Here is a 143461-nt window from a genome sequence, read left to right on the forward strand (position 1 = left end):
AATGTGTAGCAAGGGAGAAGTATAAGTGAACTCTCCCGGCCGTTAGTGGTGCACAAAAAACCCGAACCCGGACCCGGACTCGAAAAAAAACCCGGAACCGGGTATTATAAAACCCGGGTTTTTTATACCCGAACCCGAACCCGACCCTACCCGTAGGGTAGGGACCGGGTATGCATATTTGATCTAAAACCCGAACCCGGAACCGGTTTTTTTTATACCCGGTTTATACCCGAAACCCGGTTTTATAAATACCCGAACCCGGAACCGGTTCATACCCGAAACCCGGTTTATACCCGAAACCCGGTTTAAAAAACCCGATTTTGATGTAATCTTGTTTAATTATGTATGCGTTAAGACTTCTAGTTCTTATGATTTTACAAAATTATGTATGCACTTTGATGTAATGAATCTTGTTTAAGTATTAGGTTTCTAGTTCTTATGATAAACAAAATTATGTAATCCACATATTTCTTTTCAAAGCCCAAAAGAACTAAACCAAAACCCCACTAAATCTCGTGACAATGCATGGCTGGTCCTGGTTGTTCTCATTTGATTTTTTTCGGCTCAACATGCAATTGCTTGAGCCACCTGCATCACTCATCTAGCCTTCTCCAGCCACCTGCATCACTCGTCTAGCCTTCTCCAGCCACAACCGCACTACCCGATGCGGTTTTTTCCCAACCCGATGCGGGTTTTTTAACCCGGTGCGGGTTTTTTAACCCGGTGCGGGTTTTTTCCCAACCCGATGCATACCCGAACCCTACCCGATGAATACCCGAACCGGACCCGAACCCGGAAATAGGGTATTATAATACCCGGGTTTTATAAACCCGACCCGAACCCTACCCGAACCTGGGTATATAGGGTATACATTTTTGGTAGAAAACCCGGACCCGGACCCAACCCGGTTTTTAAAAAAACCCGATTTTTTAAAACCCGATCCTACCCGAACCCGATCCTACCCGAAACCCGGTTTTAAAAAAAACCCGATTTGTGCACCACTACCGGCCGTTAGATAACTGTGATCTCAACCTTTTTAAAAAGACGTTAGTGAGCTGTTGGTGATAACCGATAACTACCAAGGTTAGTGAGACGAACAGTGGCGGATCTAGAAAGTTCATATAGGGGCAACATTTCAAAGAAAAAGGGTGACGAAATAAAAAAAACGTCAAAATTTTTTAAATTTTACACTACCGCCGGAGCGTTAAGGGTACCTTCTTATTTCTTAACGATACGTTTTAATGGTAATCTCTACTGGATTAGATATGACTAGTAAAAACAAACTCTTGGTAGAAGATCGAGGGGTAACCGACAGACAAACCATGTTATCGATTAAGATCAACATTTAATCAACACAGAAAATATCCTGCTGGGCGCGATGGACTAGCATGTGTAGTATATCTTAATATGTGACGCGCTAAAATTAAAATAAAACATGTAATGTAATTGATTAAAAACAACATTCAACCAACACAAAGAAAGTCAGTACAAAACAGCTGAATACAAAGCAACAAGATCACTATACTAACTAACAGCAATTTCAAAAAGGGTACTAGAAAGTTGACTTTCACTGGTCTCCTGGCAGACTCTTGATGATATCAGAATCACCTAAATCAATTCAAGACAAAATTCATCATTCACCGATCACAATAGTATTTTAAATAACGGATTATCTGATAATAAAACATGTCTCGAATTAAATACCTGCATCAATGATACTTAGGCATGACACACGGAAATACTTTCCACATGCGGTTCCAAGATCGACATTATCTAAACACAAAAATTATGGAGAGGAAACATTGTTAAAACTGTGTTTCGCAAGTTGAAAATTATTGTCGGGCAGAGGGCCAAACAGGTATTTACTTCTTGTTTTTACTTGTGGAATTTTAAATGCACGGTTCCAAACTTCCAGTTAAGCTTTACAGGCTAGTGAAAAGCCATAAAGGAGCTCAGGCGCTAAGAAAATTACATATTTTTTTGGCACCACATAAATCGTTATAAATCTATCCGCTACATAAAATATAAAAAAACTAAAGCCAAATGAAGGGGAAAAAGATGATGGTAAAGGGAAGCTTACTTCCATTGTAATGGTGAACGCCAACCTTGGCAAGCATGGCGTAGTACTCAATCTCGGATTTCCTCAAAGGCGGGCAGTTGTTGGAAATGATGATCAACTTACCTACATTTCCCATAATTCATACAACAAATAAGCCTCGCTACAGTAACCAAAATCAATGCCACCATAACTCATAAAAGATCCAATAAACCCAACAAAAACTAAAAAAATAAAGAGTTAAATGCCATTTTAGTCCCTGTGGTTTGGGCCATTTTGCCAGTTTAGTCCAAAGGTTTCATTTTTAACCTTTGGGTCCAAAAAGGTTTCACAGTTGCCATTTTAGTCCACTTGGTTAACTTCATACATTTTTTCTAGGCTAAATTGCACTTTTCGTCCTTTATGTTTCAGGGTTTTTGCAGGCGCTGTCCTTTAAGTTTAAAAATTACACTCTATGTCCTTTATGTTTACACTCTATGTCCTTTCTGGGTTTATGAGAAAGGACATCGCTTGTTATAGGTTGCAAACATAAAGGACACCGCCTGTTATAGGTTGCAAACATAAAGGACACCGCCTGTTATAGGTTGCAAACATAAAGGACACCGCATGTTATAGGTTGCAAACATAAAGGACATAGAGTGTAATTTTTAAACTTAAAGGACAGCGCCTGCAAAAACCCTGAAACATAAAGGACGAAAAGTGCAATTTAGCCTTTTTTCTATTAACGAGAAGGCTAATCCAGTCATTTTATATGGCTGAATTACCATTTTAGTTAACAGAATTACATACAAAATGACCGAATTGGCCTTCTTGTTAACAGAAAAAATGGATGAAGTTAAACCAGTGGACTAAAATGGCAACTGTGAAACCTTTTTGGACCCACAGGTTAAAAATGAAACCTTTGGACTAAATTGGCAAAATGGCCCAAACTACAAGGACTAAAATGGCATTTAACTCAAAATTAAATTAAGAGCAGATTTAAATCAACCTTTAGAGCTTCTGAGAGATTCGAGAACCGTCTTGTAACCAAGAGTGTACTTTCCACTCTTCATTACAAGAGCCAACCTATTGTTGATACTCTCATGAGTCTTCTTCTGCAATTTCATACAAATCAACAATCAACAACTTGCCTAGTAAAAAATCAACGCAATACTCGCAACGACTAAACAAAATCAGTAATTTACCGTCTTCTTTCCCGACACCATTGTAGCTCCTAGCAAAGCAACTAGAAATTTCACATAAACATCAAATTAAAACAAAAACATAACTAATATACATAACTGCAAAAATAAAAATAAAAACATCAAAAATGAAAAACTGATGGCTTTCAAGATCACATTCAACACAATGTAAACTTGCACATGCAAATTAGCGATAATACCAATACCAAATTTATGAAAAAGCTGGAGTACCGTACCGAATCTATCAGTTTGATACCAGTTCGATAACGGTACTCGTTACCAAATGCTCACTTTATAATTTAGGGATGAGCACGGTACCCGTTCGGTACCGAACCGGTACCGAAAGTACCGATACCGAAAAACGGGGAAAAGTGGTACCGGTACTAGTACCGAATACACCGGTTCGGTACCGGTACTTACCGGTGTTTTACCCGTAAATACTGGTACCGTACCGGTACCGAAAAACGAAGAAAATGGGAACCGGTACCGAATATACCCGGTACGGTTAGGTACCGGTACCAAATGCTCATCCCTACTTTATATGGTATTGGTACCGAACCGGTACGAATTGTACTGATAACATTTTTTTTGGAAAAGTGGGTGCCGAATTAGGGCTGTTCAAAAAGCTCGCTCGATATGGCTCGGTTTGAAACTGAGCCGAGCCGGCTCAGCTTGGTTAGAAAGTGAGCCTAGCTCCGCTCAGCGTAACGGGCCAGATTTGCTCAGTTTGCCTCGCTTGTTAGCTCAGCTCGGCTTAACTTGGATTGTATTACTTTTAATATACTTTATTTTGTATACATTATAATATATCGAAAAAATGATTATTATTTACATGTATTTAGAAGTGTAATTTGTTATCTATAGCATTTGAATCTTGATTACCATGCTAATGAACTTATATTGTATTTCGTTGAAATTTAGAACTTATTTTATGTTGTTAAACTTGATTTTGGCTTGTAATGCATTAGGTTAAGCTTATTTTTAATACAACAAGCATCACAAAACCCTAATTACGCATCGATTTCACTCGAGAATGGGATAAATTTATTCAGTTAAATCTAACATTAATATGATCAAATATATATAACAAACAGAAAATAAATTGTGAGATATATCGATCTGTTACTTGTTATGGTTGAAATTGTAGAAAAAACATACCTGCAAACGGACAAGAGTTGCTCCGGCGCGATTCAGTTGAAGAAGAGGACAGTAAACCCTAATTTTGGTGCAGCTCTGTTATATACTCGAGCAGGCATAAGTGGGCTGGGCTTATGTTCAATGAGATATGGGGGTTTCTTTTTATTGGGCTAAAAAAATTTAAAGTTCATTGGATTTTAATAATTTCTAAGTTCCCAATTGTTTTTCATTGGCCACAATAGTTCTAAGTTGATAAATAATTATTGGCAGTGTCAACTATTAGGCCGGAGGGCGTGTAGGGCGCCACCCCCGCCACCTCACCATTGATAGCGCCGAAGGAGCGCCACCACCCATACCTGGCAATTTAAAGGGGGGTGCCATAGTTAACTCACCAGCATGGTAACAGGCGTTTTTTGCTTGATCGAGCTAAGTTGGTCAAGATAAGGGGCCGTCATAGGCATTGAGGGGGCTTTATCCCACACCCTGCAAGTTAAGGGTATGCGTGATAAAGCTCCTTGGCTGACGTGGATCTGAAGTGGCGTGATAAAACCCCTAGGGGCTTTATCCCACACCCTCCAGCCTTAACATATTGGCCTCCAATGAACCCTGACTAACAGAATCCTAACGCCATTAGTCTCCAGTCGTCGGAAAAACGTTTTTGGCCGGAAAATTCAACTTTTTCGTCCCAACCTGATCGTAACCTTATTACGGATCTTCAGAAACACATTTTCTAGTAAAAGCCCGAATTATTGAGGTCGCCGGAAAACTTTTTTTTTGCTAGAAAACTTCTTTTTGGCCGGAATACTCAACATTTTCATCCCAAACCTCTTTATAATCTTATATCGGACCTTTATGAACCTTTTTCTGGCAAAAAAAAACGGTTTTCTGACGACCAGAGACTAATGACATTAGGCTAGTTCTGTTAGTCAGGGTCAATTGGAGGCCAATATATTATAGTTAGGACTGTCAGTGGTTATTTTTGAAGGTGAAATTGTTGGCGGCCAATAACGAACAGTTGAGATTATTAAAATCCAATATTTCAAGTTTAAAACGTAAAAGTCTTCTTTTTTTTTTTTTTTAATTTTGTCAGTCTCCTAGTCTAAGTGACTAAATCAGTGTCCGCATATGTCGATCGCTTCGTATACTGATATATCTTAGTTTTCAAATTTTTAGGATCGATTTAGTTGATGATAGTTTAATTAGTTCGTTTAATCGTTTATCACCCACGGTTCTGGACGAGAGCCGATTCAAGCCAGTCAGCTTATACACTCAATCAGGTATTGAATCAAATAGAAAACAAACATGTTAAATCGCAAGCGTGAAACTATGAATGAGATGGAAAGTGATGATACTGGTTCGGTTTGATCATTTCTACACATATAACCACAATCGAACCATAAAACCAGGTTATAATAATAAACCATAGCCGAACTATAGGTTTTTCAATTGGTTTTTCTACTCGCCTTTAGCATTCAGCCTTCGGGTCTCTAAATCATTACTTTAACACCTTCTACGAACCATATATCATTCGTGAATAAGTTGTTGTATGTTAGGTTTACAAGGAATTTGATCTTAATACCATTCATACGTTATAAACACTTCAGTTGTGGAAGACATAAGAAAATGAGATACCAAAAGACTTCTTCGTGCGGTCGCGCCCCTCCACGCCCCACTGGTATGGTGACACACCCCCAAAAAGACTCATATCGGCAAGTTCTGCAAAAGGGGTGCCACGTCGGCGATGATGTGGCCACGAGCATGGATAGGTCTAACACCCACCGCACTAAGTCTAATATATAATTGTATAAATTGTGATTTGTATATTATCTAAATTGATTTACAAAAGATAAGTCTTATATAAGTTATAAAAATAACAAAGATGGGTTGATTCGATAACAAGTCGAAGCCCAATCGAGTTAACCGAACATTATACGTTTCCTTCTATTTTCTTAAATATAATCAAAAGCAATAAACTTTTTCATCAGTAATATAATTATAAATCGGGAATAAAACAATTTAAGAGGTATGCACTGAAAATATACCTTTGGAGTTTGGACGATATTCTAACCGATTAACCCATTCGACCTGTTTCCATAAGAACCTAACCTTTAATTTGACCAACTATTTGTGCATCAAACACAATAAGAACTCATTTGGAAGATCAAACAAGCATTCCTCCTGGTTATCAGCTGATAATTAAGGACACTTATTTTTAAAACACTGTTCTGTTATATGATCATATCCTCTCATAATACTTTTTCTCAAAAAACTAACCTGTCAGCGACAGTAGTATATCTTTACACAAATGCTACTACACCCGTGCTAAAATCAAACATCGCAGAGCCGGGCTATAAAATATAGGAAATAAACCCGATTCTCAAAAGTTCACCAGCCAGTTGAACTCAGAAATCACTGCCAATGGAAGAATAGTTCTCCATCTATCGACTTTAAATAAGTTCTCTGCAAGAAAACAACAGAAAATATGTGATTCGAGCTCAGACCGTTTCCAAAAGAGGAAACGTTTCAACTTTCATGGGAAGGTTACAAGTAGAATTAGCGCAGTGTTTAACAGTCTTTCAACAACATATTGACTAATGGCAGATAGATTTTGTCACGTTCAAGAGCCATGAACCCTATGAAAGAAGTAAAAAATATAGAAACAGAGAATAAAATTGCAGGCAGATAGAAAGTCGGAACACTTAATGTTCACTCTTCAAAATCCATTTTTTTCATTTTAATATTGCATCGAATAATTTTTTTTTGAAAATTACTCCTTCCAATGGACTGAATATTTCTCTGTTTGTTATCTAAATAAAATAATAAAAATGGGAAAGCCTTTTCAGATAGTTGAATTTCTTTACTATGTTTGAACATTTGGATGGTATTAAATGTCATTTACTCAAATTGCCTCATGAATAAACTGAACTAGAACCCACCAGCAGGGGTGGACCCGGTGCATGAGCACTAGGGTCAACTGGTCAAGTGACCCCATAGGTTTTTGAACGATGAGTCGATGACCCCTAAAACAATTTGCATGATAATAAATATCCGGGGACCTATCCCTATAGACATATACGTAGACTGAAAAGTTTCGACGAAAACAAAACTTTTGCATCATAAGTGAGATTCAAAAAAGATCCAACCAAAAGAAAATCAAAATTCAGAAACAAATCGATCTATTGGAAATATAAAATATCAGAGTTAATAAAGAACGGAACGAGATCTAACCTTCATGCTATTCCCAAACTTTCAAGTTTGTCACAGTGAGGGGTTGGCAAGTTTCTGCTCCATGAGCGCCTCTGCATTTCCACATGGCAATAACGCCACAGCATATTTTTGTAATCTTTGAACACACTATTTTCAATATTAACTCTTGCAGGCGAACCAAGTGGATACTTCTGATCAAAATCAGATGATTTCACGTAAAACTCCACTCCATATTCCTTGGTCATCTTAGAAAACTGATAAGTATAGTTCCTTTGTAATGAATATTCAGGCTCTGAAAACGGGAGACACGCGAGCAATACGATAAGCAAAAACGGTAAAAGTTGAAGAAGTAACATCATATTAGGATTGGTCCCACCACCGCCACCATCACCAGTATGCTGACCACCTGCTGCCGCCCGTCTGGTTCTGTACACATGAGCTGTACGAAACATATCACCCTGACCAAAAAACGACCTAAAGATTTCATCAGCATCAAAATCATCCTCAAACATATTGTGTCCTGTTCTTCTTCTTCGTCTCATATGATTATACTGCTGACCGTACTCGTCTCCCTCGACGAAACCTGTTTGATCATACTGTCTTCTTGAGTTATCATCACTCAGACACTTAAACGCCTTGCCAACTTTCTTAAAAGCTTCCTCGGATCCAGGAGCTTTGTTCTTATCAGGATGAACTTTCAACGACAGCTTCCTGTAAGCCTTCTTAACCTCCTCAACAGAACAACTTTTACCAACACCCAAAATCTCATAATAATCCGTGCTACTTTTGATTTTACGAACCACTTGAACGTGTTCTTCGGTATAACTCGGCTCTCCTTTCACACCTTCATCCTGCTTGGGATCTACACGGTTACTTGCAACATTATTTCTACCATCCGATGGACTCGGATTCGCGGAATCAAGATTTTTACACGCCGCCAAAAGATCATCTACAGATAAATTATGATTTAACCGTTGTGCAATGCCAATAAACTTCAGCGCACGCTCCTTGTTGCCAGATGCAATCGCCTCTTTCGCAATGCCGATGCATTTCATTGCCTCATCCTTATTACCGTCCATAATTATTGTACAAAGTACAAACTCAGCTCAACACTGAAGTTGCTCAACGGTCAACACATTAACCAATCACATTCACCAACTACCAAAAGCAACGCTAAAAAACAGAAAAAATATCTCAAAATTAGGGTTTCGCGAACAATCAGATAAATTCAAGCTAAGGACATGAAATTAGGTTATCAATTATCATCAAAGCCTTCATCTATCTATATAATTCGAGTATTATACTATAAATCTGTAAATTAGACAAATGAAACAAGTATACAAGCATAAAAGGATCAGGCGATAAGTGATAAACTGCACAGACGATGTATCCTAGGGTTTCACAGATTCGTAAACCGTAATTCACAACAACTGAAACACAAATCATAACTACTCGACGATTAAAATCAGGCGAATGAAGAACAACATGTTCGATGATTAATTGAAACTATGCAGGTTGATTAATGGTTTTATATAATTATAGAAGCAATCTAGAACTTGAAATTAACGAATGTTTGAATAGATCGATAGTGAGGCGAGATTAACTAACCTTACAAGCGATCGGATGATTGAAGAACTATTTGAGGTCTCTGTGATCTACATACATACATACAGTGGAAATAGTGATTTTGTCATCCACATTCCACAGTCATTCAACCGACGAGTAAAGTAACACAACGGCTTGGCTGGCTTCTTTCATCGGCTTGATTTTGTGTATCGTTCTGGTCCCTGTGGTTTATTTGGTTGCCGGGTTTAGCCCCTCCTAGGAATTATAGCCTGGACCTTTTTTAGGTTCTACACGTTATATTATATCATGGTTGTAGAACTCGTTTAGCGCTAGTCGGCCGGTGAAGTGGGACTATCGATTAATTGGATTAGACTTTTTATATATAACTTTAAGTTTTAAACATATATACACATATTTTTTTAAGTAGAACAAGTTTTAACCGGAATCTGACAGGTTTTGGCAAGAATCTGCGATTTTTCTGATTTTTGCCGATTTTTGTTCCGATTTTTAGTCGGCCGACTAGCGATTAATGAATTGATCAACGAAAAATTAACGAGTAAAGGGCCGACTAGCGATTAATCGGTGATTTTTACAACACTGCATTATATACCTATATTAATGTATAACATAACCGAGAAACAATGAAATAACGGTAATGCGATAACGCCGTCAAACGAACTTTCGTTTTACAACTTCAGTACAGAAATATCTAGAGAGAAAAAAAAGCAAGAAAGAGACAGTAGAGTGATGGTCTGTTGGAAGAGGACCCAGCCATGACCTCCGGCCGGTCTCCTCACTTAGCCGGTGATGATGGTGGTGGTCTCGTTTGTGGAACAGTAAGGTTTTAGAAATCTCATTTTTTTTCTTAATATTTTCTTTTCAGTTTGCTAGATGCCTAGATATATTTCAGGCATACAAAACAGAGATGACTTTAATTGTTATTTTAAAGCATTTTTTATACAAAACAAAGATGACTTTAATTGTAACAATCGGGGGTGTGAATCAATCGAGCCAATTAAGCTACAACTTGTTTCAAATTTTATGTTTAAAGCTTAAGCTCGATTCATAGTAATTTTATATGCTCTAGAACCTCTCAGGTTTATCTTGTTTATTTTTGTGATTTGTTTAAATGTTTTATGTGTGTATTACCTTTAATTATATAAAAAAACTAATATATATTGTTTAGTTGTTTTATCATAACAATATTTTTTTCTATTCTTATACTTAATAAATTATTAAATTCATATAAGTAATAGGGTCAGTTACCTCACAAGTCTATTTAAACTCGATATATATGAAACATGGAGTTGAGATCAATAATTAAAGAACTCTAATATAGGCACAGACTTGTAATTTATGTCCTGCTAACAATACCTTGGGTTGGGCAATTACATGAATTTAGTTTATTTATTAAACATGAAATGGTCACGCCATACACACACCATTGACTGTTTACGGTCTGTACACCATTGACTAGGGCTGTAAACGAACCGAACGTTCAGCGAACAGTTCGTGAACTGTTCAGCGGGTAGTTCGTTTATGTTCGTTCGTTTAATAAACGAACGAACATGAACAAGAAATTTCGTTCGATTAGTTAAATGAACGAACATGAACAGAGGTCTCGTTCGTTCGATTGTGTTCGTGAACGTTCGGTAAGGTGTTCGTAAACGTGTTCGTGAACATGTTCATGAACATTCATTAATTTGCGTTCGTTTGTGTTTTAATTGAAGATCTTTGTACTTTTTTATATTTTATTTATACTTTTTATATTATTAAACTTTTATTTATTTTATTACCCTAACAATTAAACTAGGAAACCCACTTTCACCTTATTTATGCATCATTTCCCTTTCATTTCTCATTATTTACATCGGTGAATACGATCGACCTCTGTTCCACAATAAGGGATTCAAGTTTGAGTGCTACTCTCTGGGCCATCTATCTTTATCCTTCGTCGCGTTCGCCAAATTTATTTGTGTTTGTTTGTGTTCGTGAACCGTTCGCGAACACGCTCATTTCCTTAATGAACGAACACGAACATAAAATCTCGTTCGGTAAGTGTTCATGAACCGTTCGTGAACACATTTATTTCCTTAATGAACGAACACGAACAAGGCCTTGTTCGTGTTCGTTCGGTTCGTTTACAGCCCTACCATTGACTGTTTACTATACATTTTTATATAGTTAGGGGTGTGTTTGGGTTGGTTTTGGCCCAAAGCCATAATCATAACCAAGATGTTGGTCAATAGATAACCTCGATTGATTATGGAGGTTTTGAATAATCAGTTTGAAGGTTATAGCGTGCCGATTAACCGTGAATTTGGGCCTCGCTAAGAATAGCTTAAAACCATATAATTGAGCATAATTTGAGTTTAAAGTTAAACCACAAAATAAATTGTTATTACATATTTCTATAAGATAGTATATTACATCTATATCTATATATATATATATATTAATAAATGAGATGATTTGGGTCATTTGTCTTTGAATGGTGGAGCCATTTTGCTTATGTGGCATCCATTGGTTTAGTGAACCTTGATTTTGGGAGGGAATCATTCTAAATACACACAATCTTCTTTGCACGCGGGATCCGAAACAATTAGGTCGGACTTTTGGATCATCCACCTCCTAAAATGGATCTTATATATTATTTTGCAAAACCCTAGGAGCCTTCATCTGCATTCTTTCTCATCTCCATCATCAGCAGCAGGTTTTGCAAAACCACGATCCTCCTTCTTCTTCGTTGTTCTACGATTCAAACTCTACAATCGACGGTATGTATTAATCATTTTGGTATATGTTATTTTGATTCTCAATTTCATCCATCTTTGATCGTTTTTTCCTTTTTTATTAATGATGTTTATGTGACAACTCACTCAAAACCAGGTATCCGTACGACCTAATTAACTATTAATTATTGCTTAATTACTGTGCTTTACTGAGTTTGCTGATAAACTGCTACTTGATTTCTGATAACTGTACATGTCTGCATCATACTTTGATTTCCGTCACTACATTACTTAATTACTGAACTTTAGTGACAAATATGATGCACAAAAGCACAGTAGCATTTGAACGGATAACCTATTGAACATGCTGATATAGCCAGCATCAGGCAAACACTGCCTCTAAAGGCCTGTATGAGCCAGAATTATTTTACTACACCCATAGTGTGTGTAGGTATACAAGGGTTGTATGATTACGTCTCTAGGGATAAGATATAGAGATTTGGATGTGCCTAAAACATACTTTAAGCACGAAACACAGCACTTTTATCAACATACTAGCTTCTAGCTAATTAATAAAGTGCCAAAACATGAGAAATTATTCCTGACACTTTGCAGAATAAATTGTGTCGCTAAAAGTATTATTTATGACGCTTAAAAGATTACTTAAGCACTTTAACGGATTACTATCCAACCGAACAACCGGACAATACCCGGAGCATAAAAATATTGCCATAAATATTATTGGCATTTTTCTGAGCCAGTTAGGGTCCCTGATTACCCTAACACCCGCATTATAACGCATTAAACAACTAACGGGGTTAAACCCTAAACTTAACCGACTTAACTTAACTAAACTGTAACTGAACAATCGAGATCCAACCGGGTGGTCCCACCACCCTAATGAAATCGGCCAAGATGATGGGACAAGGGGGGGTACACTTTTATTATATTATATTGGGTTTGTGGATATCTAGAACAAGAAACCGTTGGGCGATAACGAAAATTTTCTCTATAAATACACACACTCACACATAGAACACACACACTCATCAACTCACTCTCTCTCTCCCTCTTGTGCTCCCTCACGGCCGTAGCCACCCACCACCATCCATCCATTTTTCGGTTCGTGTCTCTCCATTCCAAGCATATACTAGTGACGGGGATCACCTACAACGGAGCTTGGAGCAAACGGAAGCTAAAGGACCACGTGCATTTGCTTTTATCCACGCCATTTTCGACTAGATTCTTCCCTAGCCCCGAGCTAGAGGTATAACATTTAAAACTCGTTTTTAATCATATCTAAAGTGGTTAAAAGGATTTTTAACGGTTAAAAGTCGGTAACCCATCTTTTGAATCTTTAAAGTCTACTAAAACTCGAATATCGTTGGATAAAAGGTCATGTCGCGTGTAAAAGTCGTAGTATTCGAATATGTTGATTATTGAGGCCCGATCTACGTTGTGGTGGCTCTTATCATCGTTTAACCCGACTTTGTTAAGATCCCGAATCTTGACATACACTTGTTTCTAGCGGTACGAGGGTTAAAAGGTGAAACTCCACCACACGGGAAACATGAACTTGTGTAAAAGTGTTTTGACGCGGGAAATAGTATTTAAAACGAGCCGATTTACGTATGTACAAGTGGTATATTCGTAGAACCGGGTGTTGAGAAAATCATGTTTTATAAAAGTGGATAACATGTTAATAAAAGATGATTTATATGAACTACAAGTGTAAAAACACTTGTGAAACGAAAGATCCGACAAAATAATCATTTTTATAAAAGTTGTCGGGAAGTTGTAAAGGAGGATTTGTGATAAAAACTGGGTTTTTACAAGACTAAATCATTTTACACATAGATCCATTGATTATAACGAGATCTACACCGTAGTTTTTAGAAAAACTACAAGTTCATGAAATGATGCGATTTTACATACTTATCGACAAGATTAATGTGTTGGAAATTGATTGATTGAAATAAAAGGAGTGTTGAAATGATTTTGTAAAAGAAAATGATACGCTTGAAAGCGTGGCCACCTCCAGTTACAGGGGAAACTCTGGCGAAATTTTTCTAAAATTTAACACTTAGAATTATTCACAAGTGTTAGAGTTATTTTTGGAAATATTTACAAAACATATTTCGCCATGACTTTATTTATTAAATAATCGGAGGTGGGATTTTCACAAAACTAAACGTGATAAATATATATTCGGTAAATATATTTTGTCACCACACTGTTTATGATTATTTTGTGAAGATGTATAAATATTATTTTCAGAGTAAAAATAATATTTACAAACCTTGTCGAACCTGAAATAATACAAACGCTTATACGACAAGAATATAAGTTACAACGGTAATTATCATTACCACTTAATCGCCAAAACATAACTTACGCTTTATTCGGAAATATTCATAAACGCATGTGTTGTCAATATATTATTTTGGGAAAGTATTACGTGGAAAAGGAAATATATTATTTTTGAGAAAAATAATTATATTTTTGGAATAAGAAATAAAATGTATTAAGTGGGACTTAATAAAATGATATAATTACACATGTATTAATTCCCCCATCCTTGGGAAGGAAAATACGTTATCAAGTATATACACGGAGCGGTTGTCTAACCGTTTCCTGAAAATATAAACTATGAAGCTAAAGCATGGCCATCCGTCTAATAGAATTAGCACATGTAGGTCGTTGCGCAGCACTTGGATATTTGGATTACTTGATATTGTGACGCATTCACTGTGAGTTCATGTCCCCCTTTTCTCTTGACTGTTTTCAGTTTTCTAAACTGCGGGGGTGAAATACATGTTACAATGATTATGATTACTTTATACATGGTATGGTTAGCGTAAGGAGGGTTACTTTTAGATCATGTGAATGGGTAGGCGGAAACTTGAGGTCATTAATCCTCAGGGTGGGGACCAAGGGGCAGGAGCGGTAGATCTATTTGGGTGTAGCGAGCCCAGTCCCAGGTCCAGCATAACGGACCTTGGGATGACTTTGTTCCCGACGCATAAATTTGCTAGGTTTGAGCCTTCCTACTTGCATTTACACATATCAATGGCCTTGCAAACCGTTGGTGATCTCTTTTTCCTTATTTGCTGCATACCAGGGTTTTTGATAAAGATAAAGGTTTAATTACTCATTTTTCGCATGAACTCGCTCAACATTATTGTTGATTTTTCAACTTACATGTATTTCAGGAAATTAACGATCTGGCGCGGTATGGCTTGTTTTCCGCTGCATTAGGCCCGAGGTCATCCAGGGTTCGAGGCTTGTGACTCTTTCCTGGACAAGTCACAGTCCTTGAATCATGTTTACTTTAAGTTTGCATTTGTAATGTTTAGACAAGTTATGGTTGTCGGGTGTTAACCCGTTAAGACAATGTTTTACTATTTTATTATCAATGGATGATCTTGCATATTTTTAATTCATATAGCTTTGTTATGATTAAGCTATGGTATTAAGAAGTCACACCAAAATAACCACGCTTCCGCAAAGCCAGGGTGTGACAGCTTGGTATCAGAGCTCTGATCATAGCGAACTAGGATTCCTTCTCGAGTCTAGACTATGATCACTAGGGCTCTCACGAAAACATTTTTCCTGCATACCACTTAAGTCCAGATCCAAAACGTTTTTATAAACAAATGTTGAGCATATTTTATTTATTATTTTTAGGCTCAGTCTGGGAGGCTGAGGCTCGGTCTGGGAGACTGAGGCTCGGTCTGGGAGGCCGAGGCTCGATCTAATGGATCGAGGTAGTTGTCTAGTGGGACTAGGGAGTCAGTCTGAGAGGCTGGGAAAGTTTGCTAGTGGGACTAGGGAGTCAGTCTGGGTGGCTGGGAGAATTTGCTAGTGGGACTAGGGAGTCAGTCTGGGAGGCTGGGAAAGTTTGCTAGTGGGACTAGGAAGTCAGTCTGGGAGGCTGGGAAAGTTGGCTAGTGGGACTAGGAAGGACAGTCTGGGAGGCTGGGAGGCTAGTGGGACTAGGTGGATTATGTGATTATTATTTGGTAACTTATGTGATTACCTGCTTTACTGATTATTTGTGCATACTTGTGATTGTGATACAGACACATGGATACATCAGACACCGGAGACTCAGATACCACTGGACCTCTACCCATAGTGTCGGATGACATTGTGTCATCGGAGCATGAGGTGCATACCTCAGACTACACGAGCACGGACGATGATGACTCCTTGCCCTTCGCTTTACCCGAGGGTGCCTATGAGCCTATTGATGGCGATCCTGCTGAGTATCTTCCCCTTGTTGTGATTCCAGCTCCGATTCCTCTTGCTTCTTATCCAGCACACGAGCTATTACTAGACGCCGAGGCTGACGGCGACATTGATCTCTACGAGGACGAGCCTTTTGAGGACGAGGATCCTGATGCAGCCCCTTTACCCGCTGGCGGTCTCTTGATGATTGCTGATGCCCCAGCTGGAGACTCGCCCGTCCACTCACCAGTCCCAGACTCTTTTGAGTCTGTGGCTTCTGCTCCGTCTCACGAGGTGAGCATTCAGCATTTTGTTCATGACTCGGACCCTGATCAGGCATCTTCTGCCGCCCCCATTCCGAGCCTTGTATTTGAGCACGACGTTATTGAGGACTCCGATCCCGTTTTTCCTCCAGGATTTGATCCTGACCGCGACATTGAGTATATTCCTATGGACCATCATATGGAGGACCCTGTTGATCCCGTCGATCCTATCGGTCCCATTGATCCAGACTTTGATTTTGATATGGCGTTTGACGACCCGGAGCCTGCCGTAGCCCCAGAGCAGGCAGCTGCTTTCGATCCTGTACATGAGCATGACTTGGTGCATGATGATGTTCCTGTCGATCCTGTTTTGGCTGACCCGCCAGTTGGCGATCTTCCTGTTGATGACGTCCCTTTGTTAGCTGATGATCATGCTGTTGATCCTTTTGTTGACCCACCTTTGATTGCTGACGTCCCTGTTGACCACCATGTCGATCATGTTGATCCTGTCATTGCTCCTTTTGATCCTGTACCCATTGAGCCTGAGCACGCTTTATTTGCAGAGCATATGGATCCGCCTGATGAGGAGGCTCAGCACGGTTGGATACCGGCTGACGAGGATGTTCCACCGCTTCCACCACATCACACTGAGGCACATCATACTGAATTTACGTTTCAGATCCCACCGTTTGTACCTCCAGCAGGGCCTGGAGAGGGCTCTTCAGCCCACCCCTTTGGGCACATCCCGATGCCTATGCCCTTCATGCCTCAGATGACACCTGTTCCATCTTCTGTTCATGTAGCACCATTCGATCCCACCAGCATGACACTGCTTTGGTCATCTTCCTCACCGATGCCACCTACTGATCCATATCATCCATTCCATATGGGACATACCATTGAGGACGTCTTGATGTCCTTTGTCCATCAGCATGATTCCCATACACAGCGACTCCAGGAGCTCGAGAGAGCTCAGTTATCACTAGGTCCATATCTTGGTCAGACATCTTCATCTTTTCAGCCTTTTCGATCATTACCTCCTGACTTTGCTGCCCGACTTACGACTATGGAGCAGCAGATTGCATCTGTTATTCGCACTCAGCAGGCGATGGAGGAGGATTGGCTTCATTTACGCCGCTTACTCTACACTCACTTTCCCCCTCCTCCACCCCCATCCGCATAGGGCTCATTGGTACCATAGTGGTAGGCGATGGTGAGACGACCGCGATTGTGACTGCACAGCCTTTTGGAGACCATCTGACGATACTGATTTTTGTTGATATTTGTTGATGTACTGGATGTATGTGACACTGATGTGATATTGTTTTTGACAGGGGTGATGTAACCCCTATTTGATTTGTGATTGTATGATACAGTGACGTACTGATACCTTTACCACATTATGGTCTCGATATATATAACAATCGCCGTATTCTCACCATATCTGATTTACTTAATTGCTTATTTATGTTTTGTGACATGGGATGTTGTATGTATGATATTTGCAACATGGGATGTTGGGACATGGGATGTTGTGTGTGATATATATTGATAACATGAGATGTTATATGCTATTACTATTACTATATACGTATGTTTATTATGGCCTAATCGACGTACGCATCTTTAGAAGATGGCACCCAGACGTCAACCGCAGCCGATGCCCACTACTCCTGAAGAACTACAGCAAGTTATTGCTGCCGCCATTGCTCAATATGCTGCCTCGCAAGGAGGACCAAGCGGAAGTAGCTCGAACATCAACGGCAACCAAAATCCTCCTCATGGTAACCCTAAGTCATTAAGACATACCATGGCCTAAATGGATTCCTTTAGCAGATGCTAATGCCGTTCCTATGATGTGATGTATGTGCAGGGTGCACCTACAAACAATTTTTGGACTGTAAGCCCATAAACTTCGACGGCACAGGTGGTGCTGTTGCTTTCGTCCGCTGGGCAGAGAAGACCGAGTCCGTACTTCGCATGAGCAAGTGCGCTGTGGATCAGCAAGTCACTTACATCTCAGGGCTATTTGTGGATGGAGCCCTATCCTGGTGGAATCTACAGGTCCAGACCCTTGGCGAAGCCGCCGCTTACGCACTAACCTGGGCTGAATTGAAAGAGCTTATGCGTAAGAAGTACTGTTCTCGCGCGGAAATCCAGAGGTTAGAGACCGAGTTCTGGCACCTGAAGATGGAAGGTTCGAAGATAGCAGAGTATGTTCAGAGGTTCCACGATCTGTCGCATGTGGTACCCTATATGGTTACGCCTGAGTTCAAAAGGATTGAGCGCTTCATCTGGGGATTGGCTCCTCAGATAATCAGTATGGTGACTTCTTCCAAACCTGCAACCATCACAGAAGCCATTGATCTAAGTGTGGCTCTCACCGAAGAGGCGATTCGGTTGAACAAGTTCGATGAGATTGAACCCAAGAAAAAGGAGACTCATGTGGAGTCATCTGGTGGTAATAAGCGGAAGTTTTCGAGTTTCAAGCAAAGCACCGGGACGGTGGTTAAAAAGGGAGAGTCGAATGCGCCAGCTCATGATTCAGCTGGTGGTAGAAAGAAAGGGAAGGGATACATGGGTGCACAACCCAAGTGCAACTCATGCCAAAAGCATCACTCTGGTCGTTGTGGGTTGAAAGTTTGTGAAGCATGTGGAAAGGTTGGCCACCTGAAGGAGACTTGTTGGACCACTGCTGGCCGGGGAGGTCAAGGAGGATATGGGAATAGGAATAACCGTGGTGGTAATGGGAACCGCCCACAAGGAAATCAGGGAGGTGATGGAAACCGTGTTAATCATGCTAACCAAGCAGGCACAGTGAACCGAAACCAGGGAAACCACCAAGCTGGAAACAATGGTGGGAACGGGCAGAGGCCCGGATGTTTTAATTGTGGAGATCAAGGGCATTTCAAGAGGAATTGCCCAGAATTAAACCAGGCACGTGGAAGAGTTTTCAACATGGAGGCCAGGGAAGCGCGCCAGGATCCTAATGTTGTCACTGGTACGTTCCCTGTAAATCATCGCTATGCATCCGTTTTGTTTGATACTGGTGCCGATTATAGCTTCGTATCGCTAGAATTTAGAAACATGCTTGGTTTAGCCGCTAGTAAGTTAGATATTCCTTACTCGATCGAATTAGCAAATGGGAAGTTAGTGGAAGCCAATGAAGTGATTAGAGGTTGCGTAATCGAATTAGGAGAGCTTGAGTTTGCTCTCGATCTACTACCAGTCCAGTTGGGAAGCTTCGACGTGGTAGTAGGGATGGATTGGTTATCGAGCAACAAGGCGGAGATAGTTTGTCACGAGAAGATTATTCGTATCCCGACCGATGATGGTGAGACCATTGTTGTTCATGGGGAGAAGCGTGAGACGCCGTTAAGGATGATTAGCTGCCTGAAAGCAAGGAAGTGTTGAGGAAAGGATGTGTTGCTTTTCTAGCACATATTGTGGATAAGAAGGCTGCTGAGCCGAAGATCGAAGACATCCCTGTCGTGAGGGAATACCCAGAAGTCTTTCCAGAAGACTTGCCTGGCTTGCCACCTCAAAGGCAAGTGGAGTTTCGCATCGACTTAGTTCCGGGCGCTGCGCCTGTGGCTAAGGCACCTTATAGACTTGCTCCGTCTGAGATGCAAGAACTGTCGACGCAACTTCAAGAGTTGTTAGATAAGGGTTTTATCCGACCAAGCTTCTCGCCTTGGGGAGCTCCAGTTTTGTTTGTCAAGAAGAAGGATGGTAGTTTCCGTATGTGCATCGACTACAGAGAGTTGAACAAGCTGACGATCAAGAATAGGTATCCTTTGCCAAGGATTGATGATCTGTTCGACCAACTTCAAGGTTCAAGCTTTTACTCCAAGATCGATCTTCGATCTGGATACCATCAGCTACGGATACAAGAGGAGAGTATTCCGAAGACAGCCTTCAGAACTCGTTATGGGCATTACGAGTTTCTGGTTATGCCGTTTGGTTTGACAAACGCACCTGCAGTGTTCATGGATTTGATGAACCGAGTTTGTAAGCCGTACTTGGATAAGTTCGTGATCGTATTCATTGATGATATTCTGATTTATTCGAAGACGAAGGCTGAGCACGAGCAACATCTTAGAGCTATTTTAGAGTTGCTGAGAAAGGAGCAGTTGTATGCCAAGTTCTCTAAGTGCGAGTTTTGGCTAAGAGAAGTCCAATTTCTTGGACATGTGGTAAATGAAGGTGGGATTCATGTGGACCCGACCAAGATCGAAGCGATCAAAAATTGGGAAACGCCAAAAACGCCAACCGAGATTCGGCAATTCTTGGGTTTGGCTGGCTATTATCGAAGGTTCATTGAGGATTTTTCAAAGATTGCTCAACCGTTAACACTCCTCACGCAAAAGGATAAGAAGTTTGATTGGGGAATCAAACAGGGTGAAGCGTTTCAGACATTGAAAGATAAGCTTTGCAACGCGCCAATCTTAGCTCTACCAGAAGGCACTGACGATTTCGTGGTATACTGCGACGCATCGCGTCAAGGATTGAGTTGTGTGTTGATGCAACGTCAAAAGGTTATTGCCTACGCATCACGCCAACTGAAGGTGCATGAAAAGAACTATACCACGCATGATTTGGAGCTAGGCACAGTGGTCTTTGCTTTGAAGATCTGGAGACACTACCTTTATGGTACAAAGTGTACGATCTTTACAGATCACAAGAGCCTCCAGCATATATTCAACCAGAAGGAGTTGAATATGAGGCAAAGGCGATGGGTCGAGCTGCTAAACGACTACGACTGCGAAATCAAGTATCATCCAGGGAAGGCAAATGTGGTCGCCGATGCCCTAAGTCGTAAAGAGAGAATCAAGCCCATAAGGGTTAGGGCTATGGAAATGATTATTCAAACCGATCTTTCCTCACGCGTTCGTGCAGCACAGAAGGAAGCTCTCAAGGAGGGAAACCTTGAGGCAGAATATCTCCGTGGGATGGAGAAGATGTTGGTGCCAAACAGGGAAGGAACATTGTGTTTTGGGAAAAGGATTTGGGTTCCTCTGTTTGGTGGTTTAAGAGAGGTTATCTTTGAAGAAGCTCACAAGTCACGGTACTCTATCCACCCTGGAGCGGATAAGATGTACCAGGATCTTAAAGATTATTACTGGTGGCCTAGGATGAAAGGCGATGTTGCTATTTACGTGAGCAAATGTTTAACTTGCGCTAAGGTCAAGGCAGAATACCAGAAGCCTTCGGGGCTTCTGCAACAACCAAAAATTCCCCAATGGAAGTGGGAAGAAATCTCCATGGATTTTATTACGAAGTTGCCAAGAACGCCAAGAGGTCATGACACTATCTGGGTGATAGTGGATCGCTTAACGAAGTCAGCACACTTCTTACCTATCCGCGAGAAGGATAATACAAGCAAATTGGCTGAAACCTACATGAGAGAGATTGTTACACGCCATGGAGTACCTCTCTCGATTATTTCTGATAGAGACGGAAGGTTCGTATCGAGGATATGGCAATCCTTCCAGGAAGCTTTTGGTTCAAAGTTGAATATGAGCACCGCGTTTCACCCGCAGACCGACGGCCAAAGTGAGCGGACGATTCAGACGTTGGAAGACATGCTGAGAGCATTTGTGATGGATTTAGGTGGTAGCTGGGATAAGCATTTACCCCTGGTGGAGTTTTCATACAACAACAGCTACCACACCAGTATTGGTGCCGCGCCGTTCGAAGCTTTATATGGGCGCAAGTGCAGGTCGCCGCTTTGTTGGTCTGACGCGGGTGATAGACAATTGGTAGGTCCCGATGTAGTTCAGGAAACTACAGATAAGATTGCACAGATTCGAGATCGCATTAGCACGGCTCGTGATCGTCAAAAGACCTACGCAGATCTGAAAAGGAAACCTCAAGAGTTCGAGGTTGGGGATATGGTTTTGTTGAAGGTATCACCCTGGAAGGGTGTGGCACGCTTTGGGAAGCGTGGGAAGTTGAATCCGCGCTACATTGGTCCTTTCAAGGTTTTGGAAAGAATTGGAACCGTAGCATACAAGTTGGATCTACCTGCCGAGCTGAATAACGTTCACGATACATTTCATGTATCCAATCTAAAGAGGAGTCCAACTCAAGTTAACGTTGCCATTCCTACCGACGAAATTCATATTGATGACACGCTCCACTTTGTTGAGGAACCTGTCGAGGTCACAGATTGGAAAATAAACAAGACCCGCCGGAGCAGTGTCAAGCTCGTCAAAGTTCGCTGGAATGCTAGACACGGTCCTGAATTCACCTGGGAGCGTGCGGACCGAATGAAAGAGAAATACCCCCACCTGTTTCCTAAGAACCCTGCTTCTACAAGCAGAATTTAAAATTTCGGGACGAAATTTATTTAACGGGGGGAGAATGTGACAACTCACTCAAAACCAGGTATCCGTACGACCTAATTAACTATTAATTATTGCTTAATTACTGTGCTTTACTGAGTTTGCTGATAAACTGCTACTTGATTTCTGATAACTGTACATGTCTGCATCATACTTTGATTTCCGTCACTACATTACTTAATTACTGAACTTTAGTGACAAATATGATGCACAAAAGCACAGTAGCATTTGAACGGATAACCTATTGAACATGCTGATATAGCCAGCATCAGGCAAACACTGCCTCTAAAGGCCTGTATGAGCCAGAATTATTTTACTACACCCATAGTGTGTGTAGGTATACAAGGGTTGTATGATTACGTCTCTAGGGATAAGATATAGAGATTTGGATGTGCCTAAAACATACTTTAAGCACGAAACACAGCACTTTTATCAACATACTAGCTTCTAGCTAATTAATAAAGTGCCAAAACATGAGAAATTATTCCTGACACTTTGCAGAATAAATTGTGTCGCTAAAAGTATTATTTATGACGCTTAAAAGATTACTTAAGCACTTTAACGGATTACTATCCAACCGAACAACCGGACAATACCCGGAGCATAAAAATATTGCCATAAATATTATTGGCATTTTTCTGAGCCAGTTAGGGTCCCTGATTACCCTAACACCCGCATTATAACGCATTAAACAACTAACGGGGTTAAACCCTAAACTTAACCGACTTAACTTAACTAAACTGTAACTGAACAATCGAGATCCAACCGGGTGGTCCCACCACCCTAATGAAATCGGCCAAGATGATGGGACAAGGGGGGGTACACTTTTATTATATTATATTGGGTTTGTGGATATCTAGAACAAGAAACCGTTGGGCGATAACGAAAATTTTCTCTATAAATACACACACTCACACATAGAACACACACACTCATCAACTCACTCTCTCTCTCCCTCTTGTGCTCCCTCACGGCCGTAGCCACCCACCACCATCCATCCATTTTTCGGTTCGTGTCTCTCCATTCCAAGCATATACTAGTGACGGGGATCACCTACAACGGAGCTTGGAGCAAACGGAAGCTAAAGGACCACGTGCATTTGCTTTTATCCACGCCATTTTCGACTAGATTCTTCCCTAGCCCCGAGCTAGAGGTATAACATTTAAAACTCGTTTTTAATCATATCTAAAGTGGTTAAAAGGATTTTTAACGGTTAAAAGTCGGTAACCCATCTTTTGAATCTTTAAAGTCTACTAAAACTCGAATATCGTTGGATAAAAGGTCATGTCGCGTGTAAAAGTCGTAGTATTCGAATATGTTGATTATTGAGGACCGATCTACGTTGTGGTGGCTCTTATCATCGTTTAACCCGACTTTGTTAAGATCCCGAATCTTGACATACACTTGTTTCTAGCGGTACGAGGGTTAAAAGGTGAAACTCCACCACACGGGAAACATGAACTTGTGTAAAAGTGTTTTGACGCGGGAAATAGTATTTAAAACGAGCCGATCTACGTATGTACAAGTGGTATATTCGTAGAACCGGGTGTTGAGAAAATCATGTTTTATAAAAGTGGATAACATGTTAATAAAAGATGATTTCTATGAACTACAAGTGTAAAAACACTTGTGAAACGAAAGATCCGACAAAAATAACCATTTTTATAAAAGTTGTCGGGAAGTTGTAAAGGAGGATTTGTGATAAAAACTGGGTTTTTACGAGACTAAATCATTTTACACATAGATCCATTGATTATAACGAGATCTACACCGTAGTTTTTAGAAAAACTACAAGTTCATGAAATGATGCGATTTTACATACTTATCGACAAGATTAATGTGTTGGAAATTGATTGATTGAAATAAAAGGAGTGTTGAAATGATTTTGTAAAAGAAAATGATACGCTTGAAAGCGTGGCCACCTCCAGTTACAGGGGAAACTCTGGCGAAATTTTTCTAAAATTTAACACTTAGAATTATTCACAAGTGTTAGAGTTATTTTTGGAAATATTTACAAAACATATTTCGCCATGACTTTATTTATTAAATAATCGGAGGTGGGATTTTCACAAAACTAAACGTGATAAATATATATTCGGTAAATATATTTTGTCACCACACTGTTTATGATTATTTTGTGAAGATGTATAAATATTATTTTCAGAGTAAAAATAATATTTACAAACCTTGTCGAACCTGAAATAATACAAACGCTTATACGACAAGAATATAAGTTACAACGGTAATTATCATTACCACTTAATCGCCAAAACATAACTTACGCTTTATTCGGAAATATTCATAAACGCATGTGTTGTCAATATATTATTTTGGGAAAGTATTACGTGGAAAAGGAAATATATTATTTTTGAGAAAAATAATTATATTTTTTGAATAAGAAATAAAATGTATTAAGTGGGACTTAATAAAATGATATAATTACACATGTATTAATTCCCCCATCCTTGGGAAGGAAAATACGTTATCAAGTATATACACGGAGCGGTTGTCTAACCGTTTCCTGAAAATATAAACTATGAAGCTAAAGCACGGCCATCCGTCTAATAGAATTAGCACATGTAGGTCGTTGCGCAGCACTTGGATATTTGGATTACTTGATATTGTGACGCATTCACTGTGAGTTCATGTCCCCCTTTTCTCTTGACTGTTTTCAGTTTTCTAAACTGCGGGGGTGAAATACATGTTACAATGATTATGATTACTTTATACATGGTATGGTTAGCGTAAGGAGGGTTACTTTTAGATCATGTGAATGGGTAGGCGGAAACTTGAGGTCATTAATCCTCAGGGTGGGGACCGAGGGGCAGGAGCGGTAGATCTATTTGGGTGTAGCGAGCCCAGTCCCAGGTCCAGCATAACGGACCTTGGGATGACTTTGTTCCCGACGCATAAATTTGCTAGGTTTGAGCCTTCCTACTTGCATTTACACATATCAATGGCCTTGCAAACCGTTGGTGATCTCTTTTTCCTTATTTGCTGCATACCAGGGTTTTTGATAAAGATAAAGGTTTAATTACTCATTTTTCGCATGAACTCGCTCAACATTATTGTTGATTTTTCAACTTACATGTATTTCAGGAAATTAACGATCTGGCGCGGTATGGCTTGTTTTCCGCTGCATTAGGCCCGAGGTCATCCAGGGTTCGAGGCTTGTGACTCTTTCCTGGACAAGTCACAGTCCTTGAATCATGTTTACTTTAAGTTTGCATTTGTAATGTTTAGACAAGTTATGGTTGTCGGGTGTTAACCCGTTAAGACAATGTTTTACTATTTTATTATCAATGGATGATCTTGCATATTTTTAATTCATATAGCTTTGTTATGATTAAGCTATGGTATTAAGAAGTCACACCAAAATAACCACGCTTCCGCAAAGCCAGGGTGTGACAGTTTATACGGTTTTTCACATATAATCGTAAATTCCTTTGTTGTTCTGATTCAAAGTGCAATTGAATGATTTTTGTGTTCTTTCGATGTGTTTAGATTAACGATACCAGATTTGATTACGTTCTCTTTTCTTTTTTTTTTTCGCCACAGAAACTTCATTCTTCATCCTTTGTTCTTCATCTTTCGATCCGGATACTGAGTTTGATATCTTTTATTTAACTGATGAAATAATATGATGTCTTTTGTTTTGGGTTTAATTATACTGAGTGAAAATCGATTATTCCTTGATGTTGAGTGCAAATTTCTGATTTGAGTGTCGTGACGGTTCACGTCTTTGCCTTTTCAGATTGCGTGTTTGAATCTGACATTTGGGCGTTTATTATATATGTTTTTGCGTGATTTTTTTGGGTATTTGAATAGGTTTTGAACCTTTTGTTATGAAATGATCATTGTTTATGATATATCGATTGGTCGCATCTGGATTCTTGGAGTTTGTAGATTGTGTTTAAGAATGATCTTTCAACCAATTACTGACGATGCCTATAAAGTATTTCAGATTGAGTTTTGGAGTTATATCTGATACATTGTGATTTTGGCATATTAGATGTAAACGATTATTGTTTATGTGGTTGATGTTTTGAACGACTTTGGATGATTTATATGTAATTTGAATTTTGGTAGCTGATGTCTTAATTTTATAATGCGTGTTTAACAGCAATTGTATTTCATTCATTTGTGTCGCATTTTGCTATTTAAGTTTGGTGATTCGCCCCATAGTTTAAATGAATTAATGAGCAATATTGGATATAGTTGCAAAATTAAAAATGTAATTGGTACTTTTTCTTGCACGTGCATTTTTCTTCAAGAGTATTTGAAAAATGTTAGTAAAAAACAGAAATCACGAAATAGAAATCTGCAGAAAGTCATGTTAATGCACTTGCTTTTAAATTGGTTGATATTGCATTACAATGGTCATTGCTTGAACACTCAATTTGATGTGTTAACTCTTTTATGCAAATCATAAGGTAACCAACATGACCTCTTTTACATTTGCATGTTATTGTGGGTATAGTTTATTATACCACTACTTTGTGTCATTGGTTGCATCTGTTACTGTTGCTCTCAACCATAATATATTTCCATGTGACCATTTTATGGACCTCTAGAATTGAGAAGATCGATGGCGAACCAGACCTGGACAACGGTGTGTTTGGGCCCTTTATATGAATTTATCGGTTGGCTAAATTGACTTAACCAAGACGATCCAATACCAGACTATTTGAATGGTCAAGTGTCGATCTGTTCGATCAACATTTGGATGTGGCAGAAACTTGGATAATTTCTAGAGAGAGATTTTCAATTTCTCATCAGGTTCATTTGTTAATTCATTCTCCACAATATTGATGTTTATTTTCGTATGTTTTCTGAACAAATGCACACATGAATGTTGATATATCTTGACTTAACAAGGTAAAATAATTATATACAACAACTTTGGTAGACATTTGTGTTAAATTTTGATTCATCTTGATGTTAAGACTCTAAGAAAGCAAACAATATGATCTAATATCATATTATAATTTATATGCACTACATGTGATTAAATATTTGTCACTAAAAAGGGAACCAAAAGTTAATAAAGTGCTTACAAATGTTTGATGGCCCTCTGTTAAATTATGACTTCCATTATTAATTATTATATAGAGTAAACTGCCAAAATGGTCCTTGAAGTTTGGTCATTTTTGTCACTTTAGTCCAAAACTCAAACCTTTTGAATCTGGGTCACTGTGGTTTCAATTTTGTTATCATTTCCATCCAAAAACAAAATTTGTTTAGATTTTTCAGTAAACATTCAGTTTTTTTGTTACGGATGAACATATAAAATTTTAAAACCTTTTTTATCTTAGTTTTTCTTTAATATAAATTGCTTCAGAACCAACTTTTTTGGTAAAACTTGATTTTTATCACTTTCCAGATAAAGTTAATAGTATACGTTGCTTTTAGTTTTTTCAAATAATTTGAAGAATGCTTTAATGGTGATGATTGTTAAAGATTTGTGCTTAGCTTAACAACTAGGTAAAATAATGTTGTTAGCGTGAGTTTTCTTATCTTTGCCTTTAATTATTTTTCTTAAATAATCTCCTTTTGGTGTTTTGATATTTTGGTTTTACGTATAAGTTCGGTAATGAGTTAGTCGAAGGAGTTTTTTTCTTTTTTTGGACAGAATAAAGGTTGTCCAATATCGAAAATAATAATTTTGGAAATAAAAGTTTTGGTCAAAAATAATGAATTTCAATTACAAACGTTAAATCTTATAGATGACGTTTGGTGAATTGGATTGTTTTGTTTAGGTGAAGGTGGACATGAGAGTGGATATCACTGATATGAGGGATGTGATCTACGATGTGGCGGAGAAGATGGGTGTTGATATGGTGGTGTTGGGTAGTCATGGCTACGGTTTGATCAAGAGGCAAGTTTTATATTTTCGTGCCAGATTAGGTTATATTAGTTTATGATATGATGTTAAATCAGGAATTTTAAGGAATGCATGAGTCGGTTTTTGGCTAAAAAATAAATTACACCCGAAAGGGGTTACATCAAGCTTAAATGTATTGGCTATCATAGAAGTTCGGGTTCGTTCGATTTGCCATTGATATTAATATTATTCTTCTGTTTATCTTAGGTTACCGGATTATCCTTTACGTAGGAAAAAATATTACTCGGACAATGGATGAAGCTATAATGATCTTAGTCAACCGGCTTGCACAATCGGATGACAGATCAGCTGCTATATTCTTTTTAAATATCGCTGGTATTCTTTTTCTGTTTGAATTAGTTTCAAGAATATTAATAGCATACAAAGCACACAGATTATTTACGACGTCCATATTCTCTAAATGTTGTAAAAGGATTACAAAATTGTGTTGGGCTACATTTGGAGACTGGCCAATATTCCTCTAATGAGATAGATGATTTGGATGTTGTACAAATCTCATGCGAAGCAGTACACCTGGTCATTTGTTGTTAGTGTGAGTTTCTTATCTTTGCATTTACAATGATAAGGTTTTACTTTACTCATTGTTCTTTTAAGTCATAAATTCCTTTATTTCACAAGTGGCTGTTTTGATTTAAGGTTCATATACAAAAGAGGCTTAAGTAAGGGTTTGTATACTTCTTGGGCTTCTTTCATACCTAACCTCACCCTATTTGTATTTTATGCTTACTATCAAGTAATGTTTATATGTGCTTAACATATGGACCTATGGTTGCTCTGCTTAAATTTAAGGTTAGTAAAATGAGGATTTATTAAGCTCATGTACACTTTCGTGGTTTGGGGTAAAATGGGTATTTTAGCTAACTTATGCTATTTAGGGTGATGAAGACATTCTCATATGGTTCTGATGTGGCTTTGTTAATCGTTGATGATGGTGATTGTTATGGTGGATGCCGGCGGCGAGCTGGCGGGCAAGCGGCTATGGTTCGATCCACTTCCGACACTTTTTTGGTAAGCTTTTTTCTATTGTATGTTCTCTATTTGGCTAAGTTGGTTTTCCATGAACCTTAGTCCGACGGCGGCACGATTGAGCTGCAACGGATCTATGGCAGCGGTGACACACCCTGATCCAATCTTGACCTTATCAACTTATTGATTTCTGTTTAATTGTTCGTTGATTGAGGCGGGAAGGCAAAGTTCTATCCTTTTCTTGGAACTGAAGTGTTGCACCCTCTACTAATCAAGAAAGAGATGAACTTCAGGAATGTATAACGATTCTGGAAGGCGTTCAATTTAGGAGCGAGGAAGTTGGAGCTGGGTCGAGAGCTCGGATGGCGCCTTTTCGGTTAAATCCATTCGAGCTCTCCTGCTTAGCAGGGGCTACAAATGGATGCGAATCCCTTTATGTGGAACTAATTATTACCCAAAAAGGTAATATTTTTGGGTGGCGTCTTAATCAGAATCGCTTACAGACTCGAATGACACTAATTGGCAGGGGAATTAATGTTAATTCTTCTATATGCCCTCTTTGCAACGACAAGTAAGAGACAACAGAGCACTTATTCATTTCATGCGATGTAGCTTGGTGCTCCATTCCAAATGTGTTTGCCTTCCAGATTTCGGATTTGCTGAAGTATCTTGAGGTGGCAGTGGAATCAGAAACAGAGAAAATAATGTTGTAGTCGGTCATCTTAACGGCATGCTGAGTACTATGGAAATTAAGAAATGAGGTCATGTTTAGATCAGAGAAGATGGAGATCGGCAACCTGCTGGATGAAATAAAAGACTTTGGCTTTCTTTGGGTAAAAAAACTCTCAAAGTCGGCATCATCGGAGTGGACTCAATGGAGTAAATTTGTGTTTCAGTAATTAAATTGTAATGGTAAATGTGGTTGGTGGGTCATGCCCAAGATGTAATTGTGTTTGGTGGTTAATAAAGTTGACTCAAAAAAATAAAAAATAATAATCAATCATTGTAAATGGAATATGCTTTACTTTGGAGTTCACATCAGACATTCATTATGTTATGTAGTGTTCGTCGCTGATGGAATTGCCTTTGTTTTGTAGTGTTCGCCGTTGATGGAGCTTTTAGGTTCAACCCTTTGTTCTCACCCGTTAATTCAGGTTTGGGTCTTCGCTTATAGGTTTAATCAAGTTCTTCATTTTGTTTGTGAATTTTAGTTTGTTCATTAAAAGGGGAATTTGTTATATAGGTTATATTTTTAAGTTTTCCTTATTTTTTTCAGATTCCTTCAAATGGTTTAAAACCTATCAACTATATAGGTTATATTTTTAAGTTTTAACCAATTCATATCATGGAAACGTGTCAAACAGATTAAATTGGTTAAACGGGTCAAGAGGTGCAAACTGTTCTTATACTTCTACCAAAAAATTAGAAAAATGTGTTTTTTTTTTTACTTTTCAGCTAATAGTTTGTGGCCCTGTGTGTAAAACTCTTTTTTTAACATCAATAATGAATCCATGTTCCATAATGTTGTCATACTTAGTTATTTTAAACCATATCTTAATATCAAGGTTGTTCCATAATGTGTTAATATCAACTTTGACCTATTTACTTATGTGCAGACATTAGAAGTTACCCTTTGGTGAGATTTGTAGGATGTTTGGGTAGCTATAGCCTATAGGTAGTCTTTATGTTTTAAATTTGTTGTATACATAAAATAACTGGTCCAACCCCCTCAAATTGATTGTTTGCGAAAGGGCCGAAGCAAAGGTTCAGATGTGGACACTGTATGGTTTATGGTTGGGCTCTTATTCTAAATGTCTTTTCCCTTTATTTGGTTCACAATTCATAAATAAAAAAGAATATTGGTTATCTCATTGTAGCTTTTTTGTTGGGTGCGGCTCCTGGTTTTGTTAGTCGGGGAAGGCGTAGTTGATTGGCTTCACAGGGTAAATAACTGGCCAACTGGAGTACACATCAGAAGTGTAAGAAGGTGTTGACAACAGTGATGTTTGCGGCTATGTGGAGAGTTTGGATGGCCAAGCACAAAAAAATGTTAACGGCATGGCGACTTCATTACACCAACTGGTAGACAAGGTCAAAGAGCTACTTTTCTTATGGGGATGGTGTAATTTTGTTAGTTGAGTCGTCCTTTTTTCCAATGACATTAGTGTAGGGTTTGTTGTTTCCCCCTTTGTTGTAATGAGTTGATCTAATCATCTCCAGAATTTCTTTGGATTTAATATATTTACCTTGCCTTTTAAAAAAAATCCTTTCTGGCCATGCCATGTTATTCTACCATTTACGAACATGTTATTCTACCATTTACAAACTCTGCAATACGGAGGAAACTGTCATTTAAAGTTGGCAAAACCGCCAAAATACTTTTTTGTTCGTTCCTTATTGAACCTTAAAAATAAATTTAAGAAGTCATTTGGGAAGTTTCGTACAATTTAAATACATTTTGGACAACATTTGTCCCATTCAACCTATTTCTTTTTTAGCTAATATTTTGTTTTACCAATTTGACATGTTATCTATCGATTCATTTATATAATTATAAAGGGTCAAAGTTTTCACATGTGATGGAAGATGCAAAATTAAAAAAATGGCAGCATGGAGCTCACTTGAGATGTTATATAAACATTTATTATTAATAAAATTTAAATATCCAACCCGTGAGTATTCACGGGTTATAACCTAGTAGTATTATAAAATACATATAATCTATAATATTAATATCGATGATCCTCAAATAAGTTAACAAAACAAAACAATGACATAAAATTCAAGCAAAAGTTCAACCAAAACTATATGATATAACCCATAAATTCAAACAAATGTTCAGCCAAAAACATCATTTATTGAAATTACGAAAATGGTGAAACACATCACCTTGATAAAAAAACGGCTTAAAAATTTTATCAAAATCAAAAGCATCATCAAACATATTGTGTCTTGTTCTTCGTTTCTTAGCATTGTAGTGCTGACTATTCCCATCTCCCTTAACCAAATCTGTTTGATCATACTGTCTTCTTAAGTTATCATCACTCAGACACTTAAACGCCACGCCAACTTTCTTAAACGCTTCCTCGGATCCAGGAGCTTTGTTCTTATCCGGATGAACTTTCAACGCCAACTTCTTGTAAGCCTTCTTAACCTCCTCAACCGAACAACTTTTACCAACGCCCAAAATCTCATAATGATCCATGCTTCTTTTGATCTTATGAACCACTTGTACATGTTCTTCGGTATTACTTGGCCCTTCATTCAAACCTTCAGCCTCCTTTTTTCCAGATGAAATCGCCTCTTTTGCATTGGCAGCACACTTCATTGCCTCATCCTTATTACCGTCCATAATGACTGAACAAAACTGCACAACACCGAAGATGCCAAAATCAATCCTACTATAACCCTTATTTGCAAAAAATAAATGTTACGAACCGAATCGTTAACAAGTTGATCAAAAAAATGTTAAATAACCTTACACGAACAGAAACATATGGAAATAACCTAGTGCGCTAAACTGATCACGAACCCACAACCAGGGGCGGCCACGGGGGTGGGCGGAGAGGACCACCGGCTAGAGCCCGATATTTCGAAAGACACGTTATTTTATATTAAAAAACACCCGATATGTATATGTAAAAAAAATAAAATTAATAGGTATGACCATACAAACACCAACATAGACCCACTTACAAAACTATTCTTATAGTATAAATTAGTTATTAGGTGACCCGGGGCGGTCACGTTATGGACAACCATAACGCGTTGAATGGCCACGGAACACCGCCGCCGGTGTTTTCTATCACGCGTTGAAGTATAACGAGTTATGGTGGTCACGCGTTGAAGTTTGAGTTTTGATAGGGTATGACTTGTACATTGTGCATTAATACTTGTATATTGGAATCCCCATCACTAGTGATACCACCCCCACTACATTTCTATCACTATCACTAGAATATTGGGTGCTGACATGGCATGATTTGATTGGGTGCTCCCATCACTAGAACCCATCACTAGTGAACCACCCCGGGTCCTCTTAGCTCATTAGGCATTAGGTTTAGACCTTTCGTTAACGCCTAAGGGCACGTTTTTTTCGAGCTCGAACAGGGTACGCGAATTCTCAAGGCCGGTCCGGCTCACTACTATTAACATAATGCACTAAAGAAATAAAGGAAATGCAACGTTCATGCTTGCATAGGAGTGTACTGATTACGTGGGTTTGGGTAGGGTACGTATCAGACAAATTTAAACCAAGTACAAAGAGATTAGGTTATCTGTTATCATCAAAACCTTAATCTATACAACTTTATAGTATGAATCTGTAAATTAGAAAACATATATATACAAACTAACAAATATGAACGGATCAAAGTTTTAATAGATCGACGGTGAGAAACCGAAGGCGAAATCAACTAATTAACCTTTACGAACGAACAGATCAAGGCTTAGAAGAATTTGAGATGTCTGTGAACCTAAATACAATGGCAACAGTCAATCAACTGACGAGAAAATCAACCGATGAGTAACGTAACACAACGGTTTGGCTTCTTTCATGCACTTCATGCGTGTATCATTCTGGTCTTTATATGGTTAACGGGTTTAGCCGTTCTAGTGTTGTTAATGGAATATACGTTTACCAAAACTATGTGAAACCACCAATATCGATCAAATTGTCATTCGATAATACGTGTGAATTTTGCCGTGTAACTAGAAATTACAATAGCACTTTATTTTATGATTTACAGATGTCATCATCATCAACAACAGTAAAATAAATCCCATTAATAGCAAAGCTAAGGTTGGGTTTTAGAAGGGTAAGATGTAGACAACCTTAACTCTACTCCGTAGGAATAGAGATACTGCTTCCAGTGAGAGCCCCGACTCGATAATAGTTTTGTATCAAGTCTTGGACATGGGGCAGTGGCGGATCTAGGATACGTTCGTAGCGGTAACACTCAGCAATCAGGACATAGGTCCACCCCTGACCAGTGGCGGACCCAGGATTTTTTTCTAATGGGGTCCATTTTTTTCGATATTCAGATTTTTCCGCAAGCAAACGATAGAGTTTTCGGGCCAGTTGTCGTTTGGGTCGGGTCAGGATGATTTATTGAAAAAATCCCAAAAATGACAGGCTTCTGTACGTTCAATTTTGTTTAAAAAAACTAGTTATCAACTGGATGAAAAAGAAAAAACTCAAAAAACCAGCTTGTAAGCAAGATCGAACCTGAGAAAACAAGGAATTAACCACCACACTAGCTTTAGTCTTGATACTATGGGGTCCAACTAAATATTTTTATGGGGTCCTTGAAAAGTTTAATATACCGGATCAACTAAATTTTTAAAAAAGATTGGGGTCCGGGGACCCCGACCCACTCTATGTGGGTCCGCCCCTGCCCCTGACATGGGGCACATAACACTCAGCAATCAGGACAAAAGCCGATTTGTGCATGTACACCCTTGTCTTTCTGTTGTCAATGCCACCACATGATGCATGATTAGCTGTCCGTCGCTTTTAACGTTATATTCAGGAAATTAATAAAATAACGTTAAAATTAGTGGAATTTCATTGTTGTCCCATGAGTGCCCAAACATATATATATTATATGCGCACACCGCAACCGCAAGTAGGGGGTTATAATTTACATATGTGTGATATTTATTTTCTTATCTTTTCACTTATGTTTATGATATATTTCGATCAATTTGTTAGGCGTATTTGTTGATGTGTGACTTGGTTTATATATATATATATATATATATAGGAGGCCCGCATGGTTAGATTTTACAATGTATGGATATATCAAAACAATATGACTATGTAATAGTGAGTGACTAAGCATATACAAATTATAGCACGATACGTATAAAACACATACCCTTTAGGAAAGAAATTCATAATATTTTTCAATGTTATGAACATGCAAATTCAGATAAAAAGCTGAAACTTTATACGACATGGTTTATTAAACGATCATAAAAATTAAAATTCCACCCATTTCAAGCTTTTATTGTATCATGTGTTGCTGACTAAGGTCTCGGAGTTATAAAGATAACAATGATTTAAGGAAACATGTTCTAAACGAGAAATAAACTCAAATAACCAACAATTGCCTTTAATTAAAAGTCAAAGCTTTGTTATTCACCTTTCTGATAAGTCAAAACTTGTAACTAGAAAAATCCCAACAAATTGCATCTTGACATGCTCAATCAATCAAGCTAGTTATTGGGTAAAAAAGATGAAATCATGGTGTTGGATATGAAGTTGTTTCAACCATGATGAAGCAGCACTCTCCAACTCTTTAATCTTTTCGTCGTCACCTTTGTCGCGATTATTCCACACATGGCTTTGCATTTTGTAAGTTGCTAGACCGAACGGAACAAGATCCAACACTTGTCCACTCTCACGATCGCCTTCTTCATTGTTATCTGCTACGATATTTTTTAATCAAGAGTCTTAACACAAATTTGGTCCATCAATATTAGACTGTATTAGTGAAATAGAATTGAGAATCTGAATGTATAATCATAATATAACTTGATTATTGTCCAAAATATGGTCGGTTTTTGTCATTGTATTGTAACAATCGGGAGTGTAAACGAGTTGAGCTGAATAAGCTATATATTGTGCGGCTACTCTAATTAAAAAAAAGCTTGAACTTAGCTCATTTCAAGGTCTATATTTAATTACATATATATAACCATGGGTGGGCGGGGAGGACCACCGGCCAGGGCATATTATTAAAAAAAAAAACGATATGTATATGTAAAAAAAATTAATAGGGTATACCCATATAAACACTAACATATATAGGCCCACTTAAAAAACTTTTCTTATGGTTTAGATTACTAATTATTAGCCTATTGACATTAGGTTGTATGAAAAACTATTTTATATTATATATTTCGTTAAGGTCTATGGACACATTTTTTTTAACTCGAACAAGGTATACGAATTCTCAGAGTCGACCATGTATATAACATAATATATTTGATTTATTGTTTTATCATAATCATAATAGTTATTATGTAATTATACATTATTTTGAAAAAAAAAACACATTACTAAACTTATATAAGTAATAAAACTCGATATATAAATGATGAATTCTAGAGGCAGAGGCATGCACTGTTTCAAAATGGTATGTTTTTTCAAGAACATGGTTTAGAATTAATGATAAAAACTAACATGATTTTAACGTTGTTTTACTAATTTCGTGAAAATAACGTTAAAAGAGCGGGGTGGTTAATTATGCATCATGTGATGACGTTGATAGCCGAAAGACAAAAGGGTACATGCACCAATCAGCCTTTGTCCCGATTGTTGAGTGTTATGTGCCTCGTGTCCAAGGCTTGATGTAAAACTACTATCGAGCCGGTGGTCTCAAAGGAAGCAGCCTCTCTATTCCTATGGGGTAGAGGTAAGACTGTTTACATCTTACTATCCTTATATCATACCTTAGCTTTGCTATTGATGAGATTTACTAAGTATGATGATGATGATAAAAACTAACAACATGAAATAGTTAAAAGTAGATATATTACCTTGGAAGGAGCATGATAGAGCATGGAAGGTGAGGAAACAAGTGCAAAGTTCCTTGGTGCTGTTAATGCTAGCTGGGATACGATAGATAGGATACCTGTACAACATATCAAATAACCGTTTTAAACAATTTATTAAACTGTAAATATATCATTGCCCTGTAAACTACGGGTGTGAATATTTGAGACACGATATTTGCATGTTTTTGTTTAGTCTAAACGGAGTTTGAGACAGTTTATATTGAACCAAGGAACACGTTTAGCTAAATACATCATGCACATACACTCAACCCAATGGGTTTGTGGTTAACCTGGTTGTTTACGTTTTGTTATATGTAATAACATAAATTATTTAGAATGTTAAAGTATTAATATGTAAAAAAATTATAAATACATATTTTTTTTCTCAGGGTATATGAATCGTGCTTGCATCAATCTATGAGTACACGTGCCGTGTTCAAGTTTATACTTGTGAAATAACTCGATTTTAATTCGGACAGGGTATCCATACATCCTCCTAAAAGTATTTACACATCCCCCAAACCCTATAGACCTCTCAATGCTCAATACGCCTCAAAATGACCCCTCATACGCCCCTCATAGCTCTATACGTTTGAAAATGGTCCCTACCATCTAATTAATGCCAATCATTGGGTGTGAGCCAATAATTACCCAATGATTGGGATGTACATATGGAACTTTGTTTTTGAAAGGTGTAGATCGATTGGAAACCCACTACCGACTGCGCTTCAACCCTTTTTATTGGAAGCACAACCACCCAGGTTCGAATGAGGGGGAGTGCAGTGTAGCGCCCTTCCTCGCACCTCGTCCTCCCCGACTTCCCGTAAAGAATCCCATGACAGCGCCCTATGCCGCTCCACCCTCATATGTCGCAACCTGGTAAAACGTTATACTCCCTAGACCCATTTGGGTAGTCCATATAGGGAATACCCGAAGAATCACCCCCAGCCATCGGATCGAATCCAGGCGCAGGTCCCGCACCAAGCTCCTCCTCGTCTGACGACGTATCTGCAATAATTAATATATAATACGTGTCAAATATTAATAAAATTATAACATATGTTAATAATCAATTATACAGAATCATAAAATATTTCGTTTCAGTTACATGTCAAATTATAAAGGTATAACAATTTTTATTAACCAATTTTATAGAATTCTAAAATAATACGTGTCAAATATTAATAAAATTATAACATATTTTAATAATCAATTTTATAGATAATTTTTTTTGTTTCGGTTACGTGTCAAATTATAAACTTATAACAATTTTATTAACCAATTTTATAGAATTAAAAATTTTTCCGTTGCAGTTACGTGTCAAATTATAAACTTGTAAAAATTCTTATTAACCAATTTTATAGTCGACCCACCACAACCACCACACCCGACCCGTCGCCACCACCACAGTCGACACCCGCCGCCACCACCACAGTCGACCCCCACCACCACCGCAGCCGACCGCCACCACCACTACAGCCGACCCGCCACCACCGTCAAACACCCCACCACCGTGAAACACCAAACCACCGTGAAACCCTAACCGCCGTCAAACACCTAACCGCCGGCAAACACCTAACCACCGTCAAACACCTAACCACAGTCAAACACCACCACTGTCAAACACCACCACTGTCAAACACCATCATCATCAAACACCTAACCACCGTCAAACACCTAACCACCGTCAAACACCACCACCGTCAAAGACCACCACCGTGAAACACCTAACCACCGTCAAACACCACCACCCCTCAAACACCTAACCGCCGTCAAACATATACCCACTGTCAAACACATACCCACCGTTAAACACATAACCACCATCAAACACCACCACCGGCCAAAATTTAAAAAAAAAAATCCAAAAGAGACACAGGAAAGATGAAATGAGTCACTTACCTCTTGTGAAAATCCGGAGCGTATAGCATGATACGAGAGAGATCGAGTATACGAGAGAGAGAGCGTTTGTGTGTGTTTTTTTGGTGTTTAGTGTGTGTGTTTGAATTTTTAGATCTATTTCCCCCTTTAGTCAAACTAGAAAAGGTGTTTGGGGACCATAAGACGCGTATGGATCAATGAGCACCGTATAGGGAGTTGGTGTTTTTTCTTTTTTAATCTATGAAAGTTATCATTTATGTATAAGAGAATTAAGAATCAGGAGTATGAACGGATGAGACACTTGTCCCAGTGGAAGGGACGGGTGCACGTAACTGAGAGGTCTTGAGTTCGATCCGGGCAGACGCCGGTTTTTGGCATTTTTGGGGAATTTTAATTTATGAAACATATAACTTCTGTATAAGAGAATTAAGAATCAGGATTATGAACGGGTTAGACACTTGTCCCAGTGGAAGGGATGGGTGCACGTTACTGAGAGGTCTCGAGTTCGATCCGCATAGATATCGGTTTGGGGCCGGTTTTTGGCATTTTTTGTGATTGTTTTTTATTTATTTATTATTTATCTTAATATTAATTCATTTTCTTAAAAAAAAAAAAACAGATTTAATTTTTATTTTGACTCAAGATTTTCAATTCCTTTTAAAACAATAGTTTTCTTTTCATTGAGTTATATTTCTACCTAGTAACGTAGTTTGATGTTACCCTGTTTAATACGAGATATGTACATTGTCTCCCATCACAAAAAACAAGTAAAATAATATAAAAAAGGGAGTTGTAAGATTTACTCACAATTTGTCGTATAAGGCTTCCGGGATGATAACGCACGAGGAAAAATAGGGAACAAAATTCCGAATGGACGAAAGCGTGATAAATAAAATACCACCTAACGATTTTGTTATTACTTATACGTTAAATAAAATCCTAATATTTATTGTTTACAATTTAATTATATTAAATAGAAAAATGAATTAAACATTAAAAGAGAAAAATTAATAAAACAACTAAAACATAAAAATTAATTAAACAATTAAAACATGAAAATTAATTAAACATTAAAAGAGAAAAATTAATTAAACATTAAAACATAAAAATTAATTAAACAATTAAAACAGAAAAATTAATTAAACAAACTAAACAAGAAAAATTAAGTAAACAATTAAAACAGAAAAATTTTTATAAAACTTATAAAAATTTGACATTTATAATATACACAATTCATTTCATAAAATATAAAATATGAAGTTTTAAATAATAATAATATTTAATAAAAAACATATGCACATTTTATTTAAAAAAAACAATGATATTTTCTTATAATAAAAATATGACGTTTTATAATATTAACACATTTTTAATAACAACATTTCAACATTTAAGCAATGGTGTTTGTCAAACTTATTTTCCGATGTTCGATGGTCCGGAGGTTTACCCGAACCATTCCATTTTATCGATCGCTTATGTCGAAGGTGGTCATTTCATCATGGTTAAGTTAACGGATGATTCTCCGATACCAGTACCAAATGGACATTGAAATATACACCGAACTATAGAAGCTATGGAATGGGAGACAATGTACATGTCTCGTATTACACAGGGTAGGGCGTTACTATGTAGTAATAGAACTCCACGAAAAGAATTTGTTAACTTGTCAAAGGTGTAAAATCCGTGAAATATAGTGTACGCAACAATTTCTTATAAAAAATATTAATTAGAGTGTTTTATAACATAAAAACCCTTAATTACATCACAAGATTTTTTAAAAATTAAAACCATCCGAATCGTATAAGGCAAGGAGACGCGTATACAAGCACCTATACGGTGCTCATTGCCCAATATAACCTCCTCCTCACCTCGATCAATGCCGGATAACCAGACGCTTTCGGAGACGTATGACCGGTTCGAATCTTCGCCAAAAACATTACCAATGTCCCAAAACGATATCTTTATGCTTCACGGTTTCAACCAATGTTTTTATTTGTGAATTTTCATCTTTTCATCGGTATTTTGTGAGTTTTGAACATTTGAATGAAATAGTTCCCGTATGCTTGGAAAAATAATATTTATTATAAAAAAACTGTTGCGTACACTATATTTCACGGATGTTACACCTTTGACAAGTTAACAAATTATTTTCGTGGAGTTCTATTACTACCTAGTAACGCCCTACCCTGTGTAATACGAGACATGTACATTGTCTCTCATTCCATAGCTTCTATAGTTCGGTGTATATTTCAAAGTTCATTTGGTACTGGCATCGGGGAATCATCCGTTAACTTAACCATGATGAAATGGCCACCTTCGACATAAGCGATCGATAAAACGGAATGTAAACCTCCGGACCATCGAACATCGGGAAGTAAGTTTGACAAACACCATTGCTTAAATGTTGAAATGTTGTTATTAAAAATGTGTTAATATTATAAAACGTCATGTTTTTATTTTAAGAAAATATCATCGTTTTCTAAAAAAATGTGCATATGTTTTTTTATTAAATATTATTATTATTATTTTATAAAAAAAACTTCATATTTTATGAAATGAATTGTGTATATTATAAAATGTCAAATTTTTATAAGTATTATAAAAATTCATTAATTTTAAATTCATAATTTTAAATTCATTATTAATTTTTCTGTTTTATTTGTTTACTTAGTTTTTCTTCTTTATCTTGTTTAATTAGTTTTTTTAATTTTTCTGTTTTAATTGTTTAATTAATTTTTATGTTTTAATGTTTAATTAAATTTTCTCTTTTAATGTTTAATTAATTTTTCTGTTTTGATGTTTAATTAATTTTCTCTTTTAATGTTTAATTAATTTTTATGTTTTAATTATTTAATTAATTTATGTTTTAACTAGTTAAATTCCACCCGCGCGTTGCGGCGGGGACCCAATTACTGCAAAACATGTGTCAGCAACGGCAAGCAGATACCGAATACCGAATATCAAAACATAAATAAAATTGTCGTGAAAAGGATAGTCAATCCGTCCTAAATGAAGCGATTTTAAATAACCTAATATATAATAATAGGACCCACACGTCCTACACGTTGGAAATTCGGTTGTTTTCAGTTCAGTTATTACGGTGCAAACACGTTAAAATATGGATGAGCTCGGTATCGGTATCGGTAACGGCACCGAAAGTACCGATCCGGAAAATCATCGAAATTAGGTACCGTACCACCCAAAATGCTCAGTACAATACGGTATGGTATTTGAAGGTAAAATCAATAAATATATGTATGGTGCTAGACCGGTGTCGAATCGAAAGTAACGATTCTGAAAATGCCAAAAGGTGGGTACCAAATTGGTACCAAAAATGATTTGGTATAGTAAATTTGGTACCGATACGATAACGGTTTGATTACAGGATTTGATACGATTTGTTCATCAATAATCTAAATATCCAAGTTAATTTTACATGCTACAATTCATTCATTACGTAAAAAGACAAAAAATAAAGAAAAATAAGTTGTTGTGTATATAAAACCTCATTCAAACGAAATACAGTTTACTTACTGTGTGTATGAAAAGTAATCTAAACTGTGCAATTACTTGCATTGCTACGTTGCTACAGGATTTGATGAGCTCCGTACCGAAAATACCGTTACCGAAATCCCCAAAAGTGGGTATCGGTACCGAATATACCTGGTACAGTACGGCTTGATACGGTCGGTACTGGTACGACACCGGTATTTGAGGGTAAAACCCGATGAATACTGGTTCCGAACGGATACCGAAAATACACTCAGTTTGATAAATTTGATACCGGTACCGGTACCCTATACTATTCATTCATTTCTATATTTATTACTGTTAATTAATTTCTCTTTTTAATATTTATTTATTTACTACTGTTCATTGAGTTCGTTTTTTAATATATAGGTAAATCATTTCTATATTTATTACTGTTAATTAATTTCTCTTTTTAATATTTATTTATTTACTACTGTTCATTGAGTTCGTTTTTTAATATATAGGTAAATTGTTTTATTATTTTTTCTCTTTTAATGTTTAATTCATTTTTCTCTTTAATATAATTAAATTTTAAACAATAAATATAAAGATTTTATTTAACCTATAAATAATAACGAAATCGTTAGGTGGTATTTTATTTATCACGCTTTCGTCCATTCGGAATTTTTTCCCTATTTTTCCTCGTGCGTTATCATCCCGGAAGCATCATACGCCAAATTGTGAGTGAATCTTACAACTCCCTTTTTATATTTTTTTACTTGTTTTTTTTTTGTGGTGGGAGACAATGTAGATGTCTCGTATTAAACAGGGTAACATCAAATTACGTTACTAGGTAGAAATAGAACTCAACGAAAAGAAAACTATTGTTTTAAAAAGAATTGAAAATGTTGACTCAAAATAAAAATTAAATCTGTTTATTCTTTTTTTCAAAGAAAAGGAATTAATATTAAGAAAAAATAATAATAATAAAATAAATAAGAAATCTAAAAAAATGCCAAAAACCGGCCCAAACCGATACCTACGCGGATCGAACTCGAGACCTCTCAGTAACGTGCACCCGTCCCTTCCACTGGGACAAGTGTCTAATCTGTTCATAATCCTGATTCTTAATTCTCTTATACAGAAGTTATATGTTTCATAAATAAAAAATCCCCAAAAAAGCCAAAAGCCGGCCTCAAACCGGCGTCTGCCCGGATCGAACTCAAGACCTCTCAGTTACGTGCACCCGTCCCTTCCACCGGGACAAGTGTCTCACCTGTTCGTACTCCTGATTCTTAATTCTATTATACATAAATGATAAGTTTCATAGATTAAAAAAAGAAAAAAAACAACTCCCAATACGGTGCTCATTGATTCTTACGCGTCTTCTGGTCCCCAAACACCTTTTCCAGTTTGTCTAAAGGGGAAAACAGATCTAAAAATTCAAAAACACACACTAAAAACCAAAAACACACACACAAATGCTCTTTCTCGTATACTCGGTCTCTCACGTATCAAGCTATACGCTCTGGATTTTTACAAGAGGTTAGTGACTCATTTCATCTTTCCTGTGTCTCTTTTTGAGTTTTTTTTTTTTAATTTTGGCCGGTTGTGGTGTTTGATGGTGGTTATGTGTCTAACGGTGACGATGGTGGTGTTTGACGGTGGGTGTGGGTTTGACGGTGGGTAGGTGTTTGAGGGTGGTGGTGTTTGACGGTGATTAGGTGTTTCATGGTGGTGGTCTTTGACGGTGGTGGTGTTTGACGATGGTTAGGATTTGACGGTGGTTAGGTGTTTGACGGTGGATAGGTGTTTGACGGTGGATAGGTGTTTGACAGTGATGGTGTTTGACGGTGGTTTTGTTTGATGGTGGCAGTGTCTGACGGTGGTGGTGTTTGACTGTGGTTAAGGGTTTGACGGTGGTTAGGTGTTTGACGGCTGTTAGGGTTTCACGGTGGTTAGGTGTTTCACGGTGGTGGGATGTTTGACGGTGGTGGTGGGTCGAATGTAGTGGTGGTTCGGCTGTGGTGGTGGTGGGGGTCGACTGTGGTGTTAGCGGCGGGTGTCGACTTTGGTGGTGGCGGCGAGTCGAGTGTGGTGGTGGTGGGTCGGCTATAAAATTGGTTAATAAGAATTGTTACAAGTTTATAATATAACACGTAACTAAAACGAAAAAATTTATAATTCTATAAAATTGGTTAATAAAATTGTTATAAGTTTATAAATTGACACGTAACCGAAACGAAAAAATTTATCTATAAAATTGATTATTAAAATATGTTATAATTTTATTAATATTTGACACGTATTATTTTAGAATTCTATAAAATTGGTTAATAAAAATTGTTATACGTTTATAATTTGACACGTAACTGAAACGAAATATTTTATGATTCTATATAATTAATTATTAACATATGTTATAACTTTATTAATATTTGACACGTATTATATATTAATTTTTGCAGATAAGTCGTCAGACGAGGAGGAATTTGGTTCGAGACCGACGCCTGGATTCGATCCAATGGCCGGGGGTGATTGTTCGGGTATTCCCTATATGGACTACCTAAATGGGTCTAGGGAGTATAAACGTTTTACCAGGTTGCGACATATGAGGGTGGGGCGACAGAGGGCGTTGTTATGGGATGCTTTACGGGAAGTCAGGGAGGAGGAGGGGGCCCGAGGTTTAATCAGGGAGAATTTCCCGTGGCTTAAAAACATGGCTTAAAGTGTTAAAAAACATACCATACTGGGGCAAGTGTAAAATTGACGTCCGGAATTAGCTTCAGTCCAAGATGTTCTTAGTGCAGTCGTCCTACCACATTTGCAAACAACCATTGTGAATTTGTGATTGTGAAGATGGTTATGGCTCATTTGCAACTTCTGATACGTATCACAAGCTTTTTAAAAAAAGTCGATAAGTCGCTCATAGGTCAATACGACGCGTATGACTGTACGAATTCTGACACCTTTTCAGATTATACGTGCGTATAGCCTGATGAGCCGCATATATACTTACTTTTTCTGAAAAGTTGGCATAAAGTTTACTTCTATACGCCTCTCAATGAGCTATGAGCGACGTATTGAAGTTCTGTTTCCTTTTATATTTAAAATAAAGATCCCTGGTGAGAAGTACACATGTAAAGCGAATTTTTTGACCTGAGCTCTGGACCACACTGGACCACACGATGATGATCCGGAAGGGCACACACACGCACGGATTCTTTGTCTCTCGTATAGTTTTCGCTCTCGTATCTCTCTTACGGTCGGAATATTCAAGGTTAGTTTTTTGTGGGTTTTATTTTGGCCGTTTGTGGTGGTGTTGGGGTTGTGGTTGTTGTTTTCGGCATTGGGGTTTGACAGTGGTGGGGATTGACGGGCTTAGGGTTTGACGGTGGTTAGGTGTTTGACGGTTGGTGGTGGTGGTGGTGAGTCGGATGGGGTGGTGGTGGGCCGACTGGGGTGGTGGTGGTGGGTCGGCTAGGGTGGTTGTGGTGAGTCGGCTGGGGTGGTGGTGGTGGTGGTGGTAGGTTGGCTGGGGTTGTGGTGGTGGGTCGGCTGGGGTGGTGGTGGTGGTGGGTTGGCTGGGGTGGTGGTGGTGGTGGGTCGGCTGTGGAGGTAGATGAGGTGGTTAAGGGTGGTGGTGGGCTATGGTGGTGCCGTGGTGGGTGGTGGTTGTGGTGGTGCTTGAATTTGTTTTTTTTTTATTTTTGCAATATATTTTCGAATGCCGAGTCTAATGCTATAATTGTATTTTTTATTAACAAGATATCGAAAGTCGGTGTTTTGACGGTGGCGGTAGCGTAATCCTTATGGAGAAACTGCGTTTGTATTTCAGATTCATGCACTAGAACGCCGATCTAGGATTACGTGTTATTTGAGTAGCCTGTGGTGTCATCAGCTCCTAATGACGCTAGCCAACGTGGTTCGCCCTGTAGCATGTCCTTCCAAGAGAGGCGTTCATTAGTGTTCTCATGAGCCTTCCACCAATGGGAATGCCACTGCACTCACCATCCCGAGGGGACGCGGAAGACTGGACGGTGGTTGATAAACGAAATCCCAACTCCACTACTCCAACCTCCTGATCCCTAGTGCCACTGAAATGTGGTAGATGTGAAGCAGAAACCCCGTTGGAAGGTAGGGTTTGGTACACGATTTCAAGACAGTCGGCCTGTCTTGGTGTTTGTGTGTTACACCCATCGTTTTCCTTTGCAAGAATTCAAGAATATCTAACAATTAGCGATTTAGGGTTTAGGGTTTAGTCGTTACATTTTATATGAAAGTGACATGTTTTGTGTATTAATATAAAACGATGTTTAATTACATTTTGAATTACGTTTCTTGTTGCGTTATTGTTAATAAACGACAAGTGAAAAACAATTAAAGACATAATAATAATTGATAAATAAAAAAATTGACATTTAATAAAATGTTATAATATACTCGTTTAATAAAATTTGACATTAAAAAATTTGACAATTAAAAACATAATAATACTCATTTAATAATATTATAATAATACTCATTTAATAAAAAAATGACATTTAACAAATTTGACAATTAAAGACATAATAATAATTCATAAATAAAAAAACTTTATTATAATATATACAATTCGTTTTATAAAAAATTAACATTTAATAATACTTATAAAAATTTGACATTTTATAATATACACAATGCGTTATGGTTAATAAATAACAAGTGAAAAACAATTAAAGACATAATAATAATTGATAAATGAAATATTAACATTTAATAAAATGTTATAATAATACCCATTTAATAAAATTTGACACTTAAAAACTTGACAATTAAAGACATAATAATACTCATTTAGTAATATTTTATAATAATACTCATTTAATAAAAATTTGGCATTTAAAGAAATTTGACAATTAAAGGCATAATAATAATTCATAAATAAAAAACTTTATTATAATAAATACAATTCATTTTATAAAAAAAATTGACATTTAATAATACTTATAAAAATTTGACATTTTATAATATACACAATTCATTTGATAAAAATATGAAGTTTTTAATAATATTTAACAAAAAATCATATGCACATTTTTTATTAAAAAACGATGATATTCTCTTCTAATAAAAACATGACGTTTTATAATATTAACATGTTTTTTATAACAATATTTTATAAAAATAATATTAACACTTTTTTTATAACAACATTTTATAAAAATCTATTAATTTTCTTATATAAATATTTTAGAACTTCCCCATACTAAAACATCCATCAACTACAATAAAGTTCCATATATATATATATCTCAATCATTGGGTAATCATTGGCTGACACCCAATGATTGGCATTAATTAGATGGTAAGTACCATTTTCAAACGTATAGAGCTATGGGGGGGGGGGGAGGGGGTCATTTTGAGGCGTATAAGGTTTGGGGGTGTGTAGATACTTTTAGGGGGATGTCTGGATACCTTGTCCGTTAATAATATCTGTTTTGTGTGTATTTATCCTTGAGAAGAAAAGTACTGGCTAGCATGGGTGGACTTACCCATAATGGTGGGTGGGTGGCCGCACCCCTTGAAAATAGATTTTAGTCTTAATTTTCGTTGAAAATTCCAGCCGCACCCCTTTGATTTTTTCAACCGCAACCCTTGAAAATTTTCAAACGCCTTACTTAGAAAAAAATATTATGAATTTATAAAAAAATTAAACATCGATTATTATTAATATATAAGTACGCAACACAATTTGTATAATTATTCTTTAACCACTTATTCACTTACTTAACCCAACCTACAATCTAATTGTATTAACCCAACTACCCAAGCCCAAACCCAACACAAAAAATTATCCTTTTTTATTGATTTTTTTGTTGTTTTATGTGGTGATTAGGAGAAAATATTGATGTATAAGAGTTTGGTCTTTTTATGTTTTTTGATGTTTATTTAGTTCTTCGAGACTTGTAGTTAATGATTTTGTTGTTTTATTTTAAGCTTTGTTTATTTAATAGATTACTAATCAACATTTAAAACTAGGTCTTGAATGTTTGAAAATTAAAATTGAAGATTATGGACTATGCTATTGGTTGAACTGATTGTTTATTTTGTTTAAGTGTTTAGTGTTGTTTTATGAATTTATGAAACAATTTATATGTGATAAGACTCATGGGTAGAGAAGTTATGGCGCGATTTCTCAAGAGGAAGAGGGTTGGACCACTTTTTTCCTCAAATTTTTCTAATTAAAGACCAAGCTATGTCTTAGATAAGTTTTTTATTGTTGTTTTATTTATTGATTATGAGAAATAGAAGTAGGTAAGGTTTGAACTTTTATGGTTTTTTGTTGTAACTTTACTTATGATGGTTTTTTTATGTTGTTTACTGTTTTACTTGAAACATTGTTTGTTAATATGATAAGAAGTTAGGAAATAGGGTTTGATTGTTTGAAAATTGACCCAACCTGACCCAATCTGGTCTGACCCGCGAAACTTTGTTTGTTTATGTTTACTTGTTTTACATGATCTGACCAGATCCAACCCGCTATAAACCGAATTTTTTATATAGCTAGAGGCCTAAAATCCTGGGTCCGCCACTGCTGGCTGGCTAGCTATATTTAAACATCTAAAATCTTATTTAATGAACCAATATTTAAACATTTCAATAGTGTTTAATAATATATACTAGTGGTTTTCCCCCGCGCTATGCGGCGGGAACTCAATTGGTATCGGTTTCCAGTACCAAGATTCACTAAAGCAGCTCAAAGAGAAATCTAAAAAAATAAAGTCGTGATATGCTGAAAATGATACATGTTTTATATCAATTGAAAACCATAAAAAGAATATTGGTTCCGATACTACCGATGTTAGTACCGATGTTATTCGATTGAAATCGATTCGATTAATGACGTACCAAATACTCGTATATTATGATGCAAAAAATATGTGTTTTTTTCTTTAATACTCTTATGGGCACTTTACGATAAAAATAAATAAATTACTATTTATTTTCAATTAAAAAACAACTTAAATTAGAATAAATCCTAATAAATATAATATAATATTATTATAACTTTCATTTAAGTTACTGTTTATCAAGACTTCATATTAATATATATAATATACTAGGTTAGAACCCCGTGTATTACACGGGTTGAATAAATGTAATTTTATATACTAAATAATATAAAAATATATATCTTTAAAAATCTCGTTTATTACACGGGTTGAATAAATGTAATTTTATATAGCAAATAATAAAACAATATATATTTAAAATCTCGTTTATTACATGGGTTGAATAAATGTAATTTTATATTTTACATTTTTTATATTACCCTTATTTAAAAAAAATAAAAAAACAATTTTAATTATTTAAGAGATGATACGATGTTAACATGTATTCTAAGAAAATCTAATATCATATAATAATAGATTATAAATAATATATATTAAGTTGATTTATCATTCACATATTTTATTACTCACAATATTTTATATTATTCATAGCAACTAATGGTTTTATAATATTAGTAATTTATATAAATTCGTGTGTTGATTTAGCATAATGGATGAATCATAAATAAATAAGAAGAAATTGAAACTACCTTTATCTGATAATTTAAGTTACTCGCATAATAGTTTTATATGAATTTTTACTAAAAAAAATGCAATATGAAAATAAGAGATAGAATAATAGATTTTTTTTTCATAAAATAAGAGATAAGGGTAAAAGGTAGGAAATTACAAATGTAGACATTTTCAATAAATGACACGTGTACAAAATCAGGTTTCTTTTATTATATAGTATAGATAGATAATATAATAATAATAATAATAATTTTGTGTGTATTTATCCTTCAATAGTGTTTATTAATGTATATTTTGGCTTTTTTATTTAATGAACCAATATTAGACTTTAAAATTTCAAGCTATGCATTATTTAAATTTAAAAAATCAACTTCTTTGATTTCACGTTTGAAAATGTTACCAACCATTAAAGATAAAAGAATAATTTATTTCAATCGACGAATAGTATAAACCTAATACTTAAAACCTTAAAATTTGAGTATATACATAAATTAAAAAATAAACAAAAAAATTATAAAAATACATACCATGCAATAGACATCCAACTAGCTGGAGATATATCATTGATACAAAATGTTAATAGTCCAGGATAACTTTGAGCCAGTTCGATAATCTGCATATAGGAGAACAACAACAAAACTTGTTACGGTGTACTTGCATGTATAACACAATTACATGCTCTGTATGTTTCTTTTGGCTTTTATCGCATTTTGACTTATTATCAGAGGCGGCTCTAGGGTGGGCGGGGAGGATCACCGGCCAACGCCTGATATTTCGAACGACATGTTATTTAAAAAAAAAACCGATATGTATATGTAATTTTTTTAATAGGGTATACATATATGGCCGCCCTGGGGGTGGGCAGGGAGGAGCACCGGCCAGGGCCCGATATTTCGAGTGGCACAATTTTTTTATAAAAAAACCCGTATATGTAAAATATTTTTTTAATATGGTTCACTCATACAAACACCAACATAGGCCCCCTCAAAAAACTATTCTTATGGTTTAGATTAGTTATTAACCCCTTTGGCATTAGGTTTAGACCTTTAGTGAGTCTAATACCCAATTTCGTTAAGGCCTAAGACCACATTTTTTCAAGCTCGAACAGGGTACACGGATTCTCAGGGCCGGCCATGTATACATATACAAACACTAACATAGGTCCACTTACAAAACTATTGTTATGGTTTAGATTAGTTATTAGTCCATTATCATGTTTGGACCTTTAATGAACCCAATACCCAATTTACTTTAAAAAATAATATATATTTCGTTAAGGTTTGAGAGTACGTTTTTTCGAGTTCGAACAAGGTATACGAAATTTTTGGGCCCTCCGTATTATGTCAAAGAAACGTACTATCATCGGCTGCGCCTGGGTTTGTAAGTTTGTTTATTATCGGGACATCTAGATTCTATTAAAATATATATATCAAACTTTTTTTTCTTATAGTTTGACTAGTCGTTGTTATAGACTTTATAGTCAAAACTATTGTAAAAGAAAGTTTATATCATGACGATCTTGAAAAGTTCCAAATACCTACTTAGCATACCACTTAAGTACTTATCATCTTTCTTATCATTTTAAACTATTACTAATATATATCTTGTCATTTTAAAAGTAATTAATTTGAATATATCTTAACCTTTTGGTTTGTAACGCATTACAAAGTATAACACATGCGATAAACAAATAAAATTATGGGAATAAGTATAAGTAAAATCGTATATCAATAAAAATACTAAAGAACCGTTAAATACCATCGACAATTAGTAAGTGATTTATTAAACGTTTAGATCATACATAATGGTTAAGGCTCTATAAGGGATATTTTTCGTCACATCAGCATCATGACACTCTTTCAAAAAATGGTTAACGTCCCTTAATGCCCTCTTTATCAGGGGCGGACCTAGAGGTTACCGGGGGGTAACCTCCGCTACGGCTTGGCTCGGAAAAAATTGACGTTTTTAGTGTAAATTTTGGAAAAATTTGATGTTTTTTCAATTTCGTTACGGCTTATTTATAAAACGTTACGGCTTGGCGTGAATCCTAGATCCGCCACTGCTCTTTATGCCCCCTATAACTATACGTTATCAATTATCAAACCCATTCATGCTCCTGTAATGCCCATTACGAATGGTGTTAAAAAACCGTTAGTCATTTCCTCATATTAAATATGTCAATTGTAACCATTTCGTTATGCATGCGTGTAAGAAAAAAAAAATACATGTATGAACGGCAGTCTTAAAATTATAAATGCAATTAAAATCATTAACTTACTTTATCCAGAAACGGCACCCGCAGGTATGGAGAACAAGATTCATAAAACTGTACGTAAAGATGATCATGGTCGCCTGAACAACAACTGTTGTCACTTTTAAGATTCTTGTCGTTTGACTTTGTGCTTGCATCATCATCATCATGATGAGAGGAAGTTGATGATGTGGATTTTTTAATAAAAATCTGGATTGCAGAAAGATAAGGAACATAATATTGAACAATGCTTTCACCACTCTCTAGTATAACTGAGATACCAACACCACAACTGCTCCATTCATCATAAACTTCCCATATATCTTGTAGCTTAATGTCTTCTTTATTTTTCAATCCACTCTTTGCTTCTACTTCTTTGCTGTCATTCTGAGAGAACTTCCATATATTTTCATCAACACAAATATATATACATGTGCTAAGTAGCACTGGAACGGGTACGGGATCGGGGTACGGGGACCATACGGGAACGAGGAACGGCAAAACTCAAAATTCCAAGATACGGGTACGGCAATAAAAAATATAAAAAAATAAAAATACATTAAACAAATTCCAAAAATACTACATCTTCCAAGGGTAATTAATTATCAATAATCAAATCATTTTCAAATTCCAGTTCATCTAGTGAGAGATCGGCAATCGATAGAGAATTAGAGATGATGAGACTTGAGAGTTTAGAGATTAGAGAAGACGAATATGATAGGTCTATTTATTTAATAGCCGGTTGTGGAATTTGAAAGGGTAAAAACCTTAAAAATAAATGAAAACGGGCTGGAAACGTTTAGGAAACGTCCCCGACGAGTACCCATGGTGTTTCCGTCCCCGACAAGTACCCGAGACGGGTACGGCCACATAAATGGAGTCCCCGTGCTACATAGTACATGTGTGTGTGGGGGGGGGGGGGTGGTTACACAGAAAAGAAAACGTTGTTGAGTTGATGAAACCAAAGAAACCTCATCACAACCATTCATGCAAAACAATCAAAGGTGGAGATTGAATCTGTTACAAAAAGTGATTTTTTTTCAGTACATGTTACAGGCCGGTTACAGAAAGTGTTTATTCACTACATGTTACACGTATCAAACTGTTACATGTTCCAACAGATGTAACACATGGCAACATCATATCCATCCATTTGGGTTTTCGGGGTTTTTGTAACTCAACAAGGTTTTCTCTCCATACTTACCCTATATATATGTGTGTGTGCGTGTAGAGAGAGAGAGAGAGAGAGAGAGATCTTACCACAGGAACAAAATCATGCTTGATAATAGGAGTTACTGAGTGAAGAAAGTTTTCAAGATTTGAACAATGCTCAATGGAAGAACATGAAGAAGTAATTGGAGACATGTTTTTTTCCTCTTAAATTAAATAATGTGTATACTTTCTCTTAAGAGCTTTTTTCTCTCTATATATGCATACGTGTGTATGTGTATACGAAACTTCTTTGCAAATTATGATAGTTGAAACATAGACAACGCTTTTACATAAATGGAGGTATAGGATTAATGGGATCATTTATGACAATTTATTTCTATAATATTAACAGTTATTATTTTATTAATGAGAGTAATTATATATATATTTTCTAACTCTTGATCATAGATTCATAGGGGTGGATGTAGCTTGAGAATAGGGTCGCTACCCCATAACGCTCCAGCGGTAGTGTAAATTTTGTAAAAAATTGACGTTTTTTCGATTTCGCTGCCCCTATAGAAAAGAAAATTTCAAAACGTTTCCCCTTAACGCTTTTTCTAGATCCACCAGTCCACCACTGCTTGATCACATGGTCAAATAAAGAAAAAGATTGTACTTTTTATAAAATATGTTCTCTGCAACTGGGCCCACTAGGGTTTTAAAGTTTTAAGGGGGTGCAACCTAGCTCCAAACCTTACGACCCATACTTTTCTGATCAGTACGACTCGCACCGAAAATGGTCTAGCTACTTTTCTGATATCTTCAATTAAGCTCGTGTTTTGACCTGGAAATCCATCTATTTAACTAAGAACCTACAAAACACCAATTAACAAACACTTAAAAAATTCACGGGGAAATTGCACTAAACAAATACTAAAATGGGGGGTTTTAGACATCAAAATTATGTTGTCTTCCAGACACATTAATATATCATAAGTTCATAACAAAAAATTCATAAACAAAAGTTTTTCATAATCATAATTCATAATAACAGAAAAGTAACAAAAGTAATCAAGCCTTTGTATTTTTTCGTTTAGGTCGTCATTCTCTTCTCCATCAAGTTTTTCACGTTGCATATGTTCGTACCTAGTACTAGGCCCTTCCAAGTAATCATTTTCGGGATTCATATCCCGTTTTCTAGTTGGCCCGGTCTTGTAACTTTCTAAGAAACGAGATTGGAGTCGAATGTTGGAATGTATAAACACAAATTTGTCTGCCCATCTAGAATTTAAACAAAATCTGAAATTTTAACTTATTCGTATGTTTTCTTGTGGTATTTATTTAGCTTACTTAGAATATAAATTAACTAGTAGGGAATGAAGTTTGTGATAGATGAGATCAAATGACAAACATGAGAGGAACCGAAAGTTTGAATTAAGGTTTTACAAATCAAAATTCGGGTACAACCTATTTTTTCGAACCGGATCGTGAACCCGGGGCGAACGTTCTTTTATGTACCCGATTCAGGTACGGGCAATCTAGTTCGCGATACGTGGGGTGGGGGGGGGGGGGGTTGCGAATCTCGTGACTATGGTCACTTCACTATCTCCACCATTCAACCTATGTTACACACATCCCACATACCCACATCACTCATCTCGTTTTCTATATTTTTTAATAAAATTAGAGAGAGAGAGATGTAGAGAGAAAGAAGGGTGCATGATGAGCGGGATGGGGTCCTTACTTTACCGAAATATTATGGGGTGAGGGATGAGGCGTGGTGTTCCCCTCCATCCTTTAGCGCCACCTCATCACCTTCATTGGCGTAGCTTTCAAGGGGCCGGGAGGGGCGCCCGAACCCCTGAATTTTTCGCTCAGTAGTGTTATGTATGTACGTTTCTTGTAAAATTTTGTAGGTATATACGTTTTCGACCCCCCGGTTTTATAAAAAAAGTTTTACTTATATAGAATTTTTAGGTTCGGTGACTTCCGACCCCACGGTGGAAATTTTCAAACTTCGCCACTGATCACCTTTGCCTTTCCCCATGAGTATAACATATAGCCTAACTAAACTATGGGTGTGATTATACCAGGTATTTTTGTTTGTCTGTATGAGAATGTAAATACACACAATGTATGGTAACTACTACGAACAACGTGCACAATATTGTACCAAAAGATGTTAAAGCATATTACTGGTTTTGGTCAAAATAAAGAGGTTTATAGGTTTGAATTTCATACGACATTGGAGATCTTTAATGATGATTAAGTGGCACAATTGACTTCAAAACCTATCACTTAGGGATCTAATATTCACCTCGTTGTACACTAATATCCGAGGGCAAAGGTCTTAATCACAAACCAGTAGTTTTGTAATCTAATCTAACTTATAATAAAAAACTCCAAATAATGCCACATGTCATTCTCTCCTCCAACCTCATAAATTTTATTTATATTTGTTTAATAAATTTCTTTTAATATTATTTGTTTAATAAATTTCTTTTAATATTAATATTAATTTTATTACTATAAATAAGCAACAAATTTAGGCATAAAGAGTTGTACACCAAGCATTGGGTGTATTTCAAAAAAAATTGATTTTCCACTTTAAACATAAAAGTTTTCATCTTTTATATTAAAATCCTTTTGATTTTTTTCACTTTTAACCTAAACTTTTTATCTTTTTCAGTTTAACCTTTACATTTTCTATTTTCAACTTTGTTCCTCCATACTTTTCACCTTTTGCAAGTTTTTTGTTTTAGGTTTCGTTCTAAATTTTGCGAGTTAACACTCCGCAGCGTGTGTGTGGGGTTCAACGTTTTTTCGTCTATTTTTCCCGTTTTACAGACCCATCGCAACGTGTCTATTTTTCCATGTTTGACAGGGTCGTCGCAACGTGACGGTCCTAGATCGACTTCGTTATTCTTTTCTATGTTTTACGTTTCGGTTTAATTTATTTGCATTAACACGTCGCAACAGGCGTGCATGGTTCAACGATTTTACTTCTGTTTTTCGTTCGGTGTTGTTTCTTCCTTTCTTTATTTATTTTGTTTTTATGAGATTTTCCGTTGTTGGTGATCGCGCGCGGCGGTCTTATTTGGTACGGGACGCAACGTGCGTGCGTGGGCGAACGTTTTTCATCGTCTATTTTCTTCCCGTTTCACAGGTTCAACATAACGTGCAGGTTCTAGATCGACTTAGTTATAACTAAAGAATTCCCGCCGCATTACGGCGGGTCACAATTCTAGTTTGAAAATAATTAAAAGAGTTAATTACTGTTTTCGTCCCTGTGGTTTGTCAAAAATCACTTTTCAGTCCATTAGTTTAAAAATTGCGATTTCAGTCCTTGTGGTTTCACTTTCGTAACCATTTCAGTCCCTGTGATTTCACTTTTGTAACCATTTCAATCCATTATTCTGTAAAGTACAGGGACTGAAATGGTTACGAGGTGGACTGAAATGGTTACGAAAGAGAAACCACATGGACTGAAATCGCAATTTTTAAACTACTGAACTGAAATAGTGATTTTTGATAAACCACGGGGATAAAAACAGTAATTAACTCTAATTAAAAAAAACCATAAAATTATTAAAGGTTTTGATTATATGTATTATTACATCCTATAACATTTAATTAACATATTAACCAATATTGTCCGTGTTTATAACTGAAAATTAACATATTTGTTTTTTATCACCCATACAAGATCGATTGTCAACATTAAAGGGCTGCAAAACGGAGCCTGCTAAAGGGTTCGGCAATATGTCGTTTATGCGGTGAAGTTGAAGAAGATGCCGAGCATCTGTTTGTATCTTGTTATATTGCAGTATTGATGTGGAATAAGGTGAGCGTGTGGTGCAATATTCCCCAGCTCTTCGCGTTCAGTATCCGTGACCTCTTCCAAGTGTACAAAGGAGTGGCAGCATCCGGACACAATAGGCGTATAATTCAGGTGATAATTTTAGTTTCTTGCTGGGCAATTTGGAAGGCACGAAACGAACTAATTTTCGACGGAAAACGAGTAGCAATCGATAGAATTTTTGGCGAAATGCAAACCTTGGCGTTTATGTGGATCAAACATAGATCAAAAAACAATAGTATACAATGGGATAGCTGGGTAAATTTTAGTATTACTTGAACTTGAACCGTATGTTTCTGTTTTTGTTTTTTACTTTGGGTGTAAGCTGGGAGTTCGAAGTTTTAGTGTAAGTTCCCTGCTAGCACTGTTACTTTGTAATAAAGTTTGTTGTTTGCCGATAAAAAAAAAAAAGTAGGTTACACTTTTACTGGTCGGTCCTCGGGTAATATCTTTAACCTTTTTCGGGTTTCGGCCCGGTCCATGACCCATAAACACCCCTAAAATACTTTAGAAAGGGAAAAAAAGTCAAAACCCAAAACGGATAATGGGCCTGAACTAACTTTCTCTGGCCCAACTCAGTTGAAAGACATACACATAGGGATCAACAACACAAACTCAAAAAACAAGAATCAAAGTACAACTCTGGTTCCAAAACCCTACGCAGTTAAGTCGCAAAGATGTTGGTTTATCAGGATTTGCTTACCGGTAATCTTTTTTAACTACTTCTTTCATGGATCTGTTATGTGTTTTGATTCTTGATTAAGAATCTATGTTTTTTTTTGTACTTGTTTCTGATACTAAATGTTTTTTAACATAATTAATGTAAACTGTTTATTGCTTTAATTTGTTTATTCTCATAGATCTGATTGTAAATTATTATTTTTCTGAGTTTTGTATGTATGACGATTGATTTGTATTTAATATTTATTCCCTTGAGGAAATTTGAACTTATTTATTTTATGGTTAATTTTGGTTATTGCTGACTTTTTTTAAGCTAATATCTTTAGGGGATTTATTTGTTAGAATGGTTGTTTTAGCAGCTGAATATGTTCTACAGTTCTAGATCTAATTTGATTTTGTGATTGGTGTTTTGTTCCTATGGTTAGCCGTTATTGTAGAAGCGGGTTCGATTAGGGCTGCAAACGAACCAAACGTTCGAACTGTTTGGCGGGAAGTTCGTTTGTGTTTGTTCGTTTATTGAACAAACGAACATGGACAAGAAATTTCGTTTGTTTAGTTAATGAACGAACATGAACAGAGGTTGCGTTTGTTCATTTATGTTTGTGAACGTTCGATAACGTGTTTGTTTGTGTTCGATAGTTTATTCGTGTTTTTAGTTTTTTATATTTTATTTAAATATTTCAAAAGTCAGACAAATAAAATATTTAATAAGTGTTAGTGTATTATATGTTATGTTCATGAACGCTTGTTTGTGTTCATTTGTTTCTATTTGTGTTCTGTGTTTACGAACCTTAGCTTGTGCTCATTAACGTTCGGTTTTGTTCATTGCTCAAAATTAACAAACAAACACAAACGAACACGAACAAGTTCATTTCCTTAACAAACAACGGTAAGTGTTTCTGAACCGTTCGTGAACATATATATTTCTTAATAAACGAACACGAACAAGGTATTGTTCGTGTTCGTTTGGTTCGTTTGCAGCCCTATGTCCGATTGTCCGATGTTTTTATGTCAAAAGGTATATGGTTTTTATGCACTTAATATTTTGAAACATCGATCTGGTTTTTATTTCGAGTCGAGCTAAATTTGGATCTTAACTGTATTTACTTATTATATTGATCGTAATGTAGGCGATGAGCTTCTTTCTGACTCGTTTCCTTACAAGGAACTTCTAAATGGGATTCTTTGGGAAGTTGAGGGAAAGGTTTGTTTTCTTTTATAGTTTCATACTTTTATATAACATGTTGAACATGTTTATATGGTTTATAATGTTATGTAACGATCTTATATTGTTTCTTCTCGCTTGCAGTGGGTTGTGCAAGGAGCTGTTGCCGTTGACATCGGTGCAAACCCTTCTGCTGAAGGAGCTGATGATGATGAGGGTGTTGACGATCAAGCTGTGAAAGTTGTTGACATTGTCGACACCTTTAGACTCCAGGTAAAAAGTTAAAAAGTCTTGGAATGAATGAATGATCGATGGTGTTCGGTTTTTAATACTTTGTTATCTTGTCATTCGAATTTGCAGGAACAACCGCCTTTTGATAAGAAGCAGTTTGTCGCGTATATCAAAAAGTACATCAAACTACTGACCCCCAAGCTCGAAGCGGAGCAACAAGAATTTTTCAAGAAAAACATTGAGGCTGCAACAAAGTTCCTCCTCTCAAAGCTCAGTGACCTCCAATTGTAAGTTTTTTTTTTGCTACATGTTCTTTTGGTCAAATAGTAAATTATATCTATGGTTGCATTTACGGTGATGCATTAAGCTAACCGTGTTGTAAATTTCGATTACATAGATTCGTTTTTGATATGGTGTTTTTTATGCAGTTTTGTTGGGGAGAGCATGCATGATGACAGTAGCATTGTGTTTGCTTATTACAAAGAAGGCGCCGCAGACCCGACGTTCTTGTACTTTGGTCCTGGGCTGAAGGAGGTTAAATGTTAAGTTTCAAGTTAATTGTGTACTTCTAAAACAATTATTCTAGGTTTTATTACAAGTTGGGAGATGGATTTCTGTTTAAACTTCAAATTACTTATGCTATACTTCTTGAGTTACTTTGTTGGGTTTTTTTTTTTTTTTTTTTTTTTTTTTGCAAATGAATCAAACTTGAAAACACCAAAAAGTTTTTGCAAATGAGGTTGCAACTCTTAAAACAAACTATAGTGTATTTCATTCATACTTTCACTTATCATTCAAAAACAGTTTTTTTTTAATCCTACAAACTTTCTTTCAAATTTTTACAAGTCTATGTCATAATCACCACCTTATAGTGTATTAGACAAATACTTTAATAGTACAATAATTTATATAAATTAAAGTAATGTATTAAAAAAAAATAGTGTGAAAAACTGAACTAATATAAACAAATGTTTATATAAGAAAAACATTAATGTTCTTTGTAATATTATTCAACTATTACATTTAAAGTGATTTATAGTTTAAGTTAAATTAAATGTGATGTACAAGTCGATAAATTAATAATAACATGGTTGTAAAACAAGGTCTCGAAGGCCGACTATTCCCCGAGCACTCGAACAAAGTAAGCTGTCAAGGCCCAGGTACTCTTCGTCTAGGCTAAGTACTTCCCCCGACTACTCTCCACCTAGGCCGAATGCTCTCAACTCCGACTAGGGAGCGCCTAGTGACTTTTGCGACCATGAATAATAATAATTTGCCTAAGCTCCACAAGATTAGCTGGTCACCGCCCTCTCTACGAACATTCCTAAAGGACGCAAACCCGCACAATGTGGCTTTTCACATAGACGGGACGTATCAGCCAAACACACCCTCACGAGTGGTGCGTTATCGACGGTGTAAAGGTAAATTGTTATCTTGTACGAACATTTTTATATAAATATAGCAAACAAAAAAATATTCTTGTGATTCCCTAGTAAAGAGCATCCACAACGTTCGTCCGGATCGAGCTGGCCTCCAGGTGGAAGAGAGATGTTAGTGAGAGAAGTCCATAAGTGCGGACAAGATTTCGAACGGGTTGTGAGGGGATGTTGGTTCGTCCGGCAATGTGGGTTCGTTCGGAGGGAGGTGATGCTAAAGTGGGCTCGTCCGGTTAGTTCTGCAGTGTGGGTACTCTAGTTGGATATTAGATATAAACAATATAGATGTATTTATAATTGCACATCTACATCACATTTTATATTTTTTATTATATGGATAAATCACAAATGGAAAGACAAACAAACTTTACAACATTAATCTCAACCAAATAAAATAAAATAAAAAATCTCATCCAAACTAATAATACACATTTTGATTATCCAGAACCAGAAAGCAACAGTCCACCTCTCAGCTCTCACATATCCTACCAAAAAGGCTGGAGGATTTACATAACCAAAACCAATAGAAAACAAACAAACACCCCAGAAAAAAATAATAATATATATATATATAGGACAAAGATCCGTTAGGAACCACCCTTTATTGCGAGAACCGCGAGAACCAGTGTGAACACAAACAGTAATACCTAAAAAAATCTAAAAAACACCCAAAAAAATTTTTTTATTTTTTACTATTTTTTATATAAAAATCGCTACTTTTAGTATCCAAAAAAAAAAAAAAATTTTTTATAAATTTTTTTAAAAAAAAAAAAAAAATTTTTTTGGCTACTAAAAGTAGCGATTTGAACATAAAAAATAGTAAAAAAATAAAAAAAAATTTTAGATTTTTTTTTGATTTTTTTAGATTTTTTAGGTTTTTTGGGGGGGTTTAGTTTTTAGCTTGGGGGGGGGGGGGGGGGTGTTTAGGTTTTTGGGGGGTGGGGGAGGGGGTTTAGGTTTTTGGGGGGGGGGGGGTTAGGTTTTTTGAGGGTTTTAGTTTTTAGCATTTAGCTTTGAGGGGGGGGGTTAGGTTTTTTTTTGGGGGGGGGGGGGGTTAGGTTTTTTTTAGGGTTTTTTTAGGTTTTTTTAGCTATTTTAGCTTGTGTTCACATTGGTTCTCGCGGTTCTCGCAATAAAGGTGGTTCTCGCATGAACCTTACCCTATATATATATATATATTAAAAACAATTTTGGCAGAAAGAACCCCTGCAACAAAGCATGAAACCGCGCAACGTAAGACGAAAGATAAACTCAACTTGTACAAACAAGGAATCTTGGAGGATATTAAACAAAAGATCGGATTTAGTGATTTACCTATACGCATAACAAACGATAAATACTTGACACCGGATAAACGAATGTGGAAGGTCAAACCACAAGTATTATGACCACAATGAGAAGCACAATCCCCACAATAACCAAAAGCAAGCAAGTCTGCATGAACCATGTGCAAAAGAATGAACATTAATCATAGTTGTTAATGGCGAATAGCGACAAATAGTGATAAGGTATCTATATGCTAAATAGCGATAAATAGCGGGCGCTGTTTAAAAATAGCCACACACTAGAAAAAAGCTTTTACAAAATTTTAAGCGGGCCGGGATCTCTGCCAAAAAGGAGGCTCCAGTAAATTTCCTTACTGACCCCTTAGAGGGGAGGTCCACTTTACGCCCGGCGGACATCCTTGTGTTTGGATGGGAAGGGGGGAAACACGCTTGTGTAGATCTAACTGGAGTCTCCCCCCTTGTCGGACTCAAGGACAAGGGCTTTGTCGTAGGGCAAGCGGTGCTCAAGGCAGAGGCGAGCAAAGTGGCAAAACATGACAAAGCTTGCCGGGAGAATCAACATGTGTTTGTCCCGTTTGCGTTTGATACCTTTGGTGGTCTCGCTCCTGACGCTGTACGACTCTTGAATCGGGTTCAAAAAGTCGTTAATAGTAATTCTTCGTCGCTAAAGGTTTCAAACTTTGTATTTAGTAGAATTGGTTTTTCTATTCAAAAGGGGGTGGCGGCGCAACTTGTTGCCCGACTACCTGCCATTGCTTTGTAATTGCCCTTTTTCATGTGGAATGATATAAAAGAAATATTAAAAAAAAAAATATATATATATATATATTTATATTATATCAAAATACCATGGTATATACGCTATTTTACATGTATTTAACAAAAACCTAAAATCCAGCTATTCTATGCTCTATAGCTATATTTAATCGCTATTTATATTCAAAAAATAAATAAAAAATAAAACTGAAATCCAACTATTTATGGCTACATACCCTGTAGCGACCTTCGACCTATACGCTACGCTATTGGCTATAGCGACCATAGCAACCATAGTTATTAAAGGCGTTAGGCGCACTCAAGGCGCATAGGTCTCGCCTGGGGCCTAGGCGCAAGGCGCAAAAAAAGCGCGGGCCTGAGAAAAAAAAAGCGTACAGCAAAAAAAAACTTAAAATATTTTTATATATTAGAAAACTAATACTATTCTTCAAATCAAATAAAACTAAAGCTATCATATAACATTTAATATCGTCTAGTTAGTACCAAAAGTTATAAAATGCTAGTTTATTAGCGTAGAAAAATAGTTTCCGTTATATAAAAGTAGAAATCTAGCTGGAATCTTGCCAGAATTTAGGGAATTTGGCCGGAAACTTTTCAGAATCTAGGAATCTCGTTGGAATATGCGCATGAACCATCACTCGGAGAATTAAAGCGCAATTGTCTTGACTTAAGGCGCAATTGCCTCGCTTTGCTAGGAAATTGGGCCTAGGCGCAAGAGGCGATGGCTTTTAACAACTATGATAGCAACCCGCTGTTGACAACTATTAGCATTGTATACGCAAAGAAAAAATATAAATAAGAATTACCATGGAGGAGTTTGATCGTTGAGCCTTTGATGCTTTCGCAAGGTGGGATTTACCCTGTGTAGTTGCAGCATGAGAGTTCTCAATATTCGAGCCAATATCGTCTGAAACAAATTGATCACACTCAACTCACGTGTAACAAGATGAAAATATAAAAAGTGTAAAAAGAAAATAGGAAGCGAAAAAAGTGAAAATTATACTTACCGATCATTGTTCCTTGCTCATGAACCAAAACGGCAAGATCTTTGAATATTTCGTTTACCTCGCCGATTTGGTTTTGAATTTCTTGTATTCCCTGATCTCTTTCTTCAATAATAGCCTCGTTAAATGCGATCTCGTTGTCCAACAGTAACACTTCTTGTCTGCAGAAAGAACAAAATAATCATTTTTAACAAAACAACTAGGGCTGCAAACGAACCTAACGAACCTAACGAACATGGAGACCTTGTTCGTGTTCGTTTGTTAAGAAATACGTGTGTTCACGAACTGTTCATGAACACTTACCGAACGAGATTTTATGTCCGTGTTCATTTGTTAAGGAAATGAATGTGTTTGTGTTTGCTTGTTAATATTAGGCAGCGAACAAAAATGAACGTTGATGACACAAACTAACGTTCTTGAACACAAATAGAAACAAATGAACACAGACAAGCGTTCATGAACAAAATATATAATACACCGACACTTATTAAAAATTTTATTTTTCGGAATTTTGAAGTATTTAAATAAAATATAAAAAATGAAAACACTAACGAACTATCAAACACAAACGAACACGAACATAAATGAACGAACGTGGCCTCTGTTCATGTTCGTTCATTTAACTAAATGAACGGAATTTCTTGTTCATATTCATTTGTTTAATAAACGACGAGCACAAACGAACCTCCCACCGAACAGTTCATGAACTGTTCGCTGAACATTTGGTTTGTTTGCAGCACTAAAAACAACACATGCTCCTAATGATACACAAATTGAATTTTGAAAAAACTACAACACTGCCCCTTGTATATGCGAATTGAGAATTGTATAGCAAAAAACCTGCCTTCTAGATTCGAATAGAAGGGCTTGCTGTTCGGGACTTCTACCTGAGCTGGCATCCGTTTCACTGGCTTCATTACTGAAAATTATACAAAATGACGAGAAGAAAGTAATTTAGAAGTTGGAACAAATTCGAATTGAAACGAACTTCTAAAGGCAGTAATCAAGGGCGTAGCTTAAGAGGGGCCGGGAGGGGCGCCCGAACCCCCAAACTTTTCGCTCAGTAGTGTTATATATGTAGTTTTCGTATAGAAATTTTTGGGTATATACGTTTTCGACCCCCCCCCTGCGCCCCCGTTTTCATGGTCAAGCTTCGCCACTGGACTGCCACTAATTAGTTAATTATTAACACCATGACTATTTACCGTGATGAATGTATAGCTTGAGGAACAGAAGGAGAGTAAGCGGTCTCCCTTTCGGCTGATAGCCGTTGTGCTTTCTGGAATTCTTTTAAAACTGCTTGAAAATCTTTTGCGAGTTTCGCATCTGTAATCTTTCTACTAGCCTGTATATAACGGAGAGAACAATAGGACTTATAAAGGTACTTAAACATAAAGCCAAATTAAGGGTAAGCAATCAAGCATCTACTGTTACCGCTTACTATAAACGAAATTATCATTTATTGATCTAGAAATCATGTCAACTTATAAAGATTAAAAACACAAAATTTGTTTTTTTTTTCCTGAACGTAAAGATAAGGAGCGGGAGTTACTTACACTAACTTCAGCACGATGATCTATTTCGCTAGCTTTCTTGAGTTTATCAGATGTATCTTTCACCAACTGTCCAATATGTAGTCTTGTTTTGTGCCTATCCTTAACCAAAAACGAATAATTATTTTCGCTGTTCAACAGCGCTAAATAGTCATACAAATGAATAAAAATGAGAACAAAAATCTTGTAACATTAGATATGCATCTACAATCTATAATGTCTTCTTCACCATTTTGTGTATACGTTCTTTGGATTTTGTAGGTAAGTTCTTTTCATTTTTACTTTACAAGGTTTTTATTTTACCATGAGTGATTAAATTCATGAACATACTTGTTAGGTTTCTATTTTACTATGAGTAAATAAATTCACGAACATACTTGTTTGAACTTGTGATTTGGGGGTGGATTGAACAAAGTTGGATCTTTCTATGTTTTATTGAGAGTATGCATACAAGCTGTTCGATGATATGTCTGAATAAGAATTGCATGATTATACAATACAAACTTGTGATTGAGATGACAGTTGAGTTGAAGTAATCAATGGCTATGATAAAGCCTTATTCCCATTCTTCTTGATTTTGCAAATTGAATTGAAGTAGATTTTATTGCCATATGGCTGCTGAGTATAAATTACATGTATTATTTGCTTAAAAATGATTGAAACAAAGAAGCCTTGGTGAATAAATAGGAACCGAGGACTGAAATCTGTTAATTTTCGGTCTTGTTTTCGAGTAATTTTGGGTCAGACCGAAATCTGTTAACTCCTAATTGTATCGTATTTTTATTTTTTATTAGGTGATGAATTTTACCCGACCCAAACCGTCGGACCGACCCGGATTTTTTAAATCCGGTCCTATGATATTAGAGTGTATTTAAAAACAATGAACCCACTGGAAAAAATTTCTGGATCCGCCACTGCATATGCGGCTTTATTTACTTTTTTTTTTTCTTCTTCAGAGTTCAGACAACTGAGTTTCATTCAAAATAGAGTGTTTTTTTTTCTTGGTGTAGGCTATACGAGTGCTAGTACCCTGACCAACCGAACCAATTCCGACAAAACATCCGTACGGAACCCAGTACCGATATTCATTTATATGGTTTTCGATCCGGGTAAACCATGTGTCCATATCTTTTTAGCTATGTAGTTAATGCGGTAAAATATCGGATATCGGTCAAGGACCGATATTTGAGATATAGGTTATCTCGGTGAGATATCAGTAATTTTAATATAATGCAGAGCCAATGATCTCTAGATCAAGTGGTGGAGGGCTTGCATTTCTATTGAGAGATGCAGGTTCGACTCCCACTTGGTGCAGAGTGAGGCACTGGTGGGCAATGATAGGAGACCCAGGGAAACCTGGGTTGGATCCTTGAGTCAAACGGGTTTTACCAGTAATTTCACCGTCGTGCCTACGGGCGGGTGGGGTACCGGGTTTTCCCCGGAATTGGTGGTGGACTCGGGTTACTCTCGGAGTACTCCGTTTGTCCAGTGGGTGCCCCGAGAGTGTTCGGGATTGAGTTTGTTGGCCGTTCAAAAAACAATATAATGCAGAATTTATATATATAGCAATTTAACACTAATAATTCAGTGATATATCTGTGAAATATCGGTCAATATCACTGATAATACCGGTACCGATATTTGACACCGATATTTTACCAGGGGACCGATATATCACCGATATTAACTGCATAGCTTTTGAGGCATATTACGACTTTATATTTTTGTTTCTCTTCCAATACGTACCGTAACAAAACGATACCAACCAAATTCCCGCTGCGTAGGGCGGGTGACTCCCACTACTACTACTACTACCACCCATTAAAATTCTAGTGATCTGAACCTAAAACGTTAAGCATATTATACCAACAAGAAAACCCTAATATAAGTAAAAAAGAAACTGATAATAATATTCAATGAATGAGACATACAGTTTTTCTCGAAGCTCAGGAGTATCTTTAGGTGTACCAAGGGTGTTAACAAGCCTCTGAAACGTATTGATAGCAGTATTGATCTGGAAGATTCCAGAAGCAATAGCTTGGGTCGGGTCTTGCTGCTGCTTCGTAGCCCCCGTATACCCCTTGCGTCGAGAATTAATCGGGCGACCCGCTTCGATGTCTTGAAAACTCATATTGTGTTTCTTGAATGAACCCTAAATTGAAGGATTGAATTGTAATATTGAAGGAAGAATAATGTGTGAGAATAATGAGTGAAAGTTAATAGGAATGAGTGGCGATAATTGATGAATTGAAAGGGGGTTGATGATTTACAGAGAGGGTTGTGGTGGCATATGAATGGGGGTGATCGCTAATGTCTTGAAACAGAATTATGTTTTTGAGTTTTTACTTGTTGGAGTCTTGTGCATCAAAGGAAAGTTGTAAGTATAAGAAAACAAAATCATTTAAATAGTTTTATTAAAGTTTGACATGTTGATTGGGCTGTAGCCCAGTGGTAGTGGTATGGCAGAGTGATGGTGACAAACCTACCGACGGGTTCGATCCTGAGCCACACCCCGGTTTTCATCCGCATGTTACTTTAGCGAGCCAATTTGTGTGGAGGCAGTACGGTTTTTGGGGAAACGTCGTAACCAAGTCTGGTCAATCCAGCGCGGGTTGGTTAAGACAACGTAAGTCTGGACAGATTTGGCTAAGACCGCCCATTAGGCGATGTAACATTTGATCACTCAAGTCTCAAAAGGAAAATCACCGTTCAAAAAAAAAGTTTGACATGTTGAATGATACGTAGTTATTTGACCATAGTATTATAGTTGGTTTTTAGTATATCATTATTTAATTTAATGATTTTGTTATATAAAAATATTAATTAATTAATATTACCTAAATTTAGCGATGTAACTCATATGCCTTATAAATTTGCTCGTCTTAACTACACATCATCTGTATATCAATATATATCATAATACTAAAATCATCACTTGAAGATGATATACTAGTTGGTACCGCTAGGATATAAGCCTTTGGTTTTGCTTTAGATAACCAACTTTGTTTCGAAAAAAAAAAACATAGCTTATAAATTGATCAGGTGCTATATAAATCCCGTCATGTAAAACGAAATGAGATGTAAGAAGCCAAAATTTTTAGAAAGGGGCATGGATTAGTGTTTCGTTTTGAGCCCCAAAATGGTTGGACCGACCCTGAGTATTTCAATGGTTGACGACAAATTAGCGAATTGAAACATTTCTTTGTTAGTCATTGTTTTAGTTTGGTTGTCCAGTATAAAAGTTTTGGATGCATTTACTTTTATGGCTTTCTCATTATTTGACTCATTTATTTTTGGCATATTTTGACCCATTTTCATGGTTATTTTTGGCATATTTATGGTCCTGGTTAACAAGATTTAAAATCAACAATATCCAAGGAACCACATGAGTTATGGAAGGAAAGGGTTCCAAAATTTGTCTTATTTTATAGTTTGGGCTGTTACACAAACCTATGACGTGAACAAATGGCCTTTTTGGCATATGCTATTTTAATGATCATCGTTTATACACTTTAAGTCAACCATAAACTTTGGGTTTGTGGATGGAATCCTCGGAGAAGGGTTAAAATGGTAGTTCCTGCTCCTTGAAAGGTATCAAATAAATGATTATTTAATTGGGATTTAAGCATAAAGATGTCACCGACCTATAAAAAGTGGGCCCTTTTTGGCATATGCTATTTTAATAACCATCATTTAAACACTTACATCAAGAACTTTTTTTGTTTGTTAATGTGTTGAATTCTTAAAAAAAAAGAGTTTATAAGTAAAGAAGTAAGCCATAAAATTTGGAGGTGTGCATGGTTCTGGGCTCAACCCGAAAAAAAAAATTGGTTTTTCGACTTTCAATTTTATGTATGGGTTCGGTTTAGTTATACGCCGCCAGTTTTCGGTTTTGCTTGAAATGTTTGGGCAAAAAATACATGGCTCAAAATAATCAATTTGGATTCAAAAAAAGTTGATTGGTGTCTCAAACCTTTGACCAAATGGTTGGGTAATTAATTGTCATGTAGGATCGTTAATAAATTGCTACACCACCCTCCTTGTTTCATCCACCATGGTTGGCATGGATTAAACCATGTCAACCATGACCCTACTTTCCTTTTTTAATATTCTTTTTTCCTTTTTTATAAATAAATTAAAATAAGATAATAGTGGTTTGGGTTATGACCACACCCTTAGAGTAGTGGTTTTGAATGATGGATTAAAAGTAAATGACATGGCGCTAATGTGAAGAGTCATGGAGACCATGAGAATCATTACCACACCCTTTAGCCTAATAAGCTTGGGCCATATGAATCCAATAAAAACATTTGAACAAGTTTACAACGGTTTGGTTCGGTTTTGAAAAGAAATTTATTATCTGTATATATTATTATTATTATTATTATTATTATTATTATTATTATTATTATTATTAATTCATAACAATTGAATAAATAGTGTTTTTTTTTGTCTTTTTATGATTTTGTCTTTTGTATTAGTTTATTTTTCATAGTAAACTTTAATAAAAATTTTTTGAAATAAAACTCTTATTTTTTATTATTTTGCGGCATAAGTTGAATGGTTTTATTTTACATATTTCTCTGATTGTTCGTCCTTCGGTTGATACTTAGCCCGGTATTTGATGGTCACATTTGGTCTTTCACGTTTTCTTATCCTCTGACTTTCTAAAACATGTCGGTATAAATTCAACTTCATGAATCACTTGGTGTTAGAAATCCGTGTTTATATTTTACGTTTTTTCGGTTTTGGTCGTCGTTTGGTTGGTAGTTAGCATGGTTTTACGACCCTTGCAACGTTGGTAGCACGGTTTTACGCCCTCACTGCAACGCGGGGGCCTAAGAGTAAATGAATATGAAGCGTAACTTTTGGCTTTAAAAAAACATTGTTTCGGTTACTAGTTTTGATAAAAAAAATATATATATATATAAGTTCAATTTGTTGGTTATTTCGGTTTTGGTTCAATTAACTCTTTTTTACAATCAAAAGAAAGCATGGAAACTCAATCTCAGTGTTTTCATACCTGAACCCGCCGGTTGGACTGGAACCGGAGGTTGAGCTGGTCCGGGTGTATCGGGCCGGAAATGCATTGAATCGGAGTTGAACCGGCGACCCGGCGGTTGGACCGGGAAACCGGCCGATCGGACCGGTTTTTTATATATTTCTTCAGATTGAACCCTATTAATTTTTAAACCGGCCGATCGAATCAGTTTTTGAAAGGGTTGAACCGGTTTTTTATATATATTTTTCAGATTAAACCCTATTAATTTTTATAATATTTACGATACCTTCCGATTCTTACGTCCGGTCCAACCAGTCGAATCATTGAATCAGTAAGAAGACCGATTTAACGTCCGATTCTATTCTCAAAAACATTAATCAAAATCATAAAAGTGGGCCCAGTAAGGTTGATGATAATAATCTTCCACCGAACAAAAAAAGATAATTTTTCATTTACTTAAACTTATAAAGCCGTTACAAAAACGCGTGGATGGTGTGGTGGTGGAAGCACACACAGTGTATGTAACCCGTACCCGTTTATTGTTCATCAATATATTTCTCTCTCTTCATTACAAAAGCAGAATATGCAAATGCTCACTTGTACCATCCGCCATGACTGCACTCCCTCAGGTTCATCATTTCTTCCATCACTTTTTTCACTTATCTTCATTCACACATATATATACATACATATACGTATAATCGATCTTCGAAGATTCGCTATTCACTATCTGATTTATCTAAAACTGTTATTCATTTACAATCTATGCATCTGAATCTATGATCGTAATTCGTAACTGTTTGTAGTGTCAGATTATATAATTGTCGATTGAAATTACTTTATCAGTTTATCATCGTCTTCATTGAGATTTATAGGATATTTTACGCGGAATATATATATATTTAGGTCATCCGTAGTTAGATTAGGATTTTGTAACTTGTTGATTTGTTGTTGTGCTGAATGAATTTGTGTATTTAAGAGGAATGCATATGATGATGATATCATGATATGAAGCTGCTAATCTATGATCGTAATTCGTAACTGTTTGTAGTGTCAGATTATATAATTGTTGATTTAATTTACTTTATCCGTTTATCATCGTCTGATTCGTCTTCATTGAGATTTATAGGATATTTTACGCGGAATATATATATATTTAGGTCATCTGTAGTTAGATTAGATTAGGATTTTGTAACTTGTTGATTTGTTGTTGTGCTGAATGAATTTGTGTATTTAAGAGGAATGCATATGATGATGATATCATGATATGAAGCTGCTAATCTATGATCGTAATTCGTAACTGTTTGTAGTGTCAGATTATATAATTGTTGATTTAATTTACTTTATCCGTTTATCATCGTCTGATTCGTCTTCATTGAGATTTATAGGATATTTTACGCGGAATATATATATATTTAGGTCATCTGTAGTTAGATTAGATTAGGATTTTGTAACTTGTTGATTTGTTGTTGTGCTGAATGAATTTGTGTACTTAAGAGGAATGCATATGATGATATCATGATATGAAGCTGCTAATCTATGATCGTAATTCGTAACTGTTTGTAGTGTCAGATTATATAATTGTTGATTTAATTTACTTTATCCGTTTATCATCGTCTGATTTGTCTTCATTGAGATTTATAGGATATTTTACGCGGAATATATATTTAGGTCATCTGTAGTTAGATTAGGATTTTGTAAGTTGTTGATTTGTCGTTGTGCTGAATGAATTTGTGTATTTAAGAGGAATGCAGATGATGATATCATGATATGAAGCTGCTACTTAAATGTTGAAGATATTTGTGGTTTTCGATATTTGTTAGGGCAAGTAGGTGATATGAATGTTTGAGATAACATTGTGTGTGAAATGTGAATTACTTAAGATCACTGTCATAAAGTATTGAGTGAAAATAAACAGTATAGAAAAGCGAAGGGAAAGGATCTGGAATAATTTGCAAAAAGTGGAAGAACGCTGACGCAATAAACTTAGGAAATATGGTTATCTCGGATAGTGTTTGTGGAAAGCCGGTAACGTGCTTTTTGCTGTTTGGTTTTAGTTATTAAAGAGTTAGGTCAACATATCCGATATCGTCATATCGCTTACTGGTGAAGTTTATATTAGTGTAATATAAAAGAGGGAATACCAAAAGATAGTTACATTGGTGATTTTGAAGATGTTAACGTTTGTGGTTTGTTAAGGTTTATTTTGTATTGCAACTTGAAGTTTTTTTATCGTCTTGTAATATTTCAGGCGAGAAGGATGGTCTGTGTATGGCCAGGTTTAAGGCAAATCTGCCTTAGGAAAAACCTTATGTATGGGTTTATGCAGTTATTTTCGTTTCCTTTTAAAACCTTGCGAGGAGTTAGCCGATCTCTTGGTGTTTCTCATTTATGTAGCATGTCCAACATCTCTTCATCGTTGCAAATTGAATTGGTAAATGAATACTTATTACTAAATACATAACGGAACCACACAAACACAGTCACTAACTTCATCAGTTGTATATTTGTGTTATTATTTTGTATTGTGCTTGTGTTAGGTACCATGTCTCAAGGACAATTATGCATATCTTTTGCATGATTTGGATACCGGGACTGTTGGAGTCGTTGATCCTTCAGAGTCTTTACCAATAGTAGATGCTTTGAGCAAGAACAATCGTAATTTGAACTACATTTTAAATACTCACCATCACCATGATCACACTGGTGGGAATGTGGATTTGAAAGCGAGGTACGGTGCAAAGGTGAGCCGCAGATGATTCTTGTTGCACTTTGTAATGTTTAGGTTATCAATTTTTGTTGCTTAACCATAATGTCTTTGTCAGTAAATGCATTTTTTGTAATACGAAAATATCCTCATGATGGAAACCTGAAAAAGGTATCAGTTTCCTTATCCAAGATGTAATAAGAGATTATGTTCTATAATACTCCTAGAAAATTCCGTCTATATAATATGTAAGGCATAGTTGGAGTTAAAGAAACTAGTCTTATATGTGTGACCGGATGTTTAGTAGATTGTATTGTCAATTATTATTAACATAGGAACCGATCTTTTCTCTACATTATAGACTCCGAAGCTATTCATATTGAAAGATAATAAGATTGCCAAGTTCTGCTGCTAGCTTATGATGGAAATCGATTCATCAAATTTACAATAGGTCACACATATATGTTACCTCTTAGTGGATAGTAATGGGTGATCAAGTTATTATGATGAAAATTCTTGCGATGATATACGCACCATGACAGATCAGACTGATGAATTTTGCTGCTAAATTATGATGGAAGCGCGATTGCAGTAGGTCATGCATACGTTAGTTATAGACGAATATTTGAATAATCTGTTTTTGAGAATGCTACTAGTGGTAGCCTATTGTTTCTAGGTTTTCAAGAAAAGATCCATAGGACATTGGTTGATCTTAAGAACATCTGATATATTTAGCTATTAATCCACTATTTCAGATTAACCTATATGTAATTTCAAACATTACATTTCTTTTGGGAAGAGGAATTATTGTTCTTGTAACATTTTTTCTTATTATTAATATAATTATTGTTATATCTTTGGGGCTAGCTAAATGCCTAAGCCCCGAGAAAACCTAATTGATGGAAGTAATTTTGTATATTTATAAATTAGGATGGATGCTAGTTCTTTTTTTCACCCTCATGATCGGTACACATTAAGATCCTGTATATTATGCAGAAATACAACTGTTTCTACATATAAGCTTGTGAATACATGAGGAATTTGATGATAAGATACATGTACGAAAACCCTTGATGCTTTGACTTGAAATCATATAGTTATCTTCAATATTGTGTTTGCAATCGTGCAGGTAATTGGATCAAATGTTGACAGGGATAGAATTCCCGGCATTGACATCAGCTTGAATGATGGTGACACATGGATGTTTGCTGGGCATGAGGTGCATGTGATTGCTACCCCGGGCCACACTAAAGGTTTCCCATAATCTGCTACACATTAGATTTGTCAGTAATTTTTGGAGTGTTTCTTTTGGAATGGCTTTATATAGGAATGACTTATCTTGTCACATACTTTTGAAGTCATACACAATTCATTGTGTTGCTAATTGAAATAACAAATCTGTAATTGTTTAAGTGTAATTGTTTAAGTTTAAACTTAGGATTATTGAAAGAGGTAACGAATTCTGCTAAAAACAAAGAAGATAATAGATGTAGCAAATCATTGATTTTTTGTTTTTGTGATGACAGGCCATATTAGCTTTTATTTTCCGGCCTCGGGGGCTATTTTTACCGGAGACACTTTATTCAGCTTATCATGTGGTAAACTATTCGAAGGAACACCTGAACAGGTAATTAAACTATTTACTTTTAAATGATCGGTTTGGTATATTCATTACTGTTTATCTCTTCTTCTGCATATAACCAACCTGTTATCTACACATGCATCGGACATGTTTTTTGTTAGATTTATCTGAGAAATTACTGATTTTTTATATGAATAATAGTATAATACCTTTGTTTTTCTGCTGGTCTGTCTGACATAATAAAGCATCTGATAAATGGCCATGTGTAAGTCATTTGCTCTTAAACTGAAGTTTTAACATAGGTTTGCTGTATTACATTTTTTGATCACTAAGTTAAGATATCCTGCCATATTTTTCTTGTGTTTGTGACTTAACTGCATTGCTACACAGACATATATGCATGTATATATTTACTGTATATACATGCACGTGTTATGTTTATTTAATCGTTCACTTATGGCGTTTTTAGCCAATGTTTTGAGCGTATGCGTATATCTTGGGCTGGTATCGATAGGTTGCCGATGATGTTAGTATATTTTGCCATTTTGGTTTAGGTATCTTTTGGTTTGCTTTTTGCTCACAAGCGACAATATATCTTGTTTAACCTTTTTACTTACGCTTGTGTTTCAGATGCATTTGTCCCTTGAGAAGTTATTGTTGTTGCCAGAGAACACAAATATATACTGCGGGCATGAATATACATTGGTTAGTTGAGTTTTAATTTTTTATTTTTATCATGTGCGCCATCCTCATTCCCCTCATCCTTTTGGTCTACAATCAAGCTTGGAAGTTTAATAATCGGCATGCTATTCACAGAGTAATTCAAAGTTTGCACTATCCGTTGAGCCTGGAAATGAAGAATTACAGTCATATGCAGCCAACATTGCCAATCTCCGTAAAAAGCACTTGCCCACGGTAATTTTTATTTATTTTTAAGTTATGATTTGACCATGTGTTTCTGCCTTTTCTTATTTTCATAAAAACTAAATACATACAAACCTCCTAAACTGTTTACTTCAAAGATTTATATTGTTATTGTAGTAACACTACTTCATAAAAATTAAATGCATACAAACCTCCTAAACCATTTACTTCAAAGATTTATATTGTAGTTATTGTAATAACACTACTTTAACCTAGTTAGTGTTTTTTTAACTGGGAGTATTTTACAAACAAAAGTGAATAGTTCGGATTATTATTGGTGATTAAATGAGTTGGGATTATTATTGGCCAATAACAGTGAGTTGGGATTATTTAAATCCAATTTGCCTTTTCTAAATAAATAATTACAAATATAGTTCTAGCATTAGTAATATATAAAATTGTAATGGTTAACTGTATATATATGTATTTCTTTTTTGTTATACAAGACAAGTAGTAAAAACAAAATATAAAAAAGTAACAAAAGTATTATAAAATAAAATAACATAAAAAACATAATTATTACTTTTGACTTTTATAATAAAATAATGTAATAAAGTAAATAACATAAAAACATAATTATTACATTTGACTTTTATAATAAAATAATGTAATAAAGTGTTTAATCATTACCAAATTTGACTAATGGGTAGATTTATCCTTGTGTAAGGGGCACTCCCCTTAGGGGAGTCCCCTCTCTTACGCATAACCAATCCTCGTGTGCCACGTCAACTCCCCTCTTAAACTCCCCTAACACCCTAAATTGATGGCGGCACTCCCTTCTTATGTGACTTGGTTTTTATTAAAAAAAAAAAAAAAAAAAAACTTTTGATTGGTCCACTCATCCTCTCTCCTCCCTCTCTCCTCCCCCTCTCTTCGGTGAAGCCCCACCGTTTTCCTCCCTCTCTCTACCTCACCGCAAGCATGGCGGCACCTCCCCCTAATCGGCAACAGGGTCACCGCAAGGGGTCACCGATGGTGCCCCGAGTACCAATTGGGTGTATTTATCACACCCGCCGTAATTATTCATAAAGTGTTTTCGGGTTGACCATTTTGGTGGTTGCTAAATTGGGCCGTTTTAGTCAGACTGGCTTCATCATGCCACCTAGATAGAAATGTACAAATCGATTTTTTAAAAAACCGGTCCGGTTTTTTTAACCGGTTTCGGTTTTCTTTTTGGCACAAAAAACCGGTTTTCAAAAACCTGTTTGATACGAGGAGAAGCCGAACTGGTACTAACCGGTTTGGTTCAATTTTAAAACCGGTTTGGATCCTAAAACCGGTTTTTTTTTGTACATGTCATATATTCATTAATATTAAGTTTATGTTTGGGATGTTTTCTTTTTCGTATGAAATTTTGAAGTTTTTTTAAGCATTTTGACCATTGGTTTTGTGCAACAGATTCCGACAACCTTAAAAAAGGAGAAACTATGTAATCCCTTCTTGCGTACTTCAAGCGAAGAAATACGTCGGGTGTTGAATATTCCAGCCAATGCAAGTGACGCGGAAGTATTGGGTGTGATCCGACAAGCCAAGGATAATTTTTAAAGAATTCCTATAATACCCTTTTCCTGTCCTGCACATAAGAAATTATTAGGTCTAGTAGCATTTGGGAAGATTGTGTTATAGTGACTATACATAGTGTTGGATTTTTCCCAGCTAAGAATGATTGATGACATGTTTCCCCCTCAAATTCAGTCTTTGTTGTGTAAAATACTAAAAATGTCTCATGAAATATCACATGTCAAGTTGCCGGTCTTCGACCCAGTGGTCACTTTTTGAAAATGTTCGGTTAATCATCGTCACTGGAGTATCAAATACCTATATCTATGCGGGTCTCGTTCAACTCAAATTATCTACGCCAAAGACAAACATGGTGAGATTGCTATATGTATAAAAACGATCATAAAAATATGCGATTACAAAATCTTCTATAACCGAACAGACTAAAAAAATAAAATCCGACCTATATGTTTACAAAATAAGGGGTCTCGGCCTCTTGGGCTAACTGATGGTGTATTCAACACGCGGTTACCGTGCTATCCAGCTTCTTAACGAGCACATACATAGCAACACGTGGACTACGATAATCTGGATGCCAACCAGATTGATCAACTCGACCTATGATGAAATCCTCCATTGCTGCTTCCATAAAGCATTCAAGAACAGCATCTGCCAAAACAAGAATAACGAGGTAGTTATCCTCTGAAATCAATAATGTGAAAAATTAAGCACAAAATAATTACCGTTTCGAAGTTCTCCAGCCAGAATAATCGTTGTTTCGGTCCCACTGAGATCTACTAGAGTTTCTAACAAATCTGTCACGGCTTCTTCACTGTAGATCACATCCGATCCAATCACTACGTTCACAAACAATTAATTCATTAAATATCATGACAAAATTGTATACATCCTTCGCATGCTTAAGCTTTACACAAATTCCAAAAACGATTACATAAAGAGTAAAATGACATTTTCGTCCCTGAAGTTTTGCCAGTTTTGTGACTCTTGTCTAAAGGTTTGTTATTCCGCATCTGGATCCAAAAGGTTTGAAATCTTGCCATTTTCATCCGGCTCGTTAACTCCATCTATTTTTCTCCGTTAAGTAAGGGGTATTTCCATCTTTTTTGTTAACTTAAATGGCAATTCAGTCTTTTTCACTTTATGTACAAGCATTTAGCATAATGTACAAGTATTCAAAAGACCGAATTGCCCTTTAAGTTAACGAAAAAGATGAAAATACCTCTGACTTAATGCCGAGAAATGGATGGAGTTAACGAGCCGGGTGAAAATGGCAAGATTTCAAACCTTTTGGATCCAGATGTAAAAAAACAAACCTTTGGACGAAAGTCGCAAAACTGGCCAAACCTCAGATACGAAAATGGCATTTTACTCTAACATAAAAAATCAAGGGTAAAACTCTAGTTTTGTATTAATAATATTTAAAAGAAAAATTACCAAAGTCAGGTAAAGGTTCAACTAATTCTGGGTCAGGGCGATCGCCCCAGGTGAGTTCATTAACCGTTGCACAACCTCGTACGTCTCCATATAAATTATCTTCAACGTTCTTTTTTAGAAGCCTTAATCGGTCTGGCATATCTGTAAGGATAACTTGAGAACCTAAAAGAGCTGCAATACAACTGAAAACACAATATGAGAAGATTTATGATCGTTTTAGAACCAAGGGCAAAACAAATAAAAGATTGTTACCCAGCTAAACCGCAGCCTGCGCCTAGTTCAACAACCTTCTTGCCTTGAAGAACAAGTAATCCTTTTTCCACTGCATGTTCTAGAAACTTTCCTAAAACAATTCCGCTGTCCCACATAACTGATCCGGTTACTCCTGGAGTACCCTGGAATATAAAAATCAGCGAGGAAAATAACTTCAGTAACTAAAACCGCTGTGTTTGAGTTTGACCATCAGCCTCGAAGAGAGAGCTTTTATACAGATGATAAGATGATAAGAATTTTATAACTTGTCCATTCACTTATGACTTCTAAGGGTCGAATGACTAAATTCGAGCTTCATACTTTATATGACCAAATAACTACCTAATGTACGTACGGTAATTCACATGAGATTGTAGACCCAAATTTAAATGAAACCCACATCAAATTCCTGCCTTCCTGGTACGGTTATGATCATGGGATTCTTATAAACATCAAGATGATCAAGTAAAACCTTACCTATAATTTGAAGTACAGAACAAACTGAAATAGAAAACGCATAAGTTACCCAAAAGATCAAAAAACAGCAGTCTTAGTCAAGTGTCAAACCGTGTAAATTACTACATTTGACTACAAGACATAATGTAAGACCCGACCTCTTATCAACCAGTATTATCAACTTTACCGACAAGAAGCTCACGCTTTATCTTCCATTTCCTAGTGATGACTTCTAAAAAGGTCACCCATACCAGAACTACTCTTTAAATTTCTCCTATCACCCAACCAATACCCCTAAAACGCGTTAGTGCATAATTGTCATTAACGAGCATAGCAATCGCTATAGCGCGCTACGTAGCGTATAGGTCTAGGCTCGCTATTAGGGCTGTAGCGAGAGATAGCGATAATAGCGACAATTTAATTTTTTTTAATATAAATAGCAATTAAAAATAGCTATAAAATAGTTGGATTTTAGGTTTTTGTTAAATATACATGTAAAATAGCATATATAACAGGGTATTTTTGATATAATATACATTATAATTTTTTTTCTAGTATATCGCTATTTATAAAATAGCCGCCCGCTATTTATCGCTATTCGCTATGTAGCATATGATATAGGTACCTTATCGCTATTTGTCGCTAATCGCCATTAACAACTATGTGTTAGTGTATCCGAGGTCAGTGTTCCTTGGCACCAATATCTCACGTGCAGTCGTGCACACAGAACGATACGGGATTTGCATTAGGCGCGACACGTATACTAACGTAACAAGAGACATGGTAACCAGTACTATAATCAACAAAAGGGTTTTAAGGGTGTAAGGGGTGCTCACCTAATAGGTGAGTCCCCCCTCTTACACGTAACCAACCAGAATAAGCCACGTCAACTCTCCTCTAACACTCCCCTAATACCCCTTTTTGATGGCGGCACTCCCCTCTTAGGTGAATTGGTTTTTTTTGATTGGTCAAGCTCTCCCTCTCTCCTCCCTCTCTCCTCCCCCCTCCTCGGCAGCTCCCCACCGTTTTAATCCCTCTCTCTCTTCACCGCTGGAGTTGGCGGCACATCACCTATGCGGCAAGAGGGGTCCCCGATTGCAAATCGGTGGGTACCCGCCCACCCTAAGATTAGGGTTTTAAGTTGAAAATCAACAAAACCACTTAAGTGCTACAAATTTCTGCATAATCCAACATTGTTTCCATATCTTACATCAAAAAAGACCCTAATCATTATACAAGTGAAGTCAGGACCTTTCAACATTAATCCCTACTTATTTACTATTCAAAATTCTACATATTCCTTTAAAATTAACCAATGGCATTTCATCGAACACTATATGTGCAACCATAACTGACCAGTGAAGAAGGGGACTGAGAAATGGAGATACAACGGCCACAAGCGTCAATTGAGAGGTTGAGAGAAGACTGAGAGACGAAAGCATTGGGTTTAGAGAAAGTGGGTTGCTGAAGTCCCCACAGCAACATCATCTCATCAGATGGATCTCCTCTCACCATTCTTACTTTGCCTTTGTAGGATCCCATTCCAGTTACTATTTCTTCTTCTTCTTCGCTGAGATCGTTTGGGTTGACTTCTTGTCCGTGGTCAGTGCCGGCCATTATCTCCGGCGTTCCGCTTCGACGGACGGGCGGCTACCTTGGTGTATTGATGCTGCTCTAACGCTCTGTTCCCGAGTTAACTTAACGAGGGATAAGAAAAGAAAGCAAAAGTGAGAAAGGAAAGGATGAGAAAGGAAAAAAAAGATGACTTTCTCACCGCTTCCTCCCAAATCGGAAGGAAAGAAAAATTAAAGAATTTAGCCTAGTTTTCCTGTCATTTCCTTTCTTTTCCTTCCTTAAATGAAACTCGGGAACACGACATGTTTTATTTTCCTTTCTTTTCCTTCCTTAAATGAAACTCTGGAACACAAAATATTTTTACTTTCTTTCTGTTTCCTTTCCTTTCCTTCCGTTAGTAAACTCTGGAACATAGTGTAAGGGGGTGTTTGGGTTGGCTTACTTTGGAGCATCTGATCACTTATATTATTTTTTGAGTATTTGGGTTAGCTTATTTCGAAGGAGTTTGTGTCTTGAGGAGTTATTTCTTGAGAAGTTAGAATTTCTAATTAGGGGTGAGCAAATTAACCACTATAATCGATAATCGAACCATAATCGACATAACCGAACCACTAATAACCGATAACCAATATAACCAATGGTTATGGTTATGAAACTTTGTATAACCGCTCAATCGGTTATGGTTATGGTTATGAAGCTTTGGTTAACCGATATAACCGAAACCGAACCAAATGGATTTGTGTTTTACAAAACCATATAGAGGGTTTTTTACTAAGATAAACGTATGTTAGTAACAAAATGATCTTGATGTAGATGCCATTTGTTTTAATAAAGAACTAAGGTGTTATGTCCATATTTTTTTTGTTTGAGAATTACCTTATTAAAAAGAACTCAAAATCGGTATTTCAACCAACAAGTTTAGTCTCTGTTATCTTATAAAATAGGCTTAAGCTATGTTCAAATCGTGCACAACCCTATTTATTTCAAACCTTGCTTGGTTACTTAACCGAAATTAACCAAAATCGAACCATAACCGACTTCATAACCGATTAACCATAACCGAAGTTTGGTTATGGTTATGGTTACCAAAACTCCATAACCGAACTAGCGGTTATTGTTATGGTTAATAGTAAAAACCGAACCAAACCGACCCATGCACACCCCTATTTCTAACTTCTCACTTTTGACTTATATAAGTTAATAAGTCACTTTGAGAAGGAATGCCAAACACCCACTAAGCAAGTTTATAAAATTCAGAGTTAATTGCCAAAACCGTCCCTAAAGTTTGGGTATGTTTGTCATTTTCGTCCAAAATGACTTTTTTTACCAAATAGCCCCCCACGTTTGTAACTTTTTGCCATTTTCATCAGCATCTCCGATGCCGAAATTTCCTTGATTCCGATCCGATTCAGTGGTTGTGGTGGGAGTACGGTGGCGTAGTGGTGGCGGAGGGGTGGGAAGGAGGCGACGCCCCAGATTTGGCGGAAGATGGATTCGGTAAACTCAAAAAGGTCTTCTTGCACTCCTGATGTTAGGATTTGAGAGTTTAATTGTTGATTGTTTTGGTTGAATAGAAAATGTCTTCTTGAACTCAGAAAGGTTTCTAAACTCCTGATTGTTTTAGACAAAAAAATTAGGGTTTAAGTTCTGCATTTCTTCCTCTTGTAGAAATACCAATAATATCATTGACTTTTTGGGTAAAGGGTTACCCCGGTGATTTTATAACATATCAAAAATCAAACAAGTAGAAGGCTGACAGTGCCTACTAGTTCTCTTAGTGACATACCACTAAAGAGTGCAACAAGAAACAACTCAAAGACACAACCCAATACATCAAAACAAAACAAAATATTGGTCTTCAGTCTTCATCCACGAAGTCTTCTTTATCCATCTTCCACTCTTCCAAAAATCTATCGACATTTGAAGTTTGCTTGTACCTGAAAGAGATTAATTTTGTTCTAACCGTGCTAATGATTGAATCAGCCAGCTGTTCTGGCGGTCTCAGACGATTACTGAAAAATCTAGCATTACGTTCATTCCATATGACATAAGCTGCGGCTGCCACCACCAATCTACTTGCAACCGAGTACACCGACTTCGATTTGGCTTTAGCAATCAACCAAGCTGAGATATCCTCCCATGAATCTTGAATCGAATTCATATCAACTTTATGCCTGACCTTATGCCAAACTGACTTCGAATATGCACATTCGAAGAACAAATGGTCATGAGTCTCTAAACCTGATTGGCATAGCAAACAACACATCAAATTCATAGATCCCGTAACCGAATGATTCCACCTCAAAATCCGGTCTTGAGTCAAGAGTTTCTTCTTGAAAATAAGCCAACACATGAACGCATGTTTCGGAATATTAAAAGAAGACCACACCACTTTCGACCACGATTTCGGCTGATCACGCGTCCGGATCACATTCTAGACATCTTTAGACGTGAAAGGCACCAGCTTTCCATCCGTATTCCTCCATAAAATTCTATCCTGCATATCAGATATAGAGAGAGGCCGAAGCTGAAATAATGTAGGGTACCTACTTCTCCAATCATCCGGCCATTCCCATCGGCCATCAATAAACGCCTCTGTCACTTTAGACTTGATAGTAAAACCATATCTAGCCATTTGGCGCGGAGTAACTATGTGCTGAAGAGGGCATTCAGCCGACCATTTATCAAACCACAAAAAGGAGCTTTGACCTAACCGAGTAATTTAACTCAGTTTGGTGTAAAGAACTTAAAGTGATATAAAACATGTGTTTTTTGACATAAAATGAAATTAAAACTTTTAAAGGGCACGTTTTTAAAATTCAGATAATACATAAAGGACAAAAACTGAAATTTACTCAATAGCAGGTAAATATACAAGTGTAAACTAAGCTATGACCTGTTCGAGTTCGTATTACTAAAACTCCAATTAATAAAGTTGGGACTTTATCCTTGTAAGTGCTGTCTATAATGATATCTGAATCAAAAACTTGCAATTGGTATTTTTGTTTCTCTCCTATTTTGTAAAAAAGGAAACTAAGGTAAGTGCTTTTTTATAAACATGTGTATAAAAAGAACATATTTCATTTAAAAAAAATCGGTTTCTTCTCCATTGATTCTTTTTTTTCCCCAAAGATTCTACTTCTTTACACACCAATTGTTTTTGTAATTCTCTTACTTGACCTTCAAATCTCAAGTTTCTTGGTAGCTATCATTGGATGACAGGGAGGTGGGGTGTTCCTTCCTTGTGGGGTTTGCGCCCACAAGGTGTTCGATGAAATGCTCGGAGTAAATTATCAATGAGCTACGGTTCAAAAAGCCTTTGAACCGTCGGGTATTAGCTCTAGTTTCGTTCTCTTTTTCTTGTTTTGGGTGGAGACATTGCCTAAGTGTCTTGGCTAAGGTTGTCCTCATTTCGGTTTTTTTTAGGCCATGTCGAATGGTTTTTGGCCTTGCCCCTTCAAGGGGTTCCATTGTTGCCCCGATGGGGTTGTTGGGTCTAAGGGGATCCCAAGGCTTATGACTCATATTAAACGTCACCATTTTGGTTCGGATGATAGAAAAGATACTTTGAGACGTGCCATTGCTGAAGACCCTAATCTTTTTACCTCTGTTTGTGAAGCCCTTAGGTTGTCTGAACAATGGTTGTGTTGGGAGTGCATGTGCCTTCATTCTTTCCGGCGGGGGTGTCACCATGAAGATCGGGTTGTTCGGTTTGTGCCATCGGAAGTGGGTGAAGTGGGGTTTATTGTGGGGGCCCCTAGACCGTGTGTCGCATCGGAGGTTTCCCCGTCTGGAGAGGTATGTGTTGATGTTGCTTTACTTGACCGAGTTTTCTCTCTTCCTATTAAAACTGTTAAGAGCATCCCCTTTAGTTGTCGCATGGCGTTTGCCCAAGCCTTAACCACAGCTTTGGGTAATGTGGTGGCTATGCCTGATTCGGTTGATGCATGGATTCGACTTCTACTATTACCTCGTTGTACCTTACATGTATTTACGCCGGTTAGCCGCCAGGATAAGAGGTCAGGCAACAGGAGAAATGGTCAATGTCTTAGTATACAGCGGGCGTTGTCCCAATGGGGTGACCGTGAGGGGTTTGGCATTCTCATTCAGTCTTTGTTTGCTCAACCTATGAAGGAGGGTCTGGAGGGATTTAAGAAAATGTCTAAAAAAAAAAGCGAGGATGGGAGTTCTAATGTCAGGCAGTGTTTACGTAAGGTTGCCGATGGTCATTTTACCGCTGCGGTTAAGGTCCTTTGTTCTTCTGGAGTTGCACCACTTGATAAGAAAACTATGAAGGCTCTCGTGGATAAACACCCGTGCATGCCCCCTCCGACCATGCCCGCTTTCCTTCCGTCAGAGCCTCACCTTGTAGCGGATTGATGGTTTGAGGGCTCAACACCTTTTGGACGCCCTTTGTGGGGAAGGGTCCGTGATTGCGGTTAGTCTCCTCAGGGCGATTTCAGCTGTGGTTAACTTATTTTTACGGGGGGGATGCCCGAGGAGTTTGGCTGAGTTTGTTGCATCTGCTCCCCTTACGCCCCTTCTCAAGCCCGATAATGGGATTAGGCCTATTGCAGTGGGTTCGATCTGGAGGAGAGTGGTCTCCAAGGTGGCGATGTAGGGAGTGGGGAAGGATATGGCCAAATATCTTGGCGACTTTCAGTTTGAGGTCGGGGTTCCAAACGGGGCTGAGGCAGTTCTTCATAGTGCTAACAGACTCTTAAATACGCACCACCAAGACGGGTCGTTGGCTATGCTTACCGTCGATTTCTCGAATGCCTTTAATCTTGTGGATAGAACTGCTCTTTTAAATGAGGTAAGGAAAATGTGTCCATCCATCTCTGCTTGGGTTGATTTTTTATACGGGCAACCAGCTAGGCTTTTATGTGGGGAATGATAATATTTGGTCTTCCACGGGGGTTCAGCAGGGGGATCCTTTAGGGCCTCTCCTTTTTGCCCTTGTTTTACACCCTCTTGTTCTCCGAATCAGAGATCGTTGCAAGCTCCTTTTTCACGCCTGGTACCTGGATGATGGGACCCTTATTGGAGATGTTACTCAGGTGGCCAAGGCTTTTGACATCATTAGAGTGGAGGGCCCCTCCTTGGGCCTCCTTCTCAACATTAAACTGAAGTTTTTTGGCCTACATGCGACGGGGTGAAGACTCAAGAGGGTTTATTTCCGTGGGAGATTGGTAGGCCCGTGCATGGTGTGAAACTCTTGGGTGGTGCTGTCAGCAGAGATGGGGAGTTTATTAGTGGTTTGGCCCTTAAAAGAGCTAAATGTGCGGTTGAGTTGATGGGATGCCTCAAACGTCTTCGAGACCCTCAGAGCGAACTCCTCCTGCTTCGTTCGTGTATGGGGGTTGCTAAACTGCTGTTTGGGCTAAGGACGTGTCAGCCTTCTTTTGTTGGGGAAGCCGTCTCTGTTTTTGACAAGGGGCTTCGGAATGCGATCGAGAACATTGTTGTTTGTGGGGGTGCCTTTTTCGGGGACCTACAATGGAGGTTAGCTTCCCTCCCGACCCGTTTTGGGGGGCTTGGGATTTGCTCAGCTGAGGATGCCTCTTCCTACGCTTTTGTGGCTTCAAGAGCCCAATCTTGGGTTCTTCAAGACCACATCCTTCGTGAATGTGGTGGTGGGTTGTTGGACTCTGATTACATGGGTGCGTTAGACAACCTGCATAGTTCTCTTCCCGATCTTGATCTCGGCGGTTTCTACATTAAAGACACCGCCCCCATTAAAGCCCAGAAAATTTTGGCGAATGCCTTATATGGCGAAATCGTCAAGACATTGAAAAGAAGTTTGCTTTGTCTCCGCGGCAGCGAGCCGTGTTTGAGTGTTTGCGAGCCCCCCATGCTCAGGATTTCCTGTCTGTTGTTCCCATTGAAGGTTTAGGGCGATGTATGTCGGCTGTGGAATACCGGGCTATCCTCAAGTACCGGCTGATGGTACCGCTTTTCCCGGTTGATGACCCGTGTCCTGTATGTCGGAAGTCTTGCTTGGATTCTTTTGGGGAGCATGCAATCCATTGTAAAGAATTACAGGATTTAAATATCGACACGATTTAGTTCGTGATGTGCTTTATGATGTCCTTAAGCGGACAGGGATCTCGGCGAAAAGGGAAGCTCCGGTGAACTTCTTGACCGATCTATTAGAAGGGAGATCTACCCTACGGCCCGCTGACATTCTTGTTTTTGGATGAGAAGGAGGAAAACACGCGTGTGTTGATTTGACAGGTGTATCCCCCCTCGTTGGGCTAAGGGACCACGGGTTTGTGGTGGGTCAAGCAATAACTAAGGCAGAGGCGGCCAAAGTAGCTAAGCATGAGAAAACTTGCATCGAGAATCAGCATGTGTTCGTCCCATTCGCTTTCGATACTTTTGGCGCTCTCGCCCCTGACGCGGTGCGGTTCCTCAAGCGAGTTCAACAGGTGGTAAGCAGAAACACCGCACATGTTAAGGGGCAGAATTTTGTGTTTAGCAGGGTAGGGTTTGCTATTCAGAAGGGGGTGGCGGCGCAACTTGTTGCTCGTCTACCTGCCATTAATCTGTAATCGTCTCTGTTTTTATGATTCGTTTGTATTATAATTTAGCTCTTTGATGCCTAGTTAATCAAGTATAATTAAACAAGCTTCCGTCCAGGCCTAAGCTTCTTCTTCAAATAGGTAGTTTGATTAAGTTAACGAGTCTAAACAAGTCTTTTATTTATATCATTATATAAATTCTATTTAGAGTTAATTACACAAATGGGTCCTGTGGTTTATACCCGATTTCGCCTTTGGGTACTAACTTTTTATTTTAACAGATTTAGGTTCTATGGTTTCAATTTTGTAACACCTTTGGGTACTAACACCAAAATTAGTTAATTAATGACTAAAATACCCTTGCATTTTTTTAAGTTTATCAATGTAACACATTTGGGTACTAACACCTAATTTTATTTAAGTTTAAATCAATTTACAAAATCTATTTATTTTTTTTATTTTCATCTTTTTATTATATCTCTTAATTAATATAAAGTCTATTTATTTTTTTTATTTTCATATTTTTATTAAATTTCTTATTTAACATAAAATCTACTTGTTACACCAGTATTTTTTTAAATAGATTTTTTAAATAAAATCTACTAGCTATATAGTTTTATGTAAATTAAATTTCTTACTAGTTTTAAATAATGTAAACCTTACTCGTTTTGAATTTTGGATATATATGATTGATAATAATAATAATAATAACAAAATATCTTTCATGTAAAAAAAATTAAGCCATTTTTAACTTGTTTTTTTGTTCATTTACATTTTATTAGTTTAGAAACATATTTAATTTACATAAAACCTACTAGTTGCACCAGTAAAATCTACTAGCTATATAGTTTTATGTAAATTAAATATCTATTTTACAAAAAAAAAGAGTTAAAAAAAGGCTTAAATTTTTTTAGTTTTATCTAAAATACCTAGCTATATAGTTTTATTTAAAATACCTAGCTATATAGTCTTATGTAAATTAAATATCTTTCTAAAATAGTAAAATGTAAATGAACAAAAAAATGAGTTAAAAAAATGCTTAAATTTTTTTTACATGAAAGATATTTATTATTATCAATCATTTCAATCCAAAATTGAAAACGAAAATTTAATTTACATAAAAGTATATAGCTAGTAGATTTTATTTAAAAAAATCTATTTAAAAAAATACTGGTGTAACAAGTAGATTTTATGTTAAATAAGAAATTTAATAAAAATATGAAAATAAAAAAAATAAATAGAGTTTATGTTAATTAAGAGATATAATAAAACAATGAAAATAAAAAAATAAATAGATTTTGTAAAATTGATTTAAACTTAAATAAAATTAGGTGTTAGTACCCAAATGTGTTACATTGATAAACTTAAAAAAATGCAAGGGTATTTTAGTCATTAAGTAACTAATTTTGGTGTTAGTACCCAAAGGTGTTACAAAATTGAAACCATAGAACCTAAACCTGTTAAAAAAATAAGTTAGTACCCAAAGGCGAAATTATGTATAAACCACATGACCCATTTGTGTAATTAACTCTTCTATTTAATAGTATATATTACACTAGGCTATCACCCGGGAACATCCCGGGTTAGGAAAATTTAGTTTTCAATAATAAAAGGTACATAAACAACATTTTAAAACGCGTTAGTATCTTCCGCTGCATTGTTATTAAATCAACTTGTGATTGTAACTGGTAACCAACCGTCAAGGTTAGACCCTTCCGAGCCCGCCGGAAATCGGGGTGTGACAGTTGAGTCCCTTTGAAGATGCATATCATTGAGTTGCCAAAATCTTTCCTTGAGTAAATCGAATCCCTTCTACGAAAAGAACCATCTAAGAGGTATGACGATAGTCTTTTAACTGTTGAACTCCAAGATGCAAAATACACACAAGAGGGTTATCAAACTTGAATGTTGAACAAATATCATCAAAACAAATGTAATTAACTACTAAAAAAAGTACAGTAAGTTGAAGAAAATAAGATGTCATATTGTTATGTAACATATTTCTACTAAGTTGCTTATTACAGTTATGCAGCCCAAGTTATTTGGTGATTATGATTTGTAGTCGTCAATAAATTTTATACAATATCTTTGCAACAGATCAAGAAAATAAGATATCATAAAACCAGCTCGCTAACCCAGCCTTCTTAAACCTTGTTGATCCAGCCCAATACGTGTTAAACCTTAGCACATCTTGCTTGTCAAAAGCAAAAGAAAGGCTACAACTTACACCAACGGGTGACCCATTGCCAAATCCTGAGCAAACTCGCATGACACAGAGATGTTCGCCACAATCGGAAATAGATTGGACAGCACATTAATGCTTCTAACCAATAAAGGACACTGAGTCGGCAAGCTTTTTAAACCCGTTCCAAGTAAAGCTAATTCCCTTGAATCATAATGAGATCTCTGTATAAGAATGTTTTCGAACGCATACGCCTAAGAAGACACGCCATGGTGGATGAATATCCAAAGAGACCTTGGAAGTCACATACCCTTTCTGCACAAAAAATTAGACTTCTAAAGTCAGCTTTAATTCTTTCTGATCTTATTTCATTGCAGGTCTTCACACATGACTCTCCTTTAGCAGGTGATATATCAACAACTATTCTAAAACTATTACAAAACAGCAATATATCAACATCTAATCAATCATTGATCATATTGGTTTTGCATATAAAGATTCCAAATACATGAGTAGGGTTGTTCATTTTTATCCTAAACCCGACCCGAATCCGAAGCCACCAAAACCCGAATTAGATAGTACCCGAGAAACCCAAAAAACCCAAACCCAACCAACCCGAACATTATATGGGTTGGTCATCGGGTCACTTTTTCCATGCGAAAACCCGACCCGAAAACCTCAAAACACGAAACCTAAAAAAAACCCGAACATTTGTTATCTTTTTTATAGATATGTTTTAGTTTAGAGTCTATGGTATTTGGAACATTAAGTTTTGAGACTTTTAATTATCATATTGTCAAACGATGCTTGAATTTTAATGAAATTTTGTTAGTAGCAGTATGAATTTTGATATTTTGCTGCAAATATCAAAAAAAATATTATAGATATAATTATCTTCCTAACAAATTACATCTTTAAAGGTTACTTAAATGTTAAAATGTGACGATAATTTAAATAATCATATAACTTAAATAACCTATCCTCTTCCTCTAAACCTGAGAAACCTGGCTTATCTGAAACTTAATATAGTCGGGTTGCAAGTGAGTTTTTGTAACGCTATTTCAAGATTTTTGAACAGACCCACGATCAAAATAAGTATTTAAAAGTATCTGTACATATAATAAGTAACTAACCCACATAAGATCTTATGCATTAGATAAATACAAATAAAAGCTATTCAAATCATATCTCCTAACTACAATAAATATAATTATACTAAACCATAACATATACATTACCATGTTTCCAAACATAAACATAACGGCAAAAGCTGATGAACCCAAACTTTAAATGGGCCGGTTATCAGGTCATGTTTTCCCATCCGCAAACCCGAATAACCCAATCCGTAAAACCCGAAACCAAAGAACACCGCTACCGGTAGGTATTGTAACGACACTCGCCTCTGTTTGATTTTAAATCTTAATGATACAATTCTACTTTATAAAGCCCAAGAACTCATGACGACTGAAAAAAAAAAACAGAAAAAAGAGTGTATATGAAAAAGAAACCAAAATGGATTTTTATTTGTATAACTATTATTTAATTAGGTAAATAAAACATTACATATTTCCGATAGCGTCTAATTTATTTTCCTTTTCTAATAAATAAAAAAGTAAAAGAACTCAAATAAACCTTCGAAGTATTGAAGGTTCCTTTAAAGAATACCAGCCATTAGTTTGACCTTTTCTAGTTATTCTTTATTTGGGTCCATGTCAATGTGCACAAGAAAGAGTGATCAGGTGCATATCATTCCACCATAAGCATAACCAACACTAATTCCAGTTGGTTATTTTCAAATTATTATTATTATTATTATTATTATTATTATTATTATTATATTTACTCATATTTTGTTTTTTCTTAAGACTTTTTCAATTTTTTTAAAAATGTAATGTTTTATAAAATTCCGACTATATTGTTGTAACGTGACTATTTTTGTCTATGTGAAGTTGTAAATATTATTGTACAAGTGATCTAAGCACAAACATACAAGTCAAAAGTTTCCTCGTGGTTTTTAAATATACAATTACGTTGTTTATCTTTTTTGTTATTTTAGTAATAAAGTATGGTTAAAAAATTTCAAAAGTACTATTGTGACGGACTTATTTTTATTTACTATGAATCGATAAAAGTTTTATTTGAAAGGGTCAGATGCATGTGATTTTTTTTCTTTACCGTGAGGACATAATCAACACCGTATGAACATCAGTATCGGTATCATATTCGTTTTATGGTTTTCTCGACATGTCGTTGAATACAAAGTTGCATGCACAGTTGAATGTTTTTTTGTACGGTAAGCTATAGTTAGTACCGGTACGGTAATGGTACGTGATGAACCGATTCCATTGTTGTATCTAGTTCTGTATCATACCGAGCCGAGCCAACCCGAACCGATACCGACCCAAAACCCGCTGCGGAGTGCGGGTAATCCCACAAATTGCCATAAAAGTTAAAACATATCGGTTTCTATATACCATCTTATAGCATTTTTGACTACATTCCATAAAGATTTGAGACTCGGATTTCTTGCACTTTTATGATTTATCACAATGCAATAGATCTGCCTGTGCGTTTGACTTTTGAAAGTCAAAAACGAAACTGATGGAAAACATAAACCAAACAAAAATTATGGAATGCTAAAAAGTAAAAAACAATTGCTATATTTATACCAAAGTTGACTCCTTCCAAAGGTTTATTAAAACATGCTAGTAACTGAATCTAATATTCACAATATACGATATCAAAAAACACAATATAAATTTGTTCTAATCCTTTGGTCTTTAAAGCTCTCAAATCTTTGAGATCTTGATGAGCATTTCAAGAGCTTTTTGTGTGTACTGAAGATACACTTCTACATCGCTTTATCTTCGTTAAACCCTGTTAAACCCTGCGAAAATAATGATAGTTCTTGATCAGATTCTCATAACAAAAGATCACGGATTTTTTCTACCATGAGAAACAAATATCTGTTTAACCGCCCTGGTTAACCACAAGATATTCCAAAATTAGCTAGCTAAACAAACACATTTAAACTATAAGTTCTGAGTTTTTAGTTATCGCTTACGCCATACTGATCGCCGAAGTAATGGTGTACCCGATGGTCGTACCAACTTGAGTCACGTATTGAGATATACCACATTGGTTTTAGTTAAGAATTCTGAACCAGAAAACCACCAAAAACCAAACCGCCATAACCAAATATGTAAAATTGTTTGGTTTTGGTCGATTTCAGTTTAGATTTCTGAACCCGGAAAACCAAACATGTAATTCTGTTCGGGTTTATAACGGTTTCATACTTTTGTTACCGAAAACCAAACCACAAAACCAAATATGTAATTTGCTTCGATTTTAAACAGTTTTTGGTTAAATCGGTTTAAAACCGAATAACAAACACCCCTATAGTTGGAATAAACGAAACGATGGTGAGGCTCGGGTAGAGTTGCCCGTCTCGCGTTAGCGCCATCATCACCTGCGGTAACCCGAGCGGCAGTTCATCACCACTATCCACCTGCCAAAAGTGTATGGTCTTCCCATATGTTTTCGCCACTTTCTCGAGATCTTTTCGTTCAACCGGACCGGGAACACCGGGAAGGAAGAGCACGCCGCTCTTCACCTCATACTCGTGGCTATGCCACATCGGTTTTTTGGTGTCCGGAAGAGTTAAAAACTGTTCTTCAGTTACTATGTATTCCAGCCCGATCAACCGCGCATCGGCATCAGGCCAGTCGTAGACCAGACATTGTCGCATGTCTTCGTTCAGATGGCCGCAGTAGTGATGTGCTTCCACTTGGCGAATCAGGTGAAAAGTACCCACCTTTCTTGGCTAGAACCTCATTCATGTGAAAAGTACCCACCTTTCTAGTTTCTATGGCCTAAAACGAAACCATTAAAAATATAAGTTAATTTATAATTCATTCATGTGAAAAGTATGCACCTTTCTAGTAATGGTATAATACCTGTTGTCAGTTATTGAATGTGACTGGAAAACTACAAGACATGCATTGATTAAAAAACATTGTTTGTTGACATTTATGAAGCTACACGCATAATGATTTTTTTCCCGTCCTTCCTTGTATAAATCTTGTCACAGCCGGTAATAAAGAAGCTAGCACTCTCTCGATCACTGCAAAAAGAAAAGGAAAATAGAATGATCATTAAACATAAGAAAACAATAAAAATATGAGTAATTAAAATATGAGTAATTACAGCCAAGTGGAAGAAAACATCTGTAGACCTTAGTAGCCTCGCGAATTCCATACTCAGCTCTTTCCAAATCATTGAGATAACTACTGGCTTCCTTAGGACCACTCATGATGTCAACTGCCTTCTTAACCTTGGTATATACAGGAAGTGGAATTTCATCTATGTATGTATGTATGTATAAAGAGAATTTATATTATTAGTTAATTGTCATTTATCAATTCATATGTATCCATCAATGCGTACCAGATGGTGTAAGACGCATCTTGGCGAACCTGTCCTCAAGCTGAAGGCAAGACAAATTAAGGATTAAACTCCTCTTCTGATTCATTATTAATTAATTAATTAATTAATTTAAAAAAATTCTGGATATTCAAAAAGCATGGCTTACATGATGATCCTGAGATGGCTTCTTCTTATTACCATCTGATGGTAGTCCAAGAGGCATCTTGCCATACTTTTTAATGTTATCTCGATGCTGCACAACAAAACATGTTTATAAGTGTTATAAAACAGGTGACTTGAAGGACCAGATGCTACTTGATGGGATATTTCTATGCATATTGATCAATAAATAAGTAAAGCATTAGACATCCAGCTTCGCTTCTGACTGTAAATGCGAATGCGAACAATAACTGAGAAAACTCAAGGAGACCACTTGTTACAAGACTTACGTGGAAGGAGTCGGAGAGATCGGCGTTGTCTGCTAAAGATCCAAAAGTGTCACCATAGAACCCAGGTATAAAAAAAAACAATAATCAGTCAAGCTTGAATAGATGTAAAATTGAATAAGCTACAGAAACACAGATAGATAACAATACAAATACAACTGGATACTTCTTTGAAACATGGAAGGAAAACACAAAGAAAGCTTATACCCTTTGGCCTGTGTAGGGGGCTTTTCCATAAATGATAGCAGAAGATACATCCAAATCTAAACCCTAATATGATCATCTATAAATGTAGATAGGGAGAGAGAGAGAGAGAGAGAGATTACAGATAATGTTGAAGCAGACCCAATTGAACGCTCTAAAAATGATCCAAAACCCTACAGCGACATTGTTTTTTTTGGTGATGGATCGACTCAATTTAGAACAACTTTTTACAACAAATGGTAGATATAACCCATGTACGTAAAACTCACCCCGAATGGTCCGATAGGAGTGAAATTGGAAGCTCCAGTTGCTCTGATACACATAAAAGCAACAAAAGGACGGATCATGCTTGAATCAACGTCATCCCGTATATTGCAGGCCCTCCCTATAAGCATTAGTAGCCCTTAGAATGTCAACCGCACGATCGCAAAAATGCCCAACTACAAAGGCCTTAAAATTCTGAATCATCCCACATCATCTCATTAGTTAACCAACCACACAAAAACTAATACAAAAGCACAAAATCATACCTTGGGTGGATTCTTTATGATATACGCCATTGTTTCAAAAGATTTTAGCTGGATGGCCTCATTGTATTTCTTTATTTCTGTTAAGATATAGAGCTGATAACATTAATATATTGACATCCAATTTCAATAATAAAAAAACTGCAAAATACACAAGAATCCAAATATATCTTATCACAACTACGCCACTTTAATTACATTCTTATTTCTTTATATGTGGAACACTTGAAAAAAAAATTGAAACAAACAATGATATAAATAATTCCTTTACCTGTTCTCTCCCACAAAGTATGTGGAAACCAGATCCTGATATGTGACCACCCAATGCTTTACCTGAGCTAAACTCCTTTTTGCATTCCACAAAAACCCTTTTTCCGATCACCGGAGATTCTTCATCTTCCGTTACATCTTCATCTGAAAGTTTCGAAATCTTGAGTTTTATCACCATCTTCCCATCACTGGACGACGATCCGATCATCATGTTCCGATCGTCTTCATCATCCTACTAATCTGTAATCATCTTCTCCATCGATCGGTTAACAGATTCATCGATTAATCAAGAACAAACAGTGAACAAACCCTAAAGAAGATGAAGTGAAAAAACCCATCTCGAATAATCAGCCAACGAAATTGGGGTTTGAGATAAGATTAAGAAAATGGAATGAAGCTTGAATCGTGGATCGGAGATGAGAAGAATAGGTTGGCTGGGATGAATTCTTCATTTTTGGGATGACGGTGTGAACAAATGAGGGATTAGAATGATTAGGGTTTTTTTATTTCATTATATACGCGGGTCAAAAAATCGGGTACCGTTGTTGCCATTCGGATCCCGTGTAAAAATTATAGCTATCCCACATTTTCCCGCCAAAAATCTAGTGAGGTTGTACCATAACGCGACACGTGTCTCAAACCTTGTTTGTTTATTATATATATAGATAGATATAGATATAGATATAGATAATAAATATATCATTAAACCTTTTTTCGGTAATTACAAGAATTTTTGAGGCATATACTCTTCTACTGTAGTGGAGATTAAAGGAGTCCAGACTTGTACCGTACTAGATCTTCTGCAGATCCCCTCCCTAGCCGCAATTTTTCTCAGCAGCCGTAGTGATGTTCATCAGGACCAATTGACCAAAGCTTAAAAATGGTGGAAAAATCAATACCAGGGGGAGCATGTAGCAATGTTAATACTTCATCATTACAACTGGGATCTGAAATTATCATCACAGATGCCAAGAATAAGTTTGAGAACACAAATGAGATCATCAGAACACCAAACGATGTAAGCACTTTAGATTTAATTGAAAACTTATAATTAAAACCTTTTTGTTGTTGTTTTGTGTTAGATTTGTGTTTTATTCTGTTGTTACCTTTGTTGGTAGTAAATTGTTTAATTTAGAAAACATTATTTGATTGCATTAGGTTAAAGATGCGAAAAGAACGAAAGAGAATGAAGAATCAAAAGATATTCGTTCGAGTTTGGAAATCAGTCAAACGGAGAGATCTAATAACTCTGTTGTACTACGGAAGCTTCTTGTAAGTTGAATGAATGCATATTTAAGGTATCATTTTGCAACCCAAATGTATGTATCGTGTACATGAATTTTTTAACCCGTTTGATTATATCCAGCGGGGCCCTCGGTACTTTGATCCTCCAGATAGCAGTTATGGAAATTGCTATAGTTGTGGTGAACGCGGTCATACAATTACCAATTGTAGCGCTTCTAAGCGCAAGAAGCCTTGTTATTTATGCGGCAGTTTGGAGCACATTGCAAGGCGGTGCAAGCAGGTTAGGAGCTTATATTATTTTCAACTAACTGTTCATTTGATAATAATGAATCATAAATGTCAAATAATCGTGTTACATCATGATTTAATAATAATAATAATAACAAGAAGAAGAAAACCGATGTATCGTGTTAGAAATTGTCGTATTTACTTGCCATTGTTGTATACTTGTATAAACATAAAGTAATCTTTGCATATAGTGACCATGGTTTTTAAAAAACAGTTGAGGCGAAACGCCTCAAGGTGAAACGCCCAAAAAACGATTCTGAGGCGCACCTCAGGGGGGTTTTATTGTATGTGCGCCTCAGAAGGGCTAAGGCCCTAAAAAGGCTGCACCTCAGGTGCGCCTAGAGGTGTACAAATCGTTTTTTTTCAAAAACTGGTTCCGGTTATTAACCGAACCGGTTTTTTTTATAACCAGTTTCGGTTACTAACCGGTTTTTTTACTTAAAACAATAACCGGTCCAACCGTTTTTTTTTTTTCCAAAAAAACCGTTTTTTTACCTTTTTAAACCGGTTTTTTATAACCGGTTTCGGTTTTAAAACCGGTTTCGAAGATGAATATCCCTAACCGGTCTACAACCGGCGTTCGGTTCGGTTCTAAAACCGGTTATAAAAAAACCGGTTTCGGCTTTTTCCCCGGTTTCGGTTCTAAAACCGGTTTTTTTGTGCACCTCTAGGTGCGCCACAGGGGGTTTTTGATATTTGTTTTTGACTTTTTGTGTCAATTTCAAGCAATTTATGTCTTTTTTATGTGTGTTTTTGATGAATTTGATGATGAATTTAGTTTGCATTATTATTTTTATAAGATATATAATTTTTAAATTTATTAAATAATTCCACCTCGGGATTACGCCTCAGTTCGCCTCGAGGCTTATGCCTCGTGAGGCGAAGGGAAAACGCCTAGACACTTGTTTCTGTTTTTCTAAACCTTGATAATGACTTCTATTGGTTATACTTTTACTTTTCTGCAGGGAAAGAAATGTTTTCATTGCAAACAAAGTGGTCATCGTGCAAAACACTGCCCAGAAAAATGCATCGAGGGAGTCGAAAAGGCTAAAACATGTTTAAAATGCGGTGATTCTGGGCATGAAATGAACGAATGCGAGACTGTGTTCTACTCTGTGGATGACCTCAAGGTCAAATGATCAATCTCGTCATCTATTCCGTTTCGATATTTAAAAACCATCCGTGCTTGTTGTTTCATTTGATTACGAATCTACGATGATATTTTTTGTTTTTTTAACCTAGAACTCACACATGACACTTGTTTTTTCAGGAAATACAATGTTACATTTGCAAATATATGGGCCATCTTTGTTGTGTTGACTATGGTGAAGGTCCAAGTGAGGCTTCTTGTTACAGGTGTGGTCAGTTGGGCCATACTGGTTTGGTATGTTAAATGAAGTGATCACAAACTTGAAATTCTTATCCACGATTTTCCAAATATAGAATGTACATAACTCCTGATTGCGACCTTTATCAGAAATATCTAATGTATAGAGTACAGTTAAAAACAAAATGATTAACTAAACTTACCAAAATGTACGCTTCCTTCTTTGTTTTTACTGATTTGCCACTCTTGCGGCTTGCCCAACTTGAATCAAAATATAACTTAGGGGCTGTTTGACAACTTCTGAATGGTTAAGTGTTGAACCAGTAAGAGGTCTGAACCATTAAGTGCTGAACCAGTAAGAGGTCTGAACCATTAAGAGCCAGAGTATAGTGTTTAACCGTTTAGAGGCAAATGTCTGACCAATGCAGATTAGAGGTCTTAACCATTCAGACTCTGTATAATGCTTAATCATTCAGAGGCAAATGTCTGAACCATTCAAACATCTGCTCACAAAACAAACAGTCTGAACCATTAAGTGCTGAACCAGTAAGATGTCTGAACCGTTAAGAGCCCCATTAAGAGCTAAACAAACAGCCCCTTATACTCACTAGACCCGTTGAACAATGTTGGTTACATGATTAGATGCTGGCCTTTTAGGAAAATTTTAGACATTTTTAGTTTTTTTATTCTAATTTTTTTTTTTGACAGAAATGTGAAAGTGTAACTTCAAGTGTAATAACGCATACTGAGGCGTCACCTAGTTATTGCTACAAATGCGGCCAGGAAGGCCACAAGTCACGCAAATGTAAAACATCATCTAAGGTAATAGACTCACTTTACGCTATGTTTTCTTTTTGTTTGTTTCCTAACGGGTCAGATGGGTTAAGCTGACCGCAGTTGTAGCCAAGGTTGGAGAACTCGCTAGTCGCTAGTCGGCTGGTGAGGTGGGGACTAGCGAGTACTCGGGATTACTCGTGATCAATCGGGATTAATCGGATTGGGTTTTTATATGTAATTTTTAGTTTTATGTATACATATACACATTTTTATAGGTAAATATTTTAAGTAGCTAGGTTTTAACTCTTACTCAACCTATTTTTTTTAAGTATACAAGATTAATTGTTGGAATTCACATGGTTTGGTTAGATACTGGCCGGAATATACAGGTTTTTTGCTGGAATCTGGCCGGAATTGCCGATTTTCGGCCGGCCGACTAGCGATTAATGGACCGATTAACAAAAAATTACTCAGTTACTGGCTGACTAGCGATTAATCGCCGCCTAGTCGCGATTTTTACAACACTGGTTGTAGCACGTTATTTGATTTCAGAAAACGAATAAAATACGTGTTTGCAGGTTGGCCCACCCCGTTTTTAAGTTTCGACCCGTACTAAAAATCTACCCATTTTAACCTCATTTTGCCACCTCTAGTATCATTTGATCTACATGCCAGATTATTTTGTAACAATTTTTTAAAGGTCATTTCCTATTTATTTAGAAGCGAAAATGGAAAAAAGCGAAGCGCATTAATCTACAAGATAACACAGAGCATGTAGCGGTTAAATCTGCACCGCAAGAGCTAGGTGAGGTTTGTAAAAGGAATAAAACACAACATGGATACTCAACTTCATCTCAACCAAAGCGTAGGGGTGGTTGGATGGATGACGACGAAGATGAAGATCACGATGGCGGTTTAAGTGGGACCCAGTGTGGATCTTTGTCAACACCAGCTAGTTATAGATCTAATCAAGGATTTCATGGTTCTAGTGATTATGTTTGTGATTTTCAATATGAAGGTTGAGGTGAAAGGAGAGAATATGGTTGTTTTGATTTGGTATTGTATGTCCATTGTTGTATTTTTAGTGTTTTTTTTTTCTTCTTATTTTTAACAAGTTGTGTTATTTGTTTTAACTGTTCCCATCAGGTGATGTTGGCTATACAGTATAATGCGTGTAGGGCTGCAAACGAACCAAACGTTCGACGAACAGTTCGTGAACCGTTCGGCGGGAAGTTCGTTTATTAAACAAACAAACACGAACAAGAAATTTCGTTCGCTTAGTTGAATGAACAAACATGAACAGAGGTCGCGTTCGTTTGTCTATGTTCGTGAACGTTCGACAACGTGTTCGATTGTTCATTAGTGTTTTTATTTTTTTATAATTTATTTAAATACTTCAGAATCCGACAAATAAAATATTTAATAAGTGATGATGTATTACATATTCTGTTTATGAAGGATTGTTTATGTTCGTTTGTTTCCATTTATGTTCATTTTCATTAGTTTGTGCTCATTTGTATTTATCATCATTTGTTTCCGTTCGTTGCCTAAAGTTAACAAACAACACAAACGAACATGAACAAGTTCATTTCCTTAACAAACGAACACGAACATAAAATCTCGTTCGGTAAGTGTTCATGAACAGTTTATGAACACACATATTTCTTAACAAACGAACACGAACAAGGTCTTGTTCGTGTTCGTTTGGTTCGTTTGCAGCCCTATATGCAGTAGCGAAGGTTATTTGGTGCTCGGGGGTGCACCCGCCCACCCCAATGTTTCGGTTAAAAGTGTATAGGTTCCGATTTTTCGTTCGGAAATTTTAAAAATTATATAGGATCGCCTCCCTCCAATTTTTTTTCCTAAATATTTATACATATATATAAATTAAAGTAAAATTTCTTACCACTTTGTATATCCTAAATATTTATACAATATATAAATTAAAGTAAAGTTTGTTATCATTTTGTATATAAGTGATGGGTAGTTTTGTAAATATATTTTAACTCTTATTTGTTTAACCCTAGATTATCCACCACACAATAAACTTAATCGCAAGTTTTTATTTGTAAGAACGATCATTTGAATGAATGAAATTTCTTTGTTTTATTTGGAACTATTATTATTTGACCTGACTCGAATCGATAGCCGACCCGACCCGAAACATAACGATAGGAAAAAAATTTTTAGGTCCCATCACTTTATGCCCCCTCGAAACTTTTTGTCAAGCTCCGCCACTGCCTATATGCGTGAGTTTTAATGAGCAAAGATGTTTTCTGACACACAGACAACATGGTGTAAAAAGAATTACTGTTTTTATTTTATTGATTTCATTTGATTTGATTTAAAATGTATACTTGATAATAATAGATTTGGTTTAAAAAGAATAAATATTGATTCCTACTGCACATAAGTTTCTACAATGTTGACCGGTTGATATTGAGATCAAGCCAAGTTGCTGTTTGATGTGCATGTTACTCCTGCCGAGAAATTTTGTATTGACTTAAGAGTTCCTATTGATGCAACCTACTAACCAGCACTCGTCAAAAATCAGTCGACACAAAACATAGTGGCTCATAACTACCGCAACGAACCGGTGGTGTGGTAAGTTCCCAGTCCTACTAGTCGGTCTGGTCCGGTTATGAAAACCTTGTGTGCTAGTGAAGATGATAATATATTTGGCGAAGCATATGAATGAGACAAATGGTGCGAGGAATGGAAATGAATATAAGACTATGAGCAATGGGCATTATAGGAGCAAACAGCACCAGTGTCTCAAATCACATGTTTGTTTTTTTATAAACGGTTTTGTAAAGTTAAATTTTAACCCACTAGTGTAGCCAGGATAACCTATTTTAACAAGTATTTTTAGAAGTGTGTAAATGGATCTTGTAGAAACAGAAAAACAATGTGGGTTAAATAAGGGTAAGCAGAGTGGGCACGAGGAGCCATCTTTAGCAAAAACTCAGACGTAGCCACCGTATGGTGGGGGCGGTGTTCCTGCAACCCCCTGAGCTCCTTTCTTCGCGCTCTCTCACACACGCAAGTCCCTGCTCGGCCTTCATAACCCGCACCCCTTGGTTCTTGCAACGCCTATCTTCAAGTGGAACGATTTGGTTGGATAATTCGGCTTTCCCCGATGATGATGACAGAGTGTTCCGAGGTGGACTCCGTCCACCTTAAGATCTAAAGAGACGAGTTTTGGCACTTTCCTTTTAATTTAAACTTTAGTTATGTAAATTTATCAAAACTTAAACGACATTTAGCAAAAGTATATATATATATATATATTCAAAAGCCAAGTTGGAGAAAGAGGAAACAAATATAAAATGGAAAGATATATATAACTACACACTAGTGTGTGAATACAATTTGTGAAACCTTGATTTAGGGATTTGACAACCATGCAACCAAATTTCGGCTACTTTTTTTTTTTTTTTTTTTTCCCATTTTATCCTTTTCTGTTCATTTCCACTTTTCCTCCCCCAAAAGGCCGGGACTATCCCCATCAACTCTTTTTTTTTTACTTTGTAAAACTCTAGTTTTGAGTTTTGGTCGGAGCCCACTATGACTCAAAAAGCTTTCTTACTTTAAACAATATTCAAGTTTTACACATTCCATATAACGTGTCTTGTTTAAACTTTCAACCAAGTTAGAGCCCCACTATATGTCCCAAGTGTTGTCACTTTGTCTAAGTCTTTTAATTTAAATATTTTGACTGCATAAAAAAGGGAACCTAATATAATATTCATATGGTAAGGGTTTTTTTTTTTTTTTTTTTTTTTTTTTTTTTTTTTTTTTTTTTTGAATTTGATCGTTTCTTCATGGATTATAGATTTAGGAGCATCATTTTATAAATCACTTTTGTTTTTCTCATAATCGGTATTATCTTGTTTTCTATCGTTAAAAATTAATCCAGTTTTTTCCCTCTTAATTTTCTTTTCTCTCATGTTCCTTAGGATTCTTGTATCTCACTGACGCCTCTGCCAACAAGCACTCATTGATTAATCGTGCGAGTTATCCCTTTTCTCGAACCTTTCATCGTTAACAAATCTAGTTTCTTTTTACCTTATTCGGCTTCTATAGGATTTGACCATCCTTAACGTTGCCATGTGCGGTGGCCGGTAGCCAGATGGTGAGTGGACACCTGACGCCTCCCATCATCGAGGCGATTGATCTAATTATGCATAGAGTTGACTCAAGAGAAATGATTGAACTATGCATAGTAAGCTTCATGTGTTGGCTCAGTTAAGCCAACTCACTGACCTAAATGTCAATTTAGTGAGATTCTTTCTTGTATGGTGGAGATTAAGATAATTGTCAATCATAAAGGGGTTTGAAAAGTATTTATATTTTTTAGTTTATTTTTGCTTTTCTAAACCCAACGGTAGAATGATACTTTATATAACACATCAATAGGAGAAGGCGTTTGAAAAGTATTTATATTTTTTTAGTTTATTTTTGCTTTTTTAAACCCAACGGTAGAATGATACTTTACATTAATTTTATATATTTTCTAGCGACTTTTACAGAAAAGTATTAAGATTTCAACCAAGACCAAATCCTCAAGTTTTTATAACAAAACCCAACTTATTTTAGAGAATCAACACGTGTTTATCCCATTTGCCTTTTATAATTTGAAAAGGATCCAGCGGATAGTGAATTCTCTTTTTCCTTATACCTTAACCGGGAATGATTGACCTTCGGATTCAAATAGGATCGGTTCGTCTCTTAAGAGTCGCTTCGTCTTTAGTAGGATCAGTTTTGCAATTTAAAAGGGGGTGGCGGTGCAGCTTGTTGCCCGTTTACCTGTCATTTGTTTGTAATTTATTGTTATGGCTTTTTTATGAAACAAATGAGAACTAAAAACCCAAAACTTCAAAACATATGTATAAAAGAGAACATGTGTATAATCTAATAAAAATAAAAAGAAGATACAAACAGAAACCACAAGAATGTAAATTCCACTTTACTCTAAACAAATTAATACATTGAATACAACATGAACATCCCCAAATAAAATTAAAGAATCAATGATAATCGATCTATATACATAATACGCCGTTACAAATCCATTGAATCTAACACGGTTGATTCAGTTCAACTCAAATCATCCGAAAAAAAATAAAATAAAAAATAAATGAACGAACATGAACAAAACAATAACCCAATTCAACTTTGAGCCAAATTAACGAACCCACCCGACTTCATCATCTCTTTAAACTCATTAAAACTAACTCTACCATCACCATCCACATCAACCTTCATAATCATCCTTCTACAATCATCCACCACCTTCCCTTGTTTCAACCCCAACGACTCCAACACCGATCTCAACTCCTCAACCGCGATAAACCCGTCTCGATTCTGATCAAACACATTAAACGCCTCCATCATATCCTCCTCATTCTCCTGGTTATCCATAATCTCTTTATACAAGACACCAAACTCGTCCAAATCTACACACCCGTCGTTGTTAATGTCAACTTTGTCGATCATGCGAACCAAGTCTTCATCCGAGATGAATATTTTCATGTTTTCTAGTGACTCGTTGAGCTCGTGTTTGGTGATTGTTCCGTCGTTGTTCTTGTCGAACATTTGGAAGATGCGTTGGAGTTGATCCGGGTTCATGCGGGAGGTTCGTGGGGTTTGAGGAGGTTGAGAGGGTTGAGAGACGGTGTCGTTTTGGATTTGTTGTTGTTGTTGTTGGGTGTGGGATTTAGGGAGGTAGTGGCGGAGGTTTTTGGGGAGGAAAGAGAGGAAGATTGAGTAGATTAGGTTGTACAAAAGGAAGATTCTCGGCATTGTTGTTGTTAAGGTTTGTGTTTGTGTTTGTGTTTGTTGAAGGTGTTGAAGAAGAAGATGAGGAAGTGAATGGGGGGAGGGTGGTTTTATAATAAGAGTCCGGCATGGTGGGAGGTGGGCCATGAGTGTGTATCATTTATTAAGAGATTTAGACTTTAGAGGATTAGATGGATAATAATATAATGGAAGCCGATAACGTTCTGGTGTATTGGTAGCCTCGTGACCTTTTAAAGTGGAGGTTATAGGTTTAAGTTTTATCAGGAGCAAAAATGTTATGGTTAAGCAAGGGGTTTTTACCATAAGAGGGGACGGGGCGGTCCGTTATGGACCCCCGAGCACGCGTGATCATCAATAAGCACACCGCCGCCGCCCATAGTTTAACGCGTGTTATTATTAACGCGTAATGTGTATAACGCGTGGAAAACTCAAAAAATCGACCGTTTGGGTGATGACCGTTGGTTTCAACGGTAACTTTAATAAAAAAAAAATCCATTTTATCTATATATATATCCACATTTCAACCATTTTTTCATACACCAAACTATATCTTTTAAACCATTTTAAACCCACTTCACACATTTTATATATCTTTCTCAAATGGAATTCCCTACCGATTCGACGTTTCCGATGTCTAGCGATTCCGAGTCGTCTTCCGACAACGACACACTAAACTATTTTGTGTCGGTGTATAACGAGCTTGATGCCGAGTCGTCCCGCCCAAAGAAGAAGATGGTCGGCCGTGATCGTATACGTGCCAACAAAGTTTTGATGAACGATTATTTTGTGGAAAACCCGCTATACAATTCCGAAACGTTTAGAGATCGTTTTCGTTTACCCAAAGAATTATTTTTAAAGATTGTTGGAGACATCGAGGCAAGCGAGGGATGGTTTCAAGAAGGTTACGATGCGAGGGGCAAACCAAGTTTCACGCCGATTCAAAAATGCACGTCCGCCATTCGCCAACTAGCGACAGGTAACCCACCCGATCAATATGATGAATACCTAGCTATGTCTGAAAGAACTTCACGTGAGTGTTTGCAATTTTTTTGCAATGCGGTTATTAAGTTGTATTCTAACGAGTTTTTACGAAAACCGACGAGCCACGACATCTCTCGTATTTATGCCGCACATGAGGCTAGATGGCATTTTCCCGGGATGCTCGGTAGCATCGATTGTACACATATCGAGTGGAAAAATTGTCCAAGAGAGTTGCGAGGGGCGTATGTGAGGGGAGACATCAAAAGACCAACCATCATACTAGAAGCGGTGGCGTCGAATGATTTATGGATTTGGCATTCGTATTTCGGTGTCCCAGGTTCAAACAACGACATCAATGTGTTGCACACGTCGCCGTTGTTCCAAAGCGTAACGGATGGTACCGCACCTTCCTCTCCTTTCTATGTGAACGGTCGACATTACAGACGAGGCTTTTATCTTGTCGATGGTATCTACCCGTCTTGGTCTGTTTTTGTGAAAGCTCCCTCATTTCCCGTCGAGGCTAAAGAAAAGGCGTTCAAAAAATTGCAAGAATCGGCAAGAAAAGATGTTGAGAGGGCGTTTGGTGTTTTAAAGGGTAGATGGGGTATACTACACCGACCGGTTCGTTCGATGACCAAGAAAGCAATACATAGCATAGTGTATGCGTGTATCATATTGCACAATATGTTGATCAAACACGACGGACGTGCAATATCCCCGGATTGGGTACCGGATCCTCCTACACAAGTTCAAGTTCCACAAGATATCAATTTACAATTGCGTAACGAAGAAACTCACTTTCGGTTGAGATACGATTTAATCGAACTAGTAGGTTCTCTAGGTTTGGAGTTTCCGGATTCGGACGAGGAGTAGGTTTTTTTTTTTTTTTTTTTTTTTTAAATTGTATGTTCCTAGTATGTTAAATTCGAGGAGTAGGTTTTTTTTTTTTTTTTTTTTTAAATTGTATGTTCCTAGTATGTTAAATTGAAATAGTATGTTTTAAAATTAATGAAATTTTTAATTTTAGTGTTTTATTGTTAATTTCTAATTTAAAAATAAAAGTTAAAAAAATTGGGAGGGAGTGATAGAATCCATCACTAGTGATTCCACCCCTAGTCCATTTCTATCACTAGTGATGGAAATATGGTTGATGACATGGCATTAGTTGATTGGATAGTGGGAGTGATGGAATCCATCACTAGTGATTCCACCCCTAGTCCCCTAATGGAACTTTGCACGGTGGGCTTCCTCTGGAATTGTAGTGTGTCGGGTCACTAGTGTCGTCTGCATTCGTGGGTGTGGATGATATTCCGTCATTAAGTTTACCTGGTGATCGGTATAACTAAGTTAGAAACTCGTGTATTGCACGGATTGAATAAAGAAAATATTAGTTTGCATCGAAGATTTAGAAATCATAAAACAATGATATTTGACATAATATGACCTATTATTATTGCTTTATTTAATTAACTTTTTAATTTACTTAGAAGTGTAAATTAATAAAAAGAATACGAAATAGTAAGTTAATAAAAGCGAGAAAAAGTCTTGGACTTACATAATTGTGATCCGTGACATAAGGAGTTACTTGTTTACTAGATATATATTTATGTAGTATGTTTAAGATTAGGGTTTTTTTTTTTTTTTTTTTGTATAGTTTTATTAGCATAATTTTTTACTTGTAATATACTAATTTTTTTTTTATATAAAACAACTAAGCTCATTTTGATTATTAATGTTGCCACTGCCACCTATAATAATTCATACCCATTGATGGTTTTCATAGATCACGGATGCTCATGTGCCATTGAATTAGTGATTTTAATTTTGATCCTTCAATATTATTTTTCACATAGTTGGATTTTTTTTAATACAAATACAAGCTAATATGCTATTATTTATCAAATTAGGCTTAAAATAATTAAAGTGTGTCGTGGAGGAGTGTGATCTAATAATATTATTATGTTCCTTAGCTGTTTGCTTTTGTGTTTGGTCTATAAATAACGCGTTTTCATAATTGCCGTTTGGTGATATGGATTGGTTTCTAAATTACTCCACCTTTTATGCCGAACTACCCGTTTTTATATTATAATAATATATATATTACTCTCTAATAATAATTAAAACATATTTCTGGTACTCTTTTAGACTATCTAGTGAACATATATGGATGTAATATGCACTAATTAGTGCTTTAAAAAAAATGCACTAATTAGTCTATATTAACGAATATAACTCGAATCGTTGGGTGTGCAAAGCTCGATTCAAACCGTTTTAATAAGCATCAAACTGAAACTTGATTTTACCGGATAAGGACCACTTAACTACTATCGGTTCTTGAGCCACGACTCTATTATTGTAAGTTTTTTCGGTAGCCACAAAAACTTGTTAGGAAAAACTCATAGGCCCCACTGATACACTAGTAACCAACTAGGAAAAACACAATTTACTTTGGACAAGTAAAAGTAACCTTCATGAGGATGGTAGAATCCACTAGAAGCTTTTGTTGAACCTAAAGACATGTTAGGAAAAAATCAAATGCTTACCATTAAATCATCCATTTTAAGTGTTGTCGTTTTGATATAGGGTTGTAGACGTAGATCATCCGTTCAAACAATGCCGTCTCATTAATGTGATTGAAAACTAAAAAATCAATCGTGATAATAAATTCTTTGTTTATGAATATTTGCCCACGCATTGTAAGTTATGAATACATAAAATCCAAAATATATAGAAAAATAAATAAAGAAAAAATTGTCATTTTATGGAATTACTGATAGACGAAACGAATAAATCCATACTTAAATCTTTATATATTACTTATATTTCACAATATAAAAAAGAACCAACGTATTGTTTGAAGCAAATAATTGAATGTATAAAAGGTTAAAAAGTAAGCGTGTTTTAGGTGGTGTGTAGAAGCTCTGCTCAACGGATATATGTTAGAAAGGGACCCGCAAACGACCGTTAAATGTTAATTAAAGCCAAGAGAGAAAGGGGACACACGCGCCATTCCAACGTCTTTTTTTTTTTTTTAATTCCTTTCTTAGAAAGTATATTGTAATTGCTTCTCTATTTCAATATATCTTCAAAATATTTTTCTACTTTCTAATTCTATTATATACATACAGTTGGCGGACCCAGATATTTTTCCATAGGGGTGCAGAACATTTTTAAAATTTTAGGCCCCAAGATATATAAGTAAAAAAATCGGTTCGTGTCGGGTCGGGTCATGTAAAATAAAAGAATATTGAACTAAATTTATATAACCATCAAAAATATGTTAAACCTTGTTACAAACATAATTAGAACGTCACCCTACGGGTTTTCATTTTTTGAAATCTATCCAAAACATGGCTCCATAACATATTACATAATATATCAACTATTCAAGCCCTAGAAATCATAATGTAAATAAGCCTAAGAGTGAATTTCAAGTTTTGTCCTTTATCTTTAGGCCACTTTGCAAGTTTTGTCCTTTATGTTTAAATTTGACGAGTTTTGTCCTTTATGTTTAAAAATCAAGCACGTTTTGTCCTTTATGCTTGATTTTTAAGGACAAAACGTGCTTGATTTTTTAAACATAAAGGACAAAACGTGTTTGATTTTTAAACATAAAGGGTAAAACGTGCTTGATTTTTAAACATAAAGGACAAAACTCGTCAAATTTAAACATAAAGGACAAAACTTGCAAAGTGGCCTAAAGATAAAGGACAAAACTTGAAATTCACTCTAAGCCTAAAAATCATCTAAACAACATATACACCATAAGAGTGGGGATCCTACGGAAAGTGTGTTTTTCCTAAAAAGTGTAAAAAGTCATAAAACACAATAATTTCAGGCATAAAACACACCTAAAACTCACAAATAATAGAATGATATTACTAAAACACCATATTCAAACTCTAATAGTCCATAAAAACTTCAAACACACCATCGTAGAACTATGAATATAAAACACACAATGCTAAACAACATAAAACACAATAATATTTGTCATTCCACAATCAGAGCCTTAACATCTAAAACACAACACAAAACCCACATACATGATGTTTTAGTAATCTTCATCATATTTTTTGTGGGTTTTTGGTGTGTTTAATGGTTGACATTATGGTGTTTTATGACTTTTTACACTTTTTAGGAAATTTGGACTTTCTGGCCAACTCCTATCCTACACCATAAAAAGAAAAAGCCAAACATTCTTCACTAACAAATATAACCCACCAGATCTACTGTGTGGTGTATGCGGCTATAAAAAAGGCAAAATATCATCACTAACAAAATATAACCCACCATATAAGATAATGAAAAACAAAACGAAGCACATGTCTACTGTCATGGTTAGTATGCGGCTAATATCAACAAAAAAAGCAACCAAAATTCATCAAAAATAACAAAGAAATTTACCCGTGTTCGATCAGCGGTGGTATGGTGGCTGATTACGGTGGTATGAGGCTGCTGACTGTTCACTGCTATCGCTGGTGTTCTGATCGCTGGCGTGCAGGGAGGATATAGAAAGCGGGGGAGAATATGTAAGGGTTTTGGGCTTGTTTATTTTATTTTGAGTTAAATGCTTGGTTGGTCCTTGTGGTTTACAAAAATTGCAGACTTGGTCCTAGTGGTTTACTAATTACACGCGTGGTCCCAAAACTTGTCAAAAATGCACTCGGTTGGTCCCCAGCACTAACCTTAGTTAAATTTCTCAGTTAACTATGTGTGAAATGACTATGTTACCCTTGAACAATTAAAAACCCCACCACAACCTGCATCATCTTCATCACCATCTCCGGCGACCTGTCGGCCGTCCGGTTTCTCCGGCGAATCAGAGACTTCATCTTCACATGACAAAGACCACACCCGAACATGAACCCGAATCGACTAGCCCAAAACCGTACCGTCACCCGAGCCGAAACAGAAGCTGAAACTTGAGCCAAAACTAACTCCCCGTTTTCTCTCTCCGGCTCTCTGATTATGTCGCTGTCGTTGCCTCCACTACCGAAAATCAGAAAACCTCACCGGCTAGTCGCCGGCCGTTGAGCCACCTGTCGGCTCGTCGCTTCCCTGTTCCGATTGGAGCACCCATCCGCCGCCACCATCACGCGCCGCTACCATCTGTGGTGGTCGGCCGGTCACCGTAGAGAGGGAGGAAGAAGGAGAGAGGGTGACCGAGAGGGTGTTTGGCTTGGGTTATGTATGTGTGTTTGAGTTGTAGTTAAGGTTCTGTGTGTGTATGTAGAGGATATAGGGTTTCTTCATGGAGAAGATGATGAGGATCTGGTTATGTGTGGCTGGAATTTTTCAAAAGTGTTAGGGTTTTTTTGTGTGGGTGTTTAGATAGAGTTGCGGAGAAATGGAAATTGAGGGGATAAGTTGTTCTTTAGGTTGAAGATGAAATCAGAGACTTCATCTTCACACACCCACAAAAATGATGATGGTGATGCAGATGATGAAGGTTGTGGGGGGTTTTAATTTTTTAATTCTTAGTTTTAGGTTTTTAATTGTTCAAGGGTAATATAGTCATTTCACACATAGTTAACTGAGAAATCTAACTGAGGTTAGGGCTGGGGACCAACCGAGTGTATTTTTGAAAAGTTTTGGGACCACGCGTGTAATTAGTAAATCACTAGGACCAAGTCTGCAATTTTTGCAAACCACAGGGACCAACCAAGCATTTAACTCTTTTATTTTAGTTTGAAATATTGTTGATTTGTTGGGTTTGTTTATTGGACTAAAACTTAGTAGTGGGCTAGTTAAATGTATTAGGTATTTGGGTTTAGTTATTTAGATATTAAAAGTAGGGCTGTTCACGAGCCGAACCGAACCGATCAGACCTTTGCTCGTGCTCGGTTCGTTTACAAACCGATCTGAACCGAATCGAGCGTCTTTTCAACCGAGCCAAAGTCGAGCGAGCGTCTTTCGATCCGAGCATTTTTCAAACGAACATCGAGCGAGTATCGAGCGCTGCAGAATAAACAAAGAAAGTGACGATGGGAGTGCTAGTTTTAGAATAAAGTGCAGTTTTCGTCCCTGATGTTTCGTCCAATAGAACACAAGTAAAAATTTAACAAATAACAAGGAATACAAGAACACTCAACTAGTTCTATCGAGATTAACTAAGCAGGAAGATAAATCGTCGACCGATTGAAACATACCCTTGTTCTATCGGAAGTTTGAAATTGAATGGATCGATTGAAGCTAAACCCTTGCGAGTTGGCGTCTTGGCGAGTAGCGATGGAGAAATCGAATAACGATTGCCAATGGGGGTTTTTGATCAGGGCTTGCACTTCTGAATCAAATGGCGGGTTGAGACTTGAGTGTTGATCGACGTTTCACATTTTAGTATTTGAAATTTTGACTCAATTACTCAAATGGACATTTAAGTATTGGATAATGAACTATTGGTATTGGATTTCAATTCTAATTACTTAAATGAGCTCTATTTGGATCTTGGACCAAACATTATTAATGTTGGTTTCTAGTCATTTCTTTAAAAATGATACACACACAAACACAAATATATATGTATATATATATTAAAAGATAAATCGAGCCGAACCGAACTGAGCGGACCTTTGCTCGTGTTTGGTTCGTTTACAAACCGAGCCGATCCGAACCGAGCATTTTTTTAATCGAGCTGAATCGAACGAGCAAATTTCGAGCAATTTTCGAGCGAGCATCGAACGAGCGTCGAGCGCCGAGCAATTTGAACAGCCCTAATTAAAAGTTATATAATTTAGGTAGTATTTAAAAAAAATAAGAGTTTACTAAAAAAAATTAAATTATAAATTGATAACACTTTTTACCTAAGGGGTGCGGACGGAAAATTCCAAGGGGTGCGGAAGAAAAATTCCAAGGGGTGCGGACGGGGTTTTCGACGGAACTTAGCACTAGATTTTTTTTTCCCGGGGGTGCGCCCGCCCACCTTGGCTTTGTCTTAAGTCCGCCCCTGTTTACACACAGAATTATTTATCCAATATTGACCCCAAGTAAATTTTTATTCCATGTTTTAAAAACCGGTTCAAACGGGCTGGTAGTACCTGTTGAACTGCCCGGTACACCCGGTTGAACCGCTCGAGTCCCGGTTAAACCGTTTCTGAGCCCAATCCGATACGGTATAAAAACCGGATTTTAAAACATCGCTTTTAATAATTGATAAAATTTCAAGAGGTATATGCAAGAGAGGGGTTCACACTTAATAAAACCATTGAAATTAAGGTGTTGCTCTCCTTGAGGGCAAGAGTTTGAGCTCCGCTAAAGACGGATTTTGTATAATTTTAACCGCAAAAAATAAACATGGAGTGTAGGTTTTGGTCCCGTAGTGGACACTATTGTAATTGTTGTTCCGTCAAATGGTGTGGGTTTTAGTCATGTACTAAGCAATGATGTAATATTTATAAGTTCAGTTTTTTTTTTTTTGAACGGTTGATTTTATTAGAGAAACAACACTAGCAAGAAGCTAGAATACACAAGAAAATTTTCATAATATAGAACGAGCACCAATCCGACCAAACTAGAGAATGCATTTTCTTTGGTTTTTCACCCAAAGGAAGTTAGTTGTCACGGAGTTATTCTTGAACTCTCGTGCGACACTTAGAATACTTCTAAGTTCAGCCTTTTGGATGGGTTTGGTTATGTATAACAGCGGAAGTCTTTGTTTGTGAAGATCACAAGTATGATTTTGTAGTGCGATACTACAACAAAGATGGTTATGTATTACTTGAACAAAGTTACAAGTACAAAGTGTTTACAAGAAGTTGGTTATGAGTAAGTTATGAGTGGGTTATGTGGGGTGAGTACAAATGTGGCCTCACATCCCTATTTATACTAGTTGGGAACTGATCTAGATAGTTCTATATCAAGATCATTCCCTTACAACATTCTACATAATATTATCTAGATAGTTCTTCATAAATATCATGCTTCATTGATAAATTTCTAGAGTCTTCTAGGTTGAATTTGAAGGCTGTTTTGACTAGCCCTTTCCAGCAATTTCTAGAGCTTTCTTGGTTTGATGTTGGTCTTTATTATGCTCCCATGGTGTTGGAACAATGTGGGTTGTTCCGGATCCTTCCGGGCGGCTCCAGACGTGACTAGATGGCCCCTGAAAGTTCTAGAAAGCAGAAATTTTGTGCTGAATTTTGGCGGGGCATGACATAGTGGTCTTGATTTCAGCTAATCGTTTGGAGATATCCACCCGATTATTTGAGAAAATCACATCATTTCGCAATTTCCAAATACTATAGGAGGACAATGGCATGGACAACTTTCTTCAATGGATGTATGAGTTTAGGCTTTAGCCTTTAGAAAAAAGGTATAAACAAACACAAAATGAAATTAAAGAAATTTGACGTTTGGCTTTTTTAAAAAAAAAAAAAAAAAAACAAAACAAAACAAAATACAGGAATGTTTTGAGATTGCTAATTAAAACTACCTATTTGTAGGGGTGTACTTGTTATCCGCTCGGTTAAAAGCTCCAATGAGCCGAGCCTTAACGAGCCCGAGACTAAAATACAAAGCTCATTTAGGCTCGCGAAAGTCCAAACAAAATTTTAGTTTTTTTTTCTATATAATATAATTATAGTGATGATAACATTAGAGAACTTTGGCTTTGCGTAAGTAATATTCAAGCAAGCTCGAGCGAGCTTTTAGCTCATTTGAGATTCTCAAAATAGCTCGAGCCGAGCTGTATTTCAGGCTCGAGCTCTGCCCGATAACTAAACGGGCTCTATTTCAGGCTCGGGTTCTTTAAAACTTGGCTCGTTCGAGCTTTTAAGCGAGTCGATAACGAGTAACTCTCGAGCCTCTGGGCTTGTTTACACCTCTACTCAAAACATCTAATAAAGTTATCATATATCAATAACTAAGAAGAAAAAAAACAACCCATGAAAAAAAAACATCAAACAACCATGTTGGATGAAGTCAACAACTCACCTTTTACCAATTAGTTATCAATCCAAACAACCAAAAAAAAAAAAAAAGATGACTCCAAACCTTTGCCTGTTTGATTTCACTAAGTCTATTTGTAACTACTTGTACCAGCAGCAGCCCACTTTTGATTTCACTAACTTTGAGATACATGATTGAAAACAGCAGCCCACTCTTGCTTAGTAGCAACCGGTATTGTCCAGTCGCCAATACTCGGAGACCAAACATCGTCAGTTGCATAGCTCAGGCACCAACTAACTTTTTCTGGCGGATTCTTGAAATCAAATGTGAAAGCCGCATGAACTTTTTTCCTAGCAGTCGTCTTCTTTTTTTTAGTTTGGGGCGTAGGAGTAGAACCCTTAGCGCTCTGAAAAAAAAAACATCATTGCGTATAAATATCAACCGAAACATCATTCATTGCCGTATAATTATAAAAATATTTCAATTAGCTTACAGCGTCATCAGAACTTGCGGTTGGAGTTGATGGCTTCTTTCGCTTGCTCCCTGTTTCGAGAAAAGTCAACACTTCATTCTTTGACCGCAGACGATGGCCAGATGGCGCAATATAGTACTGTTCAAACCACATGCAATATAACTTTATTAGAATAGAAATATCGACTTATTGCCAAGATGTATAAATGGAAATATGAAAGCTAGAGTCTCGATAAGATTCGTCATTTATTCCACAAACATGTAAAAGAAAAGCTGACGGACCATTTTTGGACTTGCACATATGTTAGATGAAAGTAGAAACAACATAAACTTGGAGTTTCGACATTGTTCCTCCCCTAAATGAAATTAGATTGACCTAGTTTAGTAACGTCAAGTGTATTGCACATAAGGGCATTTTGGTCATTTCTCTTCGTCTTCTAGCTCTCAATGGAAAGTTCTCGATCGTCTACCTATACATCTTCAATATCGTCTTCGTCTTCTCTGACCATTTCCCTTTAACGCCAACATCTCCTCTAGTTAGTTATACATACACACTATGTTGTCAAAGACGCAAGGCGCAGGCGAGGCGCATCGGTCTCGCCCGGAGCCTAGGTGCAAGGCGCAAAAAAAGCGTGGGCTTTTTTAAGAAAAGCGCACATAGAGAAAAAAAATATAAAAAATATGTTATGCTTTGATAATAAATAAGATTCCACATATAAAATTAAAAAAACTATTATATATGCCATTTAAGATCATGTAGCTAATAGTTTTGCACGCGTGAGGCAGTTTTGCACGCACTCGGTTTCGTTTTTAATGGTCATTTGTGCTGTTTTACCTTTTCCCCTGCGCCTCAACAACATTTTTTGCGCCTAGGCGCGCGCTTTTTGCGCCTCAGCACCGTTTTTTCAAAAAAATCCCATTTTTACGCCTAGGCTACCACCAGGCGCAATAGGTGCGCCTCGCTGCGCCCGGGCGCCTAGGCGCGCGCTTTTTGCGCTTTTGACAACATACACACGAATCACGATACAAGAACATTGCCACCTACGACGCATATCACCACCTTCACCATGCAATTAATCACCAACGACAGATTTGAGTTCAAATAGGCATACGGCTGTGATTTAAATGACAATTAGGTTTTCCAATGAAGATGAGGTCGATGAGAGCCTCGACTCACCAACACACCAATGTTCTCCACCATCGAATGAAGCAAGAACAACCTCAATCGAACTTATGAATTCGGCATTAAACAGCAATGTGCGTATATTTGTATACATATATATATATACTAACATCATTTAAAATTTAACAAATACCAGGTTAGCATTAAACAACAATTTATGTGTATTCCAAAACACAGTTATCCAATAAATCAAAGATGTAAACTAAGTAGCATTTACATATATGTATATATGCTTCATTAAAATTAACAAAAGCTTCCATATAAACCTTCCAAAAAATTTATACGACCCAACACTAATAGCGCGTAAACAAAAACCCAAACCCGACAACCTAAATACCTTTTAAATTCAGTTTATTAAGTTAAACCAAATTTCCCCTAACTCCGGTGGATCATCGAGACATAGAAAACAAAAAAACGAGCCCCATATGCCATCACATGCAAAGCGCGTTAGGTTACTTAACCGAGGTTAATGTTAATCCAATTTTGTTAAAAGGGAAATTAATGTTGATAGGCGTTTTCTTTACCCTGAAACGATCAAAATCCGGAAAATTTAAAGGTAAAAGGGTCAACTGTTTATAAGATCCTACTTTCATATAAGGTATCACTTATTTAGCTAAATATATGCTATCTTTTCTTATATACTCACCATATCCATCACATCCCTAACCAACTAATATTAATCCAAAGTCCAAACCAAATCCTAACAAATCTACGCCATGAAAAAGTTTCACATGATTAATTAATATACGACGACTCTATTTCGAAAAGCGTGTCACAACCGCAGTGTCAAACACAACAGATCCCGCCATCCCGGTCCATCAATTAGGCTACCAGACTTTGCATATTTAAACAACTTTCCTCGATTTTTATCAAACACAAAAGGCTTGTGCAAGTTACTACTAAATCGCGGCGTTTACAGTCGTAACAAGCCCTACAAAATTCTATAAAAATGCTAAAGCTTCAGCCTTCAAGTAATAGAAAATATACGAAAAAACTACATACAAAACGAAAAGTCGAAAACAGGTGACCGCTGACAAACACCATCAGTAACAGACCAAAAAACACAAATTTTTCCAATGTAGCATAATCACCTCATTAAAAAAAAAAAAAAAAAAAAAAAAAAAAAAAAAAAAAAAACCTAAATCCCTTAAAGCTAAACCCTGAAAAATAAACCCTAAACCCCAAACCCTAAACCAGACAGCAGACTCGAACAAACTAATTATGTGTTCTTTATATCAACCTTAACCTAAATGGCTACATACATACACATACCATATAAAACAATCAAAACCTATAATTCCATAACATGTATCCACAACAAACACACCCCAACAAAAACACAAACTTTAAACAAAAACTAGCATACTTCAATAACATATAATTAATTACCGACCCTGTCAACAGTGCCTTCAGTGGCTCCAGAAGTTCGTTTCTTTAAAGTCATTTGCCAATCATCAGGCAGCCATGAGGGTCTAGGATACTTCTGAAGAAGATCGTCAGGGTTCGTTGGTTCCTTTGAGGCGCTCTGGGGTTCCTTTGAGGCGCTCTGATGTGCTCCGTTGGTTGGATCGATGAAAGATCCGGATCCCAGAAGTGGGTCGGGTGTGGCAGGCGGGTCTTCGGGCTCCGATGGGGTTATGGTCGGAGTTGGGTGGTCGGCGTCGGCCGGAAGGTGTTCGGGATTGGACATGAAAGTGGGTTGTGAATACCGAGGGGATGCGATTGGGGGTTGGGGGTGAGGGTTGGGTTGGTCTAGACTAGTGGTGAGTTTTTATATAGGGAAAATTACATCTGTAGCCCTTTGACCAAGAGACAATTTTCAAAAATAGCCATTTGACCAGGCATAAAAAAGCCTGGTCACGCTCCCCATCCCAATGAACCGTCATTTTTATGCACCTTCAATCCAGCCACAACCAAGTGGACACGTGTCCTTCTAGCAGAATGGGCTTTATGCCGCTACCTCTCAAGCCGAGCCGCTTCATGCCCGAGCCGAGCCGCTTCGCCCCCTGCCCCACAAGCTAGCCAAGCCGCTACAAGTACAAGCCATGACCTTTCAAGGCCAAGCCGAGCCGCTATGTTTTTGTGTATATATATGTTTACCACAAGTACAGGCCATGACCTTTCAAGGCCAAGCTGAGCCGCTACAAGTACAAGCCATGACCTTTCATGACCTTGAGATTTATGGTGTTAAATTTTCAAAACTCTTGTTAAATTTCAGTAGTATTTTTTAAAAAAAAATATCAAAATTTATCGGCGGTTTTACAGTGTGTTCGGCTGGTTCCTGCTAGTACTCCATTTTCCATGCCAGAAGTTAACTTTACTGATAAGGTAATACTTATATTTTTTTAATTTATAATTTTTATAAATCTTTCATAATAAGCATTAATTCAATAAATTTAAAAATTTTAGGGTGTAGCTGACGCGTTTGAATTCTACGATAATAGTTATCGTGTGCCAACCGACAACTTAATGCAAGAAGATATTGTAAGTTATAAACTCATGAAATTTTTGAAAATATATTTTTTCGAACTGTTTAGTCTTTATATATTTTATTTTCTCGTAGAATGAGGATCCGGAGTTGGTGAAATTGAGGCGCTCTGAACGGCTTGTGAAGCCCTCCTCCTGTGTGCTATCACCATTTATTGTATTCAAACAAAGAAAACGAGAAGACAAAAAACACATGTGTGCAAAATCCAGATGTTATATATATATATATAGTTACGAAATTATACATAAAAAACACATGTAAAGGCTTGGGCATGTGTTGAAAGGTCATAAAATTCAAATGAAACGACTTGGGGTAGGTGGCAATGCTGAAGCGGCTTAGATCCAGCGTGTAGCGGCTCGGGATGGGGCGAAGCGGCTCGGCTTGGCCATGAAACGGCATGGCTTGGCAGTACCACAATGCGGCATAAATCAGAGATTGAGCGAAGCGGCTCGGCTTGGGCATGAAGCGGCTCGGCTTGAGAGGTAGCGGCATAAAGCCCATTCAGCTAGGAGGACACGTGTCCGCTTGGTTGTGGCTGGATTGAAGGTGCATAAAATTGACGGTTCACTGGGATGGGGGAGCGTGATCGGGCTTTTTTATGCCTGGTCAAATGGCTATTTTTGTAAATTGCCTTGGTCAAAGTCTACTGCTGTAATTTTCCCTTTTATATATGTGGTTGGTCTAGCCTAGTGGTTTAGTTTTTATATATTGTTATTAAGGCTGGAGGGTGTGGTTGGAGCCTCTAGAGGCTTTATCAGGTCATGCCAGCGTCACATATGATCCACCTTAGGCTATGAGGTGTGGATGGAGCCCCAAGGGGCTTTATCATCCCATGTAGGATCCATGTCACCGCCATGTCAGCAAATGGGCTTTATCATTCCCCCCCCTTAATTTGGAGGGTGTGGATGGAGCCCCGTGTAATGATTAAGTAATTATTTATTTAAAGATTAATTTTTTTAAATTAAATGACAATTTTAATAACTACAAAATAAAAAATAAAAACATAATTTCATAAAAAAAACTACAAAGTCAAAAAAAAAAACATTACATTCTAGAAAAAAAAACATACCATACTAGAAAAAAAGGCAACATACTTAAAAAAACTACATATATTTGGCCCGAATTTGTGCCTTACGAGCCTCCAAAATTGTGACAACTCGTATTTCAAACCTCTCTTTGTACTTAGTGTAACTCGTTTGAACCTTATGTGATTGTTTGAGCCTTATGTGATTATGTGAACCTGAATGATTAATTGAATGTAATGTTATGTGATGATGTGAAGCGAATGTATGTAGTATATAATTCGAACCGATCGCACAAGCCCTGTTGGGCCGCACATCTTGTACTCGAATCAAAAGGGAAACCTAAGTTTGGGTTCGGCCCATTCCTCTTGAACTCGAACCGAAGGGACAGCCTATTTGGGGTTTCGGTCACGATACTATATAATCTGGCACATAATCCTTTTAGGGGTTTGTTTGTCTTGTCATTCGCACAACACTTAAAACACACACCAAACCCTAATACCTCTCCCCCTCTCTCTCGAAGCCGACGGCAGCCCCCTTGCTCACCCGAGGTCTTCCTTGTTCCAATCATTTAATCCGGTTAGTGTTTTGGTGTTTTGTTGTTAATTGATGGTATGTTGCATGATGTGTGATATATATATATATATATATATGCTTTTCATGATGATTTAGTGATATCTTGGGATTGAGCATGATATATATAAACTGTTAAATCCTTGTGTTCATAGTAATCGGCTCACATGTGTAATTGATAATGTTCATATAAATCGGATTTGTATGATGATGATCTAGAACCGATTAGATGTAAGTCGGCTGTTACGTTTCTGTATTTCGGATGGTTTGATTATGGTGTTGAAAGCCTTAAAACTGAATGTTTTAAGATGTTGTTCAAGCTTGAATCATGATTAGGGTTCATAGAGATTTGATGCTAAAAGCTCTTGTTTGATCGATCAATTATATGATTGGAAACTGTTGATTGTCGGTTCATAATTAAGTAAATGGAAATTGAGTAACTGATTGCATGATTCAAGGGAGTATATTACTGATTTCCATAAATTCCGTATGATAAGAAAACGAATCACACAAGGTCCCTCTCGGTCGCACAAGATCAGATCACATAGGAATCTGATCTGATCGCACAAGACCAGTCGCACAAAACAATCGCACAACAAGGGTACAAGTAAATAAGGCACTATGTACAACGTAGGACTTCATGATCACACAAGACCTGTGGATCGCACAAGACCGTGTCGGTCGCACAAGTCTTGGGCCACACACACTGTTGGACTTTATTATGTTAATTGGGCCTCAAAGCCCAAACCACAATCGCACAACCCATTCGGATCGCACAAGTCATCCGGATCGCACAAGATTCCTACTTGTTATTATTTGGGCCGAGTATGTTGTTGGACTGTCTATATTGTTGGGCCGGGTTTATGTTGGATCGCACAACATGTTGTGGATCGCACAACATGTTGGGCTGGGTATTATTTGGGTTTCTTTGATGAATCACACAAGTTGGAATTGTTTCATGACTGTTAACGTGTTTGCCATGATCCATACGTGCTCGAAACCTGTTAGTTTATGTGTAATCATACGTGCATTACTTGAACCTAGTCCTGACTTGTATGGTAACCATGTTAGGACGTGGTTGACCACTTATAACTCAAGTAACCTTTCTGTGTATCTGCCGAGCAAACCAAGGTGAGTTCACACTCTTACCAAGGCATGGGATTCCCGGGGTTGGGAATGGGATTGAATGATTACTTGTACTTTTATCGTTACTGAAAATACGTACCACTGACCTCGTTAAGGAAAGGTCACTTATAGATACAGTTAGACTAGTAACACATGGGAAGTCCCCACTAATCTTCGCACACATGCCTAGAATGGCCGCGATACGAATACTAATCTTCGCACACATGCCTGGAATGGTCGCGATACGAATACTAATCTTCGCACACATGCCTGGAGGGCCGCGATACAAATACAACTAGTCTAGAATACATGGGAAACTCCCACTAATCTTCGTAAACATGCCTGGGGGGCCGCGATACAAGTATATACGATACATGGTTTACTAAATAAACATACGGTTTACGAAATGAATACAATAACTAAACAACCAAATGTGAACTCGCTCAACTTTGTTGTTGACTCGTTGTTACATGCCTTGCAGGCCAATAGGTACTCGTGGAGCTTGCACTGGGAGGCGCGGTCGTTGTGGACATGGATCGTGGATGCCATGTTAAACATTTATGACATTTCAAACTTATTACTTACGTTGGGTTTTACATTTATGCTTCCGCTAAACATTGAAACTATACTTTTGATTTGGAATCACCTTTCATATTGTTTGGTTGAATTACTTTTACTATTGTTCAATATGATTGGTGGCTTGATCCTGGTCATGTCACGCCTCCAAGCGGTGATACTCCGCGTGTGGATTTTGTTCAATATGATTGGTATCAGAGCCATTGGTTATAGAGAACTTGGTTTTAATAAGGGAAAAGTTTTTGTTAAAACCAGACTATAACCTATACAGTGCTCAATGATCCACAACGACGCTTCGCTCCACGTGCAAGACTCAACATTCTAGGTGATATGGTATATGTTTTATTGCCTACTTGCTAGATTACATAGAACTTTGCTCATGGTATGCTTAGATACACATAACCACTATTGCTTGAAAACACTTGTGTGCTTACTGTCTTCTGTCATCGCACTTTTCGCGAACCTCTCTCACTTATGTTCCCTTTGATATGAAGATCATGAGTGGACGCGTTAACATGACTCAAGCCCAGTTGACGGCTCTGATTAACGAACAAGTTGTTGCGGCACTTGCAGCCGCACAAGCAGGAGGTATACCCTGCAGTCGCAAACTCACTCTAGGATCTTTAGATCCTACACTCCTAAACCAATTCTTGTGTTAAACCTTGTCCTGTTCTTATACACAACAGGTCAACATGCTCAGCTACCTGTATGCACCTTCAAAACTTTCATGGACTGCCGTCCTAGCACTTTCAGTGGCACAGAAGGAGCAGTTGGACTCCTCCATTGGTTCGAGAAGCTCGAGTCCGTCTTCGAAATGTGTGAATGCCCTGAGGCATGAAGGGTGAAGTATGCCACTGGTACTCTCGAAGGCATTGCACTGACTTGGTGGAATGCGCAGGTTCAGATGCTGGGGTTGGCGGCTGCCAATGCCACCCCATGGAACGATTTCAAGGAACTGATCAAGCGGGAATACTGTACTCGTGATCACATCCACAAGTTGGAAATGGAGTTCTTTAACCTGAAGATGACCGGGTCAGAGATAGAGGCGTATACTAAAAGGTCAAACGAGCTGGCCATCCTGTGTCCAACTATGGTGGACCCTCCTATCAAGCGTATTGAGTTGTATCTCAAAGGGCTAGCCCCAGAAATTCAAAGCCATGTGACATCGGCCAACCTTGATAATATCCAGGATATTACACGTCTTGCTTATCGCCTCACGGACCAGGCAGTGGAACAGAACAGGCTGCCTAAACGTATCGGTGCTACTAATGCTACTACTTCTGCTACTTCCAGTGACAACAAGCGGAAATGGGATGGGGATTCCAGCAAGGGTTCGACAGCAGTTCAATCCTAGTCGCAGCAGCGAAAGGTTGATAACTACCAGAGTCCTAGTCAGCAACCTTCTGGTAGTCAAAGGCAGGGTGGATATCGAGGAAACCTTCCGAGGTGCAACACTTGCAACAAGCACCACAACGGCCAGTGCAACAAGGGTCGTTGCCAAAGGTGTCTCAAGATGGGTCATGAAGCTAAGGATTGCAGGAGCTCACAACCTGCGAATCAGAACCAGCAACAACAACCACCAGCTCCACGAAACCAGCGGCAACAACAGCAGCGGGGCAACAGGGGATGCTATCAGTGTGGTGCTGAAGGCCACTTCAAGCGAGACTGCCCCCAGTTAAACCAGAACCAGAACAACAACAACAATAATCAGGGCAATGGGAACAATAACGGGGGAAACAATGATAACAACGGCGCTAGGGGTCGAGCGTTCGTGCTGGGTCAGGGTAATGCAAGGAATGATCCTAACGTAGTGATGGGTAAGTTCCTTCTCGACGACTTTTATGTTACTGTATTATTTGATTCAGGTGCGGATACCAGTTATGTGTCTTTAAAAGGTAGTCAAATGCTTAAACGTACACCAACTCCTTTAAACACCAAGCATGTTGTAGAGTTATCTAATGGTAAGAGTTTAGAAGCCACACACATAGTCAGGGGTTGTAACATCGTTTTAGCTGGTCAGACCTTTTCTATCGATCTTATCCCTATAGTTCTGGGTAGTTTCGACATCGTCATTGGGATGGATTAGTTATCCCAACAGCGAGCAGAGATTTTATGCAAAGAGAAGATTGTTCGTATCCCTCGTTCCGATCAGGAACCTCTCGTGATCCAAGGCGACAAAAGTGGTGTTGTGGTAGGCATCATTTCCTTTCTTAAGGCCCAGAAGTGTTTGCGAAAGGGCCACACCGCTATTTTAGCGCTTGTTACTGACGCATCAACGAAAGAGAAGAGATTGGAGCACATTCCAGTAGTACGCGACTTTCCTCAGGTGTTTCCTGAAGATTTACCTGGGCTACCGCCTCATCGCCAGGTCGAATTCCAGATCGAGCTAGCTCCAGGAGCAGCACCAATAGCTCGTGCACCGTATTGATTAGCCCCATCAGAACTGGAAGAACTATCCAAACAGCTGCAAGAACTCTTGGATAAGGGTTTCATTCGTCCTAGCTCATCGCCTTGGGGAGCTCCAGTACTATTTGTGAAAAAGAAAGACGGTACCTTCAGGATGTGCATTGACTACCGTGAACTCAACAAGGTGACCGTGAAGAATCGCTATCCTCTTCCACGCATCGACGACCTGTTCGACCAATTGCAAGGGTCGAGCTATTATTCGAAGACAGATCTGAGGTCATGCTACCATCAACTGAGAGTCCGGGATGAGGACATCTCCAAAACAGCATTCAGAACTCGCTACGGCCACTACGAGTTCCTAGTTATGCCATTCAGATTAACAAACGCGCCTGCAGTCTTCATGGATCTTATGAACAGAGTGTGCAAACCTTACCTAGACAAGTTTGTGATTGTCTTCATCGACGACATCCTGATCTATTCCAAGAGTCAGGAGGAGCACGAGCAACATCTGCGACTTATTTTGGAACTCCTTCGAGCGGAACAACTGTACGCCAAGTTTTCGAAATGCGACTTCTGGCTTCGTGAAGTCCACTTTCTAGGCCACGTGGTAAACAAGGATGGGATTCATGTTGATCCATCCAAGGTAGATTCGATTAAAAACTGGCCTGCACCGCGTACACCAACGGAACTTCGCCAATTCTTGGGTTTGGCAGGTTACTATAGAAGGTTTATCAAAGACTTCTCGAAAATTGCGCAGCCGCTTACACTACTGACACAGAAGGGTGTCACCTACCGTTGGGGTAGTACTCAGGAAACCGCTTTTCAGCACCTGAAAGACAGGCTCTACAGCGCACCTATTCTTTCATTGCCAGAGGGCAGGGACAATTTTGTGGTTTATTGCGACGCATCCATTCACGGTCTTGGATGTGTGTTAATGCAGCGTGACAAGGTCATTGCTTATGCTTCGCGCCAACTCAAGGTTCATGAACGAAACTATACTACGCACTATTTAGAGCTGTGAGCTGTTGTTTTCGCGCTTAAGATATGGCGACACTACCTGTACGGTACCAAGTGCACCATATACACCGATCACAGGAGTCTCGAGCATATCTTCAAGAAGAAGGAATTGAACATGCGTCAACGTCGATGGGTTGAACTACTAAATGATTACGAATGTGCCATCAAATACCATCCAGGTAAAGCCAATGTTGTGGCTGACGCCCTCAGTCGAAAGGACACTACGCCTAGACGCGTACGAGCATTACAACTTACTATCCAGTCTCATCTTCCTGCACATATACGAGATGCTCAGGTAGAAGCATTGAAACCAGAAAACGTCAGGGTTGAAGCCTTACGCGGTTCAAGGCAATGATTAGAACAAAAGGAAGACGGCGTTTACTACGTAACAGGACGCATTTGGGTCCCACATTATGGAAACTTACACGAGCTGGTAATGGATGAAGCACATAAGTCTCGCTACTCAGTACATCCTGGTTCAGATAAGATGTACCACGATCTCAGAACTACATATTGGTGGCCTAGCATGAAGGCCCACATAGCAACTTACGTTGGCAAGTGTTTAACTTGTGCGAGAGTCAAGACGGAATATCAGAAACCATCAGGCCTACTTCAGCAACCAAGGATACCACAATGGAAATGGGAAGAAATTTCCATGGATTTTGTTACTGGCCTGCCTAGATCCCAGCGTGGAAACGATACTATTTGGGTGATCGTGGATCAACTCATAAAGTCTGCACACTTCTTGGCTATCAAGGAAACAGACAAGTTCTCTACATTAGCAGACATTTACTTGAAAGAAGTGGTCTCGAGGCACGGGGTGCCAACCTCCATTATTTCCGATCGTGATGCACGATTCACTTCAGAACTGTGGCAAGCAATGCACAAATCTTTTGGCTCATGATTAGACATGAGCACAACTTATCACCCTCAGACGGATGGGCAGTCTGAGCGCACTATTCAAACTTTAGAAGACATACTTTGGGCATGTGTCATCGACTTCGGCAACAGCTGGGAAAAACATCTCCCTTTGGTGGAGTTTTCATATAACAACAGTTACCACACCAACATTCAAGCCGCTCCATTTGAGGCATTGTACGGGCGTAAATGCCGATCACCTCTTTGTTGGGCAGAGGTGGGTGATAGTCAGATCACGGGTCCAGAAATGGTAGTAGACGCAACGGAAAGAATTGCTCAGATACGGCAACGCATGGCGGCAGCTCGTGACCGCCAGAAAAGCTACGCTGATAAGCGCAGGAAACCACTCGAGTTCCAGGTTGGGGATCGAGTGCTACTCAAAGTCTCACCTTGGAAAGGTGTAGTTCGTTTTGGCAAGCGAGGCAAGCTCAATCCGCGGTATGTCGGACCGTTCGAAATCTTAGAAAGAATAGGCAAAGTGGCCTACAAACTGAACCTACCAGCAGAACTTGGTGCAGTTCACAACGTTTTCCACGTGTCAAATCTGAAGAAGTGTCTGTCAGATAAGACCCTCATAGTTCCTTTGAAGGAACTCACTATCGACGAACAGTTGCGATTCGTCGAGGAACCAGTTGAAATCACGGACCATGATGTTAAGGTCCTCAAGCACACTAGAATACCCCTTGTACGAGTTCGTTGGAACTCCCGTCGTGGCCCAGAGTTCACCTGGGAACGAGAAGATCAAACGAAACTCAAGCATCCCCAGCTGTTCGAAAACAATGCAACCACTACTGAGGCTGAAGCTACTACAGAATTTCGGAACGAAATTCCAAATCAACGGGGGGATGATGTGCCACCCCAGGAAAACCAGTAAACAACACAACTAGCTTCCTCAGTAACCGCATGCTAAATTTCGGGACGAAATTTCTTTCAACTTGGGGATAATGTGACAACTCGTATTTCAAACCTCTCTTTGTACTTAGTGTAACTCGTTTGAACCTTATGTGATTGTTTGAACCTTATGTGATTATGTGAACCTAAATGATTAATTAAATGTAATGTTATGTGATGATGTGAAGCGAATGTATGTAGTATATAATTCGAACCGATCGCACAAGCCCTGTTGAGCCGCACATCTTGTACTCGAATCAAAAGGGCAACCCAAGTTTGGGTTCGGCCCATTCCTCTTGAACTCGAACCGAAGGGACAACCCATTTGGGGTTTCGGTCACGATACTATATAATCTGGTACATAATCCTTTTAGGGGTTTGTTTCTCTTATCATTCGCACAACACTTAAAACACACACCAAACCCTAATACCTCTCCCTCTCTCTCTCGAAGCCGACGGCAGCCCCATTGCTCACCCGAGGTCTTCCTTGTTCCAATCATTTAATCCGGTTAGTGTTTTGGTGTTTTGTTGTTAATTGATGGTATGTTGCATGATGTGTGATACATACATATATATATATATATATATGCTTTTCATGATGATTTAGTGATATCTTGGGATTGAGCATGATATATATAAACTGTTAAATCCTTGTGTTCATAGTAATCGGCTCACATGTGTAATTGATAATGTTCATATAAATCGGATTTGTATGATGATGATCTAGAACCGATTAGATGTAAGTCGGCTGTTACGTTTCTGTATTTCGGATGGTTTGATTATGGTGTTGAAAGCATTAAAACTGATAGTTTGAATGTTTTAAGATGTTGTTCAAGCTTGAATCATGATTAGGGTTCATAGAGATTTGATGCTAAAAGCTCTTGTTTGATCGATCAGTTATATGATTGGAAACTGTTGATTGTCGGTTCATAATTAAGTAAATGGAAATTGAGTAACTGATTGCATGATTCAAGGGAGTATATTACTGATTTCCATAAATTCCGTATGATAAGAAAACGAATCGCACAAGGTCCCTCTCGATCGCACAAGATCAGATCACATAGGAATTTGATCTGATCGCACAAGACCAGTCGCACAACACAATCGCATAACAAGGGTACAAGTAAATAAGGCACTATGTACAACGTAGGACTGCATGATCGCACAAGACCTGGGAATGGCCGCGATACGAATACTAATCTTTGCACACATGCCTGGAATGGCCGCGATACGAATACTAATCTTCGCACACATGTGTAACACCTCGAAAATTCACGTCCTATAATATGTTGACACGTGTCATATGCTTAAAACGTGTGAAAGAATATTATAAAAGGACTAAAGTTGACAAACATGGAAAGCATGTGGATATACGTATTCTAAGTGTCAACTGTGAATAAATATAATGTACATTAACCCTACATGATGCTCATACCTTCAAACGAATAAATCATGGATCATACGAAGCTAAAAGTGAGATATTTCAAACTACAGGGACTAAATGTGTCAACATGTTTAAATTATACCTCTGAGTGACCTTTTAACAAACCCGAAGTTTCGTAACCGATAATTATGCTCACTAGAATACACGATTTAAATTTCGTAAAGTTTCGTTATCGTATGAGAAAGTTATGATCAAATTCGTGTGCGAAGAGTTAAAACGTAAACGCTGAAAGTTAGGACTTTTCGGGTAACAATAAAGTTACCCGGGGACTTAACAAAGTGGGTATATGTTTTAAGGCCCTTGTAGATCAATTTCGAGGGTTTACAATGCAAAGAACCAAGTGCCTAATCGAATTTTGAAGAGCCAAGGATCAAATCGCAAAAAAAATCAAAAGTGCTGATCAGACTAGGCCTAGCGTGACGCGACGGGGGGGTAGCGTCACGCGACGGGTGCCCAGCTCCGAAATTTTTGGGTTTTGCCTGCTGAAGTGCAACCTGATCGATTTTGTCCGATTTTCCACCTTTCTCTTGACCCCTAGACACCCCCTAAGCACTAGCAACAAGTGTTGATCAGTTGTGGGCACTAGTAGAACCATGTGTCAACAAATTGTGGTGAAAATTTCACTATATAAAGCCCATGATATGCAACATTGGTCTTCACACCTTCATTCAAGCAATCTGGTCATTTCTGGAGCTCAAGTCTGCTCTCAAGTGATCACATTTCATGCATAGGACTCTTGTAAGTTGACTTAACCTTTCTTAATTAAGTTTTAGCTTAGTTATTAGCTAAAAGTCAAACCGTCGTAATTACGGTTTGACTTCGAGATTAGTTAATAATGGCTCAGTAATATCTCGAATTAAAAGTAGATATAAGATGGTATTTATGTGGGTAATAAAACCTCAAAAGGGTTTCCCCTGATCATCACTCTAACCAGGTCAAAAGTCGGGTCAAACCTTTACTTAAAAAGTCAACAGGAAGTCTAAAATGCCATTTATGCATAATTAACATTGTAGATCATATACAACCTGTTGGATCATTGTTATAACTTAGTAATAAGTGTAAGAACGTGTCTAAACATGTTCAACCCGACAAATTCCTGTTTAGACCCGGTTCGGAACCGAAAGTCACATAGTTTGACTTTCACTTTGACTTTCAGTTCTGACCCGTTTAGGCATATTTTAGAAATACCTCAGAGTTTTAATTGGACTAGGTTACATGTTAGAACAACCCTCTGTGATTATACACCTTGGTTCATTAGTTATCCAATTAATATGCATGTTTCCGTTAATTGCTCATATGTTGACCGTTATGCCCTTATTACCTTAAAACGTGGTTTATGAAAATGTAAAAGTGTAGAAACCTTAGTTACTGATATATAGACTTGTATGCAAAGTTTGACATCAGTTTGACTTGTAGATTAAGAGTTATGCTCATTATCGCAAAATTAATGCTTTATGATAATAAAATGGCGTAATTAGCGTATAGCCTAGTTAAACATACTTTTTGGTATCAAATCTTTTACCCACTGATGTAATATATTATTTTGGGAATTTTAAGGATTTTTAATCAATTTTAGGCTGAACATAACTCATAGTCGCAGGTTTAATCCGGTAATTGTCGGTTTTGCCCTTACGGGCCATAAAATGAGTTTTACTTATCTAAACGACTCCAAACCTTTTGCTACTGATCACATATGATAAATAAATTATTTTAAGCCTTCTGGAAAAAATAAAAATATCAGATTTTAGTATCGAACCCGGAAATGGCCTTAATCGCCTTAATTAGCGTTTTTAACGCATAGTATGTTTTAAAATCATATTGGACATACCCGGGTTGATACCTACTGATATAAGAGACAAATTATAATATTTTAACAGTAAGCAAAGGTTGATAAACTCAGACTTCAGTTTGAGCTTTTCGGCTTATGTGAAATTACCAAAATACCCCTACGGGGCCTAGTTGGTTAAAAATGATAAGTTTCACATACATGCTTTAGTCTACTGATATAACATATTAAATTGAGTATGTTTACTGTTTACATCAGACCTGTAACTCAATTAAACATCTAAACTCTTTTACAACCTTAAAATGACCAAACTACCCCTACGGGGCATAGTTTGTGTTTAAATTCGTCTCGGGCATAATGAAAGACATCCTACTGATGTTACAACATATTTGAAGCATATTAACCTAGGAAACCTGTATATGGCTCTTACGGATACCCGTTACGCTTATTTCACGTTCGGTTCGGTTTATGTAACAAGTTTACATAAATTGGCCGAAACGGGTCAAACCTTAACGGTTTTATCTCAAAATCCAGAATGTGAATAATAAACCCATATTAAGCAAGTCTTCAAACTTGTCGGGTCTAAATCACATTCTATCCGGTCTTCGCTTAATCGTGCGTACGAACCGTATCTTGAAACTAGCCGGTCTAAGCTTAAGCTTAATAAAAGACCCGTTAGAATTCTAATAGATTATTATAAACCTTCGTTCCAGATTAGGAGAACCAGTAAAAGCTACGTGCATTTTGCTTATTGTGATTAATACTTGCATCAGGTAAATACTTTTAACTTATTTTCCCTATACGGGCTTGGGTTACGGTATATAGCATACCGCTTGATCGGGCATCAAATCTCCACCGTTAAAGTGGGTAGTTGAATAATTTGATCGGCTCGTTTAAACAGTCTTGTTTACTTTACAGCCTTTGGGGGGTTAATGACCATGTCCCGGATATCCTTGGCATCATCTTACGAGATGGCCACGACCTGAGCACGGGGTGTAGGCGTACACGTCCGTGTATAACTCTATGATGTGGTGTGTCTATTGATCTTTAACCCGGACAAGATTCGGGCTACTGAACGCATAAGTAACATGTAATTCGTTCACAAGATTATAATATTAAATAATTCTCCCAAGTTAAACAAAAATGTTTATGCCACGTGCATCCAAACCAATTACAAAATGAGTCAGTTGATTGTATTTACCAGTGTAAACTGACGTATTTTCCCAAAAAGATTAAATGCAGGTACTAAGCGAAATGGGCTGGGATTTCTCCTAAGCATCATTAGAAGTCTCGCAAACTCAAGATGCCTGAACTCTGTTGAACCATAAATAAAATTTTGTTTCGATCCTACTGTGGATAAACATCCGGATATTGTGACTTTGATTACAATAAATAAATTCGGTTGTATCATATTTTAATTTGCTTCCGCTGTGCATTATTATGTTGTGTTGTTTGACTATTATGTTGCCAACCACGTCACGATACTCCCCCACCGGGCCCACCGGTGACACGTGGAAATCGGGGTGTGACAGGTTGGTATCAGAGCCAACATTGAGTGAATTAAACACTAGCCTTTTGTGTTTAACCTCAGTTACACAATTGCACAATTTTAAACTTCGAGTCTAGACATACAACATAGGACAAATCCCACTTTATTTGTATTATCCTTTATTTTGCCTATGTTTTGTTTTATTATCTCATGCCATATTGACAGGAATCAACAAAATGCCGCCAAGATTCTTCAGGAGAAGAGGAAGAGGCAAGGGGCCAATCACCGCCCCTAATAATAATGAAGCTGGACCTTCGAATGCGCGAGCTCCATCTACCACGGAGAATGACGATCCCCAGCAGGACCGGAGGAACCTCTTTGAACCGGCTAGACGGTCGGTCTCACACAGTTCAACACCTCCTAACCCTTATGGGCCACAACCAGATTACGAGCCCAACAACCCTCAACCTTCATACATACCATTACAGCGATCCTTATCGCACAACTCCTTCGGTGACCCTACACCAGTTTTTAGGGGCCGGTTTAACCCGTCAAACTTCCTGCAAGAACCCGGGAATTTTGACCCATTGGGTCCAGAAGATCATTTCTCTGGAGATCGTGCGGACGACATGGACGAGGATACGGACCCCGTCGAGCCTGCCAGTGGCACACCAAACCACCCGATAGAGATCTCGGATGGGTCTTCCTTCCACGGATCACCCTATGTTGGTCCAGATAGCTTTCAAGCTATGTTTACCAGGCACGAATGGTACTTTACGCCTCCTCGCCATGCATCACCTCAGCAGCAGCAACAACCGCAACAGGATCCCTCTGAGGATCCAAGGTTCGTGGCAGTCACGCCACCACCTCCTCCGCCACCAGTTCAACCGGCACCCCCGCAACCACCAAGGCGTAGGAGAACCGGAGCGCGCATATCAGTACGAACAGGAGACTTTCATTTTAGTTCTCCGCTCCAGTCAAGTGGCAGCCACTACCCGCCACATCAAGAAGATCCACAAATGGGTGGGCCTTCACGTCCAGTTGCACCACAACCACCGCCTATGGGTTTTGATAACCCAATTCCGGCATACACGGGTTCCATGGCGTACAACCCGTTTGAGCAGCCAGTACACACCAACTACAATTACGCCGAAGCCGATCCGTATGTGGTAGCGGCTAACTATAACACCCAAGGACCCTATGGAGAGCCATGGGGAGTAGGGTACCCAACTCATGGGTACCAGATACCTGCAAGACCTATTATACGGACACAATCGCAACCACCAAGGTTCTCTCCGCCTGAGCGTGAAGAAATTCTGCAAAGGTTGGACTATGTAGAGCGAGAATTTCACAGGGAGCGAAGGGAGCGACAAACATTCTTCCAAGGATTGACAAGCTTGATCAAAGGAAAGAGCAAGAAGGACCACTGAATCCTTCCAAGTATTGTTGAGCCCCTGCGTGGGCCAGTCTTGTAGTATAAACCCCTGCGTGGGTATGTTTTGTTAATAAACCCCTACGAGGGTATTTTATTTGTGTAAGTCCCTGCGTGGACTATTATATTGTTAAAGCCTCTGCGTGGGTATGTTTTGATATTAAGCCCCTGCGTGGGTACGTGTGTTATTAAACCCCTGCGAGGGTAAGTACTTGTTTAAACCCCTGCGTGGGTAAGTTGCTATTTGGAAAGACCCGATTAGGGCAGCATGTACTATTGTAGTAAAGTAATGAATAATTGTTTTATAAATTTCATGTTACTATTATATGCATAACTAGTACATATGAAATAAATGAATCAAGATCATTCCTTTTAAATTAATCTGCCTATGTAATTATTTAATTAAGAGTCTTAAAGTGTGAAACCTAGCCTCGTGTCAAATATAAGCCCGGGCCAAGATGGTAAGACCTGTTTAAAAGATTCAAATCCCTGTTAACATCTTAAAACATGTTAGCACTCCTGGCAGAAGTGATTCGTTAAAATCACATGTCATTCTTATATGTATAAGGATTCTTTAGAAGATTCCAAACCCAATTATATGATCTCTGAATCATGGGTTGAGATCATCAATTAAGATGGTCATATTTTACCATACATGGTAATATGATGCCTACGGGCCCAGCTCACTTCCATATGAGCCATGAGACAGAGGTAGCTGTGACTCCCTGTCTGACGAGGGTAATAAACTTGGTTCAAACCTCAAAAGTCTTGATTCTCTGAAATCATAGCTTATAATTCAAATTTTCCATGTGACTAGGCCTTACGTGCTAATTTATGTTGTTATTGTTGATAATTAGGATAAATCTTAATTGAAATCCTAAATTAATACGATTAATAAGTTAACCAAGTATGGTCTCTGATTACCATGGTTAGCGAGTTACCCTAAGGGGCAATTCCTTAAAAACTCCCAAATAAAATATTGTCCTTGTTTTCTGCAATAGTTCAATTCAAATGGCTGACTCAAATGAAATAAATAGCCATCCAGTGGAGCAAAATGAGAACGGCCAGATTACGTTAACGGGTGCTGAATTAAAAGCGATCATAGACGGCGCTGTTACACAGGCTTTGGAAAGGCAATATGAGGAATACAGTGGTACTCGAAGTAGGACCCACTCTGCACCACATCCAAAGCCCAAGACACATTCTGAGGCACATAGCAAGCCTCCTCCCCAAAAGAATGGACCCAAGAAAGATGGTGATGACCGTCAGTCCACCAACCATCAGAGTGTCCCATCTCAACAATTAGTGCTGCATCAAGAGCCCCGTAACAAGGGTTGCACCTATAAGTACTTCGTGTCTTGCAAGCCCAGGGATTTTACTGGGGAAAAGGGGGCCGTCGACTGTATGACTTGGCTGGACGAGATGGACACGGTGGTAGATATCAGCGGGTGCGCTGAAAGGGATGTAGTTAAGTTTGTGTCACAATCCTTCAAGGGTGAAGCGTTAGCATGGTGGAGATCTCTGATTGAGGCCACCGGAAAAATCCCATTGTATAATATGTCGTGGGATCAATTTGTCGCCCTAATCAAGGATAACTACTGCCCTCAACATGAGGTGGAGAAGATAGAATCTGACTTTTTATCGTTGGTGATGACGAACCTAGACTGTCAAGCTTACCTGACAAGCTTCAATACGCTGTCCCGGTTGGTTCCTTACCTGGTAACCCCGGAACCAAAAAGAATCGCTCGCTTTATCGGAGGTTTAGCCCCGGAAATCAAGGCAAGCGTAAAAGCTTCTCGGCCAGCTACCTTCAGGTCTGTAGCTGACATTTCCTTATCCCTCACTCTGGATGCGGTCAGGCAGAGATCGCTGAGGAATAAGGAGGCCGAGAAAAGGAAGCGTGAAGACGATGGTTCGCGGAAGTCGAACAAGAAGCACCGTGGGAGCGGTGACAACAAGAAAGGGTCGGAGTCGAGGAAGGATGGGCATAATTCTGGTGAAAAGCCCAAGTGTAAAATTTGCAAGAAGCAGCACTATGGAAAGTGCAGACTGGAGTCAAACTCTCAGACTCAGTCAAAACCCTTTGCTTGTGGAATTTGCAAGTCCACGGATCACAAAACCCTGGATTGCAAAAAGATAAAAGACGCAACGTGCTACCGTTGCAATGAAAAGGGGCACATCAAGACCAACTGCCCAAAGTACAACAAGAAGCCTGAGGAGGTTAAGAAGACTAATGCTAGAGTCTTCAAAATGGACGCGAAAGAGGCTGTGCAAGACGATAATGTCATAACAGGTACCTTCCTTGTAAATGATGTCTTTGCAAGAGTACTTTTTGATTCAGGCGCAGATAAGTCTTTCGTAGATCATAAATTTTGTGAATTGCTAAAATTACCTGTCAAAGCCTTAAAAGTGAATTATGAGGTAGAGTTGGCAGATGGAACCATAGAGACCGTCTCAACTATGTTAGATGGATGTGTTATATCCATTAAGAACCATTCTTTTCCTCTGTCTCTACTTCCGTTTAAGTTGGCTGGTTTTGACATAGTGCTGGGTATGGACGGGTTATCTCACAACCAGGCCCAAATTGTATGCAGCAAGAAGCAGGTAGTGATAAAGACTCCGACTGGCGAATCACTTACCATTCGGGGAGATACCCAGTATGGGCTGCCTGAGCAGGTGACTATGCTCAAGGCTTCAAAAGGTTTAAAGAAGGGCTGTGTCATCTACATGGCACAAGTAATTATTGATGACCCTAAACCAAAGATAGAAGACATCCCTATTATTTCTGAATTCCCGGAAGTTTTTCCGGAAGAACTACCCGGTTTGCCACCAGATAGGCAAGTGGAGTTCAGGATTGATATCATCCCCGGAACGGCACCAGTTGCCAGGGCACCTTATAGGTTGGCACCCACCGAGATGAAAGAATTGAGGACACAGCTAGACGAATTGTTAACCAAAGGTTTCATCAAACCTAGTTCGTCTCCTTGGGGAGCGCCAGTTCTGTTCGTAAAGAAGAAGGATGGGTCGATGCGTCTGTGCATCGACTATCGTGAGCTTAATAAGGTCACGATCAAGAATAGATATCCTTTGCCTAGGATCGACGACTTATTCGATCAGTTACAAGGAGCCAGTTATTTCTCGAAGATTGATTTGAGGTCAGGCTACCATCAGCTGAAGGTTAGAGATGAAGACGTGCATAAAACAGCATTTAGAACTCGTTATGGTCATTACGAGTTCCTAGTGATGCCTTTTGGGCTCACTAATGCACCGGCTGCGTTCATGGATCTCATGAATCGCGTTTGCAAGCCATACTTGGATAAATTCGTTATCGTCTTCATCGATGACATTCTCATTTACTCTAAGAACCAAGCCGATCATGAGAAACATCTTCGATGTATTCTCAAACTTTTACATCATGAGAAACTCTATGCCAAATTCTCCAAGTGTGAATTTTGGCTTCGAGAGGTCCAGTTCCTTGGACATGTGGTCAGCGAGCGTGGTATCCAGGTGGATCCCGCTAAAGTTGAAGCGGTTATGAATTGGCAAGAGCCGAAGACGCCTACGGAGATTCGTAGCTTCCTGGGATTGGCAGGATATTACAGGCGCTTCATTGAAAATTTTTCAAGGATTGCTGCGCCCTTAACTTCCTTGACCAAGAAAAAGGAAAGGTTTGTTTGGGGCCCTAAGCAGCAAGAGTCCTTTGAGATCCTGAAGCAAAAGTTGAGCAACGCTCCTCTGCTGACATTACCTGAAGGCACAGAAGAATTCGTAGTTTACTGCGATGCTTCACACACCGGCATGGGGTGTGTGCTTATGCAGAAAGGCAAGGTTATTGCCTATGCATCACGACAGTTAAAGGTGCATGAAAAGAATTACACCACCCATGATTTGGAATTGGGTGCCGTTGTGTTCGCACTGAAATTGTGGAGGCATTATCTTTATGGAATCAAGTTTGTGATCTATTCTGATCACAAGAGCCTCCAGCATCTGTTTAATCAGAAAGAATTAAACATGAGGCAACGCCGTTGGATGGAGACCTTGAATGATTATGATTGTGAAATCCGATACCATCCCGGCAAAGCGAATGTAGTCGCCGATGCCCTAAGTCGTAAGGAAAGGGTGAAACCCATCCGAATCAATGCCAAGAGCATTGAAGTAAGGAACAATTTGATGGAAAAGTTGTTAGCTGCACAGAAGGAAGCTGTGTTGGAAGCTAATTATCCAAATGAAAAGTTAGGAGTAACTGAGGAGCAGTTAACTCTTAGAAAAGACGGAATTTTACGATTGAATGGGCGAATATGGGTTCCAATTTATGGAGGACTTCGTGATGTTATCCTCCAGGAAGCCCATAATTCTAAATATTCCGTTCACCCTGGAGCTGATAAGATGTACCAAGATCTAAAGGCAAATTATTGGTGGATAGGCTTGAAAAAGTCTGTAGCCGCCCATGTAGCCAAATGCTTGACTTGTGCGCAAGTCAAAGCTGAGCATCAAAAGCCATCAGGCTTGCTACAACAGCCTAAACTTCCCGAGTGGAAGTGGGAGTGCGTAACTATGGATTTTATTACCAAGTTACCCAAGACAAGGAAAGGAAATGACACGATATGGGTTATAGTCGATAGACTGACTAAGTCAGCACATTTCTTACCCATCAAGGAGACTTATAGCTCCGATATGTTAGCCCAGCTGTACGTTGATAAGATTGTAGCCTTGCATGGCATACCTGTGTCTATTATCTCTGACAGAGATACTAGATACACATCGCATTTTTGGAAAAGTTTCCAGCAATCCTTGGGCACACGTTTAAATTTTAGTACGGCTTATCATCCTCAGAGTGACGGTCAGAGTGAGCGTACTATTCAAACATTGGAAGACATGCTACGTGCATGTGCAATCGATTTGGGTGATAGTTGGGATAAGAACCTACCATTAATCGAATTCTCCTACAACAATAGCTACCACACCAGCATAAAGGCTGAGCCTTTTGAGGCATTATATGGTAGAAAGTGTAGATCGCCCGTGTGTTTGGCGGAAGTTGGAGACGTCCAATTATCAGGACCGGAAATAGTCTTCGAAACGACGGACAAGATTGTCCAGATTCGTGACCGTCTTAAAGCTGCCCGAGATAGGCAGAAGAGCTACGCAGACCCGAAGCGTAAGGCTTTCCACTTCGAAGTAGGTGACATAGTGTTGCTAAAAGTATCACCCTGGAAGGGGGTGATGCGATTTGGTAAGAAAGGCAAGCTAAGCCCAAGATATATAGGACCTTTCGAGGTTATCGAACGTGTCGGGTCAGTTGCCTATAAGTTAAACTTACCGGAAGAGCTCAGTGGGATTCACAATGTGTTCCACATCTGCAATCTGAAAAAGTGCTTCGCTGACGAATCACTGGTTATACCACACACAGATGTGCATATAGACGAGAGCCTGAAATTTGTTGAAAAACCTTTGTCGATTGAAGATCGGCAGGTAAAGAAGCTTCGAAGGAAGCATGTACCAATTGTTAAGGTCAAATGGGATGCCCGTAGAGGTCCCGAATACACGTGGGAGGTTGAATCCACGATGAAAGAAAAATACCCTTATTTATTTCAGTAAATCTCGGGTCGAGATTTATTTTAAGGGGGTGAGGATGTAACACCTCGAAAATTCACGTCCTATAATATGTTGACACGTGTCATATGCTTAAAACGTGTGAAAGAATATTATAAAAGGACTAAAGTTGACAAACATGGAAAGCATGTGGATATACGTATTCTAAGTGTCAACTGTGAATAAATATAATGTACATTAACCCTACATGATGCTCATACCTTCAAACGAATAAATCATGGATCATACGAAGCTAAAAGTGAGATATTTCAAACTACAGGGAATAAATGTGTCAACATGTTTAAATTATACCTCTGAGTGACCTTTTAACAAACCCGAAGTTTTGTAACCGATAATTATGCTCACTAGAATACACGATTTAAATTTCGTAAAGTTTCGTTATCGTATGAGAAAGTTATGATCAAATTCGTGTGCGAAGAGTTAAAACGTAAACGCTGAAAGTTAGGACTTTTCGGGTAACAATAAAGTTACCCGGGGACTTAACAAAGTGGGTATATGTTTTAAGGCCCTTGTAGATCAATTTCGAGGGTTTACAATGCAAAGAACCAAGTGCCTAATCGAATTTTGAAGAGCCAAGGATCAAATCGCAAAAAAAATCAAAAGTGCTGATCAGACTAGGCCTAGCGTGACGCGACCGGGGGGGGGGGGGGGGGTAGCGTCACGCGACGGGTGCCCAGCTCCGAAATTTTTGGGTTTTGCCTGCTGAAGTGCAACCTGATCGATTTTGTCCGATTTTCCACCTTTCTCTTGACCCCTAGACACCCCCTAAGCACTAGCAACAAGTGTTGATCAGTTGTGAGCACTAGTAGAACCACGTGTCAACAAATTGTGGTGAAAATTTCACTATATAAAGCCCATGATATGCAACATTGGTCTTCACACCTTCATTCAAGCAATCTGGTCATTTCTGGAGCTCAAGTCTGCTCTCAAGTGATCACATTTCATGCATAGGACTCTTGTAAGTTGACTTAACCTTTCTTAATTAAGTTTTAGCTTAGTTATTAGCTAAAAGTCAAACCGTCGTAATTACGGTTTGACTTCGAGATTAGTTAATAATGGCTCAGTAATATCTCGAATTAAAAGTAGATATAAGATGGTATTTATGTGGGTAATAAAACCTCAAAAGGGTTTCCCCTGATCATCACTCTAACCAGGTCAAAAGTCGGGTCAAACCTTTACTTAAAAAGTCAACAGGAAGTCTAAAATGCCATTTATGCATAATTAACATTGTAGATCATATACAACCTATTGAATCATTGTTATAACTTAGTAATAAGTGTAAGAACATGTCTAAACATGTTCAACCCGACAAATTCCTGTTTAGACCCGGTTCGGAACCGAAAGTCACATAGTTTGACTTTCACTTTGACTTTCAGTTCTGACCCGTTTAGGCATATTTTAGAAATACCTCAGAGCTTTAATTGGACTAGGTTACATGTTAGAACAACCCTCTGTGATTATACACCTTGGTTCATTAGTTATCCAATTAATATGCATGTTTCCGTTAATTGCTCATATGTTGACCGTTATGCCCTTATTACCTTAAAACGTGGTTCATGAAAATGTAAAAGTGTAGAAACCTTAGTTACTGATATATAGACTTGTATGCAAAGTTTGACATCAGTTTGACTTGTAGATTAAGAGTTATGCTCATTATCGCAAAATTAATGCTTTATGATAATAAAATGGCGTAATTAGCGTATAGCCTAGTTAAACATACTTTTTGGTATCAAATCTTTTACCCACTGATGTAATATATTATTTTGGGAATTTTAAGGATTTTTAATCAATTTTAGGCTGAACATAACTCATAGTCGCAGGCTTAATCCGGTAATTGTCGGTTTTGCCCTTACGGGCCATAAAATGAGTTTTACTTATCTAAACGACTCCAAACCTTTTGCTACTGATCACATATGATAAATAAATTATTTTAAGCCTTCTGGAAAAAATAAAAATATCAGATTTTAGTATCGAACCCGGAAATGGCCTTAATCGCCTTAATTAGCGTTTTTAACGCATAGTATGTTTTAAAATCATATTGGACATACCCGGGTTGATACCTACTGATATAAGAGACAAATTATAATATTTTAACAGTAAGCAAAGGTTGATAAACTCAGACTTCAGTTTTGAGCTTTTCGGCTTATGTGAAATTACCAAAATACCCCTACGGGGCCTAGTTGGTTAAAAATGATAAGTTTCACATACATGCTTTAGTCTACTGATATAACATATTAAATTGAGTATGTTTACTGTTTACATCAGACTTGTAACTCAATTAAACATCTAAACTCTTTTACAACCTTTAAAATGACCAAACTACCCCTACGGGGCATAGTTTGTGTTTAAATTCGTCTCGGGCATAATGAAAGACATCCTACTGATGTTACAACATATTTGAAGCATATTAACCTAGGAAACCTGTATATGGCTCTTACGGATACCCGTTACGCTTATTTCACGTTCGGTTCGGTTTATGTAACAAGTTTACATAAATTGGCCGAAACGGGTCAAACCTTAACGGTTTTATCTCAAAATCCAGAATGTGAATAATAAACCCATATTAAGCAAGTCTTCAAACTTGTCGGGTCTAAATCACATTCTATCCGGTCTTCGCTTAATCGTACGTACAAACCGTATCTTGAAACTAGCCGGTCTAAGCTTAAGCTTAATAAAAGACCCGTTAGAATTCTAATAGATTATTATAAACCTTCGTTCCAGATTAGGAGAACCAGTAAAAGCTACGTGCATTTTGCTTATTGTGATTAATACTTGCATCAGGTAAATACTTTTAACTTATTTTCCCTATACGGGTTTGGGTTACGGTATATAGCATACCACTTGATCGGGCATCAAATCTCCACCGTTAAAGTGGGTAGTTGAATAATTTGATCGGCTCGTTTAAACAGTCTTGTTTACTTTACAGCCTTTGGGGGGTTAATGACCATGTCCCGGATATCCTTGGCATCATCTTACGAGATGGCCACGACCTGAGCACGGGGTGTAGGCGTACACGTCCGTGTATAACTCTATGATGTGGTGTGTCTATTGATCTTTAACCCGGACAAGATTCGGGCTACTGAACGCATAAGTAACATGTAATTCGTTCACAAGATTATAATATTAAATAATTCTCCCAAGTTAAACAAAAATGTTTATGCCACGTGCATCCAAACCAATTTTTAATCATTTTACAAAATGAGTCAGTTGATTGTATTTACCAGTGTAAACTGACGTATTTTCCCAAAAAGATTAAATGCAGGTACTAAGCGAAATGGGCTGGGATTTCTCCTAAGCATCATTAGAAGTCTCGCAAACTCAAGATGCCTGAACTCTGTTGAACCATAAATAAAATTTTGTTTCGATCCTACTGTGGATAAACATCCGGATATTGTGACTTTGATTATAATAAATAAATTCGGTTGTATCATATTTTAATTTGCTTCCGCTGTGCATTATTATGTTGTGTTGTTTGACTATTATGTTGCCAACCACGTCACGATACTCCCCCACCGGTGACACGTGGAAATCGGGGTGTGACAACATGCCTGGAGGGCCGCGATAAAAATACAACTAGTCTAGAATACATGGGAAACTCCCACTAATCTTCTCAAACATGCCTGGGGGGCCGCGATACAAGTATATACGATACATGGTTTACTAAATAAACATACGGTTTACGAAATGAATACAATAACTAAACAACCAACTGTGAACTCTCTCAACTTTGTTGTTGACTCGTTGTTACATGCCTTGCAGGTCAATAAGTACTCGTGGAGCTTGCACTGGGAGGCGCGGTCGTTGTGGACATGGATCGTGGATGCCATGTTAAACATTTATGACATTTCAAACTTATTACTTACGTTGGGTTTTACATTTATGCTTCCGCTAAACATTGAAACTATACTTTTGATTTGGAATCACCTTTCATATTATTTAGTTGAATTACTTTTACTATTGTTCAATATGATTGGTGGCTTGATCCTGGTCATGTCAAGCCTCCAAGCGGTGATACTCCGCGTGTGGATTTTGGGGGTGTGACAAAAATGACTTGGTCCTTCTCCGAGACATGTGACAGATCCCTTGCGAGAAAGTCCATGTCTCTCGCAATTTGTTTCTCCATTTTCATTTCTTGTTCTTTTTCCCTAATGGAGATTATTTGCCTCAGATCTGCCTGGAACTCGGTAATCTTTGACGGGCCATCTGATTTAGTAGATTTTCCACGT

The 143461-nt window shown here is 37.5% G+C and overlaps 14 protein-coding genes across 21 annotated transcripts; 3 read left to right on the forward strand and 11 right to left on the reverse strand.

The window, feature by feature from the left end:
* Positions 1-1423: 1423 nt before the first annotated feature.
* LOC110930707 (60S ribosomal protein L30) lies at positions 1424-4514 on the reverse strand. Of its 2 annotated transcripts, none has more exons than XM_022174063.2 (6): positions 4396-4514; positions 3241-3281; positions 3045-3150; positions 2081-2182; positions 1705-1773; positions 1424-1608 (listed from the first exon to the last, which is right to left on the reverse strand). In XM_022174063.2, the coding sequence occupies exons 2-6, from the start codon at positions 3259-3261 to the stop codon at positions 1568-1570; spliced, it is 339 nt and encodes a 112-aa protein (XP_022029755.1). In that variant the 5' UTR covers positions 3262-3281; positions 4396-4514; the 3' UTR covers positions 1424-1567. The 2 variants fall into 2 exon arrangements, with proteins under 2 accessions (XP_022029755.1, XP_022029756.1); XM_022174064.2 differs by having other exon boundaries at positions 3241-3269; positions 4396-4461.
* Positions 4515-6523: 2009 nt separating this feature from the next.
* LOC110930706 (chaperone protein dnaJ 49) lies at positions 6524-9328 on the reverse strand. The gene is made up of 3 exons (XM_022174062.2): positions 9190-9328; positions 7603-8754; positions 6524-6834 (listed from the first exon to the last, which is right to left on the reverse strand). The coding sequence occupies exon 2, from the start codon at positions 8658-8660 to the stop codon at positions 7605-7607; it is 1056 nt and encodes a 351-aa protein (XP_022029754.1). The 5' UTR covers positions 8661-8754; positions 9190-9328; the 3' UTR covers positions 6524-6834; positions 7603-7604.
* Positions 9329-32441: 23113 nt separating this feature from the next.
* Positions 32442-32942, reverse strand: LOC110932564 (chaperone protein dnaJ 49). Its single transcript, XM_022175891.1, has one exon. The coding sequence runs from the start codon at positions 32940-32942 to the stop codon at positions 32442-32444; it is 501 nt and encodes a 166-aa protein (XP_022031583.1).
* Positions 32943-35741: 2799 nt separating this feature from the next.
* LOC110932562 lies at positions 35742-53689 on the reverse strand. Its single transcript, XM_035988270.1, has 5 exons — positions 53585-53689; positions 52352-52711; positions 50601-50686; positions 37136-37230; positions 35742-36019 (listed from the first exon to the last, which is right to left on the reverse strand). Exons 1-5 carry the CDS (start codon positions 53687-53689, stop codon positions 35814-35816), a joined length of 852 nt encoding a protein of 283 aa, XP_035844163.1. The 3' UTR covers positions 35742-35813.
* A 4206-nt stretch (positions 53690-57895) lies between these two features.
* Positions 57896-60073, forward strand: LOC110930705 (translationally-controlled tumor protein homolog). The gene is made up of 5 exons (XM_022174061.2): positions 57896-58040; positions 59147-59220; positions 59326-59454; positions 59542-59699; positions 59841-60073. The coding sequence occupies exons 1-5, from the start codon at positions 58013-58015 to the stop codon at positions 59956-59958; spliced, it is 507 nt and encodes a 168-aa protein (XP_022029753.1). The 5' UTR covers positions 57896-58012; the 3' UTR covers positions 59959-60073.
* Positions 60074-61994: 1921 nt separating this feature from the next.
* LOC110930704 (syntaxin-22) lies at positions 61995-67836 on the reverse strand. The gene is made up of 8 exons (XM_035987755.1): positions 67400-67836; positions 65472-65565; positions 65121-65260; positions 64760-64834; positions 63919-64076; positions 63718-63818; positions 62163-62282; positions 61995-62054 (listed from the first exon to the last, which is right to left on the reverse strand). The coding sequence occupies exons 1-7, from the start codon at positions 67597-67599 to the stop codon at positions 62217-62219; spliced, it is 834 nt and encodes a 277-aa protein (XP_035843648.1). The 5' UTR covers positions 67600-67836; the 3' UTR covers positions 61995-62054; positions 62163-62216.
* A 3111-nt stretch (positions 67837-70947) lies between these two features.
* Positions 70948-77415, forward strand: LOC110930702 (probable hydroxyacylglutathione hydrolase 2, chloroplastic). Its single transcript, XM_022174058.2, has 8 exons — positions 70948-71099; positions 72722-72904; positions 73011-73214; positions 74307-74430; positions 74704-74804; positions 75390-75464; positions 75576-75674; positions 77082-77415. The coding sequence occupies exons 1-8, from the start codon at positions 71082-71084 to the stop codon at positions 77226-77228; spliced, it is 951 nt and encodes a 316-aa protein (XP_022029750.1). The 5' UTR covers positions 70948-71081; the 3' UTR covers positions 77229-77415.
* A 129-nt stretch (positions 77416-77544) lies between these two features.
* On the reverse strand, positions 77545-81038 carry LOC110930703 (protein N-lysine methyltransferase METTL21A). Its single transcript, XM_022174059.2, has 5 exons — positions 80703-81038; positions 78891-79033; positions 78639-78820; positions 77927-78040; positions 77545-77852 (listed from the first exon to the last, which is right to left on the reverse strand). The coding sequence occupies exons 1-5, from the start codon at positions 80961-80963 to the stop codon at positions 77701-77703; spliced, it is 852 nt and encodes a 283-aa protein (XP_022029751.1). The 5' UTR covers positions 80964-81038; the 3' UTR covers positions 77545-77700.
* Positions 81039-82779: 1741 nt separating this feature from the next.
* Positions 82780-83556, reverse strand: LOC110932561. Its single transcript, XM_022175888.1, has 2 exons — positions 83472-83556; positions 82780-83162 (listed from the first exon to the last, which is right to left on the reverse strand). The coding sequence occupies exons 1-2, from the start codon at positions 83554-83556 to the stop codon at positions 82780-82782; spliced, it is 468 nt and encodes a 155-aa protein (XP_022031580.1).
* An 8705-nt stretch (positions 83557-92261) lies between these two features.
* On the reverse strand, positions 92262-93656 carry LOC110932560 (oil body-associated protein 1A). The gene is made up of 2 exons (XM_022175887.1): positions 93642-93656; positions 92262-93450 (listed from the first exon to the last, which is right to left on the reverse strand). Exons 1-2 carry the CDS (start codon positions 93654-93656, stop codon positions 93001-93003), a joined length of 465 nt encoding a protein of 154 aa, XP_022031579.1. The 3' UTR covers positions 92262-93000.
* Positions 92270-95978, reverse strand: LOC110930701. Of its 7 annotated transcripts, none has more exons than XM_022174054.2 (10): positions 95501-95978; positions 95233-95309; positions 94972-95087; positions 94825-94875; positions 94502-94533; positions 94219-94305; positions 94074-94113; positions 93834-93960; positions 93584-93750; positions 92270-93499 (listed from the first exon to the last, which is right to left on the reverse strand). In XM_022174054.2, exons 3-9 carry the CDS (start codon positions 95047-95049, stop codon positions 93665-93667), a joined length of 501 nt encoding a protein of 166 aa, XP_022029746.1. In that variant the 5' UTR covers positions 95050-95087; positions 95233-95309; positions 95501-95978; the 3' UTR covers positions 92270-93499; positions 93584-93664. The 7 variants fall into 7 exon arrangements, with proteins under 7 accessions (XP_022029746.1, XP_035843649.1, XP_022029745.1 ...); XM_035987756.1 differs by having other exon boundaries at positions 94972-95142; XM_022174053.2 differs by having other exon boundaries at positions 94502-94530; positions 94972-95161.
* Positions 95979-96275: 297 nt separating this feature from the next.
* Positions 96276-100247, forward strand: LOC110930700 (protein AIR2). Its single transcript, XM_022174051.2, has 7 exons — positions 96276-96517; positions 96658-96771; positions 96866-97024; positions 97998-98162; positions 98303-98416; positions 99068-99181; positions 99857-100247. The coding sequence occupies exons 1-7, from the start codon at positions 96380-96382 to the stop codon at positions 100157-100159; spliced, it is 1107 nt and encodes a 368-aa protein (XP_022029743.1). The 5' UTR covers positions 96276-96379; the 3' UTR covers positions 100160-100247.
* A 3834-nt stretch (positions 100248-104081) lies between these two features.
* Positions 104082-105079, reverse strand: LOC110930699 (calmodulin-like protein 3). Its single transcript, XM_022174050.2, has one exon. It carries the CDS (start codon positions 105062-105064, stop codon positions 104309-104311), a length of 756 nt encoding a protein of 251 aa, XP_022029742.1. The 5' UTR covers positions 105065-105079; the 3' UTR covers positions 104082-104308.
* Positions 105080-114802: 9723 nt separating this feature from the next.
* Positions 114803-118219, reverse strand: LOC110930698 (methyl-CpG-binding domain-containing protein 5). The gene is made up of 3 exons (XM_022174049.2): positions 117853-118219; positions 115299-115415; positions 114803-115211 (listed from the first exon to the last, which is right to left on the reverse strand). Exons 1-3 carry the CDS (start codon positions 118147-118149, stop codon positions 114981-114983), a joined length of 645 nt encoding a protein of 214 aa, XP_022029741.1. The 5' UTR covers positions 118150-118219; the 3' UTR covers positions 114803-114980.
* Positions 118220-143461: the final 25242 nt, after the last annotated feature.

This window comes from Helianthus annuus, chromosome 3 (assembly GCF_002127325.2).
Source record: "Helianthus annuus cultivar XRQ/B chromosome 3, HanXRQr2.0-SUNRISE, whole genome shotgun sequence".
In the NCBI taxonomy this organism is placed as follows: Eukaryota; Viridiplantae; Streptophyta; class Magnoliopsida; order Asterales; family Asteraceae; genus Helianthus; species Helianthus annuus.

Excerpts from the sequence above, each read along its gene's own strand:
- LOC110930698 (XM_022174049.2), bottom strand. The coding sequence starts at position 118,149 with ATGTCCAATCCCGAACACCTTCCGGCCGACGCCGACCACCCAACTCCG. Across the intron at positions 115,416-117,852 it reads CTGAAGGCACTGTTGACAGG|TACTATATTGCGCCATCTGG; the intron begins GTCGGTAATTAA and ends TGGTTTGAACAG. Across the intron at positions 115,212-115,298 it reads CCGCAAGTTCTGATGACGCT|AGCGCTAAGGGTTCTACTCC; the intron begins GTAAGCTAATTG and ends TTTTTTTTTCAG.
- LOC110932562 (XM_035988270.1), bottom strand. The coding sequence starts at position 53,689 with ATGTCTCCAATTACTTCTTCATGTTCTTCCATTGAGCATTGTTCAAAT. Across the intron at positions 52,712-53,584 it reads AGCATGATTTTGTTCCTGTG|AATGACAGCAAAGAAGTAGA; the intron begins GTAAGATCTCTC and ends AAGTTCTCTCAG. Across the intron at positions 37,231-50,600 it reads AGTTGGATGTCTATTGCATG|GTATCCTATCTATCGTATCC; the intron begins GTATGTATTTTT and ends TATGTTGTACAG.
- LOC110930705 (XM_022174061.2), top strand. The coding sequence starts at position 58,013 with ATGTTGGTTTATCAGGATTTGCTTACCG. Across the intron at positions 58,041-59,146 it reads TTATCAGGATTTGCTTACCG|GCGATGAGCTTCTTTCTGAC; the intron begins GTAATCTTTTTT and ends ATCGTAATGTAG. Across the intron at positions 59,455-59,541 it reads TCGACACCTTTAGACTCCAG|GAACAACCGCCTTTTGATAA; the intron begins GTAAAAAGTTAA and ends TCGAATTTGCAG.
- LOC110930706 (XM_022174062.2), bottom strand. The coding sequence starts at position 8,660 with ATGGACGGTAATAAGGATGAGGCAATGAAATGCATCGGCATTGCGAAA.
- LOC110930704 (XM_035987755.1), bottom strand. The coding sequence starts at position 67,599 with ATGAGTTTTCAAGACATCGAAGCGGGTCGCCCGATTAATTCTCGACGC. Across the intron at positions 65,566-67,399 it reads CCTGAGCTTCGAGAAAAACT|GCACAAAACAAGACTACATA; the intron begins GTATGTCTCATT and ends GGTTAAGGATAG. Across the intron at positions 64,835-65,120 it reads CAAGCTATACATTCATCACG|TAATGAAGCCAGTGAAACGG; the intron begins GTAAATAGTCAT and ends TATAATTTTCAG.
- LOC110930707 (XM_022174063.2), bottom strand. The coding sequence starts at position 3,261 with ATGGTGTCGGGAAAGAAGACG. Across the intron at positions 3,151-3,240 it reads TGGTGTCGGGAAAGAAGACG|AAGAAGACTCATGAGAGTAT; the intron begins GTAAATTACTGA and ends ATGAAATTGCAG. Across the intron at positions 1,774-2,080 it reads CGTTCACCATTACAATGGAA|ATAATGTCGATCTTGGAACC; the intron begins GTAAGCTTCCCT and ends TTTTGTGTTTAG.
- LOC110930699 (XM_022174050.2), bottom strand. The coding sequence starts at position 105,064 with ATGGCCCACCTCCCACCATGCCGGACTCTTATTATAAAACCACCCTCC.
- LOC110932564 (XM_022175891.1), bottom strand. The coding sequence starts at position 32,942 with ATGGACGGTAATAAGGATGAGGCAATGAAGTGTGCTGCCAATGCAAAA.
- LOC110932561 (XM_022175888.1), bottom strand. The coding sequence starts at position 83,556 with ATGGCTAGATATGGTTTTACTATCAAGTCTAAAGTGACAGAGGCGTTT. Across the intron at positions 83,163-83,471 it reads ATGGCCGGATGATTGGAGAA|GTTTAGAGACTCATGACCAT; the intron begins GTAGGTACCCTA and ends TATGCCAATCAG.
- LOC110930701 (XM_035987756.1), bottom strand. The coding sequence starts at position 95,097 with ATGCTTATAGGGAGGGCCTGCAATATACGGGATGACGTTGATTCAAGC. Across the intron at positions 94,306-94,501 it reads ATCTCTCCGACTCCTTCCAC|CATCGAGATAACATTAAAAA; the intron begins GTAAGTCTTGTA and ends TTTGTTGTGCAG. Across the intron at positions 94,114-94,218 it reads AGCCATCTCAGGATCATCAT|CTTGAGGACAGGTTCGCCAA; the intron begins GTAAGCCATGCT and ends TCTTGCCTTCAG.
- LOC110930700 (XM_022174051.2), top strand. The coding sequence starts at position 96,380 with ATGGTGGAAAAATCAATACCAGGGGGAGCATGTAGCAATGTTAATACT. Across the intron at positions 98,163-98,302 it reads ACTCTGTGGATGACCTCAAG|GAAATACAATGTTACATTTG; the intron begins GTCAAATGATCA and ends TTGTTTTTTCAG. Across the intron at positions 99,182-99,856 it reads AATGTAAAACATCATCTAAG|AAGCGAAAATGGAAAAAAGC; the intron begins GTAATAGACTCA and ends CTATTTATTTAG.
- LOC110930702 (XM_022174058.2), top strand. Across the intron at positions 73,215-74,306 it reads AAGCGAGGTACGGTGCAAAG|GTAATTGGATCAAATGTTGA; the intron begins GTGAGCCGCAGA and ends GCAATCGTGCAG. Across the intron at positions 75,465-75,575 it reads GCGGGCATGAATATACATTG|AGTAATTCAAAGTTTGCACT; the intron begins GTTAGTTGAGTT and ends TGCTATTCACAG.
- LOC110930703 (XM_022174059.2), bottom strand. The coding sequence starts at position 80,963 with ATGGCCGGCACTGACCACGGACAAGAAGTCAACCCAAACGATCTCAGC. Across the intron at positions 78,821-78,890 it reads GCAGGCTGCGGTTTAGCTGG|TTGTATTGCAGCTCTTTTAG; the intron begins GTAACAATCTTT and ends TTGTGTTTTCAG. Across the intron at positions 78,041-78,638 it reads TGAACCTTTACCTGACTTTG|TGATTGGATCGGATGTGATC; the intron begins GTAATTTTTCTT and ends TTGTGAACGTAG.